Raw genomic sequence first — 144,179 nt, forward strand, 5'->3', positions numbered from 1 at the left:
GCCGGGATGTGACAAGTGTCGCTAAATGAGCAACTCTCTAAATTTCTTAATTTTGTGTAATCTTAATAATTTTTCGGATAATATTTTCGAGTGACACGTGTTGAGATGTAATTGGTTATGCAAATTTGTAAAAAAAATTAAAAATTTTAAATTGAGATTATTGGAAGAGGTAAGAGAGGGGTGTGTATGAAAAGAGTGTTTGAGGTGAATAGAATGTGAAAATTTAGAATAAAATGAGGTAAGAAAGTATGTGAGGGTGAAAAGGATGTGAGAAATGGTGTAGATTTGCCATTGGTCTTTATAGGAAAAAGTTAAAATTTTTAATTTCGTCTTATAAAAAATAAAATCCAATGACTAGATGACATCATCTAGCCGTTGCTACTGATATCAGCGCGTTGGAGGTAACAGATTAGGCCCCAACAAATAGGTGGCTGGAAGTGGCTAGCCCGATAGCCAAAAGACCATCCTTTGGCGAGATGGGTTCCACTTATTTTTGGCGCAACCCTCTATAGAAGTTGGGTTTTTTTTTACCAAAACGGGCTAAAAAATGGCCTTTAGACTTTTAGCCATCTCCAATGAAGATGATCTTACATGACACAAGCACATCTTTATATAAAGGCTCATGCCAATAAAATAAGGACATGTTTTTATTTCGTTCGCACGGTACATTGCTAATAAATCATTTTCTTATTAAAGATATATCATGTTTACAAAAATATGGTATATCTACGACTTTTCATGTCACGTTAGGGTTTTTATTGTTCTCAATCACATATTAGAGCAAAACTTGAATTTGTCCATTATATATAATAAGTTCGTTTGGCGTTTAGTAGTACATGATTGACATAAGAGAAATTTTATTTAAACCCATTTAATCCCTTTCTACACCTAACTTAAAATTTAAATGTTAATTGTCTGTTTTATCATCTTACATAATTACCATCAAGTACAAGATGAAATTTGTGATATCCCGTCCCTAAAATTATGATTTTATTTTATTCTTGACGTATTTTGAAGATTTGATTGGGACTAGTTCTTTATTTCTCCAAATTTGAGAAACGAAGTGAGGGTTACTTTAGTCATTTCCAATTTTCTCGACCTTTTCGGTCAACTCTTGAATTGGTTAGGTAGAGTTCAATTCCATGAGCGCGTAGGCGTAAACAGATCTTATTTCCGAGTCCGAACGGAAAAGTTAGAATCGTTTAAAGTTGGTGGCATTTTGGTAATATTACCAAAATGCTATAAATGGAAGGGAAACCTCCAAAAAAGGAGGAAGGGTTTGCAGAAAATGGGAGATGGAAACTGCACTAACCCGTTTTAGGGGGAAATTTGACCCATAAACCCACCAAACTTGACCCGCTTGTATCTTTCTCATCCGAGCTCCGTTTTGGATGATCTTGGTGTCCATGGAAAGCTCTTGACGAGCCCTACATCTCTATGATGTTAGATGTTCCCATTTCTTTTCCATCTTTGTAGTTCGAGGTCGCAAAGTCCACGACTTTTCCGGCGGTTTTATCATTTTTCCGGCGATTCCGGCAACGATTTTCTTCGAGTGAGGTATGAAACTTCATCTACTATTCATAATCTTCAAGTGGGTATGCTTAGTTTGTGCTTTCCTATTCATTTTAGAGTTGGGTGTTTAGAACCCTATAAATCTGGTTTTCTCCGGTGAAATTGGATGGTTTCCGGTTAGAATTTAGCGTCGGCCTAGTTGTGAAAAGTGTTTCCCTTGTTGAGCTCTAGCTACCACGTAAATTTGAGTTCATCTAGTTAATGTTGAAATTCAGGGTTTGTAAACCCTCCATCTTGACTTCCACCGCGTGTGGCAGTGCGTGGGATCGTTCACGAGTGTTATCTAGGTTTCAAATACCTTCTAGTGACCATGTAAACCTATGTCTAGCTTGGTTTCCAAAGATTCAATTGTTTGGTGTGGTGATCAATTTGGACCGCCACTTGTTTGTGTGATTGTCAACAATTTGACCATTGGATCAAAATGAAACTTTAGTGTGTTATCCTCGAAGCATAATGTGGACTTTGGGAAGTTATGGATCATAAATCAGATTTGCGGATTGTTGTGGACCCCATCGTTGACCGATAATTGATTTATGGTCAACATGTCTCAGAATGTTCTAAATAATAAAATTAGTACTATGGAAGACTTAAGTGAAGTCTAATGGGCCTATACTAGTTAGAGAGTGACTTGAACATATGCGATATGGTTATTACCTTGATTTCTTATATTGGTATCATCTGTGAATTTGACTTGGTCTTATAATGTGATTCTATTGAAATGTGATTATATATATATATATATATATAGCCATAGACCTATGTTTATCAAACATGATTTGGCTTGTGTACTGATGATGATCGTGGTATGTGAATTGACGTGCATATTTGAAAGGTGTTTGATGTACATAGATGGTATGTTATGATGAAATGTGAGTGACTTTAATATATGTGAATATGAAATGGTTTTATAATCATTTTTCCTATAAATTGTTAATTTTCATATTTAGCCAATGATGTTGTTATATGAAGTGGGATTTGACATGCATATTGGAAATATGGTTTGTTTTGTTTGATTGGTGATGGTCCGGGATTGTATCCACATTAGTTCATTGAGTTTAGTTTGAAATGGTTGCAAAGGTATAGGCTTTAGATGAACAGTGTTGCCCTAATTCTACTTTCATTGTGTGTATGTGAATATGGGTGTGAGATGTTATGGTTGTTTGAAATGAACTTTTGGATGTCTGGGTGACTCCCTCAGAGTTTTCAAAAGTAGGGTATTGAATTCTTATGAAAGATTTATATTCAAGGTTTATAAATTATGATTGATGGCTAGTTTTATTATTGTATCACATGCTTATTTTATTATCCCTCACCCGAGCCTCTCAGCTTGTCTGGATGCCTGATTTGCCAGTGCACCAATTCCATAATATTTGGCATTGACTTTACATATGACAGGTCTGGGTAGATTATGAGAAACCGCTTGATATTTTGGTTTCGTTGAGTGGTCCGGAACCCAATGTTGTTGGATTCCGTTGAGTGGTCCGGAATCCTTGCTCTTGTTCATTCCGTAAGGTGATCTTAGAATCCTAAATTCGAGTAGATGGGAATTACCCACAATAGATATTGTGAAAATAAATTAGAATCGCCATGTTATTATTCATAACCCAAGTTGGGAATTATGTAGAGTTCATTAATTAAATTCGTGAAATGATATGTTATCTCATTAATTGATTAACATAATTAAATATTAACATTGTGCTTTGTGATTCCTTGATATGTTACAAGCTATGTATTGAGATCTAATGTTGGAAGTATAGTGATTGGTATGATGAAGTGAAATGTGATTTGACTTGTATATTGAAAATGGTTGTGACATGTGATTGAAATGCATATTGAATTGCTTAGGAGATGTGAGGTCTAGTAAATGACCGATAACCCATTGTGATGTGGATTTGTGCTCAATATTGCTTCGTTTCGTTGAGTTTCGTGAATTGGGTAACTTGAATCATGTCTTGTTCCTTCGAGCCGTTGTTATGCTTCTTGGACTTCCGTTCAATTCGGTTGGGTGGTCTAGAACTGAGTTCTGTTTGGATTCCGTTGAGTGATGGTCCGTAATCCCCTTTGGAGCCTTGGTCCGTTGGGTGGTCCAAAATCCCCTTTTCCAAAGATGTAGTCTTCAACTGAATTGTGTTGCTCTAGCCTTGCGTTTAGACTTGTTGTATGTGTTATTGATGATGTGATGGTTGACATTATTGATTGATGTGATTATGGAATGACGTTGGATATGAGTGGGGTTATCATGAGTATTTTAGTTGATTAATATTTCTAGAGAATTATGTGTACTTTGTTAATTCTTAACTATGTTACACACTATGAAATGCGATTTTAGGTGGAAAACGTGAGGAATTACGTGATGGATGAAGTGGAAAGTTTAGTTGTCATGTGGGATTGTTATGTTGGATATCATGATTATTGTTATGATTAGACTTGTTGATAAATGTGGCTAGAAAATGGTATTGTGCTTCGTTGGTTCTTTGAAGTGATATATGTTGTGAATTGCGGTATCATGTTGCGACATAATGATTTATATATAGTTGGAGGGGAAATCATGTTTTTCTGATAGGTTTGTTATGTAACCCTGAGTCTAGTATTTTCATGCTTGTCAAATTCTATTGATTGATGGAGAAATGTTATCCCTTTTGACTTAATCGGACTGTGTTATATGTCAATTATTGTGCATGACGAACTACGAATGGCTTGATCCCTGTTTAGGGTACATAGGCAGTCTAACGGGGAGGTTAGATGCAGCCATAAAACATGCGAAAAATAACTATGCTATCGATTTTTGAGTTGTGCTTACCCATATCCCGGAGGTGGGATATAATGGATACGGATTTTTGGTGACGTCACGTGTCAATTCTGGACGTATGTCGGGATTGGGGCGTGACAAAATTAATAAAACTACAATTTATCAATAAACCCACACATTATAATTAAACGTTACCATCACTCCTTGTTTATCCTACGTTCATTCCGACTAAAACTCTAATAACTCTTATACAAAAAAACAAGTTTTTTTTATCGATGGCTAAAACCTTATTTCCAGCAAGGATGGAGGTGTTGGATGAACCAACATCTCACTCTCAAACCATTCAAATTAAATAAACAACATATAAAACAAGCAAAAGCCTTGAAGAAGTACCTAAGTTACAGGCCACATCCTTTATGTCAATTGTCAACAACCTTCTATAATCATGGTTAGATGATGTGCTCTGGACTCAAATCTTCAAGGAGTCCCCTCAAAATAAAAGGACCTGCATGAAAACAAGGAGGGAATTTATAGGCAACATGAATCGAAGTTCAACACTGTGTTCAACATTGCCGCCCATGAACGCTCTATAGCTTCGTGAATTTTTTCCTCCTCTTTCTTGCCTCGAATACTGCAATTGCATCTGCGAGCAGGTACATAGGACCTAGAAGATTTTTGACTTTCGAATTTCTTTGAAAACAAAACTACTTAGTTTGAAATTTTGTTTTATAAATGGGTGTAAAGAGAAATTAACATTTTGAATTGGGTATGGAAGGACATTTTAGGTAATAAATTTAGGTTTAAAGAGAGATTAATGGTTTAATTAAAAATAATATGAGTGTAGAAAATAAGTTGGGTGTAGAAAGATTTTACATGAGTTTAAATAAAATTTCCCTCAACCTAATTGTCGAGCAAATATTTGGGAAGTGGTTAAATTTCGCCACGTCATCAACAAACTCCAAAACTCAGTCCACAACAGTTCCTACTCCGCTAATTACAATCCTAATTGTGTTTTGCTTTCTTTCCTTGTCGTATCAATAACAACAAAACACAAATATCAATATTTTTTTTGTTCTGCAAAATCTACACCTTATATTTTATTTCTTATATTGAAAATTTGCAGGTTCATTGGGTCTTATATACTCACTTTTAATATTGTTCCAATGATGACTTAGTATATGTTTTATTGAAAAAAAAAAAACGTTAATTAAACACTTAAGTAGTATATAATTTTTGTTCTGAAATAAAATACGTCAATTGCAAGCCAAGCAGCCAACCCCGACTCAAAACATGATTAGCAGTCCATGATATTTTTTCACATTTCATCTTAATATTAATTCTGACGTATACAAAGACAAAGTTTTACGTCTCCTCCTACTCCTCAGTCAGCTTCAAACAGATTCAGAAAGCCAATTTTCTGGGGTTCGGGTTCGAAGCGATTGATCGTTCGAACCATGGCTGAGGAGTGCAGAGAGACGCTGCTGAAGAAGGTTTACTATGACGAGTGTCCCGGCTGTGTAGTGGAACAGCGTAAAGAGCTGCAGAGAGGTCTTCCTATCAAAATGCTTGTTTCTATATGGCTTATTGCTCTTTCATCTGGTAAGAAAAGTTTTTTTTACTTTCTGATGTTATTTATCTGTTGGAGCGGAAAATTTTGAATACTAATTCTCCATCAACAAGTAATTTTAAATTTATTGAGAAGATTTAGACACCATCTTCGCTTGTCACCAATGAGGGAGGAAGGGACCTGCAAAAAATAACTCTAAAGGTCAACTTAGTATTTGTTCAGAATGCCCTAAAATATACGATCTCACCTCTATCTTAGGGATGGGCAAATACCTATTGGTTATGGATAACCGCGGTTATCAGCCTATTTAAATTAAACGGTTACGGTTATGGGTAGCCGTTTAGATAAATAAACGGTTATAGGTAACCGTTTACCCATGAAATTTAAATGGGCGATTATGGGTGTTAACCGCGGTTATAAACGAGTAACCGTTTACCCATTTATTTTATATATGTAAAATTAACACAAATCATGTTCTCAATCCACTAATACTTAGCACCGAATAAATTAGCAAGGAATTCATCGGTCATTCTCTCAATAACACTGCTACAGGAATGATGTTTCTCATCATCAAGGAATTAGACAAATTAATTTAAATTCTTTGTTGGTAACCATGAAATTTATAGAAATGCTTTGATAGAAATGTCTTCTAAACAATTTTTGTAACCCAATAATACTTAGAAAATATTATATTTACCTTCATTGGTAACAGTTAAAAATATCATCCGTAAACTATTATTTCAATTATTGGAATGGTATAAGGACTTAAAAAATTAAAATACGAAAATGTATGATGAATGTACCTATAACGGTGTTTAATTGTCAAAAAAAGAAAATTACGACAATTTTTTTTTAATTTTCAAGTTGTTAAAAAACATATAAACGGCTGAAAAAGTGGTAACGGTAAAAGAAAAAAAAGACAAACACAGTAAAAAGGGTAAATAGGTAAATGAGTATTAAACGGTTACGGTTAAATGGGTATGCGATTATGGATATGGTTAATCATTTATAAATGGTTATGGGTACGGATATAACCGTTTAGACAATTATCCAAACGATTATACGGATATGAGTATAAAGGGTTATCGATAAATAATCGCGGTTACCCGCCCACAATAACCGTTGCCCATCCCAAATCTTCAACCCATGCTGGTGTGATTGTTGTATTAGGTGCTTGATTGTAGCTACACTCCCCATTTTTGGCGTGCTAGTGACTTGTTTAGTGGAGGAGTAATTTTTTTATATGGTTTAACCCTGATCTATTGTTTGGTGATCGTTTTGCAGCGCTGCCAGTATCATCTCTCTTTCCATTCCTTTATTTTATGGTGGGTGCATACTTATTAATACTGTTGTTACTTGTATTTCTAAAATTTTATAAAAAAAATGCAACCTTCAAAACCCGTTGAAGTCGATTTGGTATCTCAGGATTCCAAATTATTGTTTTGCAGATCAGGGATTTGCATATTGCTAAAAGAGAGGAAGACATTGGATACTATGCTGGATATGTAGGTGAGTTGATGATCGTCGCTAAACTTTCGTATTCTTCACCATTTTGTTCCTTAATAAGTGCCTTTACGAACTTTCGTACGCTGTGAAGGGGCTTCATTTATGCTTGGCAGAGTTCTGACATCAATTTTGTGGGGAATGGTGGCTGATCGCTATGGCCGGAAGCCTGTCATAATTATAGGGATTGTTGCAGTGTTAGTAACCTCTGTTCTGCAATTGAGTTTCAATTTGATCATTTGGCAATTAACACTGGCTGTTTTCTTCAACACTTTTCTCTGCGTATTTACAAATTATTTTTACCATTTATTGGCTCAGGGTTATTTTCAACACTCTATTTGGACTCAGTGTAAACTATTGGATGGCTATTTCTACACGGTTTCTTCTTGGAAGTTTGAATGGTTCACTTGGGCCGATTAAGGTACTGCATCGTGTCATGTACGATTATAAATGATGTCATTGCAACTGTACAGCCACGTATGTAATGTCCCCGTTACTTAGAATATATGATTTAACTGCATGACCAGGCATACTCATGTGAAGCCTTCCGAGAAGAACACCAAGCTTTAAGCATGTCAACAGTAAGCCACATTGGCCTCTGGGTTCTGCAGCTTCTTTTAATAAGTGTTCTACATCATCAACATTGAGAGTTATCATCTTTTTTATCAGGTTAGTGTAGCCCGGGGTATCGGATTGATCATTGGCCCAGCTTTGGGAGGTTTCTTGGCCCAGGTAATTCTACCCTCGTGTACTTTCACGCTAGGAACCGCAATTCAGAAAATCCCTTAGTGTGCGTGTATTTTGTCATGCTAATTGTTTAGCAAGACCATTCAATGAAACTTTCTGTGAATCCGTATGTGTCAAATGATGGAAGAGATGTTTCATTGATGTGCTTAATTTCTTTAATCCTCTAAAAAGAACAATAATAACTAGCTCTCATTCCAAATATGATACTTCGGACAAGTCAGAGAATGTTTCAATCCATGTTATTTTGTGGGTTTTTCAAGCCTCAAGAACTACACGTTCGACTGTCATCATAGCACTAGAGAAACCTTACATGAATATTTATACAACCAATTTTGTCACATACACGATTAATCTACATGGTTACGAAAGCTGAAACTTGCTGCAGCGAAAATCATGGGAAGCAGATCATTTTAAGTGCATGTGCTATCACTAACACATGGGAATTAATTTTAAGGCTTAAAGCAAGCATGAGGTGTCACATTCAGCTCTGAATTAGTACAGGGGTTAGAGTGTGAGAAGGTTGGGTTTCAAAGGAATAGGCTAAATAGAGCAAATAATGGCTCAATGTCGTGTACGCTTAGTGAAAATTATGGGGTAGCAGATGATTTTACTATTCCAAGGCTGTTTCCTGCGAGTTTATGTGGGATACTAAAACGATCTTATTCCTGCGCCAGCATGTCTGTATAATTTGATTACTATTCAGAGCTACTGGACGCCAAAGAAAAAACTATTCTATTTCTTTGTTATTTTTTCCTGGTTGATCTCTCTCTCTCTCTCTATCTCTCGCGTGGGCATTCGCTTAGCGTTTTGTCTTCAAGACTGTTAATGGGATGTACCTAACAATTTTTATGCAGCCAGCAGACAAATATCCAAGTATATTTTCCCAAAACTCTATATTTGGGAGGTAAGTTTGGCTACTTATTAAGTATACTGCAATGGTTGTCAAATTTCTGAAGTTTTCGTATTACGTATATGTTGCAGTATGATGTTCCATATATAATGTGAAAGATTTGTGCAGGTTTCCGTATTTCTTGCCTTGCCTATGTACATCGGCTTTAGCGTTTGGAGTAACCATTATTTCTTTCTGGCTTCCGGTACACATCTTAGTATAAATTCCTTTATGCTGATGAATCTCTTTTATTTTTTTCTCATTGCTGTTTTTGGCCTCTTATAATTTTTTTTCTCAATTTTCTCAATAGATGCCTCCTTGAAATCTTGAATGCAGGTCTCCCTTACTGTCCTGCATTGCATATAGACGCAGTTCCTAAATTAAAAGTACCTGTTAATACTAAGTTCCGTTCTTATATTATATTATCTAATCATATACTCCGTGCGTTCTATACTCATTCATCCTAGCACGCCTTAACTTATTTTTACGTGAATGAGAAGATTTCAGACATCTTGTCTTTCACTCTTTATTTGAATTTAACTTCTTGACAATCTCCCAAGAAGAGAGAAACTAGTAATGCTTGGTTCATCTTTAGCACATGTTTACATTTAAGTACTCTTTGAAACTATACGTATTAACAGAAAATTTCCGTATTTTGGTGGTTGCAGGAAACTTTACACAAGCACAACGGAAAAGCTAGATTACACGATGATTCTTATGAAGCTTTGGAAACTGCTTCTGGTGGGTCTGATACAAATGAAAAGCAAAAAACTGATGAACAAACACCTAAAGAAAACCTTTTCAAGAATTGGCCCTTAATATCTTCAATCATTGTTTATTGCGTTTTCTCACTTCATGACATGGCTTATGGAGAGGTAATTCCGTGCGTTTTTTCATTTTAACACAGTATAGTACTAATTTCAGCATCTTCCCTTTTCCTTTTCCTCTCTTTTACTTGAAGTGATACTATGTGTTTCTTGTGATTCATTTAAAACAGATATTCTCATTATGGGCCGTGAGTCCTCGGAAGTTTGGGGGTTTGAGCTTTACAACTGAGGACGTTGGTGAAGTTCTTGCAATTTCTGGTAATGCTTGATATTTCCACATGTTCCTAAAACACTTTATGATCTGCATAACATATCTGGGATATTTTATATGCAGTCTCTGCTTGTTTCTATTTGTGACTAACTACATATACAGAACAATGGCTGACAACTTAATCAACCTGTAGGTTTTAGTCTTTTTGTCTTCCAAATTACTCTATATCCATATGTTGAAAGGCTTCTTGGTCCTGTTATGATTGCTCGCATTGGAGGGGTAAGTTTTCCGCTCCTGTTCCCTGTGCAGTATACTACCTTCTGCACTTCAGTTCTTTTTGCGAATAATTGTCCTTTGACCTAATTCCTGGTGACTGATATTAATTTTTATCTTCATGGTTTTTTCATTCGCGTGCAGATTATATCCATACCCCTGTTGTCAAGTTACCCGCTTATAGCAATGTTGTCCGGGTTCTCCCTTTTCGTGCTGTTAAACTGTGCGTCTGTGCTGAAGAATGTCATATCTGTATGTGCATCCATGAATTTAGAGCTCATTTGAATTAATACACTGTATGCATCATTGCATGAATGCCCCTCATTCAGTGTATTAATCATAATACGAGCTACGAAAGCAAAACTCTACTTTATCTACTCCACAGAAATTGATACATAGTTTGTCAAATTTTATTTACTTTTCTTTCGGGGGAATACTCTCTGGTACCGATAAAAGATATCGAGAGGCTTCCAATTGCTACCTTATCTTCTCTTATACGTGTTGTGCTCTAACTTTTAAATTTTTTGTGTACAATTAGATCACGATTATAACCGGCATGTTCATCCTTCAAAACAGAGCGGTGGTAATTTTCTTCTCGAATTAACTGGTTTAGAATTCTCCCCTCGTCTCAAGTCATGAGATTATTGATCTTCAATAGGAAATGTGTCGTAACTTGGCCGTGATTAAACAACAGGACCAAAAACAAAGAGGCGCAGCGAATGGACTTTCTATGACAGCAATGTCACTGTTCAAGGCAATTGCTCCAGCTGCTGGTGGTGCATTGTAAGTTTAGCTTTCTTTAACTTATGGGCGATGCTTAAATCCATATATTCGTTCTAGTAAGTACGCCAACTGGGAGCTTACGTGATTTTGTTATACCATGTTTCTTGTTGATACTGCTCAACGACATGAGTTTGTGTATATCTTATACATACGTTTTGTTCTGCATATAGTTTAAAGATTACTAGTAGACATTAGTATTGCATGCTGTAAATTGGTGAAGGCGAGTTTACATGCCTTACAATAGTGTAGTTTTTTATGGTGAAGGCGAGTTTACAAGCCTCACACTTTACCAATGATATGAAATTTGTATTGCATGATCGCATCGTAAAGAATTCAAAAATCTTCCTTTCTTTTGTTAATCATGATTTCGTCTGAACAGGTTTTCTTGGGCACAAAAACGTAGGGATGCTGCTATCCTACCTGGTATCATACTTGACCAACTTTTCATCCTGGATTTACTGACAACTCGCATGGTTTAGAAACATAACCGTTCCAATTTTCGATTGCAGGAAGCCAGATGATATTCTTCATCTTGAATGTGGTCGAGGCAATTGCAGTTCTGATGACATTTAAGCCGTTTCTCACTCTACGTGAATAGATCAAGATCAATGTAAACGGAAGTTCATGTCGAAGTCTAAAGAAACTCCCTCAACATAATTATGGGCAGATCATTGTATGCATTATAGTTGTCCACACTCTAGCAAGGATATAGCTTAGTAGGAATATTAGATATGATCCTCATTAATAACATAAGAAAGGACTTAGATAATAGGGTTGCGATCGAACGATTTTGAGTGCAAAAGGCACTTGGATTAAAATCGTATGCAAATGGGACTTAGATTGCCACACAAGAAACAGTTCCTGCATGTGTAACTTCACTGTCAAGCAACAAAAACGCCGTGTTTATAATCGGAAACATAAAACAATAAAGAAGACCCGAATCTACATGGGACTTCATTAAAAAATTCCCCAACATCGTCACGATGGAGCTCTAAATACCATTATCGTAAACAGCTCAGCTAAATTGTTCCTAGTATCTGTTTTCAAATGCTACTTCCGAAGTTTCTTTTCATTTGATTTTGGCACTGCACGATCACTAGGCTCAAGCTTGATAAGCTCAGAGGCTCGGAGCATTGGAGTAAGGCCATCTCCAATCGAGGGCTGGCCAAATGGCTTATTTTAGCCTTCTGGTCCTCCAAGATATTAATATTTTAATGAACAATACATGATCATATTTGCCTCCATCTCCAACCGAGAGCCAAAGGGCCATAGAGCTCGTTTTAGCTCTGTCACAAAAAACCGTATCCAACCAAGGGCCAAAGGGCCAAACATAATTTATTATTTAAATTCAAATCCAACAACAACTTAAATTTAAAAACTACAACTTATATTTAAAAATTACAACTTAAATTTAAAAACGACGAATTAAATTTAAAAACTATAAATTAAATTTAAAAACTACATTAACTTGAATTAAAAACTACAACAACTTAAACTTAATATCCATAATCAACATCATCTTCATCATCTGTCATTGTTGGAGTATAGTTAGAGGTAAACAACTGCCGCCGGGTCATAATTTCCTTCTTTTTTTTTCTATCAAAATAGGCCTTACTCATTGAAGTGTAATTCGAAGTGTTCATTTCCATATTCTTATTATCCATCTCTTCTTGTATTTGTTTGGCCCGTTCTTTATGCCTACTTTTCCTTTCTTCCACCTCAAGGGCATTTTGCTCCGCCATTAATCGCAATGAGGCCACCACTTCATGTTGAGCATCGTAATCATCATTTGTCTTGCCCTTTTCCTTCAACCTTCACCCCTTGTTTCGTCCCATAGCCCTAGGTATGGAACCTTCACCCGAAAACGGATTTTCTACCCTTGTTTGTTGAATGGTTAGAGATCCATCTTCATCCATATCTGCAGCTGAAGATGCAGTTTCGAACATCGGCGTAGGAGCTCTATGTGGTGGATCTTCAAATAACACCCACCCTTTACAAATTTCCCAACAACTGTGAAATTGAAAGGGTTTTGAGTTGCTCTCCATAGACAATTCTTCCACTTGGCGTACCTAGAAAAAAATTAAAGGAAATTAATTTATGAAATTAAATGTAATATAATTAATTATTTAAAATAAATTGTGAAAATACTTACTTCGTCGTAGTAATTAGCGCTGCTTTCATGTCTACTTGCGGTTGCTAACAATGCTTGATGCCATTTGTTCAAACTTGGCTGAAGATGTTTCTTCCATCTTGAAGAATAACTCTCGTGGTTTCGAATATTCACTGGAGTGGTGCCTTCATAGAACTCTAAGTATTTTTTGGACACATGAGTCCAAATACCGTCATTTGTTTGATAATTCTATCTCACACTATCTTCCGACACCCATCTATAAGCTTTGCAAAGAGCTCATCTTCTTTTCGGGTCCAAACCTTATCTTTCACTGCATATGAGGTCATTTTATTAAAAAAATTGAAGAATAGATTTTTGAAAGAGGAAAGAAAATATGAGAATTGAAATGGTGTATGAATGGTGAAAATTTTGTGAGGAATGGTGAATGAATGGTTTAGGTATTTATAGAAAAAAATTAGAATTTTTGAGAATTTTTGTCACATCCCGACCCGGGGCGGGATGCGACAATTGGTATTAGAGCCTAACCCTGGCCGCGTGTGTGCCGACGAGGACATCAGGCCCCTAAGGGGGGTGGATTGTAACATCCCACATCGCCCAGGGGAGTGATCTTTATATGTATATTTCCATCTCTACCTAGAACGAGACCTTTTGGGAGCTCACTGGTTTCGGGTTCTATAGGAACTCCGAAGTTAAGCGAGAAGGGGGCTAAAGCAATCCCATGATGGGTGACCCATCGGGAAGTTCTCGTGTGAGTTCCCAAAAACAAAACCGTGAGGGCGTGGTTGGGGCCCAAAGCGGACAATATCGTGCTACGATGGAGTCGGGCCCGGGAAGTGATCCGCCCCGGGCCGAGATGTGACAATTAGTATCAGAGCCTAACCCTGGTCGTGGTGTGCCGACGAGGACGTCGGGCCCCTAAAGGGGGTGGATTGTGACATCCCACATCGCCCAGGGGAGTGATCCTTATATGTATATTCCCATCCCTACCTAGCACGAGACCTTTTGGGAGCTCACTGGCTTCGGGTTCTGTAGGAACTCCGAAGTTAAGCGAGAAGGGGGCTAGAGCAATCCCATGATGGGTGACCTACTGGGAAGTTGCTCGTGAGTTCCCAAAAAACAAAACCGTGAGGGAATGGTAAGCCCAAAGAGGACAATATTGTGCTACGGTGGTGGAGCGGGCCCGGGCCGGGATGTGACAATTTTTTTTTAAAAAAAAAGGGCCAAAAAACCTAAAAAAAACTCTTAAATCCAACGGTAACCGGCACCAGCTAGTAACGGCTAGCTGACGTCAGCTAGCCGTTGGATTCAAATTTCTTTTTAAGCATTCTTATATGTTATAACCGACAGGAATACATTTATATTAAATAAATAATATAAATGTATTCCTATCGGTTATAACCGATATGATTAATGGTTTTTCTGGCCAGCCCCGGGCTGGTTGCAGCCAGCCCTCCAACCTTTTAGCCCCTTTATATTCCGTGGGGCCCTCTTAGATTCCACGAGCCAAACTTTTCCGAAATTGGATGCCAGTAATGCAATTTGTTGATGAGTAAAAATGGTCAATCAACTAAAGATCATCTTTAAAAGAGATGTCAAAAAGTCCATGTTAACAATAACAGTAAAAAATACAACATTAGTTTTTCCTACCGAACCAATTCTTATATGACACAACGTGGATCAACAGCAAAGGTGGTTGCTGTAAAATTCGATAGCAACTTCAAATTCATTTTTAAATGATTAATAAATGTTTTTTTTATATCATATTATTATTGATTTTCGTTCTAAAAGTATTTATTACAAGTATGAAAAATTAAATTATTATTTAATTTAGTGAAATTGCCTAAAACGACCAATTCTTTTAAGGGGGTTTTTGATATGGGTCCAAATTAACTTAAAATTGGACTTATTTCAAAAGTTAAAAGTCACTAAAAATTGGACCTATTTCAAAAGATGGCCTATAAAATTGGACCTATCTCAAATTTTCCCTTTTTTTTTTTTTTAATCTTAGAATTGAAATAGGACAAACCGAATATACACATAGTATGCACTCTCATGTATCAAATTGCGCTCTCATATAAATGGGTTACTCAAAAATTCCGACCCTCGTTTCTTATTTTGTAGAGAGAATTTGTAGAGAGAAATAGAGAGGAGAAAGAGAGAAAGATGAAGACAGGGAGTCGCTAGACGGCTGGAGGCCTGTGGGAAGTGGTGATATTCTGCTTGGGGTGGGATGGGTTTGTGGGAAGTGGAGATATAATTTTAATGGGTGGTACTAGGTCTGTGGGAAGTGGTGATATTCTTCTTGGGGTGGGTGGTGCTCGCACTCGCCGCCTTCTTGAGGTACCGTGCCTGGTGGTGGTGGTGGTGGTGCTGCTATGAGGAGCTCCAAGGTGCAACAAGCAGCTGACGAGGATTTGAAGGACCAGCCATAGCCTTTCCAAGTCTAACATGGAAAATCCAACATACATCGATTCAATTCGATTCCTAGGACATCAAACATACCCCGCAGCCATGGCGTCCCTATTTGCTTCCACCACTAGAACAATTTCTCTCTCTCTCTGTCTCTCTCTCGATTCTATTACTTTTCTTAGCGCATCCTATTGATGCAATGGATCATTTTCTGGAATTCGCGCGTCATGGATCAGAGCTTTCAATTTTATTTAATTTGAAAATTTTGTTTTTACTGTGAGAAATTAGGGTTCTTGATGCAATATTTAGAACGTGTATCGGTTTTGTTGTAGACATATATCGCGCAATAAATGGCGTTGGGAGATATGTGGGGACTAGTTTTGGAAATCCGTAAAGATTTGTAATTTGTCGTTTACAAATCTTTATACTGAACTTAGATTCTGAAAATCCCCTTAAAAATCTTCTCTTTCCAATGACATGCTCACCAATATGAGAACCTAGAGCTCACAATTATTGCTTCAAAACAAGAAAAATGACGTCATAACTTGTGAGTTTGTACATTTTATTTTAAAAAAATGATATTGTCTATACTAAGCGAAGTTTTGTTTTTTCGGGGGGGGGGGGGGGTTAGGCTTAACCTTTACATTTTATATGTGGGTATTTTTGTCATTCCGCTTTTGTGCATGTTGTGTGCATGACGGTTTGTCTTATTTCAGTCTTAAGATTAAGAAAATGAGTCATTCTTGACAATTTCCCTTTAATTTAACATATAAGATGAATGATAAAACTTTAAAAGATTAAAGTGTCATATAAGCTTTTAAATTTAAATTTTATGTTTAAAATTTGACATCTCGTTTAAAAATACTATTAGAATATAATAAGTCAAATTCAAACATTTCATGTGAAACAAAATACATATTAGCCATAATATTGTATTAATTTGAATCTTAACAGCTTAAAATATTTTACCAAAAAAAAAAAAAATACAGCTTAAAATATTTCACCTTCAAACAGAATCAAAACATAATCAAAATACGATTTAATTACAAAGACAAAATTTAGAAACTAAATTTTGAAAACTACATATAAGTTGATGATTGGTTTATTATTAAGTGTTGATAAACAAACTCATTTATATTGGTAACACATAATTTAGTTTACAATTTTAATGTGTAAATTGAATGGCGCTAGCATTATTATAACCTATTTTTTGTCACCTCTGCCGTCTTTCTTACTCTCACCATCCACCTTGATACCATAAACACACACGAGTCATGACAAACACACTCTCTGTCCGATCTACACACAGGCCCTCTCTCTCCCTTTCTTTCTGCAATGGAAATTAACTGATTACTTCCCCCAAATTGAAACCCTAATTCTCAACCCCCAATCATCAATGGAGCAGCTCAAGACCATCGGCCGGGAGCTAGCTATGGGCTCCCAGGGCGGCTTCGGCCAATCCAAGGAGTTCCTCGACCTCGTCAAGTCCATCGGCGAAGCTCGATCCAAGGCGGAGGAGGAGCGCATAGTTCTCCTCGAGATCGAAACCCTTAAACGACGTCTCTCCGAGCCCGAAATCCCCAAGCGCAAGATGAAGGAGTACATCATCCGCCTCGTCTACGTCGAAATGCTCGGTCACGACGGTTCCTTCGCCTACATTCACGCCGTTAAGATGACTCACGACGATAACCTCCTCCTCAAGCGCACTGGTTACCTCGCCGTTTCCCTCTTCCTCAGTGACGATCACGATTTGATCATCTTGATCGTCAACACCATCCAGAAGGATCTCAGGTCTGACAATTACCTCGTCGTTTGCGCCGCCCTCAATGCCGTTTGCAAGCTCATCAACGACGAGACTGTGCCTGCCGTTTTGCCCCAGGTCGTCGACCTCCTCGCCCATCCCAAGGAGGCTGTCAGGAAGAAGGCCATCATGGCGCTTCACCGGTTTTATCAGAAATCGCCCTCCTCTGTTTCGCATCTAGTGTCGAATTTTCGGAAGCGGCTTTGCGATAACGATCCGGGCGTCATGGGTGCCACGCTCTGGCCGCTGTTTGATCTCATTACCATCGATGTGAATTCTTATAAGGATTTGGTGGTCAGCTTTGTCAGCATTCTCAAGCAGGTCGCCGAGCGCAGGTTGCCCAAGGCCTACGATTACCATCAGCTTCCGGCACCCTTTATTCAGGTTTTACTTACTATGATTGGAGCTGAGCTACTTTGTGTGTGAATTTATCTTTTTTGGCATAACAAAGTAATTGAAATAATAGCTCTTCTAAGTCTAAAGCGATGTAATTTAGTGATTGAATTTGACAATGCAGATTAGGTTGTTGAAGATTTTGGCATTGTTGGGGAGTGGTGATAAGCAATCAAGTGAGAGCATGTATATGGTAGTCGGCGATATATTTCGGAAGAGCGAATCCACAAGTAATATTGGAAATGCTGTTCTTTACGAGTGCATTTGTTGCGTTTCTTCCATATATCCTAATCCTAAGTTGTTAGAACAGGCTGCTCAAGTCATCTCAAGATTTTTGAAGGTTTGAACTTTTTGATCTTTTTTTTATTTTAGTGTAATTTTGTGCAAATTATGGTCTACATCTAGACGTTTAAGAGGGTTAAACACCAATTCATGTTAGTTATTTCGTGGACAGAGTGACAGTCACAATTTGAAATATATGGGCATTGATGCCCTTGGTCGACTGATAAAGATTAGTCCAGAGATTGCCGAGCAACACCAACTAGCCGTCATCGATTGCTTAGAGGTGCGAGATTCTCATTTAGTTTTAGGTATTCTGTTTTAGAGTTGTGCTTGTAACTTTTTAAGTTAAGTGAAGTTTGATGTGCATGATGCAGGACCCAGATGATACTCTGAAGCGAAAAACGTTTGAATTATTGTACAAGATGACCAAGTCCTCCAATGTGGAAGTAATTGTGGATCGTATGATTGATTACATGATTAGCATTAATGACAACCATTACAAAACATACATAGCTTCTAGATGTGTGGAGCTTGCAGAGCAATTTGCACCAAGTAATCAATGGTTTATCCAGGTAAGTGTAATACGTGCTGTAATTAAATTCTAGTTCTGTTAGGGAGCAATTTTGTTAATGCTTATTGAACATCCAATGTCATTGTCTGATATGTTTTCACTGCAGACCATGAATAAAGTCTTCGAACATGCCGGGGATCTAGTGAATGTTAAGGTGGCACATAACTTGATGAAGTTGATTGCCGAGGGATTTGGAGAGGATGATGATACTGCCGATAGTCAGTTGAGATCATCTGCGGTATGTAACTTTGATTTTGCACTTAGGTTTATAACTGTTTCATTCAATATTAATGAAAATACGCCCTCCTATAGGTTTATTTGATTTCAAAGGTTCCCATTAAACTCTAAAGGATAATTTGTCCCTTTAATTGTAGATTCCTCGAATAGTCCCATAAATTACTTAGACCATCTAAAATTGATGGGAAAGCTTGGACACATCATTTTAGAAGGATGCGTTGTTACTTCAAAAAATTTGATACATTAACCTACAAGGGCCATGTGTTCTAATTTGTATGAAATTATGTAACTTACCGTCAAGCTTCCGTCTCTTTTTACTCTCATTTCTCCATTATTTTTTAATCTTCATCTGTCTCCACCACACTACCACCACCTCCTTGTCTACCACTGAACTGATAAGGGGAAATAATGATAAATTAGTGTATACCAACACCAAATTATGTATAGGGGCAATGTGGAACACAACCTGCAATTCAGGGGCATTAACAAACTTTCTCGTATAATGTATATTGTAGCCAACAATAGGCAACCTGATTTTTGTTGCCAAAGAGTTTGTTCTTAGAACTATGTTGTAGTTATGAGGTAGAGCGATGGTGGGTTGTTTTGCAAAACCACCACTGGACCTATGTATTTTTTATTCTAACCTTTTTCACCTGTCCGATGCATATCTCCTGTTCTTTTGAGGCCACAGAGGTAGATATTTCTTCGCGATTTAGTTTACCTCATTGGGAAAGAAGCATTACTTGTTACTGCCTTGCTCATTGATTGGGATGAAAATTTTTGGGGTTGATAAATCACTAAGTTTTCATTTGTTTGCCATTAGTTCAACAGTCCCCATTAAACTCAGCAGAGAAGATATTTTGCTGCAGTCACCTTTTTTCTTCACCTTATCTAGCTTTAAAAACATTTGAAAATTATATCAAAGTAGCATGTTTACGATATTTATGCATTGCTTGCTTCTGCACTCTGTCATCCATCAGTTCCTTTATTTTTCACTTATTGTGTATGGTAAAGAAAAAAATTTCTTTGTGTGCAGGTGGAGTCATATTTACGCATAATTGGTGAGCCAAAGCTTCCATCTGTATTTCTTCAGGTACATTATCTCCTCTTTACTTTTTTTCTTCTTTTATGTTAATTTTTTAGAAAGAATTTTCCTGTCGATGTCTTAATTTTAGTTGATCTCAGGTTATCTGTTGGGTTTTGGGGGAATATGGAACTGCTGATGGAAAATATTCTGCTTCCTATATCACTGGGAAGTTATGTGATGTTGCAGAGGCATATTCAAATGACGAATCTGTCAAGGTATTCTTCGAAGTCAGATTTTCGTAACTAGAGTTTGCATCATCTGAATTTGTATTTTAGTTTGAATGGAAGGGATTTCCATGCTTTTTAAATTTGGATATTAAGTCATGGTACCAAATATTTAAGATGCATATTAGACTATGACTTCCATTTCATTTCCTTTTCCAAAAAATATGTATTTTTAAATTGTTCAGAATAAGTTATACATGGCAGCAAGCTGTTAACATCTACGAAACTGAATGATTTCGTAATTCAATAACTATTCCCTTGTGAACATTAATTTGCTTTGAGTTTTAGTTAGTTTTCTATGATGGATCTGTGAGCCATCTTCTGCTTATGATTTTGAATTTTATTTTTCTGCTGCCTTTTGGTAATACTTTTCAATTCCTAATTGCTCAATGACTGCATATTTTGAGTTTTGGTTTCCATTTGGTAACCGGATGGTGATTCTATAGCTTTTCACTTGGCTGGGGAAGCAAAATGCTCAGTGAGATGAATTAGTTATTGATTTTAAACTTGGACATACTATTGGCGCTTTAAAGTGGCATATAGGATATGCTGGCTTCCTTTATAAAAAGCCATTGAACCTCAACTTTGTACAGTCTTTCATGTTAATTTTGTATGTTTAGCATGTGCATGAAGTACAAACATGTGCTTATGTTCTTGTGTCTTCCCTCAGTGGCTTAGGCATTTTGATTCTATGATTATAAATATCATACCAGAGCTCATCAGACAAGTATTAGATGCGGACTCTCAATGCGATTTTGTTTTCTCTCAAATTAAAATATTTATTTAAGAAAAAGCCATCAAAAGTACAATTGTGGACAAGAAATCCACTCGCAAATTACATCAGCTAGAATTATAATCCTCTATTTAGATTTTCACGGGCTGAATGGTGTTTCTGTTTTTCTCTTATCCTTTTTTTGAAGTTTTAACAAAAATTAAATGCAAAAATATTCTATCTTGTATGTTATCTGGTTGAACTTTAATTCTTTCAATTCATAGAAAATGCACCATCCTTGTTGTGTTTATTTTATATCTATGCTTATTTCTTATTTGTTGAAACTGAAGTGAGCATGTTCTTCTTTTACAGGCTTATGCTGTTACAGCAATCATGAAAATATATGCATTTGAAATATCCGCTCAGAGAAAAGTCGAGATCCTACCCGAGGTGCATTTAATGAACTCTTTAATCCTAACTTCACTTTTACAACAATATCAATTTCCATGCTTATAGTGTCTGCTTAGATTTAAACATCTTCTCATATGGATCTTCATTTGGTAGCATGCTGTGGAATTAAGGATGCATGTAGTCATACCTTTCCTAACCTTTTAACAATTGAATGCCTATCTGAAAGAAACTGAATCAGTGTTGGATTTTCTTTTCTAATCAATGTTTTTTTTCTAAATTTATTTAAATTTTCTTGTTTAAGTATGGTGTACTCCTTCTGTTTTTAAGAAACTATAATTTGATGGCTGGACTTGGAAAAGTTCGAAGATAAATCTAGGAGAGATGTTTTAGAGTTGTGGTGATATGAATAGTTGTACATTGAAATTCTATGGACAGAACTTATAAGATCACATTCATCTATCATTGGTTAGCTGTAGTGTTGTCATGTTCATTTTGTTTTGGCTCTTCATGGAGGTACTTTTCGATTGATAAAAATCTTTATTCCCTTGCAGTGTCAGTCTTTGGTGGAAGAATTATCAGCTTCTCACTCAACAGATCTACAACAGCGTGCATATGAATTGCAAGCTGTCATTAGCTTAGATGCTCCTGCTGTTGAGATTATAATGCCGCTAGACGCAAGTTGTGAAGACATTGAGGTCATATTATCTACTTGTGCTATGCTTTTATGTCTTATCAAGTATTCAGAATTACAGCAGTCTTACATTAAGATTGTTGAGCCTTTTACTGTCTTATGCCAAATGATTTTTTCCATGTGTAGAGTCCAATTCTGATAGACATATTTTCTTTTATTTTGCAATGTCCATTAACATACCCTAAAAATAGGATTCCATTGATAGTGTCTAATAAGACAACTCAAAGACATTGTATAACTTTCATTATTTTCAGGTTTGTTGTACTAAATTATTTGTTTGGTAAGAATTTTTTGAGATCTAAGATTTAACCCTTAATTATTGTAATGTTAGTATATGAAAAGTGAACTGATGTATTTGTCTCATAAAAATGTATTTCTCAGAGCTTATTGTAATGCGACATAATTCACTTTTCCAATTCACATCTCTCATGTTTAAAAATCTTGATGAAACGTAGTTCACTTTTTCACATCGTGACGATGTATGTGGTAGTGTTTCATGGATGCATTCTCAAAAATCATGATGCAAAATTATTCATGTTAGACAAGAATATATAGATTCTGAAGAATGTAACGCACAGTACAAAAACTAGGAAAAACGAAAATGGATCCAAATGAGACTGCTTGCTTGCTTGCTATTCAAATATGCCCCATATGTCTTTTATACATCGAGCAATCAGCTCCCCCTTCTTTACCATTTTCATTTTTGTATATTTTCATGTATATGTATGGAATGGATCAATATAAAGACAGTCATCTTCAGGTCCCAGTTGCGATGATCTCCATTAATATTATTAAACTGTACATTGGAAAACATTTTGGAAAAGATCTTGGTGTAAATGAAGAAAACTTTACAATCGGTTTGTGATTAGAATTTCTTACCTTACCAACATGGGTGAAACTTGGTTGGTACTACCTGGATGCTGAGCAAGTGTTTCAACTTAGTCTTGGAGTTAGTTTCCTGGCTTCTGTCCTTCCTAGTCCTTGCATCTTATTTCTTCCCTTTAGTTGTGGGTGTTTTTTTAAAAGGTTTTGCATATTTCTCCATTATTCTGGAAAACCTTTGATTTGGGATTCTGCTCTGCATATACACCGTCTCCTGTAGAGGTTATTTATTTATCTAAAATAAAGATTACATTTATAATTATATATGTACTAATATCTTGCTAATATTTTCACACTCTTTTGCAGATTGATAAAAACCTTTCATTCCTCAATGGCTATGTCCAAGAAGCACTAGAAAAAGGCGCTCAGCCCTATATTCCCGAGAATGAGCGCTCTGGAGTGTTAGATGTCAGCAACTTCGGAAACCAAGATCACCATGAAGCTTTAACCCATAGTCTTAGGTTTGAGGCGTATGATCTTCCAAAGCCAGTAGTGTCATCAAGAGTTCCCCCAGCTGCAGTTGCTTCCTCAACTGAGCTTGTTCCAGTGCCAGAACCATCTTATGCGAGGGAGATCCGCCAACCTGCATCATCGCCATCTGTCTCAGATGCAGGATCGTCGGAACTTAAGCTACGACTTGATGGTGTACAAAAAAAATGGGGCAGACCAACATACTCCTCTTCTGCATCACCGAGCTCGAACTCTTCAAGTTCTACTTCCCACAACACAACGAATGGGGTCACACAAGTAGATAGCGTGGGCACTTCAAATTCAAAAGCACGTGACACTTATGATTCAAAGCGGCCACAGGTTGAGATTTCTCAAGAAAAGCAGAAGCTTGCCTCTTCTCTGTTTGGAGGCTCATCAAAAACCGAGAAGAGGCCATCTTCTACCAACCATAAGGCGTCTAAGGTGGGTAGCCATGCTTCAGAGAAGTCCCAGGCGCCAAAGGCTGCAGTTGTACACACTGAAATTATTCATGAACCTGCTCCAGACTTGCTCGACTTGGGTGACTCAACTAGTTCTGCTCCGTCTGTAGATCCTTTTAAGCAGTTAGAAGGGCTTCTTGATCAAACTGACGTCGCGTCAAATGTGAATCATGGTACAGCAAAGACACCTGATTTTATGGGATTATATGCGGATACATCTGTCAGTGGGCTCAGTAGCAGTGTTGGGGATCTTTTGCCGACCAACAGGGATGAGTTTAATCTTACATCTGAGTTATCAAGTGCTACAAGGACTGCTCAAGGTGGGGTAACACAGATTAATAAGGGTCCTAACCCTAAAGATGCCTTGGAAAAGGATTCACGTGTAAGGCAGATGGGTGTGACACCAACAAGGCCGAATCCCAACTTGTTTCGAGATCTGCTTGGCTAAACTGTTCAAACAACGGAACTTTGGTCATGATGGTTCGTAAATATTTTCTGTGGTCTTTCGGAGCGGCTGGCTGTATGGTAGGAAATGCTACTCATTCATGAGTTTCAAGGCCAGATGCAGAATTGTAGAGACACCCGTATGGAGTGAAAACAAAAAAACCAGGTATAGGCATCATGTATTTCTTTGGATATTGTTTTGAGCCAAATCAACATGGAGCGTTTTGCGGCAGTGTGGAGGGGTTGTGGCGGGTTTTTCAAGCACTCGTAGGAATCCGGTTGTGTCGTGCATGTGTATTAAGTGAGTTTTTATTCGTGTTTAGGGACGTTTGTTCCCTCTTTTAGCAAGGTTTACTTAAAGTTGTAGACTCTAGTAGTTGCCCTTTTGACATTATTGAGCCCCTTTGTATTTTTTGGCGGATGGAATTGAACATTCAAACATCTAATAGCACCCGGTCATATGCAATGACAGTGAGTAATAATGCTCCTTGGAGAATTCAGAAACTATACATCCGCACTCCTTTTTACACCTCTAATCCAAACTCAATCGCATCTTAACTTTCCTACAGAATTGCGACTAATGTGCGTACGTAATACATTTTAGAGGAAATTTTATTTTAAGTACAATGATATATTTTACACTAAGAGGATGAAGAAGTTCGGTTAAGCCACACAATAGGTAACTAATTTGATATCGAATTCATCATTTACGAGATTCGAATATAAGACATTTCACTTACACGTGAAGAGGAATATCACCAGATCATATTATTGAATAGTCCTTCAGTAATCATACTTGTTTCCTTAACACCAATGATTTTATCAGGGCCAGACTTGAGATTTTTGAGGCCCTAAATAAACCATTGTTAGGAGGCCCTTTAATTCATAGATCTTTTAATGCATGCATAACAATCATATAATTTGTCTTTTTTTGATAATTAATTCTTAAATATATTATCATATCATCATTTATGAATATCTATACTGAAACAAAAAAATAACACACTAAACAATATATCTACAACAATATAATATAAATTCAAGTTTACCTAATTAAAAAGGATTAAACTCATAGTTTCTATATGCTGACCTTGAATTGCAATCTTCTAAACCTAATTATATATTTTGATTCGCTCCTTCACTTGTATAGAGAGACTTAGAATTTGAAAAAAAAGAGATAGAGAGGAAGTGAGAGAGAGAGAGAGAGAGAGAGAGAGAGAATTGCAGAGGAATGATGGTGAATGCTAGGGTTCATACTTACTTTAGAGAAGAAGCCAAGCCAAAACAATTACATTTACAATACGTTCCTTTGTGTTATTAGGGGTTGTTTTTGTCTGTCTTGATTAAGTAAATCAAGGCCTACAAAACAAATTCCTAAATTGGCATGGCCCTCTTAAGGGTACATGGTATGGGCATATTTCTAAATTGGTATGGACCCATTTTTTTAACATAAAAAAAATGTAGAAAGCAGGGTACGTACAGGGGGTTCAAACTATGAACCTTGAGGGAAGAAGCTTACATATTTTCCACTACACTACTTGTTAGTTTGTAATATTCTTTCTACATTTACTAAGACGAAGGCGACGCGTCAAGGGTTTCTGGACAACGGTCTGGGAGCCATATCTTCACTGTGGATTTTGATAGTCGTTGGCGATTTGGAGGAACTAACCTCGTTTCAGTTGTGAAGCTTCATAACGACAACCGAGAGTGTCTTGTTTCAGCTTTGGAGCTTCATAACTTCCAGAAACTGAGCTTCAAAACTCCGTCAGAGATCGAGAGGCTGCCTTCTTTCAGCTGGGAGATTCATAACTCCCACAAACTGAGCTTCGGAACTCAACTTTAGAGCTTTAACCGAGATCGAGAGGTCTTGTTTCAGCTGTGGAGCTTCAAACGAAACTTCAGACCCAATTCTACCGATACACTCGAATCGTTACAGCCGTTCGATGTTGGTAGGCACAAGAGAAACGCTCGTTGTAACACTACGTTGGCATTGTTACGTGCCTATTTGGAAAAAACTGTAAAATGTCCATACACAGAAAGTCACTGAAAATGTGTTTTATCCAGGCTTAAAAATTAGCTGCTGCGGGAAATTCCAATCCACTTCCTCCACAACATGCAGGCAGACTTTTGCTATGGAGTTCGATCGTTTGTAAGGGTGAGGTTTAATGATATCTTGTGGTAGTTATACAAATAGGTACAGTTATCACTTAAAATCAAATGTATTTAGCTCTTCTCTGTTTTATTTCGACTCATATGTATCCATGTTGTGCAATCAATTAGATTTACACACAAGTATATACCAAAAACGAAGAAATAACGCTTTTTTTTAGCGATATTATTAGTGGGTTAAATTGTTACTTGTTAGGAGAGAGAGAGAGAGAGAGAGAGAGAGAGAGAGAGAGAGAGAGAGAGAAATTAGTTTGGATTGAACTTACGTCAAAAATAGGTATGAGTTATATTGGCATAGGTATGATTTTTTTTTGGTGGTCAATGCGCTAAACTGCCATGTGCACGGAGAAATACCATTGAGTGAACCCAACAAAATTATGTGACAATATCTAAAAACTTGTAAAATGTAAGAAAACTGAATTACGTTCCGAAAATTCCGGCAAAACACTGATTCCTAAAAAATCATGATTAATTTGAATATTCGAACTTGGAAAAAATTAAAAGTTATAATTTCAAATTCAACAAATTAATTACCTTTTATAATTCCAACAAAAGTTATAATTCCCTTTTACATTTTCATTTTTATTTATTTGAAATACTCTGTTCTTACCGTCAGGTGGTTGTCAATTATTACTAGTTTCACAAGACCGTCAAAATAAAAAGATAAATAATGTACCAAAAAATAAAATAAAATGATAAATAGGAGAAGAAATTATTAGCCCTAAGAAATTAGTTGCTTGATGCTCACGTCGTCTCTGTAGGTAGCTTCAATTCAAACCCTAGACGACCGTTAGAAGGCAGAATATCACCGACTACACGTCTCTTCAAAACCCTAAGCCACCCAACACACACGCACTCATACACTAGCTTGTTTGCGTTCACCACTGATTCTCCGCAACAAGTTCGAAATCATGAAAAGGAAGGCCGAAGAAGAAGAGCTGGGAGGTTGTGGGGCGACGGCGAGGAGTGGGAGAGAGGAGATTTGCTCGGAGAAGGCTGTTTCGGGTCGGTTTTTCTTGCCTTTTCCAAGAAAAACAAACCCATTGCTAGTGATCGTCCACCACTGCCTCCGGTCATGGCTGTCAAATCTGCTGAGCTTTCCCATTCCGAGTCGATTCAGCACGAGATGGAGGTTCTCAGCGACGTAAAAGGCTCCGCTTTTGTGATTGATTGCTTGGGTGAAGAAATCACAACCACTGAGGATGGCGATCAGATGGTCTACAATTTGCTGCTCGAATTTGCCGCAGGGGGAACCCTTGATGGCCTGATCAGGAGATTCAAGGGCCGGGGTTTGCCGGAATCCGATGTCATAAGTTACACAAGGTCAATTCTCCGAGGGTTGATACACATTCACGAGTGCGATTACGTCCACTGCGATTTAAAGCCGGAGAACATTTTGCTTGTGCCTGTTGCTAATACTGGAAGGTTTGTGGCCAAGGTTGCAGATTTGGGATTGGCTAAGAGAACCAAAGAGGATGTGGGTGGATGGAGAGGCACTCCGAGGTATACGGACCCGGATGCTTTGATGGATAATGTGCAAAATCAGTCCTCCGATATCTGGTCTGTTGGTGCCATTGTTCTTGAGATGTTAACAGGCAGCCCCCCTTGGGATGTGAAGCCCGGCTCCGATCTTGAAGACTTCTTAGACATGGTTTCTCAAGAAATTACCCCCAAAATTCCTCCCGGAATCTCAAGTGCGGCAAACGATTTTCTCAAGTGTTGCCTAGCCATCAATTCTTGGGAAAGGTTAACTGCTGAACAATTGTTGTTTCATCCGTTCATAGCTGAGCCACAGGCATCCGAAGCATGTCATTCTTCTCTGGGCTATGCCGTTGTTCCGAAAATTCAGCCCCCAGTGGGTTTAGTAATACCAGCCGGACTATAGAAGTCCTGTGTTATGTCACAAGTGAGTACAAGTCTGGTGTTCTGATCTTTATTGTTGTAGTTCTTATTTCAAGTATGTAACCACAGAATTGCACATATATTGTAGTTTTTTCCCCCCCCTAATTTTGTCTACTTTTATTAATCCTGATTGTGCAATTGTGCAGCCATGGCCATGAATGGCTAGTTGTGGTGATTATGTTTTTTCCCAATTGTTGATTGATATTCTGTGTTTTGGCGCGTTACTAGATTTGAAGCAGAAGTTTCCCATTATCGACCTCAAAGCAGCAAAACTACATCCAGGCCCAAGATTCTGGTTAGTATGTTGTTGTTGTGAAAGTTACCATCGTAGTTTTTATCTATAATTCTTCGCTTGCTTAGGCTATAGATAGCGGAGAAGTGCCGGCAGCAAGCAGAGGCACATTAATCATATAGGACTACGCTTGAAAAGATGATTTGAGATGCTTTGCACCAGTAAGAGTGAAAAACAGCAATCTGAGTACAAGGGTTAACAGTTTCTACTTTTTTTAATTTGTAAGTCAGTTCTTATCTACCAAGAATCAAATGTAGAATGCTTTTACACAAGGAACTAAGAGTGTATTTTGTGGAATAACAGAAGATAATGAAGCCTCATCACAGAACGAAAGTATAATTATGTTGCAGAGCAGGGCTCGATAGTGTTGCAAAAGAGGACGAATAGACACCTAGATTTTGGTAGGTCTTGCTTCTAATTTTCTCTGGCAAGCTAGTCATAACTCTTGGTTGTGTTTACAACAACCCAATTTTTGTTTTAGCTTGCTAGTTCTTGTGTTTGACTTGTGTATGTTTGTTATTGGTCTGGTCTTGCCTATGTCTTAAACTACCCCAATTTTTGCGTACTTTACTGAGAGAAGGGGAATATAAACTTACTTGTTCTTCACTTCAAAAAAATAAACTTATTTGTTCTAAATCTTGAAATATATCTAAAATTTAAATGCTTATCCGCTTTTTTAAACGTGATTTGGTTGATTCAAAAGATAAAATGAGGATCACTTGTGATATTTTCGTGATGCTTAAAGCTTAAAGCTTTTGGTTCTTCCTTTGTTCCTTCTGTTGCTTCTTTTGTTTGGTGGCTCTCTATCTGCAGTATAGTAGGTGCCATTTTCTCTGTTTGGCTTGCAGATTTCAGTGGTCTTCTCTGTTTCTTTCCTTCTAGGTCAGCATTTGATCCTGACATATGGTAAAACAATTATTGGTCATCACCATAACTCTCATCACTCTTTGGATACAGAGAAGGCTGCTATTCTGGAGTCCAAGAGGACTGTTACGTATGATCCGTATTCCACACTATCTTATTGGAATAAAGTCACTGTTATCTGCAATTTCACCAGTGTCAGCTGCAATAAACTGCATTGTCCTGCAGAACTTCTTCTGCAAGTGTTAAGAACTTGTAGGGCAGCCTTCACCTGCCATTTCTAAATCTAACATTACTTCTCAACTTACTTAATTTCTTTCACTAGCTGATACTTTGTTACTGAGTTTTTGACTTGTTTACACTTGTTTGGTTGGGCACTAAACCTTTTGTTCAACAATCCCAAGTTAATTTAGCACATTTTGCAGAAAAGTAAATCATGAAAAGTAGCAAATACGAGGAGGTGAAAAACATAAAAATGATAAGATTATGTAGCTAAGAGAAGTTGGAATTCAGAATGCTGTTATAGTTGGAGCCCCGACCCTCATTTTGAAATTAATCACTAAGATTTGATGAAAAAAGGAATATTAACATATTTGGTGGTTGAAAATGATAAAAAATGATCGATTGTGGTGTTTAGTTATGTCATTTTTTGTAGCAAAGTTTTGGACTTCTGAATGCAATAATAGTTACTTGTTTCTCAAAATAGAATCAATGAAATTAGATGAAAAGGTGGTTTAGAAGAGTTGGATTATAGAAGCAAATCTGCTTTCTTTGCTGAAAGGGTAGCTATCGTATTGTTCTGCACTCCAGTAGTTTTAACTTTTAACTTTTAATTCCTTTATTTTCTCCAACTAATCCATGGATTTGCACAAAGGATTCAAAATTTTGTATCCGAAGTTTGTTTAGTTATTGTTAGTCTTATTATTGCAGGCACTATTATGGTCTTGCCTAACTATTGAATTTTAGCATTCAAAGTGGAGCAGTTGGTTCATTATTTCTCTTCCATGTCGTTGCTTGGGTCCTAAATCTTCCAATTTGTTGCAGCGTCCTTCTACCAGATTAGTTTTTCCCATGTTCTTAATTACTGACCTTTTTTTTGGCCTTGCAGGATCATATGGACGCCTAGCTTTTGGTTGGTCTTGATCCTAACTTTCTTTTGGCAAGCTAGTAGTAACTTTTTCCTTCTTTTTTTTTTCCTTCTATTCCGTTTTCAATGACCCTAATTTTTGCCTACTTTGCTTAAAGAAGATTATACAATTGTTTGTCCTAAATCCCGAAAGGTCGCTAAAATTTAAATACTCGTCTACATTTCTTAAAACATGATTTAATGGATGGAAAGTTAGAGGTGGTAAAAGGTGCAAATGATGTTTTTGAACTTCTGAGACCAATTATATAGTTAACCTCTTTATTAAAACAGAACCGCTGAGATTTGATTCTGCAGGTTTTGATCTGTCTCTCTAGCGTGCACAATAGTAGGTGCTATGCTTGGAGTATGGTTTTTCATGATGTTTAAAGCTATGATCTTTTTTGTTTAAGTTGTTGAGAGTACGAATCCCACATCAAGGAAAGGAAGAACCTTGCATGTGCTTGTAAGTAATTGGGCTACTCTCTATATTGTCAATTGGTTTTATCGTGGATCCTCAACTTCTTTCATGAAAGCGGCTCACTGTCTGCAAAATAGTAGTTTTAATTCATTCTTGTGTTTCCAGATTGCAGCAGTCTCCTAATCTATTGGCTTTCGGTTCGCTGCCAATGTGATGTTGTCTCTGTTTTGGCTTGAAGTATCTCACTTAATGTATTCAATCTGAAACGGTAATCCTAACTCTTGTTATTGTTTTCAACAACCCAACTTTTGCCAATTTTTGCTTTAGATTGCTGGTTCTGTATTGACTTGTTTACATCTGTCGTACGTAGGTTTTGTCTTAAATCTATATGTATTTTCAACAAACCCGACTTTTGCTTACTTAGAGAAGAAGAGTATATAATTCTTTGTCCTAAATCTTGAAAAGACTACAGCTTAATAACGCATCTGCTTTTTTAAAACGTGATTTGGTGTTTGAAAAAAACATGATTTAGAGGATGCAAACTATAAAAAATGATGGATTTAACGTTAATCAAGTCATTTTTTGTAGCAAAGTTTTCGATTTGAAGTCTCTTGAGTGATTATGGCGATTGTAGTGATGTCACTATAATGTTTGATCACGTATCTAGTCCCAAAATCCCTGCAAAAATTTCAAGTGTAGTTAGGGACCTTCTTAAGAGTTGCCTTAGCACGAGGTCTTGCGAAAGGTTAACTGCTGAGAAGCTATTACTTCATCCATTTGTTTGCTCGACCGCAACCATCAAAATCAGCTAGTCGTACGAAGATGGAGGTGGTGAGATCTTTGAGCCATGCAGGTTTTTACAAAAGCTCCGTCGTTGTTCCGAGAATTCCGCTCCACCGGCACCGGGTTCTGAGATAGCAGCTGGGTTTATACAAGTTTGATTTGAGAAAGTAGAATGTGCAATGGCTCCGTGTACCACCAGCTTGGTGTTATTATTTTGAACTCTTGAGTGTGAGGAGGGCTTGCTTGTAATGAGGGATGGTATTGTGAGTAATGACGGTGTTGCGATCATGATTAGGATGAATGAGTGAATATTATATTCTTATGTATTCAAATTCTTCACCTGCCGTTAATGAGGTTTGGCTGTGCAAGTGAAAGGTTTTAAGTCCGGATTTCTTGAATGACAAATTCGATAACAACTTAAATGGTTGACACATTATTTGACTTACCCCAAATTTCTTCGCCAACCTAGGGTAAATAATACAGTTGTATTGGAAAAACAAGAAAGTAAAATTCGGAAAAATTATTAAGGGTAAGATACATTTTACACGTCAATTTTGGGTCAAATAACAAACTTATATCTCATTTTTCAAACATTGCAACGTCATACATTAGCTTATGAAATAGTTACAATGTCAAACCTCCATCCCTTTCTTCATCAATTTGTCTGTTAACTACTGATGTGGCAGGCACCCACTCATAAATTACAATTTTTTTTATTAAAATTAATGAAAAAGAATTTATCCCCGAGAATTCCTTCTTCTTTCTCACCTGTCGGGATGTTTTGTTAGGGTTTTTGATAATTTTTTTTTTTTTGGTTTGGGAACTATAACGAAGGCTGCAAAAACATTCTTAATATATTAATATTAATTAATTTCTCAATGCAGTTGGGTGAAAGTAGGCCCACGATTGCGATGTCAGCAGTTAACATACTAACAGACAAAGAGAAGAAAGTCCAACATTGTAATGAACTCGTAAGTTGATATGTGACATTACAATGTTCAAGAGAATGACAATCTCAAATTGGGATATCAACTTCCCCTTCCAAAAACCTGCATCTCTCTCTCTTCGAAAGCATACCGCATATGGTATATTTTTTGCAGAATTTCTAAACCGCTATGCTGGGAACTACACCAGCCCAATTACCCAGAAAGCTAAACTGAGAAACACATTCTTCACCTAATTGTAACCATTCCTCATTTATGGGCAACGCCAAGGAACTAGCAACTGCCACTCTAGAAGATGACCAAACGTCGCCGAGGTCAATCTCGAAACTTCTAATAGTATCATTGCAGAATAGAAGTAGAACCTCCTGCAGAACATAAAACATATCACTGCTCTAGGGATACTATAACACACCAAATGTGTAAATCCAGGGGTATAATGTCCACAAATCTCTTAAATTGATGAAGGGCTAACATCTAAACGGCCAGACGAAACTAAACTTTGATGAACAAAGTAGTTGCCTGGTCATGACTCACCCGAGTCATCGCCAGAAATATCAATTAGTTTGGTTTAGCTAAAGCTGAATATGTCATGAAAAGAACTTTTGGGTCCGGTTGTACAAGGATGATATAAGTAAGGAAACGTCGAACTGTGTCTACATGGACCTCCAAACTTCAGTACAACAAATGGGTTACGATCAGAGCAAACGTTAACAATGAATAATCAAGAAGTAACTAAACTATAATTCCATCCATTTGTTTCCTAACACAAGTACGTGACTTGCCCAGTAAAAACAGAGCAATACTATCCTATAACAGCATCTCATAATATTATTTATTAGAAATTCAAGCAGATTCCAAATACGACGTTTCATGAATCCGTAGCATAAGCATCTTCTTACACATATATCCTAGATTGCATTTATGAATTGCCATGCAGAGAGTTTTTATATAAGAAAAAAAGATGGGAACTTAAAGTACGCAGGCATGCCTCCCCTAAAGATTGAAAGATAAACAAAATCACAGTCATGTTAAGTTCAAAAGCATATAACATGATGGAGATTCCAGACTTTAACCAGGATCATGTTTGTCGGCACCATGATAGTCTGTTGTTGGAACCTAATCCATCGACCAGAAATTGAAAGACAAAACAACAAACTACAGCTATGCTACATTCAAAAACATTTAAACAAGATGAAGTTCCAGTTATTCGAACCAGGATCATGTTTGTTGGCACTGCATCCGCCTGTTTTAGAACCTACACGATCAACCAAAATAACCCCGGCATTTTGACGATCCACATAAGCATTTATTCTTCCTGTTGGGTCCACTGTTACCGCCAGCTTCATTAGAGCTTGAACTCCCATAATCATATGTCAACTCTGTCATCGGGGGAACGTGTCTGATGGCATAAAAAGCAATATGGACAAAAGACTGATTGTTGTGCTCATATACAACTGGTTGCCAAAAAACATTTGGTGAGCAGCTGTGATTAATGAACCGACCTACATTCCCAACATTCTTGGCACTTATGATCAGGCGATACGGAATGTTATACTCCTCAACATCATTAGGACTCTCCTCTATTAATCCAGGTTCATAACTCCACTTGAATGATTCATAATCACGGCCTGTGTCAAAAATATATTCATCATTTTCCCCTCCCTCCTCTTTCTGTTTTAACTTCGCTTCATCTATAACCTCACCAGCATACTCACAAATAAAAGCACCAGCACGAATAGAATCCCATGACCGGAGGCCCCATCCCCTATCCTTTGTCTTAAACACTTCCAGCCGGAATTTTACACCAGTTTGGGATACTCGGTTTTTGCAGTTGGGAGTGCATGGACACGTAGGACCACATTCATGTAACAATTGTTTACGGCCTACTAGAATCCCATTGCTAGTATAAGGAAAATCACCTCCATTTTTCTGAATGCAAGAGCAATTCGTATCACCTGGCTGGCATGCACTGCGGCAATTGCATCCAAAAGAAGGTGGCATTAGACTGAATGATTTAGTATATTTGAGCGTAGGGAAATAAGTGAAAGAAACCAGCGCCTTCTCATTATCAACCTCATTTACAAGGGAAACAGGTACAGGTTCAGTCCCTGAAGTGAGGTCTTGAAGAACAAGTCCAGCCCTTGAGGAAAAACCATCCTTCCACTTACGAATGGCTTGCCAAACTGCAAAAGCTGGTGGCTGTCCAGGCACCCTCAACAACTTGTACTTGAATATATTGCAACCAGCTTTCCCCCTTTCTGTCCATGACTCATGAACTTTATATAGGCCATCATAGACATAGATCTTTATTGTTGAACTAACATCATCTTTCACGCCCCGAATCACTCGTACTTCATTTCCATGATGCAAGCTTCTCTGAAGAGCAAGATTACCCCTTTCAAGCTTCTGATCAGCAACCTCCCTATCTTTGTCTTTGCTGTTGCTATTTCCACCCTGACCACTGTATATCAAGACATCGCTGGCCTCTGCCTCATCATCATAGCCCCCTGAAGAAACAATGCTTAAGGCCACTGGATCTTTGTCACCATCACCATTGCCAGTCATGTAGTCAATTCCAGCCATAGATGGAGCATGTAATCCGACTGCACACATTTCCATTCGGAAAAAGAAAATGTCGCCAATCTCAACTCCAGGGATAACCCCAACTCTCCTCCTCATGTTTGTCCGAACCTTTTTGCTCATCACGATGCCACCAGCTTTCAAATCTGCACGCTTAATAACCCCAGTTTTCGATTCCTTGTTATCTTCAATCTGGCATATCCTTCTCCGGAGTGCATCAAAATTCATGAGCACATAATTAACCAACTCCCTGTTACCATCTTCAATTTGAAATGAACTCATAACAGAAACAAAGGTCACACCTGACCCATTGTTTGTTAACGAATCACCATCTCCATTTTTCTTGGTCTTCTTCCGAGATGAACTAGCTTTTGTGGTCTTCTTTCGAGACGAACTAGAACCTACATGAGGATCAAAGTACCCATCTCCATTGGAATCCTCTGGAAAGTCATCGGCGCCAGATGAGGCTGGGGCTCTATATGACCGGATAGGAGCGGGCATGGGACCGGTTGGCGTCCTCATCTCACTATTTAGATCAGGTGAGGCCTGGTAGCTTGGCGGTAAACCAAATGGGTAAAACGGAGGAAACCCATTAGGGGTATTGCCAAAGGGAGGCATGCCCGGAAAGGATGGGGCCTGAGACGCAGCCGGGAACACCGGCATCAAACTACGCAAAGGTCTAACATCCAAAACCCTTGACTTATCAAACCCAGCTGAAGGAGGAACGAAGTTTTGGCTGGACCCTCCTTCCATTACAAACCCTTGTTCACAAATCAACACAAAACCAAAGTTTTTCGCTTTTTCGACAAACTCGAAAATCCCTTTTCCTTAATTTATCTTCCTTCAACTTCTGGGTTCTTGTGATGGTTCTCTAAACTCTAAGCCCCAATTTCATCATCTTTTTTTTTCAGAGAAAAAAAATAGAAATTTTCACTTTAGACATGGATCTCTGCAAGAAAACATCACAAACGACGCTGCACATTACTTAAAAGTTTCATAATTTAAAGAGCACAGAAAAACTCGAGCTGAAATCTACAGAAAATGAGATCTAGAACATGGTACTGAGATGGGTATTTGGCTAAGATTTAAAATATTGGCCAGAAATATTCAAAATTAAGCATCGGATTTACATGCATGAAAGCTTCGGTGGGAAAACAAGAATTGCAAAACCATTGTCACTCACCTCTTTTGCATTTTCAGTTGAGAGCTGGTTATTTCTCCGTTGGCGACTTTCACTTTCAGAGTTAGAGAGAGAGAGAGAGAGAGAGAGAGAGAGAACGCACTAACTCAGTTCCGGTTTCTACCTTTTTTACTGGGTCCAACTTTAAACCGTCGTATGTTGCTATGTTTTGCCAAATGGTGTCCATCTAGGCCAGTTTACACTTTTAAAAGTTTCCTCATTTTTCGCTTTCTTAAAAAGTAACAAAAAAAAGTTTAAGTGCATCTAGACTAAAAAATTTGGGATCATTTGTAAAACGAGTCATTAGTTGCTGAATTATACCAATTTAAGATGTTCGTCAGTTTTAATGTCTAATTAGAGGTTAAGTGTTGATGTAGCATATACTGGATTCACATTTTAAGTACACGTTGATCGTCAATTTCATAAAATGATTAAATGAGTAAAGCGTTAAACATTAAAGTTGACAGTTGACGAGTACTTAAAATGTGGGTCAAATCTATGCTACATAAGCACATAACGTCCAATTAGATTGTAAAATTGACAGAGATGTTAAATTAGTGCATTTCAGAAATCACATCGTGTAAAATACAAAAATTGAAACCTCATGACTCATTTTGCAATTGACCCCCAAACCTTGTGGTGTATAATGTAGTTGACCCGAAAGCAAAATCATGAAACTAGTCAAATTTATGTGGCTTCAATGCTATGTAGCACTCAATGCTATAGCTATATTAGTCATTAGATTTGATTGCCACAACTGATGAATCTTCTATTTTTTAACTCAGTCATTTATTCTTCATATCACTTAATGCTACACGTACCATTGAAGAAAAATTGTAAAGTTAGTATCAAAATTAACTTTTGGATTAAATTGCTGATTTGGTCCCTAAAATATTACATGAGTAAAAATCAAGTCTCTAAACTTTTTTTTTTCAATAAGTTCTTGAATTCATTAAAAGCTGCTACTTTATTCCCTATTAAAAGATTTAAATGAATTCTATGCAAATTTCCATCAATAGAGGTCACGAGACACATTCTAAAGCGTAATAATGTCACTTCGTCACCCATAAGCTCTTGACATTGCACATAGTTGCGAATCCACTTCTCTTTCCCCCAACTATTGAGTTCCGTCGACCATACTCCACTCTTCTCCTCCAACATTGGGGTCAAAAGACTCAAAACTCAACTTGACAATAAAAGTATGTGCATTGAAGATAATTGGAGTCAAAACTCAAATCTTAGTTTTCTTAGTTGGCATTTGGCAAAAACTCCATATTGGGTTCGAATCTCATATTGGAACCCAAATTTGGTCTCACTTTAGTTGGAAACTTATATGAGTTTCAAGTTGTGAAACCCAGTCCCTGATTTATCATATTTTGTATTAACGGACTTATGAAATTACCAAATTACCCTTGAGTTGACTTTCGTTGACCGTCTCGTTGAAACGCGTAGTCTTAAGTTAATTAATTTATTCGTATCGTACTCATCGTCACGAACGCGTAGGTGCGAACGGATTCCAAATCAGATGTATAACTAAGATTCTATGTTCGAACCGTCAAACGTTTTCGAATATTTGTGTTTCATTTTATATATTCTTAAATTGCGAACCAAGGGGGACCCACTTGGGATTCTTGTCCCCTTATATTTTTACCCAATCCAGATTCCCCCTTCCTTTTTGGATATTTTCTTTATAGCACTCTCTCTCCCCATCACTTTCTCTCCATTTTACCTTAAGACTCCCCCTGAGCTTTCTCTTCTCTGCAAACTCTCCCTCTTCTCTTTGAGCTTCACTCACACAACAAAAACCACAAAACTCACTGGTTGGATGTAGACCTCGAAACCCCAAGCCAAAACTTGATACTTCAATCGTGACAGTCACGGTGCACCCCTTCTCCGACGAACTCCGCAATGATTTTTCCAACATGGGTAAGCTCCTAGAAATCTTTAGGATGTGTTTTAAGGTTAGATCGAGGCTCGTTTTAAGTTGTACACACTTGTTAAACGCAGATATAGCTCGAAGTAAGCTTTTCCCAGTTTTTCAACGAGCACTGCCACTTTCGAGGCGTTTTTCAGCCAGACCACAATGAGTTAGTCGTCGTGCAAGGTACCATTCTTTTCATCTCGTTGAGAACTATGTTTTTTCATTTTTGAATCACCCGATTTGGTATTGAAAAAGTTATGAGAGTTTGAAGGTTTGCCCATAAACCTAGCGATCCACGGCCTGAAACTGGGTCGACCCAACTTGATACCCTTAAACTCATATCCAGAACCCAATTACTACCCGGGCCAAATCTTGGGCCATGCAACCAAGCCCAACCCAGAAACAAACCCAACCCATAATTAAGCCCTAACCTAGAACCAAGCCCTAACCCAGAACCAAGCCCAAACCCAACCCAGAACCCAGAACCCATTCAGTGTATGGGTTCGTGTCACATCCCGGCCTGGGGTGGACCACTTCCCGGGCCCACTCCACCACCGTAGCATGATATTGTTCGCTTTGGGCCCTGACTAAGCCCTCACGGTTTTGTTTCTGGGAACTCACACGAGAACTTCCCGATGGGTCACCCATCCTGGGAATGCTCTCGCGTGTTACTCGCTTAACTTCGGAGTTCCCATGGAACCCGAAGCCAGTGAGCTCCCAAAAGGCCTCGTGCTAAGTAGGGATGGGAATATACATTTAAGGATCACTCCTCTGGGCGATGTGGGATGTCACAATCCACCCCCTTTAGGGGCCCGACGTCCTCGTCGGCACACACGCGGCCAGGGTTAGGCTATGATACCAAATTGTCACATCCTGGCCCGGGGCGGATCACTTCCCGGGCCCACTCTACCACCGTAGCACGATATTGTCCGCTTTGGGCTTACCATTCCCTCACGGTTTTGTTTTTGAGAACTCACGAGCAACTTCCCAGTGGGTCACCCATCATGGGATTGCTCTAGCCCCCTTCTCGCTTAACTTCAGAGTTCCTATGGAACCCGAAGCCAGTGAGCTCCCAAAATGCCTCGTGCTAAGTAGGGATGAGAATATACATTTAAGGATCACTCCCCTGGGCGATGTGGGATGTCACAGTTCGTGTGTGGACTTGCGCGTGGGCACGCATGAGTGCATGTCTTAGCCAGTGCATGGAGCACACACGCCTCCACTAGAGGTACCGTGCTCTACCACCATCCACGATGGCGACCGCGACAGCTGTGGATGCAAATTTTCGCCGTCTTCAGTCTCGACAAAAATGCACCTGCAAAACAATCAACACCTTTGATCAGAGACCTAAGCCTCATGCGCCTACGAGGTTGGGGGGGGGGGGTTAGGTCAACGGATCTCCGATGCCTAAGCTAGTTTCTTTTAGAGAGTAGAGTGTTTATGCTTTTTAGGGTTGCAAAAAGCTCTTGAAAATTGGTAGAATATGGGGTATTTATAGGGTTAAGGCCGACCATATAGTGTTTAATGGGGAGATATTCTCTAAATATTCCCAAGATATTTAATAAGAAATAATCTCTTGAGATAATGGGATAATTATCCCTAATTGACTTAAATTAGGATTACTTACTTGATTGGAGTCAATTTTCAAATGGGAATGTATTAAAGATAGGATTTGGGTAATTAATCCTTATCTTTAATTCATTGCTAAGGGCAGGTGAGCTGTGGGCAGTCGTATTTAGTTGCTGAAATCTCTAGGGATGTGAGCTACGCATGGGAACATCTGAGAAGCCTGCCCATTTATTGAGGGCTATCTTGTATTTCTTGAATAAATGTCCACGTGTCACCTTTAGAATTTTTGGGATTATTTTAGGCTCCACAAATACCCCCACACCTACTATGCTGCATGAAAGAAAAGGATAATAGGTGTAGGAATCTTAAGCTACTTAGGCTTGTAGAATTGTTTCCCAGTTTGAACTTGATCTTCTTTCTTGATTTGGAGATAGACTTCTTCTAGGAAAAGGAAAATAATTATTCCCAATACCTGTTTAATTCTGCCTTAAGCAGAGGATTAAATAAATTTGGAGAACAATTATTATCCCAACAAGAAAGAGAAGCCAGAGGAAATTTTTAGTCCCCCTCCCCTAGCGTTTTTATTTTCTTGCCTTTTCAAAGAGTCGTTTCTCGTTGTTCTTCTTATTCTCCATGCTGCACCAAGGTAAGAAAATTTTTAATTTTCTTCTTCTTGAATTTTTTTTGGAGTCTAGGGACTTGAAAAATTGACTTGGTGGGTGCCAAGGAGGTTGATGACACACAGTATAGAGGCCGTGGGTTGCTAGGTGGCGCGGCACGAGTTGGCTTGGCTTTGTCAAGGTGTTGGCGGCGTAGGCCAGGTGGCACGATGTGCTAAGGCGCAGGGAAACTGGCCTGGGCCTGGTCTTCATAGCTGCAGGGTTGGAGCCTGGGCTGGCAGGAAGAGAATGAGAGAGACCGACATGGGCCGAGCCTCTTGTGCTTGTGACCTGGGCCGAGAGTCCTAGGTTACTCCTTAGGGTGCCTAGTGCGTGAATGAGAGGAGATGAAGGAGGCGTGGGTCTCCTTTCTTGTTGGGCCGAGTGGCTTGGGCTACGTGTAAGGAGTGAGAGAGAGCATGAGGGTCGTGAGGCCTGGCATGGGGATGCTGGGCTTGCGGTCCTCTTTTTTTATTTATTTTTATTATTCTTTCATCGCGAGCAACCTTCTAAATATTTTTTCCTCATACTTTTTGAAGAGACTTTGAGATATTTTCCTCCGATCGTAAAAGTGACGAATATCCTTCACCTTTGTACTGTCAAGGTGGTTCTTCTGGTAAGGGGGTTACTTCAAAGTTGTGCATGTCAAGATTAATTCCGACAAGCTATTTCGGGATTTTCTTGAGGCGTACAAGCATGCGATTCTGTCTGGGGTTAGCGTCAAATGGGTGAAAAATGATAGCGGCTATGAACCATGCAGCGATAGTGCCTTTGCTAGGAAGAGAGCTATCAAATTCCATCCGTACTACTTTGTGTTAGGATTTACTTTTCCCATGCCGCATCTTTTCCAAGAGGTGATCTGCTCCATGAAATGTGTGCCTGCTCAGTGTTCCCCAAATATAGTTCGTGTGATGGTGGGATTCTCAAACTTGAGCAGGTTCTTTGATCTTGGCTTGACCATAAATGAGTTTTGGTACTTCTTTGAGATTAGCCACAAGGAAGGTCTAGGGCAGCTGAGATATCGCCATAGGCTGTTCGATGCTTCTAGCAAATGTGACCATGAATGGGCGAGAAATACCTTGAAGGTGAGCGGAGTGTGAGAGTCTGACTCTTCTCCTGAGCTGCATGTGCCGACTACCTTTATTAGTGGTAAGTGAATTACTTCATTCTTGTCCTACTTGAATTTTTGTTGAGCTGCTCCATGACTTCAATTTATTGATCGTCTTTCTTGCTTTGCGTATATGCGAAGTTTGGCTCAACCCCAACGACTTCGGCATATATGAAGAAAGTGCACATTGCCTTGGGCATTCCTGCTGAGTACTGTGAGTGACGCTGGCTGCTCAGCCCTCTTCGTTGGGAGAAAGATGGTTTACTGCAGAAGGAAGAGATAAAGCGGATAAAGGGCGAGGCGTTGGCTTGCCCGATCGCTGCTGTAGAGCCTACTGCTAACGACGGTGGAAAGAAAAGATCTTCCTCACTTGCTTATGAGCCTTCGACCAAGAAAAAGCCAAGGATTTTTTCTGCTACTTGTGGAAGCTCGTCTGCTGCTGAGAAGCTTATTATTGATCTAACTTTCCCTAAGGGAGCGAAGAAGACCGTGGAGCCTGAGCCTATGAAACTTGTTAATTCGAAGGTGATCGCATCCATTACTGAAAGACTTGACTAGCGAAAGAGTTCGGTGGTGCCTCCGGTGTCCAAGTTTGTATTGAAGTGTCTGTCGGGAGTTAAGTTTGGATCGGCTTCTGAGAGGCTCACCGCTATGAAGAGTGAAAATGTGGATTCTGTTGCTAAAGTGGCGTCTGGGCCTACTCTTCCTTCTGTCGTGACCGACTCGTCTGCTGAGAAGGGGAAATCTGTTCGCATAGGCAGTTGTGAGAGATCCACCGAGTTTGAGGCTGGAGAGTTTCCTGATGTTTGTGCGCTGTTGAAGGTTGACCTGCTTGAGCATGTCGATGCATGCGTCAAGTTTGTTGACAGCGTTGGGAAAGTTGTCATCTACTCAAACTCTTTTACGAAGCGTCTCATCTACTCGAAGAGGTCCTCCCTGATTGTTACAATGCATAAGACTTTGATCATAGCAGCTGAGTCTATGCGTGTTAATCAGGATGCTGTTAAGTGTGCTAATGAGGCCGGAGTGGCATTGGTGGCTTAGCTTCGCTAGGCTACTGAAAAGATCGAGAAACTTGAATCTGAACCTGCCGTTTTGAAAGGGTCTGATGTCTCTGCCTCCACTTCTTTGCAGTTAGAGATCGCTCGTGAGGAGGCCTCCCATTTGAATGCTAGGCTTAGTGCGACTTAGGCGATGTTGAAAGCTGCAGAGAAGGAAATCAGTCGTGCTTCTTCATTGGTCGAGGACTTTGAGCGTGTCAATTTGGAGCTATGATCTGCTTATTTTGCCAAGTACGAGGAGTTTATCTTCATGCATGCTGAAGTGTCTCATCTTAAAGAGATTGCCAGTAAGCTTGAGTCTAAGGACATAAGTCTGCAAGGTGTGTTGTCTGCTAGCGTGAACCTGAAAAATGAGCTGCAAGGTGCTCACACTGGGCTTGTTGAGGAGAATGCACAGATGAGGAATAAGAAAGTTGGTCACGAAGTAGCGCTTGCTTCTTGTCAGGCCAATTTCTACAAGCTTGGCTATGTATACCATCTTTAGGGCAGGCTGTCAGATTATGAGTTTTTCCGAGGATGACTTCGAGACTTTTTCCATTTCTCCAGTTGACCTGCTTGATTTCTCGTTTAAGGCTACCTTTGGTGAAGCAGCTGAGGGTCAGGCAGTCCAAGCAGGGAGGGTTGAGGATAAGCTGATGAGAGCTTTAGCTGCTGGGAGTAGAGCGGCTGCAGAAGGCATGGCAGTCGAGGAACCAGTGGTTGTGCAAGCTGCTGGGAGTAGAGCGGCTGCAGAAGGCATGGCAATCGAGGAACCAGTGGTTGTGCAAGCTGCCAAGGAGTAGTCTTTTTGCTTAGACTTAGGAGTTTTTCTTATTTTCTTTTTTGTTCTGCTTTGCTTGAACTTTGTTGGCCTTCAAGCCCGTTTATCAATTTGCTAGAAATTTAATGAACAACTTTCCTTGTTTTTTCTTCATCCTTACATTTTGCCATGTCTTTTGCGAAACTTTACCATAGGACAGGTGGCTGGGTGAACTACTTCAACAAAGCAGTCGATCCTACGTTGTCACTTAGGTTTTAGTTTCAGCTTCGGGGCTTCGGGAGCTTTGCCTGCTTGAGGCGTCTTGCAAAACTTTGATGTAAGACGGGTAGTTGAGTAGGCTACTCTGATGGAGTAGTTGACTCACGTGGTCACTTACTTGACTTATATTAGGATTACTTACTTGATTGAAGTCAATTTTCAAATGGGAATGTACTAAGGATAGGATTTGGGTAATTAATCCTTATCTTTAATTCCTTGCTAAAGGCAGGTGAGATGTGGGCAGTCGTATTCAGCTACTGAGATATCCAGGGATGTGAGCTGCGTGTGGGAGCATCTGAGAAGCCTGCCCATTTATTGAGGGCAATCTTGTATTTCTTGAATAAAAGTCCACATGTCGCCTCTAGAATTTTTGGGATTATTTTAGGCTCTACAGCGGTGCCGCGCGACTTTTCCGGCCAACTTTCTAGCGACCTAACTCGGTGCGTGCGGTGGCAGGTGGGGGTACCCGAGGTTCCCCCTTAGGTTTTTCAACGTCCTGAATCCTTTTATCATGTCCGTTTCCTGATATTCAATCCTTTTAGTATAGTTTTATTAATTAGTCCCCTTATGTGCTTAGGTGCATTTGTTAGTGACGTTTACGTCCTCCCTAGTTCGCATGGCTCTTTGACGAAGGAGTATTTGTGAATGGACCACTTCCAAAATGCATGATTTTATTACTAGAAATGTATACATGAAAAGCATGATTTTATGACTACGTTTTATGAAATGTTTATGAGTAAATTGGATATACGGTTGATGAAATATCATGCTTCACTGGATTTACGTTTATTGAGATATTCACGAATATGAGTTAAGATATGATGTTTGAGCTATTGAGCTCCATTGAGATATATACATATATTTTGGAAATATTATGTTCATGTTTTTATGTGCTTATTCAGTGGGTATTCATACTATGTGCCTACGGGCAAATGATATCTATATATGGCTTTGGTCAGGTGATGTAGGGGCCTACGGGCGAATGAAAATTTATATATGGCTTCGGTCGGGTGATGTAAGGGCTACGGGAGAATGAAGATTTATATATGGCTTCAGTCGGGTGATGCAGGACCTACGGGCGAGTGACGACCTTTGGGCTATTTTAATACCACTACTAAGCACACTATATATGATATATGTTTTATGAAGTTTTATGGCATGCTAGGGTTTTGGGAAAACCTATTATATATTATGCTATTGAGTTTTCTAAACTAGGGGTAAGTACATTGATGAATAACTGTTTTAGTATTACTTATATATAAACTTGGTCCATTCATATTTTGTTTTGCGCCCCCTCAGGACCTAGGAATGAGGCATACAATCCGAGTTACGAGGCATTCCCATATCAGTGAGCTTGTGTCCTCTCCGTGTTGGACATCTCTTGTAATAGCACCTTCTATTATACCTTTTGCTTGTATTCTGAATTAGCAGTATGCTTTGAACATGTCATGCGTTATCACTATTATTTTTGTAAGGTTTGTATTTGAATATTACTTTGTGTAGTCATGTGAGAAATTTATATGCATGTTTCTCATGTTCTCAGCATATGTATTCATAAATGCCTTGCGCCATCCTCAGGTGTTAGCCAGCACGTGGCTATCCTGTTGTCCTTCAGACACCAAGATCGGGATGCGATGTATTGGGGAGATTTGGACTCATATTTAAGCTCAATTGTAAGATTTGAGTCCAAATTGTTAAGTGCATTGAAGATAAATAGTAAAGTGACATATTGAATGAAGAAAGGGGAGAAGAACTAAATGAGAGATTATTAGATAGAATAAAGAGAATTTACAGACAGAACTAAGAAGGGCAGAGCAAAAGGTGAAAAAGGAAATCAAAACATGCCCCTACAATGGTCAGGATTGTTTGATCCCCTTGCTGGGGAGGAGGAGATCTGGAGAGGATCTCAACCCCTACTACTTTTATACAGGCAATTGGGGTAAAAATTTCAACCCATCAATCAAGAACCATAAATTTATCAGGCTAATTAATCTCGAGTCGAGTTTGAGATGGTCCACTTCACCTTGGCAGAAGTAGCTTCAGCTTCCAATTGTTTGATCTATATATTGGCATAAAAAAGAAAATGTCCGGTCATGTAAAATACTTGTTCGATCTACAAGATTATATCAGATTCGAACTTGAGACCTCTTCTTCTAACATGCGAAAGAGAATCACCACTAAGACCAAGAGCTAATTCCACTTTGCAAAAACAAACTTTACATAAACCAACTAGCTATTCCACTTTGCTGGAATCACGTCCCCAAAAAATGAATCGACAAATATTGCTAAATCGACTTAGATATAAGATAGAAATAATGAACTATTCGCATAAATCCTTGCAGAGACAGCATATACGAGTAAATCAGCAAGAATCCAGTACCCAGAAGAAAGAAGAAACAAAAGTCTAGCAAGTCTCTCTAGCACAGAGCACAACATTCCAAAATTTAGACCGTTCAATCCAAAACAAAACGATGAAATATGAAAGGCGCAACTTGAAACACTGTACGAAATCTTAAGAAACAACGTTAAGTTTCAATATCAAAGTAAAAGATGCATTTTTGACGAAAGTAAATTCAAGTGCCTCACTTGAACAAAGGCTATCAACACGGACATCCTGCCTAATTGATCAGACCAGGAAGTTGATGAAGGTGCACAAAATTAGTCCTAAACCATGAAATATATAAACGGTTCCCAAAACTAGCTTACTATTCATGTCTATCTCTCTCATATGTCCGTCCTACAACTTATATCAAAGAGAAACTTCTATGATAAGGCCAACTCACCACAACCTAGCTCAGAATCCATATCTTTCTCGTTGAAGCCCTCTTCCTCCTTAGCCAACTCTCTCTTCGCTTCCTCAAGCTCTGCCTCTGTGACAGCAAGGGCAGCACTCCGCCTCTTCTTCTCATTATCCAAAGCTTCAACGTCTTCTCTCAACCTCTTCACTCTCCTTGCCCTTTCCAGAAACTTCTTCATACCCAAAGCAGATTGAACATGTGGCTCCAGCCAAGCCAAGTCAAATCTGAACATCCTGACATCCTCCCATAAACTTTGAAGGTGAGCAAAGGTATCCCCATTCATATCCTTTACCTTTGTTGTTTTAAGAAAATGCAAGAGCCCTCCGAGAGCTGTCAAAGCACATTCAATAACTTTACGATTCTTCTTACGTACACACTCAATCAACAAAGGATGCAATGAACAAGCTTCCTCCAGCAGTGGAAAGAAAGCTCTCTCTATTAGTCCCAACCCACGAAATTCCAAAAGCTCCCCCGTTGGCTTGGTGGGAATTTCCTCAACCTCCTTCACTAGAGAAGGGTCAGGAAGGCTTTCAACAATAGCCTTAGTGCAAACTTGTTCAGGACCTGATGTTTCTTGGAAAGGAGTCAGCGGTTCTGAACTTGGTGTCTTAGGTGTCGGAGAAGATTCTGGAGTATGCACCGAATGCACATGTGAAGGTTCCTGCCCACCACGCTCTTTCATTTCGGGCTCCATAAGTGCAGATTCTGCAAAACCATTAGCTCTTTGGTATATTGGAATATGGACCTTCACTTCGACAATGCATTTATCATTCACGAGATAACCTGCAGTCTCGTCATAAAGTTCACTGAGCAGCATGAATGAATTGAAGCCCCATTCACTTGTGGGTTCTTTGAACTCTTTATAAGAGCCTGTGAACAAAAATATAAAGGAATACAAAACTTTAATCAGGTACGCAAAGCACATCAAAGGTAATACGGAAACAACAATAAAAGAAGTCCATTTGGGAATTTACTACAGAAGCAAATTGTCAACAAAGATGACCTCAATCAATGATCAAGAACTCATGCTAATTATATTAACATATTTGGAGATGGACTTCCTTCCATGTGTAAACGTACTTACCCAGGCATAAATCCATTAGCTTTAAAACCAGAAAGTTTAAGAAAAAATAAAAACTAAGCTGCCGCCAGTGTCTCAAATCCATGGCAAATCTCATATAACATTGATAACCATACATATAATTATGCAAAACAAATCAGAGCCTGGGATCCAATAAATATTATCACCACCAAAGCTTAAAGGAAGAGAAATTCTAAATAGTTCTTGATGACACATCCAAACTAACTGATCCGAAAATCAAAATTATGGTTTCATTGATAAAGATCAGCTACTCAATCTATACTAGAAACTCACTCCAAAAACCTTGATTGAAATCTTTACATCCAAATGCAACAAACTTGTTCCAACAACCAACAACGCGTGTCGCATGAATGAGATAATGATCCTTTAAACAATTTGTACTAGAAACTCACTCCAAATTCTTTGTTTTCAATCATTCAATCCAAATGCACCATAACTTATTACAACCAACAACGCGTGCCACATAAGTGATCACCATCAGTCAAACAATTATGCTAGAAACTCACTCCTTTGTTTTAACTCTTTCTATCCAAATACACCTCATGTTGTATAGATGACAACGCTCGGCAAAACAATTTACAATCTTATACTAGAAACGCACTCCAAATCCCTTGTTTTAAATCTCTCCATCCAAATCCACCATAACTTGTTACAAGTAACGAACGATGCGTGTCACATATAAACAACAAACAACAACAGAGTCATGATGGAAAGCACAATGAAATCCATTTACTGAGTTTCGATTGCCAAAACCACAAGATCACATAGAAAGAACATAAACATGAAACGGTAAAAGTTATACCCTTTGTAGCCCTTGTAATTGTCTTGTTGCTGTCCAGTTGATTGAGCACACTCAAGCTGAAGTGGGCAAATCTAGTCCAACCAGATTCCAGAATTGAAGCACTTGGGACACACAAGTACATGGAGAAGTGCATTTCAGAATTTACTTCATTGACCTTCGGCCATGCTAGGATCGTCCTGACCAAATCAAAATTATCAAACCAAAAAGGTGATCTTGAAGTGTTCACAATCAAAAGAACTAAAAAAAAAAAAAAAAAAAAAAAACCAAAATATGAGAGAATAATTTTACCATTTGAAACCAGCGATGGTGAAAACGTCAGAGTAATGCCTTTCGTTCTTGAGCTTAGAGAAGTTTTCGATCACCCATGTGAATGTCCCAGACACCTCTTCTTCTTCCTTGTTCTTGCTCTTCATCTAAACAGAAAAATTCAAATAAATAAAACCCATAAAAATGGTCACCCAACAATCACACCAACCATCACAGCAATCCCAACCATGATCATCGGTGAGAGAGAGAGAGAGACAGAGAGAGGGGAGAGAGGGAGGAAAATACTCTCCACTCCCCAGCAGAGCACACACTAACACCGCAGCACGGAAGCTCCGAGGACAAAACCTCCAATTATACGATAGCTCAGTCAAACAATGTCCAAAGGGGTCCCACGCTCGTGGTTTTTTTTTGTTTTTTTTTTTTTTTTTTTGAATTATACTGTTTACTTTAACAAAAAATCATATTTTTATACTAAAAAATCAGTCTTAGTACTATTTATTTTACCTTTTATTTTATCTTTATTGTTAAAACTCAAAGTCAATCTTAGTACTATTTATTTTACCTTTTATTTTATTCTTATTGTTAAAACTCAAAGTTTCAAACTTTTTTATTAATTTTTTTTTTTTTAGAAAACATAAATATATTACCAACAAATAAATATTACACATGAAGGGCCCAAATATACATTGAACAAAAGAAAAAATGTACCCTTAAAACACACATTAAAACATACATTGAACCAAAGCCCAAGAAAGCTTTGGGCCCCAGCACAAACACACCACACAACAGAAGAAACCCTAAACCACACTGGCTACTGTAGCAATTCCTCTTGCCATCGAAACTCCCCAATGAGTCGAAGCCATCTCCGCCATAAGGACCTGCCATCACACCATCTCTAGTCCTAAAGTTGAGGAAGAAAAACGCCGCTCCATCATCCACGAACCACCAAAATGATCGTCGCTCCATCCTCCACCCGCGCTCTTGCTTTATGTCTAACAAAAGGGATAGATATTGTCATCCCAATGTCTTATTTTTTCACCTATTTAATAACATATTTATCCTTTTGTAAGAAAACTTTTAAATCCTTATTTAATTAATTACTAAAATTTGGAAAATGTTGTTATGTAATATGTGGATGGCCCACATGAATAGTTTGTTACTATTCATCCAAAGAAAAATCAGATGAGTTATCATTCATATGAAGAAAGTTTGTAAAGCAAATAGTCTTGCAATAGTAATCTTTTGCCTATAAAATGAGAGCATACGGAGGAAGAAAGAAAGAGATAAAGAAAAGAAGAGAGATGAGAGGAAGAAGAGAAAGAAGAGAGATACAAAAGAAAATACCAGTGAGTTAGGTTAGAGAGAAGAGAGAAAATAGGATGAGTTATCATTGTACTCCTATTATTTCACATAATGAAAGAAAATATTACTGCTGCCCTGATGACGTAGGTACGCTTGCCGAATCTCGTAAATATTGTGTCTCATTTACTTTATGTTCCACTGCACACGTACCGTTGATTTTATAACACGTTATCTGCACGAGAAGCTCTCGTGTTGGTGAAAATCGTACACTATAAATCTGGTGAAGCACTACCTACCTCTCACATCTGTCGGCTGTAATCCCAAAGATAAAAAAATCTTTTCATTTCATTTTCATATCTCTATATGACTAATTTTCTTAAGGTAAATTTATATTTGTTTATATAACTATTATTATTATTGGTAGAAAATCTGACAGTCATGAAAGCAGCTTCTGAACTCCAACTTGTTAACCTTAGATTGAGATACTTCCTTCTTGAAAGTTGTTCGTCTGCCCAGTACCTATAACATATAAAAAATTTCAGAAAATTCCAACAGTGCGATCGTCCTAGATGTTTGAAACACCAACTCAGTTTCCAATTTTGCAGAAAACTGGACAACCATATTATGAGTGGCAAAACTCCATTTTAGGTAGCTCAGATCAAAAATGTCTTCAAGAAAGTTGTTCAATATCCTCTTATCCATATCACACTAAAATTCGAGCCAAATATAATGATTTGATCTTCTCATATTTTGCAGAAACTACTCTTGACTCCAAAACTTTTGGGAACCATTTCGATTTTTTCGAAACTCACCAGAGGAGGAACACCAATTGAGACTAATTGTTAGTATTACTTCATGGGTGACTAAAAGGACTTAAAACTGTGAAATGAAAATAAAATAAAAAGGATGAAATAAAAGAAAAGTGAAATGGGGCTAAAGCTTTTGGAATGGAGTGGTTTTGGTTGCACCATAAGAAAAAGTAAAATTGATAGTGGGAAGTAATAATGGCACCACCACCATGTGAAGAAAAAGGTTTTGGAATGGTGTGTTGACACCATGTGAAAAGAAGAAGAAAAATAATGATATTCAAAATGGACCCGCTAGTACACTTCTTTATTAAAGGGGTCTGATACTTTTGTTTTATGAAATGTGTTGGTTTAAAGTCCTATCACAAGTTCTATTTATTTACAGTGGGTAGAATTATTACCCTTTGCTTTAAAACTTTGACATTTATGTGAATGGTGCTGGTTCAAATCCCTTGTCACAAGCTTTATTTACTTAAAAGCAATTTATTTATCATGGCTGGAATTCCTGCATATTGCTTTAACTTATTTAGTGCATTACATTTTGTTATGATGAGTATTTAAAGGACCCGAAGTTCCTTAATAAGATTAGAACCTAGAATTTCTGGATCCTTATCATATAAAAAAATCGGACCTGAAGTTCCTTGATCAAAAATCAAAACATGAAGTTTTTGAATAAATTAAGAGAGCAGTAGTTCCTCAATTAAAATAAAGTGACGCCCATAAATGCCTCAGTCCACAAACTATTAAATGAGGGCCAAAAGTTCCTTGCTTCATGTAAATGAAGACCATAAGTTTCTTCATCCATGTACAGATTAAGTACGGGTATGAATTCCAGAAATATGAACCTAAAGGTTCTAATGATGTCAATATTGAAAATAAATTTTGAGTACATATGAATAATGTTTTGACTTGAAGTTCAAAATATGAATAATGTTAAGAACTTGAAGTTCTAACATTTTGTGTGGGCATATATTATACGTGGTATGAGTTAATTATCGCAATTTCCGTCATACCTGAATTTCTTCCTTTTGGGAATAAGAAAATGGTGAACTTAGTAAAACCCGATTTTGTGACCATCGTCATCTCACACAAGAGATGCTTTCATGAATTCATAATGCTCGAGAACTTATGTGGAAGCATATGATATTAGAAAATATCTATACTTAAAGGCTCATTGAATCATATTCATGGAACCAGAAGTGTCCTTTGGTTCCCATATATAATAAGCTAAAGTAGAAGCTTTCTGACATGTATAAAATCAAATGGGAGAACAAAAATTTATATACACATGAGTTACAACAACAAAAAAATAAACAAATGGGGGGCCTTCATAAAGGTTGTTCATGTGAAGTCTCAGTACTTGGCAGTACCCCAAAAGAGGGAGGCATTGGAGATTGATCATGTAACGCTCTAGTACTTGGCAAAACACCAGAAAGGGGAAAGCACCAGTTGCCTTCATAATATAGCCACAAATCTTTGGTGATCACTTTGAATTTGACTTTCGGATTCCAGCAGCTGGTCGGGCTTTATTTTCATGCTCGTCGAGTAAATATTTGCAAGTTTGTGAAACTCTTTATTCTTGTGCTTGAGCCCTCTAATTTCTTATCTAAGACTTGCCATCTCAGCCATTAATGTTTCGACTTGGCGAGTTCGAGCAAGTAGACGTTGGCCCATGTTGGATACATAACTCGCACACTGAACACTCAAAGCCAAAGAGTCTTGAACAACCAATTCATTAGACCTCTTTGAAAGTATTATATTATCTCTGGGAGTGAGAAGCTTACTACTGTAGCCATTATATCATCCCTCATCATAGAGTCTCCAATTGTAAGAGGGCCATTAGAAGATAAAAAGGACGGGCGTCATATATTATCTTGACGCATCTCATGTGTATCACTCCCGAGACTCAAATCTAAACAAATGTTAGAAGGGCAAGCCATTTACAAAAATGATTAAAGATAATGATTGGATAGAGTGAAATCTCAGAAATACAACATAGACAATTTTCATAGGCGGGCGACCTTCAAAGCATGTTTTTGGATACAATTGATACCTTTATAAAAAGAAAGGCAACACAGCCACTTGTTCAAAAATCAAGACACTGCTCTCCGAATTTCAAAAGCTGGATTTTCCTGAATAAAGTTCGTCAACATTTCTCAGATGCAATCTCAGCTTTTCGGATATCAAGAACAACTCTGTCAAAATATTTCTGGCAAACTTAAAACGCGTAAAGTTCACTATTCTAACTACACCACTGTTGCCGACAAGCATGGGTGACAAGGCCACATCTGCATCATTACCTGCTATTAGGAAATCCCTATATATGTCGACCTTCGTCCTCCATGGTAAGGCACACCTCCAAAATTCCTAGCTCATCTTCCTTGCCGAGAATGCATCTACACCCAAACCTCTTAACATATTTAGTCTTCCTTCTCTCTGAAAATACCTCTTCAATCAAGTCCCTCAAAATGACAAACTCATTTCTCAGCAAGAAAATTTTTTGATCGAGAAGCTTTACATTAACATCAAATCCTTCTACTGTTTTCCTTCAAGAGAAAAAGTATTTCATATCATTAGGGTCGAGAGCAAGAGTATCTCATATCATGCTCTTTCCTTGTCTTTTCATTTGCATTTGCTCTTACCTACAAGGCAAAGAGAAAAAAAGCAATTAATCGAAACTTGAAGTCAAACTTCCGGTTAAGAACCGATTGCCTGGAACCTTTCCTGATTACTTAACTTGCATTGCTCTCGAGTAGTCATCTTCAACTATTGTTAGAGTTGGGTCTCAAGTCACCAACACTGCAAAATAATTAGTACGTTGTTGGCTTTTTACACTGAAGTTGCCAAGCATGGACGAGTCACCAAGAAGTGATGGACCATTTAAGGACAAAGGTTGCACATCACTTCTACTACGCAAAAGATTGAAGTAGAATGATTAACGATGAGCCCATAGAAGTCCAAAGGGAGAAAATTGGTGGCTGACTGAGTGAATAGGAATCCGACTCATATCCCCAGCAAACTTTACCAGTTTATATCATTTACATGATGTACAAAAAGGTAATGAAAATTACTAATTGATTACAAGTTACAGAGATGCCACACGGATTAAAGTCTCAGTCGGGCTATCCATAGACTTGGCATTATCAAGCTATTGCATGCTTGAAGCATGATAGTCGCCGTATGGATTCAAGTTTCAAAAGGGATAATCCATGGACATGACAATTTTAATCTATTTCATGCCTGAAGCATGATCGATGTGTAGGTTCCAATAATTCAACTCCCCAGAAGTGAAGATTAACAATCCAAGCTCTGTAGTGCTCTAGATAAGGTTATGATCCATATTCTCAAACAATTTATCTAATAAGATATGACTATCCTACAAGAGACAACGTACAGTCCTAGAAGAGGAAAGGATATCCAAAGTAATGAAATAATTATAAATATGCATGCACATGCACATGAGAATTATGGGATCACGAATTGATGATTACCAATGTTAATTTTGGTTTTCAGTAGCTACTAAATTCATCAATGAGCCGTGTTGATATTGAGTCACATTCTTTTAATCGTTGACAAAAAGCAAAATTATTGGCTAAAAATGAAGAAAGGCAATTCCATTACAATTTATCAAGAACGTGGAAAATGGACCTATTGTACAAATCGCCAAATGATGTTGAACCCAAAAGGTTACATATGAGCATTTGTAATATAGTGAACTACACTTAAACAATATGACACAAGGTTCTTAATTGAAACTTGAAACTGTAATATACTCCTGGAAACATGATTTCTTATTGTTAAACTTGTTCATTTAAATGGAGAATTATATATTACACAAAGCCTTATGAAATGCCTCAAGCATATCTCCACAAGTAAATCCCTCAAGTATACATGGAAGCAAGTTGCTCAATATAAATTCCAAAAGAAAATGTGTCATGAAGTGTAGAAAATTCCTGAATGACTTAGATTGCTTGAAGAAAGCCTGGAAAGGTAAAACATAAACTATGTACTCAATACCAGTAGATGATATAAATTGCCTTAATGAGTACTATCATTATGATGTTGTTGCAACATACTAAATCTCTTGCAAGAATTGATGATATTAGAGTGAGACTCCTGAAGAGTTTAGAAAAATTATAAAGTGTTGAAAGGAATATTGTCTCGAGTTACAGATCAAACAATATGCCAACACGAATCTTACCCATGATGTTTATGGTATTAAAGAACCATATGGATTGAAGATCATGAGTTGAACACTCAAGTGGTTAATTAATATTTAGACACTAAGAAAGATCATTCATCCTCATGAGGGAAATGATGAATTGATATTTGGTCTCAGAGTACCATATCCTAGTGAAGGATGTACCTTACTGTATTTAGCACGCTACATTGAATTAGGTGTTACACTTCCTGTGGAGCACAATAGCAACAAATGGGTATTGCAATGAAATAAGTTTATTTATCGATATCTCCAGGAAATTATAGACATGTGCTCATTCTATTTCAAAGAACTCATTAATAGCCATGGTCTTATTGGGCAAGAAAAATTTGAATACCTTTGTAGCCTGCATACAAATTGCTTTCATAAAGGATTTGTATTTACATATGGAAATATATTGATTCTGCAACAATCAAGGAAGCAAGGATCCTTTGTTGCATCTTCATATCTCTCATAACTACATATCTCCATGAAGCTAATCATGAATGTATTTGGCTAATACTTGGGGCCATTAAAATTTGGAGCGCATGTAAACCACCTTCAGAAGCAAACACTCCAGCTATCATGAATAGTATCAGATTACATCAACATAGTAGTCAGTCAAATTAAGGAATTCGAAATCAAGGGAAGATACTCATCAGGGGAGCTTCCAAAACGGATCAAGGTTTGAACAAGGCAACCAAAATTGACATATGGCCATTCAAGGGGGAGTGTTGTAATGTAATATGTGGATGGCCCACATGAATAGTTTTTTACTATTCATCCAAAGAAAAATCAGATGGGTTATCATTCATATGAAGAGAGTTTGTAAATCAAATATTGTTGCTACAGTAATCTTTGCCTATAAAATTAGAGCATACGGAGGAAGAAAGAAAGAGAGAAAGAAAAGAAGTGAGAGGAGAGGAAGAAGAGAAAAGAAGAAAGATAAGGAAGAAAATAACAGTGAGCTGGCCTTGAGAGAAGAGAGAAAATAGTGAGAGTCATCTTTGTACTTGTAGACATCAAAATTTCGGTGAAATGAATGTTGACCAATAATTAAAATTTCAACGCTCACGTGTCACATAAATTTTACATGTAGCGTGTGACTCAACAAAAAATCGAAATAAATTGGAAAGGTCATCAAATAGGATACGTGTCATTACCTGGCAGAAATGATTTATTTCATCTGATTATTTAAATCCAAAAATCAAGTTTTAGAATTCTATAAATAGGAAGCCAAGACATTCATTTCAAGGGAAGAAAAGAAAGGAAGAAGAAAAGAAAGGAAGAAGAAAAGAAAAGAAGAAGGAAAGAAAGGAAGAAGAAAAGAAAGAAAGAAGGGAATTTACATCACACCAAAACCTTGAAGCCTTGAAACTCTAAAGCTCTCAAGCAAAATCCCGAAGGATCAAGAAAACACTCTTCGTTCTTCGTCAAACCCTCCTTCAAGGTCAAGCCCCAACGGCCCTTGAAGAACTTCCGCCGACTCAAGATCAAGCCCCGACGGCCCCTTGAAGAAAGTGTTCATCATCCGTTCGTCCTAAGATCAAGCCCCAACGGCCCTTTGGATCAACAACCTCAACAAATCCACACATCCAATCAGTCTTCAAGATTAGGCCCAAAAGCCCTTGAAGATCCGCTCATCCATCAACCCTCAAGATCAAGCCCCGACGGCCTCTTGAAGAAATCCATACACTCAGTCTTCAAGATTAGGCCCAAAAGCCCTTGAAGATCCGCTCATCCATCAACCCTCAAGATCAAGCCCCGACGGCCCCTTGAAGAAATCCATACACCCAGTCTTCAAGATCAAGCTCAAAAGCCCTCGAAGATCCGTTCATCAACTGTTCATCCCTAGATCAAGCCCCGACGGCCCTTTGGATCAACAGCTCATCCACAAACCTACACCCTACGAAGATAGAATCAGAGGATCAAATTACAAAGAGATTGTAACCCCAAAATCATTAAACATAAAATATATTTTGTACACGGTATTCTTGTTTCTTGTTTCAGGAACTTTTCGTGTTTACAAATTTGGCACGCCCAGTGGGACTTCTCTACCTCTCATCTCTATCCTCAAATCATCGAAAAACGCAAATGGCATCAAGAAAGGATCAAGCTGTTCCTGCAATCAAAGCAAAGAACAAGAACATCATCGCCGCAAGTGGTGATATTTCGGGCATCATAACCCGAAGTAAGGCAAGAGCTCTTTTTGCTGCAGCTTCCGCCCCTGCATTAACTTTGTCAAAGGAACAAGAGCACTTGAGGTACGAGCCTGTGATCACCCTAGCCTCGCTAAGGGCATCAAAGGGGGAAAGCCCGAGGAAATACTCAGAATCCCTACTCTCCGACGCTGATTCGAGCGGTAGTACAACCATGCAAGTCATGACCACTGGAGCAACTTCAATCGAGGAGCAGCTAGCTCAGATGAATGAAGCAATCGCAAAGCTCACACGGACCGTGAAAGAGAAGGACTTGCAGATTGCCGCACTTGTCAACCAACTAGATGCGCTGCCCGACGTGAAAGTCGACCCAAATATTGGCCTATTAAAGAAAGAAGACGACGAAGAAGAGGAGCCACCAGTGGAGAAAGTTGAAGAGAAGCTGAAGCTAGACCAATCAACGGCATTCATGGGATCTCTCTCTATCCAGCAGCTACAGGAGATGATCGCAAGCACTGTCAAGACACAGTACGAAGGAAGCTCGCATGACTCCGTACTGTACTCAAAGCCTTACTCCAAGAAGATTGATGCTTTAAAGATGCCAAGGGGTTATCAGCCCCCAAAATTCATGCAGTTCGATGGAAAAGGCAACCTGAAGCAACATGTCGCCCATTTCATTGAAACTTGCAACAATGCTGGGACAGAGGGAGACTACCTCGTCAAACAGTTCGTGCGTTCGCTGAAAAGTAACGCTTTTGACTGGTACACTGACCTCGAACCTGAGTCTATCAACAGTTGGGACCAGCTAGAAAGGGAATTCCTCAACCGTTTCTACAGCACTCGTCGTACTGTAAACATGCTAGAGCTGACCAGTACGAAACAGTGGAGAGATGAACCTGTCGTCAACTACATAAATAGATGGCGCTCCTTAAGTCTGGATTGCAAAGATCGGCTTTCTGAAACCTCTGCCATTGAGATGTGCGTTCAAGGCATGCACTGGGGGTTACATTACATCCTCCAAGGTATAAAACCAAGAACATTCGAAGAGCTAGCAACTCGTTCCCACGACATGGAGCTGAGTATCGCTAATCATGGGAAAAATGAGCCAATTACTAACTTTAATAAGGAGAAAGTATTCGCCCCAAATGTAGACAAGACCGGGAAGAAGCCCGCTAAGGAAGCTTTCACCGTCAACACTACCCCCATCAAGACCTCTTCAGCGCCCATCAAGACCTCCTCAGCGCCCATCAAGACCTCCTCAGCGCCCATCAAGATCTCCTCCAAGAAGAAAGCGAAGGAGATAAAGACAAGTGAGCCTTCTCGCACCCAAGACAGATACAAGAGCACCTTGAGAGAGTTGGAACAGAAAACGTACCCTTTTCCTGACTCTGACATGGCTGCCATGTTAGATGACTTGCTGGAAAAAAAGGTGATTGAGCTACCCGAATGCAAGCGTCCTGAAGAAATGAATCGCACAAACGATCCTAGGTACTGCAAGTACCATCGTATTGTGAGCCATCCTGTTGGCAAGTGCTTCGTTCTCAAAGAACTCATCATGAAGCTAGCACAACAAGGGCAAATTGAGCTCGACCTTGAGGACACGGCCGCAACGCATACCACTACAATTGCGTTTGGATCGTTTAATCCTGTGCCTCTCCAAATGACACCTGACCGTTCCCGTGAATGCTTAAGTTGCACGGCACCTCCTACACAACCATCACTGGAGAGAAGCGACCAAGATACACATGCTGATGATGAAGAATGATGGATATTGGTAACCTACAAAAAGACAAGGAAACCAAGACCACAAGTCATACAGCCAAAGGTGGAACAAAGAAGAAATCACCACGGCCGCAACAATGCGAAGCCTAAAAGAAACATAAAGCATAATAAAACAACATATGCTAGGGAACCTATGAAGCAGGAGCCACGCATTCCCGTTTCCTTGCGTGAGTACTTCCCGAATGACTTTTTCCAACAGTGCACTACCGTGGCCTGTCACATGGTTGAAGTAGAAATAGAAGAGCCCTCAAAAGGCAAAGCTATCGCCACTGAGGTAGAAAAGACCCTTACACCTGGAGAAGGTCTGCCAACACACTTTAGCATCGAGGAAGCGCTACCATTGCCAAAAAAGATGCGAAGAGCACTAGCAGCAGTCTTGGCAGGTCCCGACGACCACGAAGTGCAAGAAAGTAACGACGAAGGCTCGAAGCTTCAGCCACATGAATGTGCCACATGTTGTGCCACCCATGACGTAATTAACTTCACTGACGAAGACCTACTGTTGGGATCAAAGCCTCACAACCGTCATCTCTTCGTCTCCGGGTACATAAAGGAATACAAAGTCAACCGCATGCTTGTGGATGGTGGGTCGGCCATAAACATCATGCCAAAATCAACAATGACCATAATCGGCATCAAGGTGAATGAACTATCCCTGAGCCGTCTGCTGATCCAGGGTTTTAACCAAGGAGGACAAAGGGCGATAGGCATGATCCGAGTAGAGATGACCATGGGTGAGCTCAAATCAAGCACGATATTCCACGTGATTGATGCAAGAACTTCCTATAGCTTGCTCTTAGGAAGACCTTGGATCCACGCAAATGGGGTAGTGCCGTCCACCCTTCACCAATGCCTAAAATTTTACCGAGAAGGAGTGAAGGTGATCCAAGGTGATACCAAGCCATTCACCGAAGCCGAATCACACTTTGCAGATGCCAAATTCTACATGGATGAAGAGACGGTACCCGAAGCCCTTCCGGAAGAGATCAAATCCATGGGCAGAGCAGCACCTAAAAAGCAGGAGTGGCAAGCCATGCCTAAAAAACAAAAAGAGCAGGCCGGGCCATCTTCAAGCAAAGATGATGACGAGTTTGCTAAACCTGCAACAACCAAAGGGAGTAGGATGCCGTCAGAAGGACCGAACGCACCCATATTCCAGTATATCTCGATGTCAAGAAGAAAGAATGGTCAATCTCCATTCGAAACTAGAAAAGCCGACACACAGTGGCACACGGATAACGTGAAGTTGCTCAAGACGAATGCAGTTTTGCCTCTGACACAGCTAGGGGGTGCTAAGGCCGCAAGACTACCACAAGGCTTCATAAAAGCTCTACCAAAGAAGGTGGAATCAAGCTTTCTTCCAACCAAGAGGACCGAGGAAGGTTTCGACCCTAACGCCTACCAACTCATGTCAAAGGCCGGGTACGACTTCGCTTCTTCTGCGGTGGCTGGAAATAAGGTTTCAAACACTGTCAATGACGAAGAACGTAACCTCACCAAAACTCAAAAGAAGTTGAAGGAGCATGGTTACGGAGTTGACAACAACAAAGCCGGACTTGGTTTCACACCAAATGCACCTGTGATGATTTCAAGCCAAGCGAAAAACACTAGCACTCAATATGTCAGCATGAGCATTGAACAAGACCAAGAAGAGCCTAAACCCTCCCCTCGGACGTCGGTCTTCGATAGGATGAGCCAGTCAAGCTCCAGAACTTCAGTGCTTAATCGCATTGGTGGTCAAGACCGAACCTCTGTCTTCAAGAGGCTTAACGCGCCGACATCCCAAAGCTCTGTTTTTGAAAGGTTGTTAAAGCCTAAGAAACAAAGCAACACAGTTATCTCTCCTCTGCGACGATCAGCTTCAGAAAGGTTTGAAGATAATGGGAAGCTTTTTGGAAAGAGGAAGACAACACCAAAGGAAGAAAAGCTCAATGGGTTAGGAGAAAAGGACGACGTTCGAAGCTTGATTCCTTCAAGGATGAAGCGCCAAGCAATCCTAGAGGTTGACACAAAAGGACCACTAAAGGTAAGGAGGCGCATCATCATCCACACTGGCAAATCTTCATGCCAACAAACCCAAGAGAACGGCACTGAAGATGAAATCCCTAAGAAAGATGTCACTTCTGGCTCTTTCGACTCAAAGTCTTCACCTCAACCGCTGGGGGCATGCTCCAAAACCATGACAGTCAAGTCAAGTGAAGATGAAGGATGGATTCATGTCACTCCGAAGAAGCTGCACGAGAAACATATGTCTTGTCCACAAGTTCACCAATCGGAAAGGGGGCAAAGCAGCTACCGTCAACCTTCAAAGCTACATGAAAATGTTGAGGATGATGAAATTACAACACAAAGATCGTTCATGCGGGATCTTTTCTTCCTCGAAGATGTCTTCAATTTCTCGATCAAGGCTCCTTGTTATGAAGATTGTGAGGAATGCATTTCGAAGATCGCTTCGAAGAAATTGGACAAGCAGCAACCATCTTGTCCACAAGTTTATCAGTCGAAAAGGGGGCAAAACAGCTCCTGTCAACCTCCAGAACAATGTGAAAGTGTTGGAGATAATGAAATTTCGACACAAAGATCGTCCATCCCCATCACAATGTGCGACCTCTTCCCAGAAGACTTCTTCAATTACCCGGTCAAGGCTCATTCCTATGAAGATTGCGAGGAACGCCTCTCCCAGAACACCAGACAATCCTTATGCCGACAAGCTCGAGAAGATAGCACCGAAGAGGAGATCCAAGATGTTTTCCATGTCACGGTTCAAGAAGGTAAAGAAGACGAAATCCCCGAGGAAGATGTCACTGCTGCACCACCACAGCTCGAAGATGGGGGGCAAGCCACAATCGATGATCTCAAGGAACTCAACTTAGGTACAAGCAAGGAACCAAAGCCTATCTTCGTAAGTGCATTATTAAGTACAGACGAGATAGAGGAGTATTATCAGCTGTTGTTAGAGTACAAAGACGTCTTTGCCTGGACCTACAAAGAAATGCCCGGCCTGGACCCTATCATCGCTATTCATCATCTTGCGGTCAGGCCTGGAACACGGCCGATAAAGCAAACTCAAAGACGCTATCGATCTGAGCTTATCCCACAAATCGAGGTCGAGATCGACAAGCTAATCGAAGCAGGCTTTATTCGAGAAGTGCAATACCCCAAGTGGATCTCCAACATCGTCATTGTCCTTAAAAAATCAGGACAAATACGTGTTTGCGTAGATTTCCGGGACCTCAACGATGTTTGCCCAAAGGATGACTTCCCCTTGCCAATCATTGAAATCATGGTGGATGCAACCACTGGCCATGAGGCATTATCATTCATGGATGGCTCTTCTGGGTACAATCAAATTCGCATGGCCCTCGAAGACGAGGAACTAACAGCCTTTCGTACTCCAAAAGGTATCTACTGCTACAAGGTAATGCCCTTTGGTCTAAAGAACGCTGGAGCTACGTATCAACGCGCAATGCAGAAAATCTTCAATGACATGCTACACAAAAACGTAGAATGTTACGTAGATGATGTGGTGGTTAAGACGAAGAAAAGATCAGAACACTTGAAGGATCTGCGAATAGTGTTCGAAAGGCTGCGAAAATACAACCTCAAGATGAACCCGTTAAAGTGTGCGTTTGGCGTCACCTCTGGAAAATTCCTCGGCTTCATCGTCAAGCACCGTGGTATTGAAGTAGACCAATCAAAGATCAAGGCCATTCAAAGCATGCCCGAGCCAAGAAACCTGCACGAGCTGAAAAGTCTACAAGGACGGCTAGCCTTCATCAGACGCTTCATCTCCAACCTCGCAGGGCATTGTCAACCGTTTAGTCGCCTTATGAAGAAAGATGTTCCATTCGTATGGGACAAAGCATGCCATAATGCTTTTGAAAGCATAAAGAAATATTTGTCAAGTCCACCTGTCCTGAGGGCACCTGTGCCCGGGAAACCACTCATATTGTATATTGCTGCTCAGGAAAGTTCAATCGGAGCACTCTTGGTGCAAGAGAATGAATCCCAAAGAGAATGAGCACTTTACTACCTCAGTCGAACTCTCACCGGCGCTGAGTTGAACTATTCCCCAATAGAAAAGATGTGCCTCGCTTTGGTCTTTGCCATTCAGAAACTCAGACATTACATACATGCTTACACCATCCACTTGGTTGCTAAAGCTGACCCTGTCAAATACGTTATGACTAAGCCAGTCTTGACAGGGCGACTCGCTAAATGGGCTTTGCTTCTTAATCAATATGAGATCATCTACGTCCCAGCTAAAGCCGTCAAGGGGCAAGCGCTAGCAGACTTCCTTGCCGATCATCCAATCCCGGCTGATTGGAAAATCTCAGATGACTTGCCTGACGAGGAGGTGTTCTACATCGACATCTTCCCGACATGGACGATGTTCTTCGACGGATCCGCATGAGCAGACGGAGCAGGGGCAAGAGTAGTATTCATGTCACCACAAAGGCACATACTACCTTACTCCTTCCAATTGAATGAGCTATGCTCCAACAATGTTGCTGAGTACCAAGCATTGATCATCGGGCTCCAAATGGCGATCAACATGGAAATCACAGCTCTTGAGGTATATGGCGATTCCAAGCTCATAATCAATCAACTCTTAACTGAATATGAGGTGAGGAAAGATGATCTCGTCCCATACTTCCGGCTAGCGACCCAACTGCTACAAAGGTTCGAAGCTGTGACACTAGAACATGTGCCAAGAAAGGAAAATCAAATGGCAGACGCTCTCGCCAATCTAGCCTCAAGTATGACACTAGGAAAAGATGAAGTTGCAGACGTGCCAGTTTGCCAAAGATGGGTGATTCCTCTCGTTAATGAAATGTCACTAGATGATACAAATGTCATCTCAGTACTTCCAGTCGATGCTGAAGAGTGGAGACAGCCGCTGATCGACTACTTAGAGCACGGAAAGCTTCCAGATGATCTTAGACACCGTTCCGAAATACGTCGACGAGCACCTCGCTTCCTTTACTACAAAGGAACACTCTACCGACGCTCTTTTGAAGGACTGCTCCTGAGATGCCTAGGTGAGGAAGAAGTTAATCAAGCCATGGAAGAAGCACATTCAGGTATGTGTGGGGCACATCAATCTGGACCAAAGCTACATTTCCAGCTTAAAAGAATGGGTTACTACTGGCCGAGCATGGTGAAGGACTGCCTGGAACACGCCAAAAGGTGCCAAGCCTGCCAATTCCACGCCAACTTCATACATCAACCGCCTGAACCATTACACCCTACAGTTGCTTCATGGCCGTTCGACGCATGGGGATTGGACGTTGTAGGACCAATTACGCCAAAGTCATCTGCAGGGGAAGCTTACATCCTAGCTGCAACAGATTACTTCTCCAAGTGGGCTGAAGCCATACCTTTAAGGGAAGTAAAAAAGGAAACTGTTGTTCGTTTCATCAAGGAGCATATCATCCACCGATATGGGGTGCCTCGCTACATTATCACGGACAATGGAAAGCAGTTTTCCAACCGACTCGTGGACGAGCTTTGCGACAAATACAAGTTCAAGCAGCACAAGTCTTCCATGTATCATGCTCCGGCCAACGGCCTCGCAGAAGCATTCAACAAGACGCTGTGCAACCTCCTGAAAAAGGTAATCGGCCGAACAAAGAGAGACTGGCATGAAAGAATAAGTGAAGCACTTTGGGCATATAGGACTACACATAGGACTCCTACCCAAGCTACACCTTATTCTCTCGTATATGGCGTAGAAGCTGTTCTACCGCTTGAAAGTCAAATCCCCTCACTAAGGATGGCTATACAAGAAGGCTTGACTGATGAAGAAAATGCAAAGTTGCGCCTTCAGGAGTTGGAAGCGCTGGATGAGAGAAGGCTCGAAGCTCAACAACACTTGGAATGCTACCAAGCACGGTTAGCCAAGGCATTCAACAAGAAAGTCCGCCCAAGGTCTTTCCAAGCCGGAGATCTCGTGCTAGCATTGCGTAGGCCTATCATTACAACCCATAAGACAAAAAGCAAGTTCACATCAAAATGGGATGGACCCTACGTAATACAAGAGATTTACACCAATGGCGCCTACTTAATCACGGCAGAAGACGGGTTGAAGATCGGCCCCATCAACGGCAGATTTTTGAAGCGCTACTACCCCTAAAGCAAACGCGCCACGCTCCTGGCCCGCAAGAGCATAAACTGTGTACGGCAAAATCATCATAAAAACCATCACTCATTTGAACTACGTCATGACTTGATCCCTCCTCAACCAAGGGTACGTAGGCAACTTGAAACTTCAAAACTTCAAGTACAGTCACATCTCAAAAAAAAAAAAAAAAAAAAAAAAAAAAAAAAAAACGCTTTGAAGAATAAAGAGCAAATTCAAGAATGCAAACATTTTATTTCTTTGAAGGAAAAAGTCTGATTACAAAAGAAAAAGGGCAGAAGACACTACTTGAAAACTATGTCCCTAAAACTAAGGAGGCGGTCTTCAAGCAAGCCTTCCAAAGCCTTCAAAGTCTCTACCTCAGTGAGAGACAGGATGGGCAACTCCATAGCCATGTCTTTCTCTTGTTCTAGGCGTGAAATCTCCTCTTGGCATTGAGAAAGTGTAGCTCCCTGCTCCCCGAGAACACTTTCAAGTTTTGATGCCTCGATGCCAAGCTGTTCTTGTTCTCGCATCAACGTATCTAGACGTACCCGGACAGAAGCTAAAGAAGTCTCTGTAGATTGATAATCTCCCGAAGCAGCTTGCTGAGAAGACCGGGCTTGGGTTAGTGACAAGTCTATTGCAGCAAGTTGGTGAGCTCTAACATCTGGACTCAACTTCTTCGAGGAAATAACACGCAAGGAAGAATACTCAGTTGAGGCGGCCATAATTTCGGCGATCTTGATCTTCAAGGATGAAGAATCAATGTTAAGATTGTCAATTGCAGAAATAAGTTTCGACAAGTCCTCTTTAAGCAACGCAAGGTCCTCCGACGGGCATTTCAAAATCCTCCCCTCAATATGGCTCTTGATATCCATTGCCGCACGAAGATTGATGCGATGAATAAGCTGCTCAGTACCACTAAGGTTTGGCCCTCTCAGAGAGATCTCAGAGCTAGCTGGCAGAGGTGTAGAATGCATGACGGGATCTTGCATGCCTCCACCTACACACGGCAAACTTGGGAAACTTGACGAACTTGGGATAAGCTCTGTACCAGGTGGATCCCCAATCTCCTCGCCTGTGGGTAGGTCGCCTCCAAATAGCATCTCCGTATAAGAATAAATACCTGTGGTCGCCAAGTCAAAAGAACAAGAAGGCCCAACCTAAAGAAAACAAAGAAAGCTGTTAGAAACAAAAGCTAGAACAATGAAAGCATAAGAAGTCATAAGAGAGAAGAAGATGCATACGTCTTTCTCAAACGACACACTACCATCGAGTTGAGGGAGCCTAAACACTTCTTTCTTCTTATGACAAAAATTGACATCGCTATCAGCCTGAGCGCCTTCAAGACGTCGCTTGTTTAAAACTTGTTGACCCTGCCGCAAAACAAGTCCATCTTCGTGCGAATCAACTTCATCACCGGCCTCTTCAGATACATCCAGATGTTGAGAAGACAAGCGTGGGCATTGAGGGACTAAAACCACTGGTCTATCTTGCAAAGTAGCAGCACTCGCGCAATCAAAAGATATCAGTTGTGTAGGAACCACAGAACACCCCTCCTTCAATACATTGAGGTGTGAATGAGAAGAATTGGTACCACTTGCCATCCCCGAATTCTCATAATATACCTTTGACCACCAACTTATGTAAGCACGGGTTACTGGACTACTCTTGAACTCGTCTTTTGCCGGCAGGGTGATAGAAGCATTTGTACATGCACGGGTACAAGACTCCCAATGCATATACACGGCTTGCAAGAAGTCTAATTGGTTTTTTTCCTTCAGCTTGCCTGGCACATGTTGGACAAAACCAAATTGCCTGCTGAAACGGTGGGGACTATACGGCTGAACAATGCATCGATCTTCTTGCCGCAAAGAAACATACCCTGAGCGAAGACTTATAAGGTAAGATAAGTCTGAGAAGCGAAGATGCGAATCGTCCATGATGCCTCGCCGCACCGAGCCAACTCTCGCCAGATAGTCCATCTTCAAGCCTTCGCAGCTTCTAAACAGTGCTTGCGCCTGGGAATCATCGAGGCTCTTCGAAGAAAGCACGCCAGAATGCTTCGTCATCAAAGGCCCTGACTTGTTTAGAGTTGAAGAAAAAAAATGAGTACCGAAGTACTCACCCAACCAACCATACACATAATGGTAGGGAAGAACCGCGGCACGATCTTCAGTGTTTGCTGAGTTCGAAACAACACTCAAGCCATTATAAATATTGGCCAAAACCGGGATAGCAAGACTGAAAGATTCACCTGCAGCCATCTTGCTAGCAACTTTGAAAACCCCAGGACGAACAAAGTTGACGTCGCCGATTGGAAAAACAAACTTACAAAGCCAACAAGCTAAGAAAGCAGCTAGGTAAGATTCTTCCACATGCTCTGATGCTATGCCAAGGTCCTCAAACGCTCTCAACTCGGCAGGGGAACGGCGCCTAGCTGAACCAATGGCACCAGATGGATATGAGTCTCCCTTTGGCTTAGTGGTTTTGTTGCAACTTCTTCTCTTCGAGGACTTCTTGTACCTTGTGTCCTCCCAATACCAGAAGCGGATCCATGAAGAAATCTTCACGCCTGATTTACTTCGAGCATCTTGGAAAAGCTTGTGATATGCCCAAAATAAACAGCGACAACTCGTAGGCAATCCTCGGTTATTGCAGAGAGAAAGTTCCTCCGCACTAGGGACGACCTCGTCATAAAACTTACCTTGGATTGGCAATCCCCCTATCTTGTGGAGATCCCAAAGTGAAATTGACATCTCTCCTTGAGCTGTATGAAGCGTGTTAGTCGCTGAACACCAATGCTCGAAGAACGCATGAAGGACAGAATGATGGAGATCATAACTAAACAAAGACGCGTACACGGCATGGTAAAGGCCCATGCTAGTAAGCACATGTTTAGATCGGCCCAAGACATCTTCAAGCCACTCCCAATAAGACTCATCAAAAACAGCTTCTCCGGTAGTCGACAAGGCATCATTCCAAGCCATAGCTCCGCTGCGGATGTGATCTCCGAGAAGCTTAAACGAAGCCGGATGACTGTCACGAGCATGGTGTGAAGGGTTCAAGATAAGAATCCCCGGTGTGCACGCCTCCCTCTCCGTATTTGATCGAACAAAGTTTGCCACCTTCCAAGATACTTCAGAAGACCACAACTTAATATGCATGGAGTTGTCTTTTGTAGGAAGAGCAAGCGCCTTAAGGCCAGTCAGTGGGGCATAAATCTTCAGCGTTGTTCCCCTATCTTGCGAATCATTTTCCTTCGCAAGAATGGTAATGGTGTTGCTCTTAAAACATTTGAAAAATACCATGACCGCAAAAAAAAAAAAAAAAAAAAAAAAAAAAAAACAGCCACAAAACTTGAACAGCAGGACAACAGACAGTGCAATGGTGTGCAGCGATGACGGTGCAGCAAGCAGCAACAAGAGGCACAACAACGTCACCACCGAGGAAAATTATGATCAAAAGGCACTACACAGCATAAACTCGCTGCAGTCTTTTGCATAACCCCACACGGTAAAAGTGACACACTGCAACAAGCTCCAAGCAGCGGTAAGAGGCACGGCAACATCACTACCAAGGGAAGACTGTGACCAAAAGGCATTACACAGCAAAAATCCCTTTGCAATCTTTGCACAACACCACTCTTTCTACACCACCAATTTACGCGTTCCTGGGTTCTTCGTCGATTTGGCAGCCTCAGCCTTGCAGATCACCATATAAAAAAAATTAATAAAAAAAAAAAAATATATATATATATATATATAATAAAAAAAACAAAAAAAAAAACACAAAAAAAAAAAAAAAAAATGCAAGAACAAAATATAAAAGACACAAAAATTTTAACGAGGTTCCTCCACAGTCAGTGTAACTGGAGTACGTCCTTGGAGTAGTAGGAGCTCACCCAATAATCCACTATCAACCAAATGGGAGTTTACAAAGTGTTGGTAATCTCACAGCCCAAATAACCCAATACACCCAAAAGCTCTCACACACCAAAGAAACAAATAGAGGAAGAAATATAATGAATAATTTCTTCTCTATACATATAGCTCAAAGCTATTACAAACAACAACTACTTTGGTAGATGATTACTAACCAAATGAAGCAGCAGCTTCTCTTCTCTATTTGCAGTTTTTTTTCTTTTTCTCAGCAGAGTATTGAGCTCTCTCTTCTTCTCTATTTTCTCCAAAACCGAAATGAGCTATCTTCACTTTTTTCCTTTGCTTCAAAGGCTATTTAAACCAACGGATGTGGAAGAAAAAAAACAAAAACACTTTCCTGTTTTTCCTCCCTAAAACAAGGAAAATGTTTCTCCTTTTCTTCCTTTATAATTTTTTATAGCCAAAAGCATTTGCAATTGTTGTCTAGCTGAAAGCATAGCCAAGTTGGCCACTTTCCAACATAAAAAAAAAAAAAAAAAAAAAAAAACTTTGGTGGATCAGCGCCACCGAAGGAGGAAAAAAAAAAAACTTAGTGATGTATATGTTTTATTTGTATTTAACACAATACACTGAATAAAATAAAGTATGTCCATTAATCTCCAAGAAATTACAAGTGTGTACAAAAAAAAAAAAAAAAAAAAAAAAAAAAAAAAAAGATGGAGCTTTCACAAAGGATGTTCACGTGAAGCCCCATTACTTGGCAAAACTCTAGAAGCGGAAGGCATCGGAGCGGAAGGCATCGGAGCGGGAGGCATTGAAGCTAGAGCATTCCAGGCCTCAATACTGGGTGGAACGCTAGATGACCCAGGAAAAAGGTGCCTCTGGAGGAAAGACGAAAACCTTTGACGGTCACTTTGAATCCGACCTTCAGATTCTTGCAGCTCATCAAGCTTCCTCTTCATGCCCGTCGAATAGTTGTTTGCAAGCACGTGCAAACTTCTATTCTCATACTTCAGCTGCTTGATCTCTTGCTTGAGACTTTCCACCTCTGCCATCAACGATTCAACCTGACGGGAGCGAGCAAGTAGGCGTTGGCCCATGTTGGACACAGAGCCTGCACACTGAACGCTGAGAGCGAGGGACTCTTGAACGGCCAACTCATCGGACCGTCCTGACAACAGCCTACTATCTTTTGGAGTGAGGAGGTTCCTAGCTACTATTGTAGCTGTTGTGGCGTCCTGCATCACGGAGTCTTCACCTGTAAGAGGACCGTTAGAAGATAAAAAAGAAGGGCGCCATACATTACCTTGACCGGGTGCAACCGGATCGCTGCTGAGACTCAAATCTAAGCAAAGGTTCGATGAGTTAGTCATTTTTTTCAAAGGTGTTCAGAGAGAATGGGTGGATGAAGATAATTCTCAAAAGGCCGGAGACGATTTTCAAGAATGGGCAATTTTCAGAGTGTGTATGTTGGAGTGATCGATACCTCTGTAAAAAGCCAAGCGACACGACCACCGATTCAAAAATCCGGATTTTCCTGCGTGAAGTTCGGCGACGCGTTCGCGGCTTTTCAGAAAATGCGTTCAACTTTGTCAAAAGATATCTGACAAAGTCGAGAACACGTGGAGGCCATCATCGCAACTACACGTCTTTAGCCGACAAGCGCAAAGTTCGGCGACGCTTTCTCTGCTTTTCAGAAAACGCGTGCAACTTTGTCAAAAGTGGCGCTCGTTCAGAAATCGAAGAGGCGTCGTTCAGATATCGAAGAGACGTTTGTCGACAAGGGTAAAAGAACGGTACCACCACTTGCTATTAAGAAATCCCTATATGTGTCGACCTTCATCTCTTATGGCAAGGCAGACCTGAAGAAAATGCCCAACTCTTCCTCACCTCTGAGGGTGCACTCCCAGCAAAGCCTTTCGAAATACTCAATTTTTTTCTTCTTCCCCAAATATGATACCAGATGCCTGGAGTACAGATGACCCAGGAGGAAACGATAGATTGAAGCATGTGCTGATTCATTCACCGCTTCTTCAAAAGCAAAGGTATCTCATATCATCAAGGGCGAAAGCAAAGGTATCTCATATCATGCTTTTTCCCTATCTTTTCCTTTGCCCTTGTTCTCACCTGCCAGGACAAGGACAGAGAAAGCAATATGTCGGAACCTCCACTCAAACTTGCGCTGCCACCAAGAAGTGATGGTCCATTCAAATGCAAGGTTTGCATTCAACTCCTGCATCAGAGGACAAATACTACAAGAGAAGATGCCAAACCTGCATAAGGAAATACCACTTCTGCAAAGGGAGCAAGTAAGGCAAGTGAAAATGATACATCGAAGCATGTGGAGACAAGCACAACAAATATATGTGCTGATTCATTCGCTGCTTCTTTGAAAGCAAAGGTATCTCATATCATGCTTTTTTCCCTGTCTTTTTCTTTGTCCTTGTTCTTACTTGCATGGCAAAGTGAAAGAAGCAATCAGCCAGCACTTGGAGTCAGTCTTCCGATCTGGAACCGACTGCCTGGAATCTATTCCCTGGTTGCTTACCTAGCGTTGCTCTCGAGTAGTCATCTTCAACGGTTGATACACTTCCAGAGAAGGGACCACTTCTGCAAAGGGGAGCAAGTAAGGCAAGTGAAAATGATACATTGAGGCATGTGGAGACAAGCAACAACTGCATATGCTGAGCTATCCTCTAACCCTCTTCAATACGAATTGGAGAGATTGAACAAAGAAACAGATAAAAGGAGTAAGCTCAGACCTTCGGGGGAGACCAAAAGAATCCTGCTGCCCAGTTCAAGAGTAGCACAAAGGAAAATCAATGATTGGAGGAAACCAGAAAATCTTCCAGTCGAACTCAAGATCAAGCCTCGATAGCCCTTGAAGAAATCTCCAGCCCAGTTCAAGATTAAGCTTGTGGAAAATCAACGATTGGAGGAAACCAGAAAATCTTCCAGTCAAACTCAAGATCAAGCCTCGATGGCCCTTGAAGAAATTTTCAGTCGAACTCAAGATCAAGCCTCGACGGCCCTTGGGTTGACATCTACATTAAGGGACTTCAAAACGCATCTTTTACACGTGACAAGCACATGTCTACGACGCGCCTTGAAGTGGGGGCATTTGTAGACATCAAAATTTCGGTGAAATGAATGTTGACCAATAATTAAAATTTCAACGCTCACGTGTCACATAAATTTTACATGTAGCGTGTGACTCAACAAAAAATCGAAATAAATTGGAAAGGTCATCAAATAGGACACGTGTCATTACCTGGCAGAAATGATTTATTTCATCTGATTATTTAAATCCAAAAATCAAGTTTTAGAATTCTATAAATAGGAAGCCAAGGCATTCATTTCAAGGGAAGAAAAGAAAGGAAGAAGAAAAGAAAGGAAGAAGAAAAGAAAGGAAGAAGGAAAGAAAGGAAGAAGAAAAGAAAGAAAGAAGGGAATTTACATCACACCAAAACCTTGAAGCCTTGAAACTCTAAAGCTCTCAAGCAAAATCCCGAAGGATCAAGAAAACACTCTTCGTTCTTCGTCAAACCCTCCTTCAAGGTCAAGCCCCAACGGCCCTTGAAGAACTTCCGCCGACTCAAGATCAAGCCCCGACGGCCCCTTGAAGAAAGTGTTCATCATCCGTTCGTCCTAAGATCAAGCCCCAACGGCCCTTTGGATCAACAACCTCAACAAATCCACACATCCAATCAGTCTTCAAGATTAGGCCCAAAAGCCCTTGAAGATCCGCTCATCCATCAACCCTCAAGATCAAGCCCCGACGGCCTCTTGAAGAAATCCATACACTCAGTCTTCAAGATTAGGCCCAAAAGCCCTTGAAGATCCGCTCATCCATCAACCCTCAAGATCAAGCCCCGACGGCCCCTTGAAGAAATCCATACACCCAGTCTTCAAGATCAAGCTCAAAAGCCCTCGAAGATCCGTTCATCAACTGTTCATCCCTAGATCAAGCCCCGACGGCCCTTTGGATCAACAGCTCATCCACAAACCTACACCCTACGAAGATAGAATCAGAGGATCAAATTACAAAGAGATTGTAACCCCAAAATCATTAAACATAAAATATATTTTGTACACGGTATTCTTGTTTCTTGTTTCTTGTTTCAGGAACTTTTCGTGTTTACAGTACTCTTATTATTTCACGTAATGAAAGAAAGTATCAGTGCTGCCCCGAGGACGTAGGCACATTTGTTGAACCTAGTAAATATTGTATCTCATCTACTTTATGTTCTACTACACACATACCATTGATTTTGCAATGGAAAAAAAGACAAAAAATAATAAATAAATAATGGTGGATGGGGATGTGATATTTGGGACGGATAGAGGTTAGGAAAGATTTGAGTTACAATTGATACAAAGGTTGGAGGAAGGAATAGGTGTGTGCTAGACAGAGGCGAGAAACTTCAACGGATGATAAAGAGACTTGTCGGTGAGATCTGGGACTTTGACGGAAAAGGAGGAAGAGTGGTTTGGGATTCGAGGTCTCTAAGGGAGATCTGATGATGTTCGTCCTATAATTGCCAAAAAATTTGCTGACAACACTGCATAATAGTTTGTTAGTTTTTGTTCTAAGTTCGTGCATAGAAGACACTAACGCTTTTTCTGATAATGTAAGTCAGTTGTCGAGTTTTGCTACTAGTTATTTCTTGAGAAGTTTGTAAATATTTGTATTATATAAGCATATAATTTTCCTTTAAGTGACGTTTGCGACGGTGGTTGTGTAATTCATGTTATAATCATATTCTTTTTTGTTCAACAAAACAAAGTTTCATACAAAATATATTAAGGCTATTTTGGAAATAATTATGGGTGGAGAAATAACATTTTACTTTTTAACTTTTTTATGGTAAGTGTGATTATCATGTGGGTGGGATAATAGGACACTAGGGTGAGTCTAGTAGTACTCTTATTTAAACAGTCACGATTAAATCACGTATATATATGGAGTTGACTTCTTTATAGAAGACAAAAGAAAAAGATGAGAGTGAGAAAGAAGGAAACTTGAGGAAGGAAATTTGAAGATGAGATAATCGATTCATATAATACTTAACCACAAAGATGAGTTTGACTTTCTTTTTGCCACCCAAAGTGCCATGTGTCATGGGTATAGAAAATCATGACCCATATTCTATGAGCCCCCGACGATAATTATTATTATCTTCACTAAGATGATGAATTAAAAAAATATTTTAAATTCACGTAAACGATTAAAAGAACGTCTTATTACTCATTGTCTCGCCGATTAGAACATAATAGATCCCGTAGCCAAGGATGGGATGAACACAAAATGATGGAGCGTTTAGTTTGGTTAATTTGATGGAGGTCGAAAATAAATTGAAATAGTTTCATTTAATTAATTTGACGTTTATACATCTCAAGGGGCCATAAAATAGCTTTGGGATTAGTTGGGTCTATAGGGTTTGAACCCATTGCATTTATTAAATTATTATAAGATGAGTTGAAGCGCAAATGTGGTCCAAAAAGCCCATTATCCCATTTTCACCAAACTTTGTAGAGGGAGAGACTTTGTATCTTGACACAATTTTTTATATTCTCACTCATCTGCTCAGTTTTTATTAAGTGATGCATGCATTTAAAAAAAGAAGCAACTAGTGAGAAAAAGAAAAAGAGTTTCTTAGAGAAAAGTTCAAGCTCCATCAAACTTAAACTTGAGCGTGAAAATCTGACTCCTTCACCATAAAATTGGGTGCACTAGCTTCCACTCTTTCTCTAGGTCTATTATTCATCTCAAACACTAAAAGGTGTAGAGACATTAGAGTTTTTACTTTAGAACATAAAGGAGAATCTAGATAAGGTGGATCCATGTGGAGAAGAATTGGTGGAATAGTTACATAGGTCTTGAAATCAAGATCCCAAGGTTAGTGTTTCTATTCATCTCTTTGCTTTGATTTTGAAAAATCATGTGGATACAATAACAAAATCTTGAAGGGGCTTTAGTTTATGACACATAGCCTTTGCTTTTATTTGCCTTATCTAGCTTTGCATTTTGATTTAATTGTTAGATCTAGCCATGCATGTTAGATTATATGTTAAAATTCTGAAATCTCAAGCATCCCTAAGAATTAGAATAGTATGTCTTCAAGATTTGCAAATAGCAAGGAATTTATATTAGCTAGAAATGAACTACAACAAATTATTCAGAGGGCTACAAATGAGTAGATACAATCCTTGCTCCATACATAGATTGAAAAAATTTACAAACTCTAGAGAAATCTGTATCTGAGATTGAGCTTTTATACAGATAGGAATAGATAAACAGAACTATGTATATGTTCCTGACAAACTGATTCTTCAATTTGAATCGAAAAAGGTTATATCAAATCAAATAGTATTGAACACAATTTCCATGAACAGTCACATACCAAATGAAGCAAAATTTAATAAGAATCAAATTCTCTAGCATATATGATACACGTGCGCGCACACACACCATAGATCTGGAATATTCTTACCTTTATGGCTGTGCTTGGACTTCGATCAACCTTCAAATTTAAGTTCTTTTTGGCATGGATCAAATTCTCTAGAAACTCGCTCCAAATCCCTTGTTTTAAACCTTTTTATCCAAATGCACCTCAATTTATTACAATCAACAACGTGTGTGTCACATAAATGATAACGGATTCGTTAAACAATTTATACTAGAAACTCACTTCACATCCCTTGTTTTAACTCTTTCTACCCAAATGCACCATAACTTTTACAGTTAATGACGCGTGTCGCATATCAACAACTAACAAAAACAGAAGCAGGATGGAAATTCCATTTAAGAAGTTTCGCTTGCCATAACGACAAGATCACACAGAAAGAACAGAAACATGATTCATGAAGAGTAAAGGAAATACCCTTTGTAGCCTTTGTGATTGTCTTGGTGCTGTCCAGTTGATTGACTACACTCAAGCTGAAATGGGCAGATCTAGCCCAACCAGGTTCCAAAGTTGAAGCATTTGGAGCACACAAATACATGGAGAACTGCATTTCGGATTTTACTTTGTTGCCCTTTGGCCATATAAGCAGCCTCCTGACAAATCAAAATCATCAAACCAAAGGGCACAACGATATTAAAATTGTAGGTCATGATCCTAATACTTTAGGGCATGTATTGGTCTTCTACTAGGGTTTGGCCCTTTTGGGCTATCTATGTGAATGGGGTTACTTGTGGAAGCGTCTAGATTGTTCCTATTTCGATCTCTTTCTTTCATTTTTTATTGGGAATGACAGTGGAGTTTCTAAATACCATGACAAATTTGCAAAACAATAAAATATAAAACTTAATTAAGAAAATAACATATGAGCCTGAAGCTCCTCTGAGGTCGATGGACTCATAAAAAAAAAAATTATCTTTGGAGTTGGAGAGATATTTTAGTAATCATTTTTGAAGTTGAAGAGATATTTTAGTGTACCGGAAACACTGTTTGATATATAACAATATAAGTGACTGGAAATTTTGAAAAATAAAAGTTTAACCACTTAAAACAAAATAAAATAAAATAAAACAAAAATAAAATAAAAAAAAACGAATCTTGAGAAAATAATAAAAAATACCATTTGAAACCAGCGATGGTGACGTCGGAGTAATGCTTGCCGGTCTGGAGCTTAGAGAAGTTTTCGATCAGCCATGTGAAGGTCTCAGAAAGAATCTCTTCCCCTGCCTTCTTGCTGTTCATCTGCAAAATAAAAAAATGAGATTAAAATCAAACACCCACACAAATGTAAACAAACATGCAAATGATCGACGATGACAGACAATGAGAGAGACAAAGAGAAGTATCTTCAGACCACGATTCTGATGAGTGAGAGAGCGAGAGAGGAAATACACTCCATCAGAGCACTACACTCCAGCTCTTGGTGCTGTGCGGACAACCTCCAATTTTTATAATGCCCCGGTCAAAAAATGTTTAAGTTTATCTTGATTGTCTAGCATGATGTGGGGCCCACAAAACACTGGATAAGCAGGATTTGTTTGAAACTGTCCTTTTGAGTAATATTAGGGATCACATTTTTATATCACATTAGTGTACTATATGATATGGTTAATTATTTATATAATTAATATTTAATCAGATAAACTTATTAATTGATATTTAATATGTACATATCATTTGCTACAATGCATCATATAATCTGTCTGACATTTCTTTTTTCTTTTTGTTGAAAAAAGAATTTGTTCGAGATTGTAAGAGTGTTTAATAAAATTAAATATTCTCTTAACTTTTAGTATAAATATATTATTGAATAAAAAAAATAACTTGATTAAAATATTCTACTTTTTCTCGCTAGAGTGGTGGAGTGGTTGTTTTGGTGGCAACGGTGGCGATGATGTTTGAGCAACAACGATAATAGTGGAAGTGGTGGTTATGACCATAGAAATGTGATGGTAACAAAGATGGTGGTGGCGGCCACTGCGACTACGTCAATGGTAGCAGTATATATAATAATGTCTTTCACTTCTCGTTACGTTAGTTTCTAAAAATTACATCACTTATTAATCACTTGTATTTCTTATGCATACTCTCGTCCCCAGTTCTAGCTTCTCTCCCCTTTGGAAGAACAAACCCACCACCTCCATCTTCCTCAACCCAACCTTACCACATCCCCTTGCTGAATCCAACTCCACCATCACCTCCGCATGTCAATTTGTCTTTCAAGAAAATGATTTTTGCACTAATTTTTTTTCACTTTCTATATAATTTTTTGTACGTTCTGCATATTTTTCTGTTTTCTTAACATTAAATTAAACAAATTAAGGGAGAATCAAGATCAATTAAGAACTTGTATGCAAAAAGTGAAAGAATGTGTGCACAAAACCTCCGTTTTCGAATTTCTTAATGGGTTTGTCGATTTATATTTTGATTTTGATTGTTCTTTTGATTTATCCTCAACTTGGTCCTTGTTTCACCTCACTTGAAAGACTGTCCTCAATTAATTGTACAGTCTAGTATTACGTTTTTTTGGAATGCCAGATATATACCTTCTCTATTTCCTTTTTTTTTTTTTTTTTTTTCTATTTATCTTTCGCACCATTTGACACGTGTATTTCACTAACAAATTAAACTACATAATTCATGCTTAGAATTATGATTTTAATGCACTAATTATGTAGTTTAATTTGTAAGTGGAATACACGTATCAAGTTATGAGTAAGAAAGATAAATAGGGAAAGGCAAATAGAAAAGATGGGGTGTGCTATCCACACACCCCTTCTTAATTTCTGTCCGTTGATCTTCTTCAATTCATCCGATCCGACGGCCGAAAATTAAAAGGATGTGTGGATATCACACCCCTGAAAAGATAGGTATCATTTGTTTACTTTTTTTAACTAGTTAAATAAAGGTTTTAAATTTGACTCATATAAATAACGAGGATGTTTATTAGTTGTCATGAGTTTGATACCTAATTATGGTTGGCTCATGATGTTGCTCGGCCCAATTCCCTTCTCTTAAGCTGCAATTAAAAGAATTTCTAAAAAAATTATTTCCCATGTCTTTTTCTAGGGAAGGAAAATGCCTATATAAGTAACATTTCAATTGTCAATGAGGACATAATTCTCATAAATTTACAGCTTTTTAGCCAAAATGGTCCCTGAAATTTGCATAACACATCATTTTGGTCCCTGAGATTGTCCACCATCCATTATTTTGGTCATTCCGTTAAAAACTCTGTTAAGTGTCCTGGAACTCTTGGTTGGAAGTTTGGGCAATTTTCAAAGCTTCGTAACTCAATTATTTCTTAACCAAATTAGACCCATAATATATCAAAATGAAGATGGGAAAGTGTAGAACAAGATTATACCTATTTAAAAGCCCAATGGTTGTTGAAGATGGCCGGAAAATAGCCTGAAAGGTAACTGGTCCACGGAAAAACTAGAAAACTCGCTGGAAACTGGGCCAACTTTAAACATTCATAACTTTTTCAATACTCAACGAAATTAAGTGATTTAAAAACAAAAATCATACTTCTCAATGAGAGGAATAGAATAGTTCCTTTCTTGATGGCTAACTCGCCGTGGTTTGGCCAAAAAAGGGCTCAAAAGTGGCTAACTCGAGATCAAGACAACCATTTGTCGGGCAAACCAAAGTGATTTAGCTGTCGACAATGGTACCATTCTCTTTGTCTTGTGGAGTGGAGAAGTATAATTTTCATTTTTGAATCACTCGATTTCATTGAGTATTGAAGAAGTTATGAACGTTTAAAGTTTATCTAGTTTTCGGGGAGTTTTCCCGTTTTTCAGCGGACCAGTAACTTTTCAGACTATTTTCCAGCCATCTCTAAAAATCAATGGGCTTCCAAATAGGTATAATATTGTTCTACACTTTCCTATCTTCATTTTAATATATTATGGGTTGAATTTGGTTAAGAAACGATTGAGTTACGAAGCTTTGAAAATTGCCCAAACTTTCGGGCAAGAGCTCCATGACACTTAACGGAGTTTTTAATGGAAGGACCAAAATAATGGATGGTGGACAATCTCAGGGACCAAAGTGATGTGTTATGCAAATCTTGGAGACCATTTTGGTTAAAAAGACTAAATTTACTCAATACTAGCCACGACCTCTACACCATGTGTATGAGCAGTTTTTTTTTTTTTTTTCAATTTTTTTTTAATTTTTTTTATTTCAATTGAATTGACATAGTTACAATTTTTCTCTCATTTGATTTGCTTCATTTTTATTATTTTTTAATATAATTAGAGAGATTTTTGAAACTTTGGTTAAAAGGTTGATAAGGTGGTGTTATTAGTAATGTTCCTTTCCACCGCGCATTTATGTTTGATGGATTGTCCTTACAGTTCAGGTGTATTCTTATAGAGAAATTAAAACAACACAATAAAATTGATAAAGCATGCGCGATAATCACCCTCAAAATATTAAATAAGACACAATTAAGAACTTCAAAACACGAAAATAAGCAAGGTTTGCGCTACATAAACAACAACCAAAAGTTCAGATATGCTACAAAGGAAGGACAACCAAAAACATATTGTCCAATTCCAACAACCTAGTTAACTATTGCATACCTAAAAACATGAAAAGTTGCAACACGAAGTACGAAGGCAAGGCATCATGTGCCGTAGCCGTTGTCTTAGAGAAAGCCTTACAAAATAAGGCTAGCTAAATGCCATACCCTAACGGGCCATCCATGTCAATCCCATTGATGTCTTGCTCTGCCTTTGTCAAGTGTTTTTTCACTACTGCATGATCAATCGTTGCAGCAGCTAGCGCAGCCCTCCTCCTTTTCAGTTCATTCGCCAAAGCCTCCACATCATCTCTCAGCCTCTTCAGTCTGCCTGCCTTGTGTACAAACCTCGTCATATCGAATGCAGATTCAACATGAGGCTTCAGCCATGCCAAATCAAACTTGAAGCTCTCAAGCTCCTCCCACAGAAGTTCAAGGCGGTTACAAGCATCCAGGGTCATATCCTTTACCTTTGTAGTTTTCAGAAAATGCAGAAGCCGGCCCAAAGCTGTGAATGCGCATTCTGAATATTTCTGACTTCTTTTATGCATACAGACAATCAGCTCAGGATGCGAGTTACAGACTCCCTCTAGCAGTGGCACAAAAACTTTCTCTATTCGCCCTAAACCCCTAAAATCCACAAGCTCTTCGGTTACGGTGTTTGGGACTTCTCCAAGTGCCCTGGCTAGGGAAGGGTCAGTAGGGCTAGCGACTGGGGGCTCGGTGTGAACTTGTCCAGAACCTTGTGCATCTTGGAAGGGGGCAAATAACAGTTCAGAGCATGGCGCGTTAGGTTCTGCAGAAGAGTCTAGACCTTGCTCATGATTCACATATGAAAATTCAATAGTTACAGAAATACCTGTTCCTTGGTGTTCAACCTTGATTGGGACATTAAGATTGGCTTCAACAATACATACATCATTGACAAGATAACCAGCACTTCTGTCATAAAGCTCGCTGATAGGCATGAATGATGTGAAGCCCCACTCACTGTTGATTTCATTGAACTCTTGGGGAACACTGCCTGCGAACCAAAATATCAAGGAACGAAAAAACAAATATGTAAAGGGCATCACCAGACAATAAGGAAACAATAACAAAGGAGGACCATGTCAAAGTTACTACAGAAGTGTTCTGATACATTTGAATTCAATCAACAACAACAAGAAAGCCTTATCCCACTAAGTGGGGTCGGTTATATGAATCCTAGAATATCATTGCCCTCGGTTTTGATAAATTTGAATTCAATCAATGATAAAAAAATAAAAATAAAAACTAGTAACAACAGTAACCATACATATATCCATGTTGAAAAACTTAAATCACACATGATATAATATTGTAACTGAACTAAGAACTACAACTACAATTCATTTTATTCTCCAACACCTCCCTCAATCCCTGGAGCATAAGTGGAACTGCAACCCACTTACTGTACGACAGAAAGATATATGGAGGTACCATTATAACTCCGTCTTGACTCAGTAGGAACATAGACTCACGTCGTTCTTGGTACAGATATTCACACTATGCTTAGCAAGACACAACGTGCTATGCCCGTTGTAATGGTAATGTTGTAGGGCCATGCAGCTCATGTTGAATAAAAATCTCATTTTACAACTCTACTTGAAGCACAAAAAAGGGCAAAAAAAAAAAAAAAAAAAAAAAAAGAAGGTGTATTCTACAGAATGTTCCATTTGTCATAGATTTCGAAACAAAACATCTCAAGTGAATGTAGCAGTAGCTCTAGCCTGAGGTCTGTAATTCCGTATACTACTATTGCTGGCTAGCCTTGGCATACAAGATAAGTCGACATCAGAGAAAACACACAAACATGAATGGTAAGAAAATACCCTTTGGAGGCCATGTTTTGGAGTTCTTGGTGTCAAGTTGATTGACCAGGGTCATGCTAAAATGGGCAAATCTACTCCACTCCGTTGGCAATGTCGAAACATCTCCAACACCCAAATACAAAGACAACTGCTCTGCAAGATTTGTGTCCTTCCACCCTTGACATAAAAGTATCCGCCTGATAATAAACACACATCCACAATTATATTACGGGGTGCAACTCGAGTGGATTGGGCAGCTTAGAATAAAATCCTAAGTACAGAGAAATATTAACTTGCAGGAAAGGGAATCTACTAGCTATACTAGTGACCAAGGAATCCCCATTCACATTCCCAAGCCAACAAAAATCTCTGCTTTGCGAGGGGACGGGGAAACATCACACCAAAAATCTGAGCATGCATGCAAGTGAAGAGGAATAGGAAATGCTGAAAACAAAAGCATACGTACCACTTAGAACCACCGACGACAAAAACTTGAGAGTAAAGTTTCTCCTTGTCCATCTTAGAGAAGTTCTCGATTCTCCATTTGAATGTCCCAGATACAAGTTGGTTCTGATTCCCCTCTCTAATCTTCTCCATTCTACTAAAAAATCCAGAAATAGTAATTTGATATTACATGCAGTAGCAAACAATTAGTTCTCATCGTACAATGGTTGACTGAGAGAGAGAGAGAGAGAGAGAGACTTACCTTTGGATATCCGGTACGGTGATCAGATAGACAGCTAGACAAGTTTTGATAGAAATAGAGGAATATCACAAGTCCTGCATTTTCCGACCAAAATCCACAAAGAATTACTACTGCAGCATTTTGGCGCGTTATAGAGATCAAAATTTCAGCTTTGTATAACATATTTGATTATACTTGTACGCAACACTAAATTAAGTTAAGGGTAATAATGATAGGGAGATTAAATTTGGAGACAAAATTTACAAACTAAATGATGTGTCACCAATAGAAATGAACACGTTTACAAACGCTTAATTAACAAACCAATCATCCACTTCCATGTCTTTTAGTTTCCAAAATTTTATCTACAAATTTAGTTTTCAAAATTTTGTACAAATTTAGTCTCCCTTATATTACCCTTAAGTGAATTATGCACTAAAAATCCACTTACTTTCTTATTGGGTAATGTTAGGAAGACTAAATTTGTAGACAAAATTTTGAAAACTAAAGGACATGGAAGTTGATTGGTTTATTACTTAGCGTTGATAAATATGCTCATTCCAATTAGTGACACATCATTTAGTTTGCAATTTTTGTCTCCATCTTAGTTTCCCTAACATTACCCTTTCTTGTTATACAACATAAAACTTCTATTTTTTTTTGGCAAACATAAAAAATTCTTTTTCAAAATAGATAATTATAATAAAGTTACTAATTGTTGTAAACTTTCCTAGTTCAAGTGTGATTGTGTAAATCTTAGATTAGATTTGATTCTACTTATTCTTTACTATATGGACTTGTATTCCTTGGGGATGAAGGATTTCTTGTCCCTCTTATTTCTATAAATAAAGGCACTATGTAGGAGGGAATAACACACACATTCCTCCATACAATTCTACAAACACATCTCTCTCTTTTCTCTCTTTGTCATTGGCCTCCTTCCCCCTGTTAGATAAAATAGGCTACAACACGTTATCAACACGCTCCTACCGCTGGACTTAGGAATCTGATGTGGAAGCTTTCTGCATCAAACCAGTTCATCAATATCGTCACGCAATCAGGTTTTTCCAAAACAACAGTTTTTATCTCGATATTTTTCCAATCCAGATAGCGTGAACATTCACCATAATGCATGATCCAACTATACGTTCTTCGATTTTAGATTCTACATAAATTGTGTATGCATTATATTCATAATTGTTGAATTACATGAATTTGATATTGCCATGAATTGCATCAAATATGTGTTCATTTATTCAAATTATACATGCAATTGAATTGAATTTTTTATTTTTTATATTTTTTTTTTGGATTTGTTTGAACCCAAAGCCAAGACCATGGAGCCCCACAAGTCTCCAAACCCAGAACCTGACACCATCATCGGTGTCACCATTGATTTCTAACATAAGCATGGCTTGCAGCCATGCCGAGCCACCACAGCTGCTTTCTCAACGACCTAAAGTCGTCCCCGTCGAAATTGTGGCTGAGATTTTTGAAATCTCGTCTGAGTTCAAAACCCTAACTCGAACTCGAGGGTTTCTGGTTCGTTAACATCGAGTTTTGACCCCCCGTCACCTAGGAAGAGGTTCTATGGTGAACCATACGCCTCCGACCGCCCCTAGAAACGACGAGTCCGGCATTATTCCTTGGCAAGTACACCCAACACACGGCTGCGCTGTTCTTCTGATCCAAAAACCAAGCTCTTTGGCCTTTGGCTCTTCTCGGCCCAAATCTAAACTCGGATTTGGCGTTTAGGTTTGTTGTCGCAAGCCTTATCTCTTGGCCTACTTACGATGCCATCCCAATCAGGCTTTGGTGTCCCTGTGTCCTCACCGCAATAGAACCAAGCCCTTGCATGGCTCTAGGAGTTTCCTACGCCCAACAGCACCTGATCCCAGCCCGTAACTAATGATCTGGTACTCTGGCCTGTGACACAATCGATATGTGCCTATCTGTCTTGGGCCTGCAGCCCATCCTAGCCCAACGCAACCTAATTTTTAGGCTTGGGCCGTACGTTTCACATTACTCAGCCTACCCGTGGGCTTTGACCTATTATTTTGGGCCTCGAGTTTAATTGCCTAATTATTTTTAGGCCCGCTGGGTTTTATAATTTTTTCACCCACACTTTAAATTTGTTCCAAAGTCTAAACAATTCATTCAATTATAATTATAGAACTGAAGTTCTATTTGCATATTTTCTTTTTACATATTTTTGTGTATGTATTTGTGTTTGTCTGCAAGAACATGTGAACTTGAAGTTCATAATTATTTCAAAACTTGAAGTTTTTAGAAACATGCCTTATTTGAAAACCTTAAGTTTTCCTTAAAAACATCACCCATGAAAACCTGAAGTTTTTCATGCGAATTTTAACCAATACATGTCTATTTGAACCTGAATGTTCTGTCTATTTGAACCTGAATGTTCTACTCCTATGTGAATGGATTGATATTTTTCTCCATTACACTAGCCACATCTTGTCCATCTATTTTGTGAGAGGAACATGCCGAATTTGAACAAACTCAACTTCATCGCTTTGGAGGTCTCTGGAAGAAACTACCTTGCTCCACCTTATTGCAAAGAATTTACGTCCCGCCATTGAAGATGAGACGGACAACTCGGTTGGCGAAGCTGAGAAAGCCATTGCATGATCTTCATCCAAAGACATATTCATGACGCCCTACAAACTGAGTACCTTGCTGAGAATGATCCATGAGCACTATAGGTCGCTTTGATCACCAAAATGACATCTTCTTGCCTGAAGCAAGATATGACTGGAAGTATTTGGGCTTCTAAGACTTTAAATATGTGAATGAATATAATTCTGAAGTTTGTTGAATCTGATCACTTCTCAAGTTTTGTAACAAAACTTTGACCGAAGAGGATCGCCTAGAGAATACCTATTCGACCTTCTCTGCAACTAATATTGTCCTGCAACAACAGTATAGAGCTCAGAAGTTCACTAAGTTTTCAGATTTGATCTCTGTTTTACTTCTTGCTGAAAAGCAGAATTAGCAGTTCATGAAAAATCATCAAACTCGACATATTGGGACGACTACTGTGCCTGAAGCGCACTATAACACAAACCAAACCCCAAAAAGCTAAAAGAGGCGTGGTAGGGGTTGCCAGAAGCCACCCTGACAAGGTCAACAGAGTCAAGGCCCATATGAGGGAGGAAACAAAGCCTAGAAGCGCCCTAACCTCACTCCCAAGGCCCCAAACTTCAAGAATAAGGGCAAAGCCCCTGAAACCATGGATGCATAAATGTCCTATCGTTGTGGTTCAAAGGTTGTAGCTAAATATCATTCTCGTCGTAAGAAGTTTGAATCCAACTTTGTGCAAGTGGACGAACCGAAAAGTACCAAGATGGAGGTTTCTGACTTTCAAGAGGCTGTTACCCTTATGGAAGATTAGAATCTTAGACATAAACTATTTTTCTAGTTGAAATATAGATATTAAGGCCGAATTCCACAGTAGTGGCCGAACCCCACCTTGTGTTTTTTGGTTAAATTTTGAACAATTTTCCTTTATGTTTGGATTATTTATTGGTGATTGTTTGTGGATATTAAGTTTTTAATTAATTACCGTCCTTGGATACTTAAAATTATTTTGAATGAATATTTAATTTTTAGAACTTTTATGCATGTGACCGATTCAAATTAATTTTTCATTCTACGTATGACTAATAGGGAAGTTAGTTGTCTGGCAGATAGTGCAATCACGCACATCGTTTTGCGTGAACACATCTATTTCACTGACTTCGTACCCAAGAATGCACCTCTGACAATCCTCTCATGCCCATCCAACCTGATCGAAGGATACGGTAAGGCACATATAATGTTATCCAATGGTACAATTTTGACCATTGATGAGGCAATTTATTCTCCGTGTTCTGGAAGAACATTGTTGAGTTTTAAAGACATTAGAGATAACAATTACCACGCTGAAACCCACATAGAAAACAGAGTTGAATTTATGACAAGATTCGTTCGAATCCTGCTCCACTAAACAAACCTTAGTTGCCATTTCGTCTAACCATGCTAAAATTATCGCCTTACATGAAGCAACTCGGGAATGCTTTTGGTTGATAGAAGTTATGGGCCACATTCGAAGCTTCTACGATCTTTACCCTATCGTTGATGTCCTGACGATGATCTATGAAGATAACGCTGCATGCATCGAACAACTCAAGAAGGATTACATCAAATGAGACAACACCAAGCACATTGCGCTGAAGTTCTTCTTCTCACATTAATAACAAGAGCATCAGAAGATTGAAGTCATGCAAATCCATTCATAAGACAATCTAGCTAACCTCTTCACCAAATCACTACCGAATACGACATTTTAGAAGCTTGTTCAAGGAATTGGTAGGCGTAACTATTTGAGTTGTAACATTGCTAGTTCTCTTTAGAATTATGTCAAACTCAATCGTAATGTATTCTTTTTCCCTATGATTAGGAGTATCTTTCCCATTGGGTTTCTACTACCTAACTAGGTTTTAACGAGGCACCCACCCTGGGCTGATCATATGCCTGATGACTTCCTGTAGACGTTTCATTTGACATTGCATTTCTCACGCATTTTTCCTTAGACTATGGATTTTGTCCCTACTTAGGTTTTTGCCACAGCCTTAAGGTTTTTTAGTGAGACTTACTTCTTTATGAAGTTCCTACCTTATTGAGAATAGAGTTGTTCCCAGAATCAGTGCTGACGAGTCGACTTCCTCAACTTCTACATGATGCCGAATCTACCTTGAGTATTTACACACTCAAGGGGGAGTGTTGTAAACTTTTCTAGTTTAAGTGTGATTGTGTAAATCCTAGATTAGATTTGATTCTAGTTAGTCTTTCCTATATGGACTTGTATTCCTTGGGGATGAAGGATTTCTTCTCCCTTTTATTACTACAAATAAAGGCACTACGTATGAGGGAATAACACACACATTCCTCCATACAATTCTACAAACACATCTCTCTCTTTTCTCTTTTTGCCGCCGGCCACCTTCCCACTGTCAAATAAAATAGGCTACAACACTAATGATATTTTAATCTTTTTTAGGTCTTAAATTAGAACAGACAATGATCCAGTTTGAATATGATATGCTATCGGATATGCATCAGCAAGTTATATTGAAAATGAATTCTACAATGATGAGAGAAGGAACTTTGCATTGTCTTATGAGTAAGCTGGGCTATTCTCCATTTTGCCTATTAGATTTATGGTGGAATTTCAACTTCCTTCAAAGTAGGTTGTTCCACACGTGAAGCCCAACGACCACACGTGTACCATGTCACATCATTTGTGTTCTTCACGTGTTTGGCGTGAAAATTCGCCACACGTGAGGTGGCTTGTTGAGAATAAATATCACACTGATGAGAGAATGAACCTTGCATGGCCTTATACGTAAGTTGGGCTACTTTACATATTACCAATTATATTTATGGTGAAACTTCAACTTCCTTTATGGTATCAGAGTAGGTTGTCTCACATGTGAAGCCCAATGGCTACATGTGCACCATCTCATCGCATTTGTGTTGTCCACGTGTTTGGCTTGAAAATTCGCATTAAGAGTTTGACATTATTTATTCATACCCTAATAATGTGATTATGAGTATTGTGATAGAGAGTGATCATACTACATTGCAACTCCAATTGTATAGGTTCTCCAAATATTTTATATCAACATGAGGCCATGATATGCAGTTAGGTGTCAATCATGGTCTATGTTGGAACTATAATTGCGCACATATGTTAATAGAGGCCAAATTCATCGGAATTGCCCATGATCTCTTGCAAGGGGAGAAAGGGGAGAAAGGGGTTAATTAGAGGTGTAGTTGAATCTACGTTGACTGCCTACATATCTCCGAGAAGGAGAATCAAATCACTGGTGTAGTTCTGAGAAAGAATAGTGTGATGTCTAATACATTGAGAACCATCCTTGATGAATAGCTTATGACAGGGCATTAAGGAGATGAGTTCTCCATGGATGTATCTACGCATAGACCGCGAAATGTATGGAACACTAGCCTCTGTTCGACTTAGAGAAAATATAAGAGAGATGTATCTGTAGTTTTCATTAATTGATTTATTCTAGAGATAAATGCCCAAGCAAGGGTATTTATAAAATCTTCACAGTCCTTGTAGGGAGAGTAGTCCCAATTAAATTGGGAGAATATCTAGAAGGGAATCTAGGATAAGATATCCAACCTTTGTTGGATCATGATTACTTGCGTAACCTCCAAACTATCATAATTTGACTTGAATTAAGGTTTCCATACTTGGGAGACAAGTAATATCTTCAATGTGCTTAAGCCTAGTTTGTCTAACTACTACTATCTAACTTCACTTGGTATTTTAATTTCGTTTGACTAGTCCGATCTAACTAAGGTTAGTTTGATCTGACTATGACTATCTGACTAAGAAGGCTGCCTAGTCAGACTTGACTAATATGCCTATAAAAGTAACTTGTTCCAATCCACATTAGGTCTCTGAGCTTGTTCGCTTGAGTGTCACGTGCTATGAGCATTCTGGTCCTTTTTGCCACCCAAGGTGCCACGTGTCATGGGTATGGAAAATCGTGGCCTCATATTCTATAAGCCCCCAACGATAATTATTATTGTCTTCACTAAGATGATGAATTCAAAAAATAGTTTAAATTCATGTAAACGATTAAAAGAACATCTTATTACTCATTGTCTCGCCAATTAGAACCTAATAGATCCCATAGCCAAGGATGGGATGAACACAAAATGTGTATCAGTTAGTTTGATTAATTTGATTGAGGTTGAAATTAAATTGAAATAGTTTCAATTAATTAATTTGACATTTATACATCTCAATGGGCCTTATAATAGCTTTGGGATTAGTCGGGCCTATAGGGTTTGAACCCATTGTGTTTATTTAAATTATTATAAGATGACTTGAAGAGCAAATGTGGTCCAAAAAGCCCATTTTCCCATTTTCGCCAAACTTTGTAGAGGGAGAGACTTTGTATCTTGATACAAATTCTTATATTCTCACTCATCCGCTTAGTTTTTATTAAGTGATGCATGCCTTTTAAAAAGAAGCAACTAGAGAGAAAAAGAAAAGAGTTTCTTAGAGAAAAGTTCAAGCTCCATCAAACTTGAACTTGAGCGTGAAAACATGACTCCTTCACCATAAAATTGGGTGCACTGGCTTCCACTCTTTCTCTAGGTCTATTATTCATCTCAAACACTAAAAAGTGTAGAGACATTAGAGTTTTTAGTTTAGAACATAAAGGAGAATCTAGGCAAGGTGGATTCATGTGGAGAGGAATTGGTGAAATACCTACATAGGTCATGAAATCAAGATCCAAAGGTTAGTGTTTCTATTCATCTCTTTGCTTTGATTTTGAAAAATCATGTGGATACACTAACAAAATCTTGAAGGGGCTTTAGTTTATTAAACATAGCCTTTGCTTCTATTTGCCTTATCTAGATTTGCATTTTGATTTAATTGTTAGATCTAGCCATGCATGTTAGATTATATGTTAAAATTCTGATATCTCAAGCATCCCTAAGAATTAGAATAGTATGTCTTCAAGATTTGCAAATAGCAAGGGATTTATATTAGCTAGAAATGAACTACAACAAATTATTCGGAGAGCTACAAATGATTAGATACAATCCTTGCTCCATACATAGATTGAAAAAATTCACATACTCTTGAGAAATCTATATCTAAGATTGAGCTTTTATATAGACAAGAACAGATAAACAGGACTGTGTATCTGTTCTTGAAGAGACAAACTAATTCTTTAATTTGAATCGAAAAAGGTTATATCAAATCAAATAGTATTGAACACACATTTCTATGAACAGTCACATACCAAATGAAGCACCATTTAATAAGAATCAAATTCTCTAACATATATGATACACGCGCGCGCACACACACACCATAGATCTGGAAGATTCTTACCTTACTGTTGTGCCTGGACTCCAATCGACCTTCAAATTTAAGTTGTTTTTGGCATGGATCTCGTCTCAAACCTCAAAATTTAAGTCTTAGATAGATTCCACTCAAGGTTTATAATGGCTCGAGAAATTTTGGTTGCAATTTCTTCCCTTTTTAGTTTGGTGTAGGCATGTATGACGGCGGAGAGAACGAGAAATCTAGAAGAAAAAAAATCACTCTGTTTGGGGCAGTTGGAAAATCTCAGTACATGATGATTATATAGTGTCTCAGTCATTAAAAGTTTTCTCCAAAGACCCTAGCTAAAAACCCCTTCAATAGTTCATTAATTGAACTTTTTTCATTTTACTTAATTGTTATCTCAAATCAAGCCCAAAACAATAAATTAATTAGTGTATGGCTCCACTTTTGTTAACTGCCATGTTGAGTCACGTAAGACTCTTTTTCTTGACATATTCTCTTAGTACTCATCGCTACGAACGTGTGGCACAAATGGAATGTAATTTGGAGTTATAATGAAAGAGTTATTAACAAATGAAGTTAGGGACTAAATGGTCATTTGAACATTTTTTGGAAAGCTCCAGATTTTTGGAGCAAAATTTGGAAAGCCACGTATGTGGCCTAAATTAAAGGAAATGAGAAATGGACGAATGAGAGAAAAGATAAAGGAGAGAATAAGGGAGATGTGAGGATGAATGGAGAGAAGGGAGAGGGTGAGTGACCAATTAAAGAGGAGAGAAAGGAGCAGAAAGAAAAGAAAGGGATGCATCGAATCACCCTTAACCCGGTTACACCCAGCTAACCCGCGCAACCCAGTTTTGACCCTAGGCTAATTTCGGCAGTTCTCTTCAATTTTCTGACAAATTATAGCCAATCAACTTGGCATCATCCCAACTTCCATTCCCACCTAAGTTTGATGGCTAGTGGTCGTGATTTCACGGTGAACACTCTCGTCTGCTCCGAAGGCACCCACGGCGGTGAATCCACCATTCCTAAAATGATTTCGTACAATTGCCACCATCAACATACTTCCCTTAAGCTCAAGAACCATGCCCAATCATTGGTTGGAGAGTCGAAGTCGATTTGAGGACAAATCAAGAATCACCCTTTTTAGGGTTTTCGATGGGTTCAAGTGAAATTGGGGTTTTTTTCTGCCAAATTGGCCTTAGTCACAGGTATGAAGGTTGTTCCACTTATTAAGATCTTCATTCCTATAAAATTTGGGAATTTTTGGAGTTGTTGGATTTTCCGACTAGTCAGGGTGGCCAGCCACCACGTGCGGCGGCGTGTGGGGGAAAAACCCGAGGTCCCTTTTTAGGTTTTCAACTTGCCAAATCCGAATCCGCCATCTATTTCCCAAATTCTAATGTTGTAATAGAGTTTTACTATAAGGTTCCTAACTGTGTTTAGGCGCGTTGGCGGGAAATGATCAAATACTCTATACTTCGAGCGGCTTTCGGGCAATGGAAAACTTGTGAGTGGACCCCTTCTTAACTATATATTTTTATAAACTATTAACCTAGCATGCATTTCATATTACATGCATTGAATATGCTTTATATTATGTTTTCCGAATTTTTATAATTATGATTTATTGAAATTACGTCTTACTAAAGAGTATGAATTATTGGATTTGAATATATTAATTTTTATGGATTTCATATATAATTTATATTACGGATTTACAACTATGGTGGATTTATGGATATGGAAATATATGGTTATAAAGATGGTTCGAGCTTTCATACGAGTTTTGATATATGTATTTAGTACTTACCTATTGGGTTATCATACATCACATCTGCACACCACAAGTATTGTCTATGGCCATAGGACATAGATGATGGAGGAGTGAGATATGATATATTATATACCCCCAGCTTCAATGTCGAAAGCAGTGTCGGACAGCTTTACTAGCCACGGCTAGTGTCAGTGTGGATGTATGCTATTTTATATAGCTTTACCTTTGGGTGATGGATATGTTATACAGCTTCACCTTCGAGTGATGGACAGGTACTGTCTTCGGGCGACTATGATACCTCTAGTTGAGTACTTCACAAATATGATTTACAGAGGTTTTACAAATGTTTTACATGGCATGCTAGGGTTTTTCATAAAACCTATATGTAGTATTATATATATGTTTTCAAAACAGAGGGTTTCTATGTTCATAAAGAAAACGGTTTTTCTATATTATTAATATTATTATTATTATAAACTTTGGTCCACTCACCTTTTCTGTTTTTGCGCCCCCTCAGGAGTTAGGATCGAGGCACATGGTCCCGTTGTTAAGGTACTTCGGCTTAGTTATCCTTGAGTCGTCTCAGTGTCGGTATCATTTCCTTGTTCGTATTTTTTTTATAGTCACTCTTTCATATTATTCTTAGTTAGTTGTATGCTCTAAACACGTTCCTACTTTTGTTTAATCTTGCTAATTACATATCTTTTATTGATGAGCATGTTCAAAATGGCTTTGTCACCCTCGGGTGTCGGCCAACACGTGTTTACCCTGGTATGTGGGAATATCTGGGTTGGGGCGTGTCAGTTTGGTATCAAAGCGTATTTGTTCAGAGCATACTTAAGATTTCCTCTTACTTTAGTAGTGTGTCGGCCTTGATATCATTTGGATGTCATGGCTTCCATGTGTTGATGTCATTCGGCACGATTGTGCAATCCTCATTCTGCGTGAATAGTCATATCCTATTTGAAATATAAGAAATTCATGTCGGGATCGTGCCTCAAGTTGATGAAATTGTTTGATGAACGGCTTTCAGCATCAGATTGATACCCTGCGACATGCGTTCTCTAGGAATGGCGGGTAGAGTCGGTCCCACATAGAAATGATGTAGGTTAGAGGAAACCTCAGTGAGATGAAGTCTAGTCGTGATCAGTTGAAGATCAGGTGCTATGTTATTACTCTGTGACATGTGTTCTTTTAGAATGGCGGTAGAGTTGTACCTGTTAGGAGGTTACACATGATAACCAACGTTCTTGTTAGAGAAAATCTGAAAAGCACCAGTTGTAGGCAAAGTTAGTAGGTATCTGTGGGGTAGACTGAATCAGTTCTTTAGACTTGTTATTTCCGTTGAAGGAATTCGTGTGGACCCTCAGCAAATTTTTTAGTGATTGTTTTATCGATAATATCTCTGCCAACTCCGACCATGAGGTTAGTTAGCAAAGATCAACATTCAGTTGTATATCGAATCTCTTAAATGTAGACCTTGTTTGGATTTTGTATCTTACTTGGGAGACATGAGCATAGCAGAAGATATTCTTATCAAATCAAAGGTTGTGAAGGTTGGAAATCGAAAATCCTCTTGAGTGTCATGAATTATGAAATATCATTGGTTTTGTCCATCCTATCGACAGTTACCAGTGACTCTTTGACCATAGTCTTATTTCCATTTCCTTTAGTTAGGAAAACAAGTCAGTTTTGTTCGAGATGTTGCCTCATCCTACCATTGTTCTTATACTCTTCGTTGCCACTTATAAGTTTTGAACCTTACGACGATGTTTTGCGGAAAGGATAGTTGTGTACTGATACAACATATCGGGTAACGCGTTTACCTTTCGATGGTTTGGACCATATGATGTGAACTGTCCTATTTATGACCTTGAGTCATCTATTATCATCCTGGTTTAGAAATTCGATAACACATCTTCTTGGAGAAACGCGTTAGATCATTATTAACCTCACACACTTTCCAGTTTTCCTCATTGGAAAGGAATTAAATCTCAGACTGCGGCATTAGGTAGGATATAGCAATGTCTACGATTGCACCATTGTGTACTACCCCGATTGTACAATTGTAGTTACTAACAATCGCAGTAGAAAAGCTCTTAGGCACCGAATGTTATTCAATCAGTTCTATTTTCAAAATTGTCAGATTCTTTGATGTTTTGGTTTGCATCAGCTATGTTCGTAACCTTAGTTTCACCTTTTACTACTAAAAGATATCTTAGCCAATCTTGGGTTACTCTTCTATTCTCCGTATCATTTTTGAATTAAACAGATTGTTTGGGAAGACCACTTAGATGTTGAAATTGTCAGTTGAGGTCAACAGTCCTTAAATCACCTAATCAACACCCTTTTGAGCGAATCATCACCATTGGTGATTTAATATTCCTGAAGCTACCTTGTAAAGCATTTTTGTAAATTTGGGTCAAGGAAAAATCTATGTCTCCATTCGTCAGTTTTCATTAGACTATCATTTAAGTTGAGTTAGTGTTCGACCATTTCAATCCCTATCACATGATCAAGTCAGATACTTACACGCATTCAAGCATCAAAATTGTATATTCAATCTAGATACATTGTACTCTAGATTTAATGAACTTGTTCTGACTCTCAAATTCTTGAATGTTCTTTTAGCCTTCTCGACATGGTTTCTCGCTCAATCAATGAGAAATTCACAATCGATCGATTCGATGGATGCGTGTACCCAGTTTCATATTGATACTAGCAGGTACATTTGAAGCATAATCTTCTCACGAGCCTACCAGACTTATCAAGAAGAGTTTCATGTGATCTTGAGGATGTTGAGCAGTAGTTCATCATGGTATTGGCTAAAGGATAAATGTAGTTTTTGAGCTTGGCGATTGTAGCGTTAATTTCCAGTGTGGCTCAAGACTGCAACTATCATTTGCAGAATATGGTCAGAGTTATGGTTCTTCTAATTCAGGTATTCAGACCTTATACCTTCGATTTAGAGAGTGATCATCGTAACTAGTCCTGAATGAAATGTTTTATGACAAGTGTTCATCCAAATACATTTCCCACTACTTCACTCTAGGACTTGATGGTTCAGGCGTACGTAGATGGCGATGCACTTCTAATAGTGTTGATTGGTACACTTTGAGGCAGTACGGGAGCACGATCGAGGCTTGAATCGGATGATCTAGGTATATTCTCACATGAAGGAAAATTTGGCAGTTTGGCATCCTTGGAAACTTCTCACTCGCTTACCGAGACAACAATGAGTTATCGGCATTACAGGTTGCAGACTGTAATATCGACGGCTTAATTGTTGTGTTCGCTAAGCAAGTGAGCAAGTCGGCTAGTCTACGACAACAGTTGCTAATTAATGATGGTTGGGATTCGACTGATAACACACACGCTCATTCACGAAGTACTCGGCAACACCCATTTTCGTTTTTGGTCTTCACTTTTCATGCAAATATTTTAAAATATATTACTTTATTTATATGTGTTTCTGCCATTACAAGTTTTGGGTGAGTTACTTCCATTTTTAATTTTCAACTTCATACAAGTATTTTAATCGTACGTTTCTATATATCTATTTTTTGTTGTCATCATATTATATGCATATATTTTTGACCTTGTGCTGTTACGTAGTATTACATATTTTCGACTCTACATTTTATATTATAATTATACTACTATATTATCAAGGAAGGATGAAGGTATGAGCTTGGAGGCATGAAAGAGAAATAATTGCAATTTGATCATGACAGAATGTCATTCTCTTTTATGCAGCCGCTCTGACTTGATATTTAGTCCAAAAGCGTCCTAGTAAGGGTGATGTAATCGTGCATATACAACGTACTTATCTTTGACGTCTTGACTACATTAAGTAAAAAATGCGACCCAAGTAGACAAAAGACCCACTAAAGATGTCAGACGGTTTTTCCTTGGGTTAGTTGTGTTTGAATCTTGTTTTCATTTTAAAATTCAAGTTAGTCCAGTTGCCACAAAGAAGAGAAAACTTATCTTGGAAGTTTGAGCACTCTCACTTATCTTTTCAGATATAAGAGAAACCTCAAATGCATTCTCACTGAGGAAGAGAGAAAGGTGAGAGAGGAGATCACTATTCTTGTAGAGAAGAGCAATCATCTTTAGAGTGAGAGGAGTGAGTTTTAGTTTTCAATAGAGAAAACCACACTATCACACCACCACCAAATTGGCCACCACCACAATCCTGCATGTTTGAGTAAGTGTTAACTAGCTTCACACACTTACTAATCACATTCCTTCACTCATCTGATACTAGAAGGTGTCAACAGCAGTTAGAGGGATTCTATACTTTGGAGCCTAAGAGGAAGAGCTATATAATGTGGATTCAAACTTTGAAAGAAGTTGATGGGATTGCTAAATAGATCGGGTTTAGAGCACACTGTAAAGGTATGTTTTCTACTTTCTTCTACTTTCACTTTTGTATAAAACAAAGGGAATTCTTATTAGCACTCCAAAAATTTCAATTGGCACTCCAAACTTTCTATAATTAGAAAGAAAAATACATTTGTAAGGAGTGTAGAATTAAAACTTTTAGAGTGCTAATCACAGTTGCCAAAACAAATGAATACATTAATCATATGATTAGTGATCTTGAAGGGGTTTGTATTAAAGAGTAATTAGGTTTCGGTTTCTATTCACCAATGTTCATTGACTCAAATCTTATTGATTTTCAATTTTTAATCAAACTCTCTAGCCTTTTTCCATGCCAGACTTTTATAATATATTTTTATATGTTACCAATTGTAATACTTCATCATAATGTTATCTGTTGAAATACTATATGAAATATTTTCTGAAAGATTCTGAATACCTTGAACATGAACAAGAATTCAAGCTAAAATAAAAATAATACTGCCGCAGAAATACTGTAAATAATAGTAAGAAAGCAAGTATATATCTTGCATTGAAAATGAAAAGCAGTCCCAAGTTTGAATAGATATATACTGCGTACATATTAAAACTGTCCATCGCAGTCATATGACCAAAATAATAAACGATGAATTCCAAAATTAGGCTAATGCCCCCCATAACCTAACTCTCTATCCATATCTATCTCCCTTAAATTCACCAAGTCACTTTCTGCTACCCGATCAAGATCTACCTCTGCTTCAATTAGCTCGGTCCTTCGTCTTCTTAATTTGATCTCTAAAGCATCCACATCTTCTCTCAATCTTTTCACTCGCCCTGTCATTTCCTCAAATTTCTTCATACACAAAACAGACTGAACATATGGCTTTAACCACGACAAGTCAAATCTGAAGATCTCAAGCTCTTCCCATAAAAGCTGAAGGTGGTCGCAGGAGTCCTCAGACGTCATATCCTTACTTTTTGTAGTCTTTAAAAAATGCAGGACTCTTCCCAGAGCTGTGAATGCACATTCAGTGAACTTACGACTCCTCTTTTGTTGGCACTCGATCAATGAAGGATGCCCTGAGCAAACCTCCTCTAGTAGTGGAACAAAAGCTTTCTCGATCCAACCTAAACCTTTGAAATCAATGAGCTTACTAGCTGGAGTAGTGTAGGGTAGTTTTTCTTTCTCAGGTAACTTGACTACACGAGGGCCAGTAGGACTATCGGTGCTATTGTTACTGCAAATTTGTTGAGAACTTGGTTTATCACTGGAGGGAAGCAGCTGTTCACAATGTGCTTCAGAATTGGGTGCTACTGAAGAGTCTGGAACTTGCATAGAATTTGCACTTAGTGAGTGCTCCGTACTCTTAACAAGAGAAGATGATCCTTCCTCGTTTTCATCCTCGTCGATTTCAGCCTCAAGGACATAAACCTTTACTTCAATAATACATGTATCATTCACAATATAGCCTTCAGTACAGTCATGGAGCTTACTAAAAGACAAAGTAACAAATCTGTAACCCAATGTAGTCACCTCTTCTTTGAACTCGTTCTCTTTATGAAATTCTACCAAAAAAAATATCAAACGATATCACAAAAAAAAATTAATTAATTAAGAATGCCTGTGTACATCAACAATAAAGAATTTTCAGACAGTTGCCAAAAAAAAAAAAAAAAAAAAAACCAAAAAACCATGATTCAATAAACAAAATGTTCGTCAGGAAGGGAAAAATATTATTGCAGCAATGTCCGACTTCCAACTCATCATGCTTGGCTATATTCGATAACCAAATAAAGAAAAATAGTTACCGTTCACTTTTACACAGCACAACTCTTAAAATTGTTCAAAGAGATGCAACCACCACTTGACTAAAACTATACACCTATTGGGGTTAGATGATAATTTTCATTTTACTGAGAGACTTGATAAGATTTTACATATATACAAACTTCTTCAAAAATATTCACTGGTAAGGAATTAAGTTTGATAAGATAATGGTTCTTGCATATAAGCATGTACATCCTATTGCTTTTCAATATATCAAAATCAGTCAAAACCACATATGGAGATGCAGGAACCAGTTTTGACGTGCAATTTCACCAAGCCATTCATGGCCAAATTATAGGTGGCTTCATTTAAGTTATCAGAAAATCAACCTTAAGATCTACCATTCCTCCGATGCCACTCATACCAAGTGAGCTAGCTAATTAGTTTCTATGCCATTAAGTGCTGATTAGAAAGAGAAAAAAAAACTAAGTTTGAGATGAAAAAAGATTTTATAAATAATATCATGCAAGGGAATCAGAACAAACCGCCATCAAGCAGGAATAAAACGCATGATGTACCAATTAGCGAATTTAAGCTATTTGTTTGGTTCACTTTGAGAATTTAGAAAACGGATTACGGAAAGCTGCAAGAATACTTTCATGTGTTTGGTTATATACAAGAAATGCAGGGGGGAGTAAAGACGAGAAAAACACTGTTAATTGCCTTTAGAGTATGAAATTGCAATCTCTCAAGAGTCCAGAGTTTCCTAGAAGGAAGAGAAAAACAAACTCAACAATAAGACACTCTCCCTGCATGTACTTTTGTATTCTTTTAAATGGATATACACGAATTCTTTTTTTTAAAAAAACAAAGAAACTCATTTTACGCTCCTAACACATCACTCATTATAAAATAAAGAGTGAGAATACTACCTGAACTCAGTCAAAACTTGAGCCTATATATATATTTATTAGTTAATGGTTCGTAGTCCAAAACAACAATCAATTACATGGTTTGGTCCTAACATATTTATATTATCACGTGGAAGTATAGAAGTCACACTTACACCATTGGGACCAAACGATGTAATTAGTTGTTGTTTTTATGAACCATTGATTAAGAGAAGCCAAAGCTCCATGATGACTAGTTTCGGACTATATTGTGCAATTGTGGGTACTACGTTGACACATAAGTGAGTCTCACGATTGTCAAATCATCCATTTAATGAAAGACAAACAAATAAAAGACATAAATTGATGCAATTTCAAAACATACTGAACGGAAAGAAAATACCTAGTGTTTTTGACTTATTTCTGTTTAGTTGATTAACCACAGTAAACATGAATTGAGCACAAATACTCCACCCAGATGGCAATGTCGAAGCATCTGCAACATTCAAATATATAGCCAAATAGCCGTCTCCGCGGCACCCCTTTGGATACATGAGGATCCGCCTGATCCAATCACACCAAGTTTATGCAGTCCAACTAACGCAGAGCAGAAAAAAAAAAAAAAAAAAAAATCCAAACGCACGTATCTATATAGGAGATAACTCACATTCAAATACGTACCATTTAAAACCACCAATGATGAAAACGTCAGAGTAATGCTTGCTCTGCAACTTCGAGAAGTGTTCGACTCTCCATGTGAAAGTCTCCGAAAAAATATCTTTATATTCTTCAGTATACTTCAAATATTATACTCACTCAATCAGGCTAAGATTAAGAATAAAATATATGTGAAGAAAGAAAGATACTGTCAGCAACCCTAGTCATTATAATCGAGAGACTTGCCATTTCAACCAACGAATCAGAATGAGTAGTTTTTTGTTCGCAATTTTCGGTTGTCGCTGAAGACATTTTCTTTCTGTAATTCTCTTTTTGCAGTCTTTGTTCTTTCTAGTTGTTCTACTGTTTGAACCACATCTTGTCTTCCCTGGCTTATATGTGTAGGTGCCGTGGAGATCCAGCCCACGTTTAATCTGGAATTTGGTGGAGCTTTCCACCTCGAGAATGGTAAAGGCCGTAACATTGGTAAATGAAAAGCTTGTTGGCTGGTGCATGAATTCAGATTTCAGAATCATCGATTCTTGCTATGAATGACTTTTGGTATTTCAAAACAATTTAGTGGCATTAATATGCCCACTCTTGAAGAAAAATGGTGATTTCGTACAAAATCAAGGCTAAAACGTTAAAATGGTTTCCATGTTTTAGTCATTGAGTCAACTTAGTCCTTATGTTTTCAATTTGACCAATTTGGTCCTTATGTTTATCTCCGTTAGCCAATTAATGACATTTCCATTTAATTTTTGTAAATTTTTTTATAAATAATTATAAACTTATTTATAAAATTATTTATTTGATTTAAAATATTTAAAAATAAATTTAAAAGAAAAATTATTCTCCTCCCAACTCTCTAACCTCCTCCTTGACATATCCCCCTCTCTTTTCTATGTCACAACCTTATGTGTTATTTCTCATTGATTTTCATTTTTCTGTAAAGAGAAAGGTTAATACCGTAATTATATCTCATTTTATTTTTCTTATGATTTTTTTTAAAAGAAATTGAATGAAATGTCCTTAATTAGTTAACAAAGACAAACATGATGACTAAGTTAGCCAAATCGAAAACACAGGTACCAAATTGGCTATGTGGCTATAACACAGGGACCATTTTGACATTTAAGCCTAAAATCAGGGCTTAATAATTGGTTTGCCCCTGAAACTGTCATTTAATCTCACTTTACTTTCTGAAATAGATTTTGGCTCACTTTGCCTTGTCTCATTTAGTCTCAGTTCACCCCATTTTCGTCAATTTTGTCAAATAAATGTTAAATTAAAAGGTAGCATGGACATTTTGTTTTGACACAATTCTTTGCCTCCAACTTGTCTTCTAAGACAATCCCAATTCCATTTTTAATAAGTCTGATTTAAACCTATGTCTGTCTCTCTTATGGATTGATATGTAGCTGCAGTCGCAACTGTTGGATTAAATGAGTGGTTTGAATTAGATTTCGAAACACTACCTATTATTTTCTTTTGCCAACGGCCAAGGTTCTAAAAAATGCTAGGCGCTAGTCGAGCGGTGGGCTGGCGCCTAGCGCATATGCGGCTAGGCGGGGTCTAGGCGGGCACCTAGGCGGATTTAGGTAAATTTCTTATTTATCTTGTAAATAAGTGCATATTGACACTTACAAAAAAATTATACTTGTATGAAATCCATGGATAAGATAATAAAAGAATGATAAAATGCAAAAAGAATATCCAACAAGTCCAAAATTTAAAAACACATTAAGCATAATATGCCATATAACCATAGTGAGGAGTATTGTATAATTACACATGTACAACAACTTCACAATTTTAAACCACTTAGACTTAGATAGGATTTTTTATTTTATTTTTTAATTTTATTAAAATAAAATAAAAAAACCGCCTAGCACTGCCTAGCCTCGCCTAGCCCACCTAGGCGGCCACCTAGAGCCCATCCAATTTTTCCCACCGATTTGCAAGAAAATGCCTCGGCTCACCACCGCCCAGTGCCTAGGCCGTTTTTTAGAACATTGCAAACAGTTGTGTCATGCTTCAGGCCAACCAGCGGGGCTCGGCTGCACTTGGCGACTTTCGGCAGCGACTCAACCGCGATATTCTTTTTCTTTCTTTTTTTTTCCTCGGTTTTCCTAGATTTTTAGAACCCTATTCGTGCTTATATTTTCTTTCTGTTTCTTTGACTCACAAAATTCACATAGCAATTTCATCATCAAGATATGTAAATATAAATTGCGTAGGCATAAATATGCTTATATATTTACAAATATATGCAATACGCAATATTTAATAATGAAATTATGAAATAATAGATTGAGAGTTCATGCATCATGAGAATGTTTTTATGCAAATAGGGTTGATAAATATCAAGTCTCTATTTTAGAAGAACCTAATTGGCAGAAAATGAAATTTGAGCCCTTGAATTTGTACCACGAACCTTCAGTTCCTTAAAGTCAGCAAGAGCATGCTGATAATGTGTATCGTAAGCCTGTTTAATTGAAGAATTATATAGTGAGAGGGAGTGAGGTGCGACACACAGAGAAAGAAAGAGATTTGGTGAATTCTGAGGTGTGTGTTATCTCACCTCATTGTGATTTTATATTCCTTAATTTTTAGGTATTACAACCAAATTAGGACACTATTTAAAATATAATATAGAATTCCAATAGGGTTTACACAATTATATGCCTTGCCTAATTAGGATGGTAACAATTATAAAAATTAAAATTAAAAAAAAAAACTATAAATTTAAAGAATTTTTTTATCAAAAAGTCACCGCCCATGATGTGACATCCCGTCCCGGGATTTTTGGAACGCACGTGTGAAATTACAATTTTACCCCTAGTTTGTTTTCGTTATGTTTTTGGTTGTTTTGTGTGGTGTTGGCAAGCTTAGGGCCACACACACACACACTGTCTCTCTCTCTCCCTCTTTCTTTCCCTCGGAGAACCCCATTCCTTCTTCTTCATTTTGAAAACGTACGGACACACACCAAACCCACCAAATCCTAGCAGATCGAGGAAACCAAGGGTACTGTAGTGATCGTGAGGTTGAGAGGAGTCCAGTGGTACCATTTTCAGGTAAGGTTGTAGCCGTTTTCACGTCGATTTGACGAGGTCCGTTTTAGTTACTATTCATGCAAACTTATTCTAGCGTGTTTTTGGACTTTTGAAGCTTGTAGTTGTGTTCGTGAGGTCCCAAGGAGCCTCGGAGTGCTTCGTTGGACAAATTTGGACGTCGGGATCGTCCTGTTCTAAGTTGGCCGGTTTTGGAGAGTTTGCACAGGTATAATCTAGTGAGTTTTGGACCTTAAAACGTGTTTGGTTGTGTTCTACTAGTTTAGGGCTTTAATTTGGTGCAAGAAACGTGAAGAATGGTGGAAAAATGAGCGAGAAAACCCAAGTTGCAGGTTTTCCCAGTTTCCGGCGCCGGCGACGTCGCCGGAGATTGAACGAAGAAGGTGACGGAATATTCCGTCAATTCTGACGGAATATTCCTGACGCCGTTAACGGTATCCGGTTAATTCTAACGGAATATTCCAAATTTTAACGGAATATTCCTGACGGCGTCAATTGACGCCGTCAGTGTGCATGGCACGTGGCCGCGCGTGGGGGGCGCGTAGGTCCGTGCCTATTTCGGCGCGTGGGGGCGCGTGAGGGGTCCAAAAATTATTTTAAAAATATAGTTGTGATCCTGAGGTTGTGTAGAGCACGTTGGTATATTCATTTGTCCAATTTGAGCAATGTATGAGGAGTTATTACGAGGAGTTGGTTATGTGCTTTAAAGTTAACGTTTTTATAGCTTTTTCGCATATAGGTGACACGTACCCCGAGGACGAGCGTGCACACGCGAGGCAGGGGGGCTACGACCCTTCTACATACCAGTGAGTGGGCTTTTGGTTTTCCGTATATACCTATATACTATATTTTCCCAGAACTTGAATAAATGTTTATTCATTATGCCATGCATTACATTATCGTTTTTCGTGCATCATTGGGTACGTTATTAGTTGCATATATTTATACATATGCATATTGGGTGCTGTGGACGCACAGGTAAGTGCCAGGTAAGCGTTGTGCATGTTTATGTTTCAGTAATGGTTTGAGATAGTTAGAGAGCTCATAACCTGCACCCCCGGTGTTAGTGCTCCCGCCCGTGGCCAGGGCACAGTCCTTCACGTGATGTTCACCTCCCGCACCTTATGCTTACCTTGGACTCAAGATAGGTGCACAGTCCTGTCGTACAGACCACTTTAGGTGGTTCCGACTCGTAGGTGACCCGCGATTATTCGCCCAGTCTTCACGTGATCGTAGCACTTGTTTACACCCAGGCCTGTCGTACAGACCACTTTAGGTGGTTCCGACTCGTGGGCAGGTTTAGATATTGAGATTGAGATTTGAGCTCTAGATGCAGCCGTACAGGTCACGTTAGGTGACTCCGGCTGCCAGATTATATGTTATTGATATGAGTTATGCCTGAGCACTTACATTTCATTATGAGTTTCCGACATGGCATATTCTTGAGCATGAATGATATACCCTTGAGCATGATTGGCATATCTACACTTACGTACATATGTTTATTTTCTGGGATGTATACAGGTTTTACGGCGAGGGGTTAGAAAGTATTTTATAAATGGTTTTCGAAAGCTTTGTTTTTGCCCACTCACACTTTTGTTTTGCGCCCCTCCAGGTTCTAGTTGAGTAGCAGTTCCGGTGGTTTCCCAGAGGGCTTGTTCGGCACTTCTGACAGACACCTATCATTGTAGGGTCACCTTCGGGTGAACTATTGTCGCTAACTTTTCTTTTGGACTGCTGTTGTCTGGCTCTGAAATTGTGACTCACACGCTAGCACTTATTTAGTACTTTGTATGTTAGTTTAGTTTTTAACTATTCGTACTTACGTTATTACTTTATTAGCTTCCGCACGTGCACATGGCTACGTCACCTTAGTGTGACGGCCAGCACGCTCCGATCTCGGTTGGGGTGTGTCACATGAGCTCGTTTAAAAGTACTTTTAAAATAATTAAAAGCATTCTTAATAAAAGTGCTTTTTGAAGTGCATTAAAAAACCACTATTTATATTTTCTTATAGAAAATATGTGAAACCCGGTTCCTGGTTTTCACTATTGTAAACTACATATTTGTACTAAGGAGATTTTATAGTATTTTCTGGAATTTATATTAATAAATATAAAAAAAAAAGGACTAGAAGCTGCCATATGGTAGCAAGAGAGGGGGAAAATGAGAGATGCAGGAGAGAGATGGGGACCAATCAGAAATGGGGAAATGAGAAAAATGAGAGATGAGAGAAGCAGAAGATCCGTTTCCAGACCCTTGGACTTGACGACCCAGTAAGATTTTCGGTAGTTTTCTGTCTTTTTCCGTGAATTTCACCGAGCCACCACCTGGAAACTTCACACCGGCCTTCCCTCTCCCTTTTCATCCAAGTTCGACAAGGTTTTGACCCCGTATAGCGAAGAATGACGGGATGAGACCAATAGTGCCACGAATGGTGATCCGTTGATCTTGCAGGCATCACCACCAACCACCACCCACCACCCATTCTCGGCTCTCATTAAGCCCAGGAACAAAGTCCAAACAAGTTTAGGGGTGGCGGAGCATCGGGGAAGACGAATTAAGGACACCAATTTCTAGGGATTCACGTTGTTCATGGCGTTTTCAGGCCACTTCCTGGGCAAATTGGACCCCAACCCAGGTATAAAACTTACTCCTTTCTTCAAGATCTTCATTTTGATATATGTGAGAAATTATGGAGTTAGGTGTATTTTTTGGCAAATCGAGGCCACCGGCCGTTGGGTGGTGGCGGCGCGTGGCTAAGATACCACTTGGTCTTCCTAGATTAATTTTGATGCCCCGATTCCATATTTAACATCTGATTGACGAAATCTTATCGTTTGAACATAGTTTTGTTAGATTACACCACCTGATCGTTATAATCATTGATGATCCAACCGTAGGATCGTCACCAAACCTTAGTACGTTATGGTACATAATATTTGAGGACATATGGATCTTCCTAAATTGAATTTCTAAGTTTGCAAAACTAATTGTTGATCACCGCTTAAGTTTAGCGATTGGCGAACATCCAACCGCTGGATCGTCTCGAAATTTTAGGATATTGTTCTAGAAGAGTAATGAGACCTTTGGGAAGTTATGGATCAAAAATCTGTTGGGCAGATATTCAGGATCGAATAACATAGGGTTGTGGACCCTACCGTTGACGGTTAGTTGACTTTTGGTCAACATGTTTTGAATTGTTTTTAAATACTAAAATTAATATTACTAGAGACTAAGTAGAGTCTTGTGGGCCTATCTTGGTTAGCGAGCTATCCGAGTTAATGTATACCTCGGTGTTTGTGAAATTGACGCCTTACTGTGATATATATGTTTATTGGACTTCTAGATAATATAAAAATAGAGGGAATTGTTATTGGCACTTCAAAAATCTCATTTTGCACTCCAAATTTTTCTATAATTAGAAAGAAAAATACACTTATGAGGAGTGTAGAATGAAATTTTTGGAGTGTTAATAACAGTTCCTATAAAAGATATGACTACTGGTATGAATATGAGAGGGAACCTTGTTAGAAAAGTTCATAGAATTCGTATTTCTATGTGGCTAGATATTGGGTAGTTAAGAGGAATCTGTAATATGTATATTTGAAATTGTGATTCATGATGAAATGACGTAGGTTATAGAATGTATGTTATGTGATTCGATATTCGTTTGTTTTGTGGAATCGATAGTGTGTATGTTAGTAATTATAATTTATTTATTTTGATGTATGTTGTGTGATGATGTGACTGCACCATGTAGCAATGGTACATGGATGGTTCCGCCTGGTTAATCCGCATTGGTGAACCATACTATATATGGGTTGCGCCTGGTTAATCCACATTGGGCAACTCTAGGATTGTGCCTGGTTAATCCGCATTGGGCGATCCTCGTTACCTAGGTATGGTCATACATAGTTTAGGGGTGATCACACCTGGTAAATCTGCATTGGGTGATCACTGCCTATTAGCATGTATAGGAGTGACTTTGCCTGGTTAATCCACATTGGGGTGTCACTATCTGCTTGGTTACTTATTATAGGTTTCGACCGAACTGTGTCACTTTAGCCTTAGTTTTTTTAATGTATTTATGAACAATGGTTTAGAGAATCTTGTGAATTGAATTAGAAAAGTCGTTGGACGTCTAGGTGACTTCTTCAGGATTTCCAACGATTCAATTATGATTTCATAAAGTATGAATTTATCAGGTATGGATATGATTGTTATTATTATGGTCAAATTAGTTGATTAATGTGACTAGAGAATGGTATTGTGCTTTGTCGGTTCTTTGATATGTTACACGCAATGAATTGCAGTATTGTGCTGAAAACCTAGTGATTTATATGATTGATGAAATGACAATATTGGTTGTAATGTGGGTTCGCTATAGAGCCCTAAATCTAAGCAATTCATGCTTGTCAAGTTCCAATATTTGATTGAGGAATGCTATGCCTTTTTGCTAAAACATACTATGATAAACGTCGAAGTGTAGTGAATGGTGAACTACGAATGGTTTGATCACATCTGAGGGTACCTAGGCAGTCTATCAGGAAGGTTAGATGCAGCAATAAAGTAAATGAAAAGCTATTCCTTTATTGGATCTTGAATGGTGTCTTGTTTATGTCTCGGAGGCGAGATATAAGAGACGTACTTGGTGATGCCACATGTCAATCCGGGACGTATCACGGGATCGAGGTGTGACAAAATACCTCAATGGCTTTTCATGATTTATTTGTATTTATATTGAAGAATGTTTTCATTCATTTATGGGTTTTTATCATAAATGGTCTCTGAAATTGACTCATCACATGAAGATGGTCCTTGAAATTGAAACTCGATCAATGTAGTCCCTGAAAATAGGTGCCATAAATCAATGTGGTCATTCCGTCACAATTGTGTCAAAAATTTTATTATGTGCTGATGTGGTACATAACTGGATCCCACAAATCTAATTAAATATTGCCAAGTGAATTAGAAAATATTTAAATAATTTTTTTAATTTTTTTTATAATTAAAAACTTAAAAATAAAAAGATGACTGTTCATCATCTTCTTTCCCTCCCCAAAAACCCAACCCAACTCCTATAATGACACAGCCATCAACCCAAGCCCTGTTATAATGCAATTACCATATGCATATACCCCCACACCCACCCAACATTGATCACCAAACCCACCACACTCTCACCACCAATGTCTTCCTCTTCCTCTTCTTTAGCTCCCAACCTCTCCCCACCATCCAATGAAACCACCACCACCTCCATCGTTCTAAAAATTGAACTAGGCGGCACCTAGGGGTTGGACAGTGACCGACCGCTCCGATTAACTGTTAATCAATTGAAAAATCGGAAAATGTATTAGGTGGACGCCTAGGTGGGATTAGGCAGGTTTAGGTGAAGCTATACAGGTCCGAGTGGGGCTGGGCAGAAGCTAACGGGCCTAGGCAGGCGTATGAGAAGAAGTTGGGACCTGAAAATGTTTCTGGAAAAATGATGTTGCTGGTCAAAAGGAAGAAGATGAAGGGGTGGGGACCACCATATTAGCTTTCAATTTAAACGGATGGGTAGGGTGAATTCTTTATGCTCCCACCATCTCCTCTCTTTTGAGTTTTGATTGCACGGGTCTTGGTCCAATTACTCTCTTTACCAATTTTTTATTCTTTTATTTCTAGTCCAATTACTCTCTTTACCAATTTTTTTATTCTTTTATTTCTTTTAAGACCATTTACATAAACTGGTAAAGGTCTATTGCTTTATTATTCTTTTTTCTTTTAAGACCATTTACATTAGTATGTATTTAAATCCCAACATCACGTATATTATTTTAAAAGAAAAGACATATTATTTATATATTATATAGTAAATTTAATTAATTTATATTAAATTTACATAAATCCGTCTAGGCGCTACGCCTAACTCGCCGTTCGATTAGTGTCTGGTGTCTTTTAGAACATTGATTTTATCATTTTTTTATTATCTTAGCCATGAATTTTATACAAGTATAATTTTTTTATAAGTGTCAATATGCACTTATTTACAAGATATACAAGAAATTTACCTAAATCCGCTTAGGCCGCTTAGGTGCTTGCGTAGAGCCCGCCTAGCCACTAGGCTCTAGCTTGCCGCCCGACTAGCGCCTAGTGTTTTTTCAGAACCTTGCCATCCTCACCCGTTTGATCACTCCAAGCCCAACCTACATCTCTCGTCCTGCGATCATATCAACGCCGTCCGCTCCAGCCAATCCAATCGGTTGCACCCCCATTCTTGCAGTCCTCGTGCTCTCCGATGCTGATAATCGAGCTAAAATCTTTCTTGTGTCGCTTGACCTAGAGTTGTAGTCGACAGGGTGGTGTGGGGCTATAATGGTTGCTCGGTGGGAAAGGAAAGAAGATGATGAACAGTTTTTTTTATTTTTTATTTTTTTTATTTTTTTATTTTATTTTAATTTTTTGGAAAAATAAAAGGTTTTTTTTTTTTATTATTTAAATATTTTAATTCACTTGGTAATATTTAATAGATTTGTGGGACTTATTTATGTGCCACATCAATACTTAATGAAATTTTTAACGGAATTCTAACAGAAGAACCACATTGATTTGCGACACTCATTTTCAAGGAATACATTGATAAATTTTCAATTTTAGGAATCATCTTGATGGGAGGGGTCAATTTTAGAGACTATTTATGATAAAAACCCTTCATTTATATATATATATATATATTTTTTTTTTTTAACCGTACAACCACATGTATTAGTATCAGACATTTTTTTATTTGAATAAACAATATTATCTATACTAATATATATATGGAATTGTTATTGGCACTCCAAATTTCTCATTCTACACTCCAAACTTTCTATATTTAGAAAGAAAAATACACTTGTAAGGAGTGTAGAATGAGATTTTTAAAATGCCAATAACACTTCCTTATATATATATATATATATATATATATATATATATATTTTAACAGTACAACCATGTGTATTAGTATCAGACATTTTTTTTATTTGAATAAACAATATTATCTATACTAATGGAGTGTGGTTGGGAAGAATCGAACTTGTCTCATAATAAACTAGTAATAAAATGATTATAATTCGCGGAAGGATAGAACCTAACAACTCTAATGGCACGTTTACATACCCGTAATCGAAATCAATTTACGGAATTGGATTTTGATTACGGAATACACCTTTGTTTACATAATCTTGGGAAATCAAAATATATGTGGGGTCCACACACATTAAGGAATTCAACTCCTAATTTTGAAGAAATTGGACTCCCTACATGAAGGAGGTATTTCAATTCCTTGACACTTGAGGAATCCGAAATGGATTTCTTCTACCAATTATGCCCTCACTTGTTTCTAATTATTCCAACATTGGCTTTCATTTGACACTCATTATGCCATCTTTTAATAAATAAATAAAATCTATTTATATATTTTTATATAGGTGAATTTTATTATATAAATTTAATTAAGAATTTTATTATATAAATTTAATTAAGAATTTAAATTAATTAATTGGTATGAAAATAATTTATTTATGTAAGGGCAATTTAGTAATCAATCTAATTTTCATTGCGATTGAAGTAAATTAGTAAACAACTTTTATGAATTCAACATCATTCTTGCCATCTTTTAATAAATAAATAAAACCCATTTATATATTTTTATATAGATGAATTTTATTATATAAATTTAATTAAGAATTTAATATAATTAATTAGTATGAAAATAATTTATTTAGGAAAGGGCAATATAGTAATCAAATTAGTTTTCATTCCGATTGAAGTGAATTAATAAACAATTTATATAGACTCAACATCATTCCTACTTCGATTCTAGACAGTTTTAGTAAATAACATGAACAAGAATCTGATTCTGATTCCACATCATTTCAATTCCTACTCAATCTAATTCCTCTACAATTCAATTCCTTCGAATTTGATTACGGATTTGGAAACGTGGCCGAAGTGGCAGAATGAGACAGTTGTGATTGCAGCTAACCGCAGTTGTGAAATTGCTCTCTCGTTAAACCCCTGTTTCACTTCAAATTTTGCCCAGAACTACAACCAAGCAACCATATTCAACACCGAGAAACAATGGAGTGCCTCGCAAATGCGTTCTCTGTGCTGGAGCTCGACGCCGAAGACGACGATCCAATGCGATTCGCATCTTCTGCTTCCAATGACACTCCTAAATCTTCAGGTTCATTCACTTTCCTTCCATCGGTTAGGGTTTAGGGTTAGGCTTATTTGGAATGCTGCCTTTTGCTTAATGCAAACCCTTTTCTCTATCTTTTGAGAATTGCTTTAGTGTGTATGATTATTTTGCCAAAAATGTGAAAAATTGAAGAAAAAGCCGTCTTGGGGTCGCTTGATTAGTTGATTGTGTATGAATTAAGCGTGCTTCACTTATTTTGTTACTAGTGAAGTTTGTTGCTGATTTAGGCTATAAACCCCTTGTTTGCTTTTGATTTTGGGACCATTTCTATGGCTACTGAGTGAGCCTGTAAATTGAGGTGATTTCGACAATATCCGGATCTAAGTCGTTGGGAATGCTTTTTAATTACTATTTACTTTTGTTATTTATATGTGGATGCTGTATACTTCCATATTCAACGCAACCAACTGAATCAGGAAACATGATTTTTAGGTTCTTTTTCTTAATTTTTCCCTCAAAGAAGTTGTAACTTTTTGAATGCGTGTGTTTTTCAGAGTGTTTTCTTGTTGTGAGGTTTTGTTGGTGATTGTATTGTACAGTGGAGATCTTGTCCAATGCTTCTTGTATAATTATGAAGCTGTAATAAAATTAATGTTATCTTACAGAAATTAACTTATTTTCTTAACATTTCTTACCTAAATGTAAACCAGATTCATGATCTTAGGCTAGACTTGGGCATATATTTAGTAACAATATTTGGACCACTTTAGATGAATATTGGTCGATAATCTTTCTCCGTATGGAGATTGAATATCTGCATTCTAATAATGCATCTTTTGAAGCAGGCAGCGATAAGAAAGTCATCAACTCTGATAAAATGTTGCTCGTAGACGAGAAGCAGAGTCAACAAAGTACAGAGATGCTTCCAAAAGAATACAAGATGCCCCTGGTATGGATTGACTTGGAAATGACTGGTGAGGGTAATATTGTTTGGTATAATATAAGAATGTCTGACTAAATGATGTTGATAATTGAAGACCCCCGGCGAAAAATAGCATTGATGATTTCTTTGATAGTCTTGGCACACTAGCCATATTTTTGGTTCTGGTAGGGGAATTTGTGTATTGGTAATGGGATAAGACTGATTTTTTGCTTTGTATTGGGCATCAAGTTAGGCTGCATTCTTTGACTTCCTTTCTTCCTTCCAAATTGGATGTTGCTGCTTCCTAGGCTTCATGCTTGTAATTGTCTGGTTCTTCTGTTCTATGTGGATAGGTGTCTATCTTTCCTGCTAAGGATGTTCTGTAGGTTAAGGGTTATTTATATATGGACAACCGGTCCACCTTAGTTGTCCTTCTCAGTCTTTTTTATTATTAATAAAATCATTCTGTTTTCTTTCTGGAAAATAAAACAAAAACGCGCATATAATATGTAGGAATGCCGGACAATGTAGTTTTTTCAAACTGACATTCTTATGTTTTCACTTCAATTGATATTTTCTATGATTAATTTCTCTAAAATGTGATGACATGAAAATCTTCTCCTTGACTTCCATGGCCATGCAGGTTTAAATGTTGAAGTTGATCGAATACTGGAGATTGCTTGTATAATCACTGATGGAAAATTAACCAAGTCAGTGGAGGTATTTTCAGCATAGTTTGTTAATGTTTGGGTAGTCAGCTACTTTATTTATCAGCACCATGTAATCTTCTAGTACATTTGAATCTTATCCCTGATTGCAATTTAAAAGATTACATGGGGTGAACTCAGTAAGTATTATAAATTTTTTTATGTTTTGGCATAATTTTGGCTGTTCCATATATGTTATATTTACTTTATCTAGAATATGTACATTCTTGCACTTTATTCCCCCTGGAATTCTATAATGAAATCTTGTCTTGACATGTAAATCCCTGTCTGTGGGGCATCATATATTGGGACAGCTTCTGAGATTCTGTGAAAGTAGTGGTTGGTATTGAAAAGAAAGAACTAAGAAACTGGATTGCGTTACAAATTTACAAGTTAGTAGAGTACATTGGTGTTGGTGTTTATGTAGAACTCTAAGACAAAAATTCAGTAATACTATTAATCTAGTTTTTAGGAATTAAGCTGATCAATCAACAATTAAGGTAACCAAGAAAGTCAACTCTTCAAACAGATTCATTTGATGCTGAAACTAGCCTATACTCCACCAGTTATAGAAAACCAATTCCATGTATACAAGGACCTGAATTTTCTTTTAGTAGAGTATTCATACATAATTACTTTAGGCTGCATGTATGCCTTATTGAAATATTTGTGCTGCACCAGTTTATGGTACTTGATTCTGAAAAAATATTTAGTTAATAGTACTTAGTGAGGAAATTACCTTTTTAGATATAGTGTGTGCACTGCTCAAGAGTTGGTCAGTCAATCAGTTCTCTCTGTTAAGTTAGGTCGATTTTGTTTTGTTATTCATATTAACTCTAGCATATCTGTCAATGGCTTGGAATTGATCTTTTGTGAATTTGGTGGGATTTTCAAGACTCAGGATATCTTATAGTGGGTGCTATATAGCTAGTAGCTACATGAAAATATCTCCCGAAAAGAAAAAACAAGATTCGAAAGTGAAGAAGGGGCCAAAACATCTCAGATAGGTTCAATTAGTAGGTTTCCAAGGGCAGTTCAGAGACTGAGTTTTCTCAATCCTAAAGAACATGTAGGACTGATAATCACTAGTAGTTTAAATATTACGGAAACTTTCCAAAGCTTCTTTGTTCTCCCATGTCCTCCTTATAATACGGAAATGGGTTGTGTTCATCAACTGTATTCCCTCTTCTCAACTTGTGAAATATGGATCGCCTTTGGATAATTTTGAACTTGTAGGTGTAATGTGATAGCATCATTCCAAAAAAAGAAACCAAAGAAAATAGGTTAGGTAGCACCAATGGTTCACATACCCATGAGAATGGGTGACTGTTTCAACTTTCTCAGTGTCATTTTCCGAAGTGCGATTGAGTCATCCTTATTCTATTAGCCTTTAACATCTGTGTAGAGGTCACAAATATGGTGAAATAACTGTGCACCGGTCTACTAAATAGAATGATCAGACGTTGATTTCTCTGAGATGATAGTCATGTGCTATTTACACTAATTGTTGACTTTGGAATTGTAAAGCTACAGCATTTTTCTAAACTTTTTTATTTATAATCTTGTAATTTGAGAAGTTAAAGAAACAAAACCTGATTGAGTTAAGGATATTTGTTTGTCGGAATACCCTGAGATGTTATCTTTTTCCTGATTCTTATTGTGGTGTCTTACAGTTCACTTGCTCTTTTATCAATTGCACTCAATTTCAACATGCATCTCAGTTGACTAACTAGCATTGTCACATGGATACCCAACCTGTTATTTTCCTCCCTTTTTCCCCTTTTATGTTTCAGGGCCCAGATTTAGTTATCCATCAAACTAAGGAGTGTTTAGATAGAATGGGAGAATGGTGTCAAACTCATCATGCAGCTAGTGGTAAGTAAGCAGGGTAATAAAATTGTCATCTGACATTTGTACTTTGTAGGAACATATGAATGAAGATTTTGTCCTCTTTATCTCCATGTGTTATTTTGTGCACAAGAATCTCTTGTCATTTTAGCATATGATAAAGGATTTCACGACTGACTAACTTTAATAATATTAGGGTTGACGACAAAAGTGCTCGAAAGTTCGATTAGTGAAAAAGAAGCTGAACAGCAGGTGTGAAAGAATTTTTTTTTTTTTTTTTTTTTTTTTTTTTACATGAGATTTCTTGTCAATATTTTTTTTATCACATGCACATTTGTTAACTGTGCGGCTGCTATGTGGTCTTGGTCCTGTTTAAGACTCATCATCTGCATATCACCAGAGATGGGGTAAAGCTACACTGTCATCTTATGAATCCTCTAAATGCTGCTGTTTCTGTTGGTATCTTTGTGTCGCTGGAGGGTTCATGTTTAGACATGTTTGCTGACCTCTTTGCCACTTAATAGCATGATCAGGAAGACTGAAAATTTCTGCTTGCTCCATCCTTCCTCATAGTTGAGTAATTTTCTCTAGAATCTGCTGCTTTTGTTGAAAGTGCTGTTGTAGACTGTATAGGTTTTCTCTAGTTATAGATCCATAGAATTGCATGCCTAAGGTGGCTGTGGTACCACTTGATGTAGATGGAATTATGGAAGAAATTATAGTTCCTTCTCTGAAGGGGAACCTGGGAAAAGCTCTTTATACTTCATCTTCTATTAGACACTTCTATTCCATAAAAAGAAGGTTTTGAACTCCAAAACTGCATCAATGAATTTCTCTTATCCTTGGGGCCTAAGTAACACTTGGTATTTCTACATATTCGTTATTACTTTATTAGAGAAACTGAATGGCTCCTAAACTGTGACTAAATCTGATAACTAGACACCAGAAATAAAAGAAACAAACGGAAATGTATGATTATTTGCATCAGGGTATAATTAAGACTATGATGCACTCATGAACCTTCAGTTTGGGTTGGTATAATTAATTATTGTTCTGTCGTTCGATGTCTGGTATTCTTTTAATCAATATTCAATGTGATTTTAATAACACGTGTTTAATCATAGGATTGAATAAAAAATTTAAACAATTTCAATGGAATTATTTTTAAAGAATTCTACCTCTGAGTTTCTCGATGTCAAAATAGCAAACAACCTGGAACTTTTGGTCATTTCCTCACTTAGAGAAGACAAATTTGATATCCATTGTACTTTCCCTTAGTTGTTTGGGATAAGAAAATTCTCCGACCTTGTTTTGATGAACAACTAGTTAATTTAATTGTTACATACACATTACTTATTAAGTAATCATCCTTTTTTCACTTCATTTGTGATCTTTTTGTATGTTCTAGTTGTATCTGTTCGAGCAAATTTAATTGTTGATGATATTATTGTCACATACTTCTTTCTTTATATTTCTGGGCAAGTAAATATGTACTTGAATACTGCAGGTCATAGAATTTGTAAAGAGAAACATTGGAACATATCAACCTGTCTTAGCAGGAAATTCAGTTTATGTGGATTTTCTGTTTTTGAAGGTAATTTGAATCACTTTTCCTGGATTTTATTCGTAATTAACTTGAATTGCATAAAGGTCTAATAGGAGGTTGATTGATTTTGATGTATTTTTTTATTAGTAGTACAATGGTATTATTTCATAAGCCGATCAGCATGCAAGGAGGGACCCCACTGTGCAGCACATCTGTTTTGTGTCTGCATTAATGGACATTTTTCACTTATTTGGTTGTTTTCCTGTTATGTCGGAAGCAGATGCTTGGAGTAGGGATTCTGGGAAAATAAGGATAGAAATACAAATTAGATATGATTGTAATCACAAGCTTCGTCAGAGTAGGAAACTAAATAAGAACCAAATCACTTACTAGGAAACTAAGTTGCACCCGTAAACAAACCAGGAAACCAGATATTTACGTAATCAGAATCCTAATTATAGCAGTTTTTTTTTTTTTTTTTTTTTTATCTCCAAAAAGAATTGGTGGTTCCAGTTTTGAAATTACAGTTAAGGATTACACCATTCTAACTAGAAACATCTATATTAGACTTGGGAAAGTGTAACGTAAAATGATGAGTAAACTAACATCTATATTGGACTTGGGAAAGTGTAACGTAAAATGATAAGTAAACTCTTCAAGGGAGTCCACACCTCAGTTTCCTGATGAATGCTTACATTCCATCTAGGTTACAGTTCTGCTACAAGGTTTTGCTATATTAGGTTACAGTTATGCTGCACAGTGTTACACAGTGTTATACTGTTGTCTAGTAGCTATAATAGAGCAGAGCCAGAGTAAGCAATAGGATCAAGTTATAAATTGTGCAGTCTGACATTTTCCACAAGAAATCTAATGGAAGAAGGGTGACAAGAAGCGTGAGGAATTTTAATGATTTTACAAGGGAAACAAATTTGTATGATCCGGAGTTGCACAACATCTTCTTTACATTGTAAAAAATGATGGAAACTGTGATTCAGGGGAGATTGGACAGATTTAAATTCAGTAGAATGGGAAGAGGAATTTCCTCATTGAGGCCATTAGCGCTTACTACTTACTAGGATTTCTTCAGATCGTTGTCCTGTTGTGTTTGATCTGAAACACCACTCGAGAAAGTGATTTGAGGAATGGTGGAATGATGAGAAGATTCAAGTCTGGGGTGGGAAGGTGACAAGCTTATGAGGAAATTAAAAGGGATGAGGAGGGAAGATCAAAAGAAAGTAATAAGGAAGATTTCGGAGATGTAAAAGACACGGGGCGTTCGTAAACAGGGACCATACTATAGATGTAAGTTTGATTGCAAACGAGGTTGTGGACGAAGTGAGGAAAAAAATAGTAGTAGTTTGTAAAATTTATTTAGAATAGTCCTGACCATGTGGATTGTGGTTTCATGGTGTTTTCTTTGGAACAAAAAGGTTTATGGGGCTTTTGGAGGAATTGGAATATTGGACAAGGGCATATGTTTGAATTCAATTTAATTGTTCAATTTCTTACCAAAAGAAAATGTCATCTTTGTGTCTGTTATGGAAGATAAAGCTCTAACTATTCCCTTGGCTGCCCATTACTTTTCCTTGTCTGAGAATGAACGGTTGTACTTTTTTGAAGATTCCGCAAACATCTTCCTTATTTTGTTAACATTCCTTATTTACATATGAATATAATCAGCTTGGTTGGAGTTGTTTAACTGGTTTCTTTCTGGCAGAAGTACATGCCGGATTTGGCTCGCCTTTTCTCCCATGTATTAGTGGATGTTAGCAGTATTAAAGCTCTATGCATTCGCTGGTATCCTAGAGGTAAGAATCCTTACATAACCTGGTACACTCTAATTTTTCTCTACCAACACCTTTAGGCCATCCGAACTGAGAAAACGGGTATATTGAACACGAGTGTTTACCCGGAAGCTTTGTTGTACTTGCACTCCTGAATGAATTTACTTGGGACATGTATCGACTAGTTAGTTAATTTGTATGGTGGTTGTTTAGCAGATAATCAGAAAGCCCCTTCCAAAGAAAATAAACACAGGGCCTTGGACGATATCAGAGAAAGCATCGGAGAGCTCAAATACTACAAGGACAATATATTCAAAGCATTTAGAAAGAAGTGACTCAAGGCGGCCTCAAACCCCTTTACTACTTCATTACTAGCAGTTTGTGTATTACTACTATAATTATGCATTAAAATTAAACAATGGAGATGATTTGTATTGGGACTACATCGATGTTGTGCCGACCTGTCAAGTTATATAATTATGTCCGACTTATCTGGTGATTGTTTTTAAACTTAAATGGACCTCGGGTTTTCTTAATTTTTGTATATCTTATATGTTTTGTTTTTTTTAGTACAATGATATATTTACAGTAAGGTGAGGGGAAAGTTCGGCTAAGCCACACAATGGATAACCTAATATGGTATCGAATTTGTCATCCACGACATTCGAACCTAAGGTCTCTCACTTACAATTAAAGAGGAATACTATCAGATTGTAATACTAAGAGCATCTCCAATGGGAGTCCCTATTTAGGGTTTCTCATCACCACCTTTGAGTACTCATATAAGTACTTAAAAGGGAATCTTTGTGTCCCTGAAGGAATATTGCCTTCAATGGAAGAATCCTTATGGTATAATCAATCTTAAATTTGAGGTTTTTACAATTTTATGTGATAATTTGATTAGGTACACATTTTTTGTTTATGTTAACATTTTTTTAATTAATTTAACATTACGTTCTCGTAAAATATTTTTGTGAACATTTTAACAAAAAAAAATTCAAAATTTTTTTCTTCACAAAATTGTAACTAGAATGAGTAAATGGAGTACGAGTGAACTGAGTATAGGAGATGAAGTTGTAGTTAGATAATTTGGTATTTATAAGAATGATGAGAGCACAACATGAGAGAGTAACCCAAATTGAAACTATTAATCTTTTAACGGATGCAATATGAATAGAGAAAAGAAAAAAATTGAAAATCAACATGGGAGGGTAATCTCAATTGAAACGGTTATTTAATTGGAACCAAAGATCCCAATGGTAAAAAATTTTAAAAAGTAAGAATCAATCTGGACTCTCCATTTTAAATGGTTGAAAAGAAAAAAAGGAGAAAAAAAAAAGAAAAAGAAAAGACAAGGTCATGTGAATGGGATCCGCACCTACTTTTCCACTTAATTAGTCCTTTTGGGTCTACCATTTTAGTCCCTATAGAGTTTCTATATGTGGGTACATATACCAAGTGTTCGGCGAGTCTTTATAGTTTAGGGACTCACTTTCTCACTCATTTAATTCCTATATTTGTGTATATTCATTTTATAAGTAAAAAAGAATATCAACTTAATCATCGAGGAAAGGAAAGGAAAGCGAATCAAATCAAATAAATATTAGAAGGTTCGGCTCAGTTTTATTTGGGCCTAAAGCCCAATTCTTTATGCCTCCATATTTTTTCAACTTTGTTCGTCAAAGTATGCCAAAAATATTTAAAGTAAACTAACATTAAATACCACGTTTTTTTATACAACGAGATATATATATATACACACACATACGCACATACACAAATATTAAGACGAAAGGAAATAAATTAGTTAATAACTCATTCTTAATATCCCAACATAAGATTTCTTATGAATGGAGAAAGGTTTTATGGAAAAGTATCAAGCTCAACCCATTTTATTTGGGTTAAGCCATAATCTGTAGGCCAAGACATTTATAAAAATAAAGACGCTACATTTTGCTCCCATTGCACATGATCTACAGGCCACTTCGCACAGTTGCTAAAAATTACATCAAAACTCTTTTCTAGTACCTGAATTTTTACTAGACAACATGGTAGGATTGACAATTATGTAATTATTTTGAATTATAGCAGTATTTATAAAATGATTTTTGTTGACTTTTTCATTGATGTCTAAACTAAAAACATGGTAGTTGCCCTTGCCGCACCGTCGATCCTTCAAACCCAAATTTTTTATCAATTTGTAAATGTGATACTAGTCCTTAGATTTGTATAAATTATTAGGATTTTAAAAAGCCTGGTATAAGCCACTTAGTATTACGTCTTGAATTACTATTGTACCCTTTATTCATTCAATGTAACTTTTGGAGTTGTGGTTAAGTAGGGGCAATTTTTTGTATTTTAATTGTTTCACCAAATTGCTCCTCTCACTATATCTTGAGATTACAAACTTAAATATCAAAGTCGACATTGTGGAGAACATCCAAGAGATCCTCAATAGACTTAACAAAACATAAAACCAATTTGACCAAACCAGTTGCCACAATACTGATGGATTTGAGAGCAATCCACACCCAAATTCAGAGGACTGAGATGGTTTCCAAACCCAAGAGAACTCTATTCTTGATGTAAATATCAAGTACTTCATGAACTAGCATCTGAGAAATTACTAAAACGAAAAATAAATCCGTTGCAATCTATGAGAAAAGGAACGAGGAAGCAATGAAAATGCGGAGAGGGGTTGCACCGGCCCCAAGCCGGAGCAAGGGGCCAGTAGGTATGGTAAAACTTCCTTTGCTGGTTATTTTTTCCCCTAAAAGATGATAAAACAGTGTTCACATTGATGATCATAATCATCCAAGACATGCCTGCGTCAACTATAACCCAACTTAGGTTGTCAAGTTAAAAGCTTTTTGTACTTCCTTTGGTAGCACAGAAGGATCGTCCTTGTGCCCTAAACTGGTTGTGTTTCACTAACATAAGATAATAACTGTGAAACACCCCCACAACCATTTTCTTTCTCGTCGTAGATTTGCGAGTGTAAAACCAATCACACTTGAAAAGGAAATTAAGAATGATAGCAACATAACAAGTTTTGTAATCCCATAACATAATTGCAAAATTTTCGTATTCTTAAAACTAGATGAAAGCTAAACCGAAAAACAAAAAGAATGAACCAAATTAAATTCAGAGCTAGATTAGTGTTTCAAAGTTAAACCTTCAAGTTTTACTGCATAACTTTTTCAGAGAGACTATCTAAGAGAACATTCTCCAAGAATTAAGATAACGGATAGCCTAGCTCACTATCCATATCTATCTTGCTGAAGTGCTCTTCTTGTGCCTCTGCCAAATCTCTTTCTGCTACCTCAAGATCGGCTTCTGCCTCCGCTAGGATAGCCCTTCGCCTCTCTATTTCGATCTTCAAAGCATCGACATCTTCTTGCAGTCTATTCACTATTCCTGCCCTTTTCTTCATAGCAAAAACGGATTGAACATGAGGCTCCAGCCAAGCCAAGTCAAATTTGAAGGCCTCAAGCTCCTCCCAAAACAGTTGAAGACGTTGACAAGCATCAATGTTCATATCCTTGGCAGTTGTAGTCTTCAGAGAATGCAAGACTCGGCCCAAAGCTGTGAATGCGCATTGAACAAGGGTACGACTCCTCTTCATCTGGCTGTCAATCAAGGAAGGATATGACGAACAAACCTCCTCTAGAAACGGAACAAAAGTTTTCTCTATTCGCCCTAAACCCTTAAAATTCGTAAGATCACCGGTTTCTTGGTCTTCTAAAATCCTAATACCGGTAGGAACTTCAACTTTAACTTCAACAATACACACATCATTCACCAGATACCCATTATCAAGACAGTGGAGATGACTTAGAGGAACAAGTGTTGCAAAGCCCCAGTCAGCTGTATTTGCCATAAACACATGTTCCGTTTCTGTAAAATTAGAAGTATACATATATATATATATATGAATAGCTAATGTATCCATATAAACTATAGAAGAGGACATTTCGATTGTAAAAGTTCTAATGGATCCACAGAACAGGTATGAAACACAGTTCAAACACATGTGAGACACACATTCTAATTAAAACTTGAAAACTTATCTAAATTACGCTATCGACTATATATAGTATACTTTCAAACACTAATTACCATCAGCTGGAGCATAGATTTTATATATGTTTAACTTGGCACGTAGTTTTCTTTTTTACACTACAACTAAAATTTTAATTTATTGTACCTTATCAAACTGGGAGAGGGAATTCGAAGTTGGAACTTTTCCAGATGTTCCTAGAGGAAAAGCTAGTTGAGACACATAATTCAGAACTCAGGAACATAGAGACAAAGTGATGGTCTTGTAAGTAATTATCGCTACACCCGAGGTCCTATGTTTGATTCTTCCCCTTGCAATATCACTCGTACAAATAAAACTAATAGTACAAATGATGTTCAAAGTCCAACCGCTCTTCCCTCAAATTATCTAGTAGAGGATAAACATGTAACATAATTTGAACAAAAGCTCAAACTTATATGCTTATCTTAAAATTTCTCCAATATCTTAAACTTTGCACTAAAACTTAAAGCATCAAATGTATGCTTTGAAACCACCATGAGTGAATACAATCTTCCGATGGAAACAAAATTTCACGATTACATGCACGCACAAACAATCACACTCATATCTGCTCGCCCGCACACGCACTCACACAAGCATGTTTGCCCACCCACGCACTCACACACCCCAACAAAATGACAAAAATATGTAGTAAGAAGTAAAAGAAAAAACTAAAAAGCAAGAGGACGCACACAAAAATGACAAAGCTGTGTGGTACGACGTTAAAAAGAAACAAAAAATATGGGTAAGGATAAGAATCACTAAATTCTATCTAACAAATTTTGCCTTGAGTGAATGGCAAGACCATTAGGTTAAAATTCGAACTGCTACTAATATGATAAGTAGAGAAGATATCCTCTTATACTGAGTTGCTGGTATCAAATTGATCAACGAGTGTGATGGTGAATTTGATATATCTGTTCCACCCATATGGCAATGTCTTAGTCTCTGGAACGTCCAAAAACATGGACAAGTAATCGACGTTGTAACCCTTTGGATATATAAACATCCGCGTGCAGATCAAACCAATTAACCCTAAACCCATCAACCAATTATACATATAACTAAGCTTATAAGTTCAAGATACCCAAGTGTACCATTTATAGCCACCAATAACGAAAACGTCAGAGAAATGCTTGTACTTTTTCAACTAAGAGAAGTTGTGAATTCTCCATGTGAATGTCCCACACACAAGGTCCTCCTCTTCCACCTTCTTGATCATTCTATTTCTATATATACCAAGATCATCAAATCCACAAATAAATAAAAATGTATAATGTATAAATATAAACAAGTAGACTACAGCCGATACATAATTAACAGAGACTATACTTACCTAGCAACTAACGAATCTGTCACGAGATTCTTGAGAGATATAACAGAGAGAGAGTGAGAGAGATTGTCTTGATAAAACCAGTGAATAAAAATAATAGAATTTGACACACCTTATATACTTCGCTAAGTCCTTGTTTTAAATCGTAATAAAACCCTAGGCCGTCCACAGTGGGCCCAAAATTGCTATTTTGATTCATGTAAGTTAGTGGTCAAGTAGATTAATAGACATAGAATCTGCATCACGGTGCATAAGCTTCATTGCTTTCAGCATTGAGGTAAAGCATCATCCTATTTAATTTAGTAAAAAGTTGATTTTAGCCCAATTCTTATAGCGTAATTTAGGGTTTAAAAAAATCGGAGTGAACTTTTCATACCTATTTTACCCTCCACAACTAGTTTGCACACAATTTACTCATAATTTTTGCCTTTAACTCTCTTCTTATTGGTTTCTATACGTTTTTATTGGTTAATTTTAGTTATTGACATATATTGGTGATCCCTACCTTTATTAGAGAGATGATACAAATATGTAGTAAAAATAACATTACTCTTATATTTAAAGTTGTAAATAGTGGGGGGTTTTTTTTTTCTTGTTTTTTTTATGCCATTGACTGGGCCTAAATAAAAAACTAATGTAATCATCATCTTGATAATCAATTGGTGATTGTAATTAAAATTATATTTATATTAATTGTATCTGACAATTGAATGATAACAATACAATAAAGTCTAACCCCACTAAGTGGAGTCGGCTGTATGAATCCTAAAACACCACCGCGCTCGGTTTGGTGCCAAGTTTTCCATAAGCTCTAAGTACTCCATGATCTTTTCTTAAAGTCTCTTTTTTGGGAGACTTTGGATGCAGTCCCTAGTTATGAAAATTTTTTGACTGAAACCTTGTTGGTTTTCAATTTTTTATCGAAGTCCCTGAAATTAATGTGATAATTTATTTTATGTATGTTACTATATTTTTTTAAATTAAAAATTGAAATTTATAGTTGTTTATATTAATGAGATTTTACATAAAAAAACTATAATTTGTGGGATTAAAAATATTAAAATATAAATATACTATTGTGTGTGTGTGTGTGTGTGTACATACACATAAACATGGGCACACCATTGCCTAAAACTCATGAGACCAAAATGAGATGAAATAAAAACAAGGGTTTTTTAGATATAGACCCTTACAACTCTTATTTCCTAAACAAAAACCCACCTAGTTACAAACATCAAAATAAAACCCAAATTTGAAAACGGTTGCCAAGTAGAGAAGTAATTAACCAATTATTACAAAAGATTTACAACTTGTACTACAATATTCAAAATAAATCAATAAATGTAATTACTTACCTTAATTACAATAAACAAATAGTTATTGCACATGTTATTACCCCTAACACACACACACACACACATATATATATATATATATATATATATATATATATATATATATATATCTTTAAGGGAAGCGATCCCCATTTTTTTTGAAAAATGGGGACATCCTCTTGACCATTAGATTTGACTTTAATGAAATTTTGTGGCTGAGATTAAATCACATGCCACAAAATTTCAACCACAGGATTTCATTAAAACCAAATCTAATGGTTAAGAGGATGTTCCCATTTTTTTTGAAAAATGGGATCCCTTCCCTTAAAGGCTTCCTATATATATATATATATATATATATATATATGTTCAAACATGTTAACTACTTAATCTACCTATATGTAAATTTATGATGAGCAATAACGTATATTTTGTAGGTAAATTAATATTGAATCAAATAACATTATTTTATTTTGTAGGTACATAATATATTTTCCATGTATTATTACATATAACACTTTTTTATTATGTAGGTATTTTATTTTGTATGTATCATTGTTACATCTCACATCGCCCAGGGGAGTGGATCATGTAAGCCTTATATGTATATTCCCATCTCTACCTAGCACGAAGCCTTTTAGGAGGTCACTGGCTTCAGATTCCATGGGAACTCCGAAGTTAAGCAAGTAGTGCGCGAGAGCACTCCCATGATGGGTGACCCACTGGGAAGTTCTCGTGTGAGTACCCAGAAACAAAACCGTGAGGGCATGATCGGGGAAGTTCTCGTGTGAGTACCCAGAAACAAAACCGTGAGGGCATGATCGGGGCCCAAAGCGGCCAATATCGTGCTACGGTGGTGGAGCTGACCCAAGATGTGGTGGACCCCGAGCGGGGATGTGACAATCATCATATTTATTGGGCACATTTCATTATTATATGTACAAATAATAGGTAAACTAATTTTGAATCAAAATAAAATTGCTTTATTTGTAAGTAAATTAATTTTGAATCAAATAACATTTTTTCATTATGTAGGTATTTTATTTTGTATGTATCATCATATATATTGGGCACATTTTATTATTGTATGTACAAATAATAGGTAAACTTGTATTGAATAAAATAATATTATTTTGTATGTAGGTACATTATTTTTCATGTATTTGGGGATTTACTTTATTATGTAGGTAAATTATTTTGCATGTACTTTACATTTATTGGGTAAATTAATTTTTTTTTTTTTTTTTAAGCAATCTAACATTTTAAAATTTGATATCTAACATCTTTTTCAAATAAATAAAAAAATTTATTTTAAAAGTTCTCGTATGAGTTCCCAGAAACAAAACCGTGAGAGTGTGGTAGGGGCCCAAAGCGGACAATATCGTGCTAAGGTGGAGTCAAGCCCGGGATGTGGTAGGGGTCCAGGTCGGGATGTGACATATTAGGCATGTTTTATTGTTATTATATATTAGGCAATGAATTTATTATTTTCTTATTTTTGTAAAATCATTAATTCTGTTTTATAATCCGTATGAAATTAATTATGTCATTCAAATAGGGGTATTTTAGGCATAAAAAAATGTAAATGTGTAAAGTCAAATATAATTGATGTGGAAAACTTCTGTCGAATTTTATGTGGAGAAACTAAAGTCATATTTTCAGTAAAAACAAAAAGACGAAACAATTCATAGTCAGATCTGATTTAAGTTTCAAAATTCATAACCGTCCATGTTTCACTACGTAGTTGCATCAAGTGAGAGACTACTGTTGATGGAAAATCCAAGGATAAATTAAGTTAAGGGATACCCTAACTCACTATCCATATCTATCTTGTTAAAGCACTCTTCTTCTGCCTCTGCCAAATCTCTTTTTGCTACCTGAAGATCGGCTTCGGAAGCAGCTAGCATAGCCCTTCGCCTTCTTATGTCGTTCTCCAAAGCATCCACATCTTCTCTCAGTCTATTCACTCTTCCTGCCCTTTTGTTCATCACAAGAACAGATTGAACGTGCGGCTCAAGCCAACCCAAGTTAAACTTGAAGATCTCTGCCACAAACTCTCCACTGCTATCTGCAACATTAAATTGGATCCATAAAACATTAACCAAGCAAGAACGCAAAAGAGGCAAAAAAAAACGCAAAAAAGATGAATCATTCATAATCCCAAAAATACCACTAGCTAATTAGGATTTTAAAATAAAAACAATTTAATTAAAATAAATAAATAAATAACCCAAACTAACAGAACAAAAGCACCGTAGCGGGCAGTTTTGTTTCATTTATTTGTTTAATTTTTTAAACAAAAAAATATAAATTACAAGTAAAGAATAAAATGTGTAAGAGATGCTAGTCAACAGCATGCATAAAAGGTACAAGACCAGGTAAAAAAAGAAATATTGGTGATAGACAGAGGAGGCCAGCCGAATTGTAAAAACGGAAAAAGCATTCGATTATGTTGTCAACCATCAAATATAAATATGTTGATGCACAAAATCGGATTGATTTTAGACCAACTAATTTGGATCATAAATCATATATACGCGCAAACACAAAAATATATCGTAGTTCACTTCAAGTTGAAGCTACATCTGCACTTGTGTAGATCCAATTTCACTATGTAAATTAAGAGTTACAATATACATAGAAGTTTGTTTCTAAAGGCTAGGGTTTGCCCTCCTTTCTAAAGTGAGGGTGAGATTCCTTTTATAGAATAAGGTTTTCCTCTCCTCTCACCTATATCACAGGCTAAGTAGTGGGGCCCGAATATTGAGGCTCAATATATGGTACAACAAAATATATAGCTAGGTAAGAAAATCACAATTTAAACAGATTGTTGGAAGATATTTTAACCGATTACAGACCTAATTGTAATATATTCAAGATTATAGAGTACATTGTCAAGACTTCAGAGTCACGCCATCAACCCATTACTAATCACACTGATAAGTATTCATTTATAAGTACATAATAATATATTTTGTCAAGTTTCTGATAGGATTGCACACTTCAACATACAGAGTCTTATTTTTTTTAATACTATGGCCTTGTTTGATAGAGAAGATAGACTTGTATAGAATTTATTCATTATATTAAATGTATTTTAAGGAAAGAAATGAATGGCAAATTTTTTTTTTGTCCAAGTTAAAAGTTACTTATGAAGAATAGTTCTCCTTTTTAATCCTACCATTTTTGTAGGGATTAGTAAGAATATCTTTTCTTCATGAGTAGCCCTTAACTTGGACAAAATAAGAAATTTATCATTTATTTCTGCTTTTAAAATGCCTTCAATATCATAAAGAGTCGTACCCAATTTACACACAAAATATACTGACAAAACAGAAAAAGAAATACTTTCAACATAGAAAAAAATTGAATGCGTGAAACAAAACAATATTGCTCTAATGAATAATGATCTTCAGAACACCAAATATATAACTTGTTTTTTTGTTAAAAAATAAAAATCAATTTCCTTAAATAATCACAGGCACATCACAAAAATTGGAAGTAATGACGAAGACACGAGTGATCAACCAAACAATCTATTCTACGAAATAGAAGGGAAGAAAACGAACATAAATTCCAAGGTAAATAAACATTTACATGATCAGTAAAGGAAAGTACCCTTTTTTATTGACTTGTTGCTATCAAGTTGATGAACCACGGTGAAGCTGTATTTGGCATATCTACTCCACCCAGATGGCAATGTTGAAGCATCAGGAACATCCAAATCTAGCGACAAGTGCTCTTCTTGTCTATTCTGTAAACAACTAACCTGCCTGAACAAAGCAAGTCCACAAGCATTTACCTATCATCATTTATAATTGAGCACAAAAATCTTAAGCTTGTAAATTGGAGAGACCCGATTAATTAATTATTAAAACGTGCCACTTGTAACCACCTATGAAGAAAAAGTCAGAGTATTGCCAATGGCTCCTCAACTTAGAGAACCTGTAAATTCTCCATGTGAACGTCCCAGACCAAAGATTCTCCTCTTCTTCTTTCTTCATTCTCCAACAAGCTTAAGCCAACAAACATATGAAAAAAACACACACAAACACACACACATATATATGTATATATTATACAGAGCATATAATAGGTGATGCAAACCACCATGGTCCAGAAGAGAGACGGTCAGTTTATTCAATATATTTCTTTATGATATCTGCCATTCGACTCATTTGGGTAAAGGGGGAATTCTAGCCACCTTTTCATTTACTTTTTCATTTCTACCTCTCTAGGGACTCTCCATCACCTCATTTTTTTCGCACAATGTTTTGTAATGTTGGTATGTAAATTGTGCCAAAAACATGAAGTGGCGGAGTGTCCTTTGAGAATGTCATTTTAAGAAAGTCTCTTTAGCATTTCTCAAAAATCCAATGCAAAAATTAGTGCAAAGGTTGTTAGCATTTATCAATACTGATTTTGCTAATTCCAACTTCCGTCCCCCATATTACATAATCCAATGAGTCACTCAAGTAAAATTTTAAATGAATGAACCAAATGGTATTATGGTAGGGAGGGAATGTTCCTCTTCCTTAAACAATGAGAAAACAATTCTGCTTCCTTTCTAATTAGTGGTTTGTCCCGAGCGAACAAAAAAAAAAGAAGAAACGACAAATGTTAAGGGGACTCTTTGTCATCTTATATTTTTAGCATAATGTTTTATAGTGTTGGCATGAGAATTTACGTTAAACTAAGAGATGGCAGAAAGTTCAAAAAAAATCTCACTTTTGAGAGAACTTCGTTAGCATTTCTGAAGGAGAAACCCTACCTCTTAGTTCTGTATATTTCTTTATGATTTATACCAAAGTTGTTAATACATTTCGTATAACAGTAACGGAAGTTACCAACTATCCACTTACTTCAACACACAACCACTTCATTATGACATAGTAGCGGTAACAGTAAATCCATGCCATGTATTCACACACACACACAAGTAACTCAAATATTCATGGCTGGATGTTGCAGAATGCTACGAATTGTCTCCAAGCTCAGTTTGAGGTCCTAATGATGTCGTAGTATGTTATATGGCTGGCACACATGCAACTCATTGCTTTGGGAGGGTACGACTCCAGATCCCATTCAATTTATACAGACGACTGCTTCTCATCTCCAGTAATTTCTACAATCCTAGTCATCCCCCTCAACCGTGACTCTCTCCGTCCCCTTGATTTGGTCTAAACAGGCTTGTGGTTGGTTAGAACTGAATACAGATGGAGCCTTCAATGCAATGGGTGACTTTGTGGTTGGTTTTTCTGGCAAGTAAATTGTAGCAATGGTCTCTTAACTTTAATCAAATTAGAGCAATGATCCTTCAACTAAAAATTAATTACTATTGGTCTCTCAACTCATCAAAATGTGTAGCTATGGTCATTTTCGTCAACTTCGTTAGAATTTTATCAAAATAAGTTATGTTAGAATGATCATTGCTACAATTGGGGTCCTTTAACTTATCAAAACGTGTAGCTATGGTCCTTTTCGTCAACTTTGTCAAAATTTTGTCAAAATGAGTTATGTTGGAAAGACTATTGCTACAATTAGGTTAAAGTTGAGGGATCATTTGTCCAGTTAAATTAAAGTTGAGAGACCAAAAATAATGGATTTTTAATTGAAGGACTATAATTGTACGTTTTGATGAGTTAAGAGACTAATAGTAATAAATTTTTAATTAATGAACCATTACTACAATTTACTATCTCTCATGTGACTAGTCTTGTACTAGTTGAAGCTTGGCTGCAAGGGAAGGAATCAGCTTAGCCTTCAGCAATAATGCTTCCCATACACCCTAGTGATTGAAGATGTGAAATCTAGTTTACGATCCATTTCTAATTCCCGAACTTACGGACGGTCAGCTGATTGTCGTGCATCATAGATTGGTCAAGTAAGCCCCAGTAATTGAGGTTCCAATATCATCGGTGATATTTTTTTGAAGATTGTAATTAATTTTTAATTTATTTTTAACAAACGATATTATCTACACTAAAAGGATGAGGGAGTACTTAACCTTACAATGGGCTAGCAATAATGTGGTTCAAATTCGTTTTTGACAAAAATCGAACCTAAAATCTCTACTTATAAGTGAAAAAGAATACATCTAGATCGTAATACTAACTACTAAGTGACAAAGATATAATTATTAGTTATCAATAAATCACTATCGTTTCGTGTAAAATTAAAAAAAAAAATATATATATATATATATATATTAAACATTGAGCTCAATTCCAAACAAGAAAAAAAACGAGAATTCCCACTTGCTATAATAGTCTTGGAATATCATAAAATACTGATAACACAACTAGAACGCAAGTGCTGAATACATAATAGTTTGGAATGTGTTGGAGATATTGCACATCACTTGTAATATCAACGAGATGTTTCTCAAATAAGGTTCAATGCCTCCCATAGCCTAACTCCCTGTTCATATCGGTCTCGCCGAAGCCTTCGTCTACCTTTGCCAAGTCTCTTTCTGCTACCTCTAGATCTACCTCTGCAACCGCTAGCCTCGCCTTTAGCCTCTTCACTTCCAACTCCAACGCATCCACACCATCTCTCTGCTTTTTAACTACCCCTGCCCTTTCCACAAGCTTCTTCACGTCCAGAGCAGATTGCACATAAGGCTCCAGCCAACACAAGTCAAATTTGAAAGTCTCAAGCTCCTCCCACAAAAGTTGAATGCGTTCACAGGTATCTGGGGTCATATCCTTCACCTTCGTAGTCTTCAGAAAATGCAAAACTCGACCCAAGGCTGTGAATGCCCATTCAATATAAGTACGGCTTCTCTTCTTTTGGCACTCAATCAACGAGGGATGCAATGAACAAACTTCCTCTAGCAGTGGAACAAAAGCTTTCTCTATTTTCCCTATACCCCTAAAATCCATGAGCTTACCATCTGTAGCAGAAAGCACTTCCTCATGTCCCTTCACTATGGAAGGGTCAACATGGATATCAGTAGGCTTAGTGCAAACTTCTCCGGTACCTGGTGCATCCTGAAAAGCAAGCACCTGTTCCGATTTCACGTTTGCTTGCACCTGTTCAGATGTAGGTGTTGTAACTGGTACGGATGAGTGTGGAACTTGCACAGAATCCAAACTTGAAGGTTTCGGGACTCGAGCTTCTTGCTTTGAAGGCTCTTTGGGTGCAGAACTGCCAGTTCCTTGGTCTTCGAAATTCTTTATGTCCACCTTACGGACTGCAACCCTGGCTTCAATAATGCATTTATCATTGCGAACAAACTTTTTCCCGTCAAAAAATTCATGTAGAGGCATGAATGACGTGAATCCCCAGTCACTCTCACTTGCATTGAACTCGTGTTCAGTCTCTGTAAAATCAAAATATGAAGGATCACAGAAACACTTAATTAATAAAATATTCATAGCAAACCAAGAACTAATAAAAAAAAAAACAACAAAGGAAGCTTATTCCTAATTGTAACACAACCAAACCCAAGACTATATATACATGTAGAGGTATTCAAGAACATACGAGGAAACATAGAATTTCCTTCTGAACTTAACCATTGAATGAATCCATCTAAAAATTATATTAATTTCTTCAAAAGAAATCTCCCTTCTATTGGTCCTTGGACAATAAAAGTGACAATTCTTCTTTATCTCTAACTAATGGTTTTCCCAGAATGAAAAAGGGAGGCAAAATTGTATACTTCCTCTAGTTTATCTTTCCCTCAAGTCCCTGATTCCAAACAAGTGTAAAACTTTAACGACAACCGAAGCCCCAAATCCTGAAGTGAACTGACTATTGTTTGTTAAGAAAGTTGAACGGTAACTATTTCTTTCTTGCAGACAAAACTACAAATAGGGTAACAGGGTGCTCATTAGCGATCATAAACAATAATCACGACTGAATCAAAGCAGAGCCTCAATAACCGGATGCAAGAATCGCAATTTCCAGTTCATAAATTAACCACATTCAAGCAGAATTGGGCACAAAATGAAAAGAAAACAGACACACAAAAAAGCAAGCGTAAATGCGAAATCAACCCAAATGAACAATAGAGAAAATACCCTTGGTTTTCGACATGTTGCTGCTCCACTGATTAACCACTGTCAAGCTGAATTGGGCATACCTAGTCCACAGAAATGGTAAATCCGAAGCATCTACAACCTCCAAATACAAAGACAACTGCTTTACGTTGTTCCCTTTCGGAAACACAAGGATCCGCCTGATCAAAACAACCAATGAAATCAATCAATCCCAAAACCAACAATAATTCATCTCAAAACATACAAAACCTCGAAGCGATTTAAATATTAGCAGGAGGAGATGCATAAATTAAATTACCATTTCCAATCACCGACGAGGAAAACCTCAGAGTAATGCTTCTGGCTTTTCAACTTAGAGACATTTTCGATTGTCCATGTGAATGACTTAGTGACAAGCTCCCCTGCGACTTGCTGCTGATTCTCCATTGTTGATGATCCAAGCTAAGCTCTCTAATTTAAACCCATAAACAGTAAACAAATCTGTATCGTTAGCACGGAATATCGAACAACGGAGACTAATTTACAAGACCCACAACTCAGGCATACCTTCCAATCGACGATCACAGAGAGAGAAAGGGCTCTGCAGGGATGGCACGGCCGTAGGTCAAGCGCCAAGCAGAGGAAAGTGTTGCCGGTAACTTTACCGATAAGAAACTTTATACCATGAAACTTTTTGGACGGCAGATATTTTGAAGCATTTCTAAGAGGCGGTGCCATAATTGAAAGTTTGATTATAACGGTATATTTATAACAAATGATGTGTTATCCATACATTTTAAATTACTTTTTACATATTCTTATTAATTTATGTATGTTGATCTTCTTCAATTTATCCAATTTAATGGCTGAAAATTAGAAGGGTGTATGAGAAATAAAATGATATATATGGCTATCACACCCCTATAATAAAAGGTGGGACACACGAGGGCTTGCATAATAGTAGCCTTCATGCATGCGCTTGAGCGCATGCAGAAGACATTTTTTAAATCACGACGTGCTACGCGTGACTTACACGTTTTAAATATATTTATATGCGTAAATTGACAAAAAAAAAAAAAGTCAAATATTTGAAGTAAATGAATAATCTTAGATCATGCTAGAACAAATCGCTCATATACCAATTAAAGCAGCTGAATCCACATAATAAAATCGATCTTTATTGAATTTATATTAAGAATAAAGAAAATAATATTTAATAAACAACCAATTGAATCACATTATTGTTAGCCTATTGAGAGACTAAGCCTATCACCTCCCCCTTAATATAGATAATATCGTTTGTTAAAAAAAAAAAAAAAAAAAACAATCATTTGACAACTAATTTAATCACATTATTATCCACATGCGAAAGATTTTTTTTTCTAACTAGCATTACACGCCTTTTAAGATGTTTTGAACCTGTTTAAAAATAAAGAAAATAATATTTAATGAACAGCTAATTGAATCACATTATTGCTAACTTATTATGAGGTATTAATTATAAAAAATTTAAAAAAAAACTGTACAAAAAAATTAATAATTTAAAAACACTTTTAAAATAACGAAAATACCCCTGCCACATATGATGTATTATTTTGGGTTGCTTTTGAAGTTTTTTGTTTGGGGGACATTTTTATCCCATTTTTTTTGGTGAAGCTTGTGGCAATTCACTTTAGTGTTGGCTTCATGTATAGAGTTGAGTATATCATCTCGGTAGCAATATGTGTCACATCCATCTTGGTAGCAATATGTGTCACATCCCAGCCCGGGCCCTCACCACATACCGAGCTCGACTCCACCGTAGCATGATATTGTCCGCTTTGAGCCCCTACCACACCCTTAGAGCAACTCCACCACTAAAGACTTTGTGTCAGCACCCAGCCCATTTATCGACTTCAGTGAATACTAATAGACCCTAATGAACAGTAATAAGCCAAAGTATCTCCACCCCAAAAAAAATGTGTTGGCACCCAGTCTAAAAATGCGCTGGCACAAACGATCTCCACCCCTACAAAATGTGCTGGCACCCAGTCCATTTAAAATATTAAATAAATTTTTTATAAAATAATAAATTAAAAAAATGGTTTTAATTTCGGATAGGTTTTTTAACCAATCTCATCACGCCACGTGTCATTATCCGAACGTACTATTTTGTGAATAGATTTCCGCTAAGATTTTCAACCAATCCCGACAAGCCACGTGTCACTTCCTGTTTACAATAATTTAGGCAAGATTTCGATAAGATTTTCAACCAATCTTGTCACGCCACGTGTCATTATCCGAACGTACTATTTTTTTAGATAGATTTCTGATAAGATTTTCAACCAATCCCGACACGCCACGTGTCATTTCCTGTTTACAATAATTTAGCCAAGATTTCGATAAGATTTTCAACCAATCATGTAGTGCCACGTGGCATTGTCCAGAACCTCATCTTCTCTTTTTTTGTCCATATAAACCCTACATCCCTACATCCATCCTCACACTAAACTCAATCCTTTTTTTTAGCTCAGAATTCTTCTTTATCGTTTTCAAATCTTGAATTCTTACAATGTCTTCTTCAAGGAGAGTGTATAAACAGTTGCAAGAGCAGCAAAAAAGGTTATTGGCACAACAGGAAGAATTGGTCAATCTTGACGAAGGTGGAGGTGGAGATGAGGCCTTCGCAATGGAGGAGGATGAGGATGATCACCATAGAAGGTGGAGGGCCTCATATTCCCGCCATATCATGGAAGCTGTGGGTCAGATATCCAAACCCAGACGTGCGGCAAACATTGATAGAAGAAGGGAAAGACGAGGTAAAGATCTCTTGGAAGAATATTTTTTTCCTAACAGCGTTTTCTCTGATCATGTTTTTAGACGTCGTTTTAGAATGCAACGAAGTTTGTTCGATAAAATCATGAGTGCTGTTTACAACCATGATCCATATTTTGTGCAAAAAGAAGATGTTTTTCATGTTCTAGGTCTTCTTCCTGAGCAAAAAATTACGGCTGCCTTGCGAATGCTTGCATATAGAGCATCTGCAGATCAAGTGGACAAGATCGCAAGGATGGGAAAAACAACTGTTCTGGAGTCCTTGATGCGGTTTTGCTCTACATTGAAGCCATCTACACCAATGAGTACCTTCGGAAACCTACGTCAAGGGACATGCGAAGGCTTCTGAGGAAGGGTGAGATCCGAGGCTTCCCTGGCATGATTAGAAGGATCGACTGCATGCACTGGACTTGGAAAAACTGTCCAAGTGCGTAGCAAGGAGCTTATGGTGACAGAAAATGAGCCAAAAACATCATTTTGGAAGCGGTGCCTTTTTTTGATACATGGATTTGGCATGCTTTTTTTGGTGTTCCAGGAGCTCAGAATGACCTAAATGTCCTTGCCCAATCTCCAGTGTTTAACGAACTGTTACAAGGAAATGGGCCGAGATGCACATATTGGGTTAATGGTAATAAATACGAGGGACCATACTACCTTGCAGATGGTATTTACCCAAGGTGGTCAACATTTATCAAAACAGTGCCATATCCACATAGTGAAAAAGAAAAACACTTCGCAAAGTGTCAAGAAGGGTGTAGGAAGGATGTCGAGCATTGTTTTGGTATCCTACAAGCTCGTTGGGCGATTGTCAGGGCTGCAGCTAGAATGTTTGATGTCGAGGCTCTTCGATCCATCATGATGACGTGTATTATTCTCCACAACATGATGGTTTAAGACGAGTATGATTATGATGCCGTCGATGAATACGAGCCGAATCCGATGAACAACTCAAGAACACAAATCTACTATGCTCATGACCGGACCGAATATCTCGTGCAACATAAGCCGTTGGAACGGGATGGACGTTACAATGAATTGATCGTTCAGCGGTACACTTCATTGCAAAAGCCATACTGGCACATAACCCGCCAGAATGACTTGATTGACCACCAGTGGGGATTGCACGAAGGCGAAGATAATTAAAATAAGGTTTGTGGTTGAAGAATAAAGTGTATTGTTTTTTAAGTAATCTTATTTAGTGTGTTTTTTTTTTTTTTTTTGTTTTAAGTTTATATGGTGAGATTATGTAATTTTATTTGGTGTTTTTTTTTAAATGTTTATTTGGTGAGTTTATGTAATCTTATTCAAATATTTGAATAAAGTACAAAAATTACATAAGAAATTAAATAAAGTTGTAAAAATGTTAAGAAATTACATAACAAATTAAATAAAGTAGTACAAATAAATACGAAATTATACAAAGTCTGTGGAGTAAGGATATGTGGTGCTAGGATCTTCGTTGCTAGGAATTTTGTAGCTAGAACCCCCTTGACTTGTTTCGGCATCTCTTGCACGCCTCCTTCGCACGACATCTCTTTTTTCTGATGTCCAAAAAAATTTTGAATTCGGAGACAGTCCTACTAGAGACTTGTTCATAGTGTCACGATCTGCTTGAGCCATCCTTTCTTCTCTAAGCATCTCATTCTCTCGATGAAGTGCTTCTCTAATCATCTCGTTCTCTCGATTAACTATTTCTCTTTGTCTCTCAGCCGCCGCATCACGAGCCTCAGTAGCTGCTATTATTGCTGCCATAGCAGTAGCTTTTTCCTCATCTCTAGCCTTTTCCCATGCCATGTTCAGTTCACCTTGGCGAGCAAGTTCCTCCATATATTTAGTGTAGTCATTTTTGGAAGAACTACCTTTTTTCTTTGATGCCTTTTTACCTTGAGGCCTGAGGGACTAACGAGTCGGTTGGGTCTCCGGCACTTCTTTAGACGTCCTTTCCGTGTCTTCAAATGTGTTGGCTTCTTGTTCGGCCGTGTCTGCTTCTGGCGAACTGTGTAGACCCATGCCGTGCATGGCAACTTCTGGACCGATTGCCACAATTTTGTATCTAAGGTAATCTTTGTGACATCCCGTCCCGGAATTATAGAAAACGTATGTATGAAATTACGATTTTACCCCTAGTATGTTTTTCGTCACGTTGTGGGGTTATTTTGTGTGTGGTGGCAAGTGGAGGGCCACACACACACACTGACTCACTCTCCCTCTCCCTCTATCCCTGTCCCGTGTCTCTCTCTCCCTTCTTTCTTATTCTTCCTTCTGTGAGAGTACGGACACACACCAAGGACCTTCAAACCATCACAGATCGAAGGAACCAACTACACCATTCGACTCGTGAGGTCGAGGCGAGCTCAGCCATACCATTTTCAGGTGAGGAATCCTTGATTTTCACGTCGATTCATCAATGGCCGATTTGGGTACTGTTCATGCAAAGTTTGTACATTAAGTTTTTGGGTTTTCTGAGCTCGTGGTTGTGTTTGTGAGGTTCCCAGGAGCGTCGGAGTAGCTCGTTGGACGATTTTGGACGTCGGGAAGGCCTGGTTCGAAGTTGGCCGAACTTGGAGTTTTTGGGCAGGTATAATCTCTTAGTTTTAGCCCTTAAAACTTGTTGGGACTTGTTCTTCTAGTCTAGGGCTTTCATTTGGTCCAAAAATCACGAAAAACGGTTGAAAAATGAGTGAGAAAACCTGAGTTGCAGGTTTTCCCAGTTTCCGGCGCCGGCGACCGAAGGAAGAAGGCGACGGAATATTCCGTCAATTCTGACGGAATATTCCTAACGCCGTTAACGGAACCAGTTAGATTTAACGGAATATTCCGTCAGTTTGACGGAATATTCCTGACGGCGTCTGTTGACACCGTCAGTGTGCCTGGCACGTGGCCGCGCGTGGGGGGCGCGTAGGTCCGTGCCTGTGCTGGCGCGTGGGAGCGCGTGCGGGGTCCAAAATTTTTTTCTAAAAATATGGTTGTGATCCTGAGGTTGTGTAGAGCACGTGGGTATATTCATTTGTCCATTTTGAGCAATGTATGAGAAGTTATTACGAGAAACGGGTTATGTGCTTTAAAGTTAACGTTTTTATAGTTGTTTCGCATCTAGGTGACACGTACCCAGAGGACGAGCGTGCACACGCGAGACAGGGGGGCTACGACCCTTCTACATACCAGTGAGTGGGCTTTTGTTTTCCGTATATACCTATATACATTTATATTCCCAGAAATTGAATTAAAAAGGGTTATTTGCCTTATGCCATGCACTTTATTATTTATCGTTCATGCATCTTTGCATGCATTATTTGTGGCATACATATACATATGCATATGTCATATATATTTATATGTGGGTGCTGTGGAGGCATAGGTAAGTGCCAGGTAAACGTTAATTAACGATTGCATTGCATAGTGTTTAGAGGTGCTTAGAGAGCTCATAACCTGCACCCCCGGTGTTAGTGCTCCCGCCCAGAGTAGGGCACAGTCCTTCACGTGTTGTTCACCTCCCGCACCATACGCTCAGCTTGGATCCAAGCTAGGTGCATAGGCCTGTCGTACAGACCACTTTAGGTGGTTCCGACTCGTAGGTGACCCGCGATTGTTCGCACAGCCTTCACATGATCGTAGCACTAGAGCGTATATATGTATTACACCCAGGCCTGTCGTACAGACCACATAGAGTGGTTCCGACTCGTGGGCAGGTTCAGTTGTTGAGTTTGAGATTGAGCTCTATATGCAGCCGTACAGGTCACGTTAGGTGACTCCGGCTGCCAGATGTTATGTTATTGATATGATTCATGCCTGAGCACATACATTTCATTACGAGGTTTTGACATGGCATATCTTGAGCATGATTGGCATACCCTTGAGCATGTTGGACATATCTATACATACGTACATATGGTTATTTTCTGGGAAGTATACAGGTTTTACGGTGAGGGGTTAGAATGTATTTTATGAAATGGTTTTCAAAGAGCTTTGTTTTTGCCCACTCACGCTTTTGTTTTGCGCCCCTCCAGGTTCTAGTTGCTTAGCCGTTGCGGTGGTTTCCCTTGAGAGCTTTCCGGCGTTCTGACAGACACTCCACATTGTAGGGTCGCCTTCGGGCGTACTACTGTTGTCGTTTTATTTGGACTGCTATAGACCTGCTCTGAATTTGTATCGCACTAACTAGCATTTATTCTAGTACTTGTATGCTAGTTTTTTTTAATTATTCGTGCCTTTATATTACTACTTACTAGCTTCTGCACGTGCACATGGCTACGTCACCTTTGAGTGACGGCCAGCACGCTCCGATCTCGGTCGGGGTGTGTCAGTTTGGTATCAGAGCCTAGGTTTGGCAGTCCTGTGTCCTTGTGAGTATTCTAATGATTTTGGTGTCTTCTGTCAGAACTATGCCGCCTCGTCGGGAACCCCGTCGCTCTTCTGAGCCTAGTTTCCCCGATATTACTCAGTTGGGGGAAGCTTTTGCTACAGCCCTTCAGGCAGTGATGCGCCCTCCCCAGAGGACTCCTCTGGAGACTATGTACAACTTGAAGCTGGATAAGTTTAAGGGCAGTGAGGGACCCGAGAGCGCAGAGCGCTGGCTAGAACACATAGAGAAGACCTTCCGGGTGCTGCATAATCAGGGGAACTTGCCTATGGAGAGGTGGGTCGAGACGACCGCTTGGTTTCTGGATACGGAGTCGGCCGCTTGGTGGGAGCAGGAGCTTCGTAGGTTGACTCCGGATCAGAGGGTTGATTGGAATGTTTTTACGAGGTTGTTTAGGAGAAGGTATGTTCCCCCTGAGTACATCGACCGTAAGAAACAGGAGTTTTCCGAACTGAAACAGCGGAAGATGTCAGCGAATGAGTACTACCGTAAGTTTACGGACTTGTCCCGTTATCACCCTGATGTCGCTGGTAATCCGGCGGAGATGCTCCGTCTTTTCCGTTTGGGCACCAGGAAGAAGTGGCGTTCTATGGCGTCTACGGTCCACAGCGAGACTTACCGGGACTTTTATGAGATACTGTTGAGGATCGAGGATTCCGAGAATATGTCGAGCGATACTGATGAAGAAAAGGACGGCAACCAGAAGAAAGATGACAAAGGCAAAGGTCAGGCATCGCTCGGGCCCCGTCAGACTCAGAACTTCAAGAGAGGTGGAGCTAGTTCTAGTTCTTCGAGTGGTGGCTTCAGTGCCACTGGACAGGGTCGTGGAGGTAGATTTGCTGGTGGCGCTAGAGGCCAGAGGCAGGGCGATGGTGGGCAAGGCAGAGCCCCAGTTTGTCGTAGGTGTAACAACCGGCATTTCGGCGAGTGTAGACGTGGTAGCAACGGGTGCTTCACATGTGGACAGGTGGGACATAGAGCGGCGAATTGTCCCCAGGGTCAGCAGCAGCAGAAACCACATCAGACCTTTATGCCACCGCCTGCACCACTCCAGCAGATCCAGGGTCCTAGTAGTTACGGCCAGACGGGTCGAGGTGGTGCTTACCACTATCAGGGTGATGCTGTCCCTTATGCTCCTGGGCAGTATCAGTATCCTCAGGATCCCTATCCCCAGGGTGGCTATCCCCAGTATTCGGGCGGCTATATACCGTATCCTCCAGCCTCAGCGGGTGGTTCACAGTGGTATCAGGGAGGACAGTATCAGCAGGGGGAGATTGCCACTAGCAGTGCAGGATCTTCGAGACAGTCAGGCCAGCCCAGTCAGGGGCGTGGTGCTCAGGGACGCGGTGTTCAGGCGAGCAGAGGCCGCGGTGGGCGTCAGCAGGGACAGGGGCGTCTTCACAATATTTCTCTGCAGGACGCTCAGAACAACCCAGACTTGATTATGGGTACGTTGAACATTCTTGGTTGTTTTGCTAGAGTCTTAATTGATTGTGGAGCTACACATTCCGTAATTTCTCATACGTTTGCTCAAGCGACGCAACCTCGCCCCACACCTCTAGGGTATGATTTAGAGTTTGTTATGCCTAGAGGAGAGAGTTGTGTCGTAGATTGTGTGTACCCAGGGTGTCCAGTGATCGTAGAGGGAGTTGCTTTGTCAGCCGATCTTATCCCGTTAGATATTGTGGACTTTGACGTGATTCTGGGCACGGATTGGTTACACTTCTATCGTGCCAACATTGACTGTTACGGGAAGGTAGTTACGTTTCACCGACCTGGACTACCTGTGGTTACTTTTGTGGGTGAACAGAGTGGGGTGAGATATGACGTTATTTCGGCGCTTCGAGCGAAAAAGTTGTTAACTAAGGGTTGTCAGGGGTATCTGGCTCATGTGATGCTGGAGGAGGCTGTTACTAGCAGAATGGAGGATGTGAGAGTGGTCAGACACTTCCCTGATGTATTCCCCGAGGATTTACCTGGTTTACCCCCAGATCGAGACGTAGAGTTCACCATTGAGTTGCTTCCAGGTACTAATCCTATTTCTTTAACTCCTTATCGTATGGCTCCCGCGGAGTTAAGGGAATTGAAAGTTCAGCTGCAGGAGTTAGTAGATAAGGGATTTATCCAGCCTAGTACTTCGCCTTGGGGCGCTCCAGTGTTGTTTGTGAGGAAGAAGGATGGAACTTTGAGGCTGTGCATCGACTACAGGCAACTCAATCGGGTGACGATTAAAAACCGTTATCCATTGCCTCGTATCGATGATTTGTTCGATCAGCTGAGAGGTGCTTGTGTGTTCTCTAAAATAGACTTGAGGTCTGGTTACTATCAGCTGAAGATCAGTAAGGATGATGTCCCTAAGACGGCGTTCAGGATTCGTTATGGTCATTACGAGTTTCTGGTTATGCCATTTGGGTTGACGAATGCACCAGCCGCCTTTATGGATTTGATGAACCGAGTATTCCAGCCTTACTTGGATAGATTTGTCATTGTCTTCATTGACGATATTCTGGTGTATTCTAAGTCGAAAGCGGAGCATGTTCGACATCTTACTTTGGTGTTGAAAAGGTTGAGGGAACACCAGTTATATGCTAAGTTTAGCAAGTGCCAGTTCTGGTTAGATCAAGTTGCATTCTTGGGGCACGTCATTTCTGCTCAGGGTATTTTGGTTGACCCTCAGAAGGTTGCAGCGGTAGAGAGTTGGGAGCAACCGCGAACCGTCACCGAGGTGAGAAGTTTCCTTGGATTGGCAGGGTATTATCGGAGATTCGTTAAGGATTTTTCGGTGATCGCCTTACCACTGACGAGGTTAACGAGGAAGAATGTCAAATTTGAGTGGGATGATAGGTGCGAGCGGAGTTTCCAACAGTTGAAGCATTGTCTCACTCATGCACCTGTTTTGGCACTCCCAGACGATAGTGGTGATTTCGAGGTTTACAGCGATGCTTCCTTGAATGGTTTGGGATGTGTATTGATGCAGCATGGTAGGGTGATTGCTTATACTTCGCGGCAGTTGAAACCTCATGAGATGAATTACCCTACACATGACTTGGAGTTGGCTGCTATCATCTTTGCGTTGAAGTTGTGGAGACATTATCTTTATGGGGAAAAGTGCAGGATCTTTACAGATCACAAGAGTCTCCAGTATCTCTTTACTCAGAAAGAACTTAATCTTCGTCAGCGGAGGTGGTTGGAGTTGCTCAGCGATTACGATTGCACGATTGATTATCATCCTGGTCGTGCGAACGTAGTGGCTGATGCACTTAGCAGGAAGTCACAGGGCCGTATTAACGCGTTGTACGCTAGTCGTGTTCCTCTTTTGGTGGACTTGCGTACTACGGGAGTAAGGCTAGAAGCCGAAGATCGAGATGTGGCATTACTTGCTAATTTTCAAGTTAGGCCGATACTTGTTGATCGGGTGCTTGAAGCCCAAGTAGCTGATCAGGAGACTCAAGAACTTATTCAAGCTCGAGAGCAAGGAAGGAGGCGAGACCTCAGAGTTCGTGATTCAGATGGCATGTTGATGCTTGAAGGTAGAATGTTCGTGCCTAATAGTGTGGAGTTGAAGAAAGAAATTCTCGATGAAGCACATATCTCGGCTTACGCTATGCATCCAGGAGCTACGAAAATGTATCATACCAGTCGACCATTTTACTATTGGCCGGGTATGAAGAGGGAGATAGCCGAGTATGTGAGCAGATGTGCTGTTTGTCAGCAAGTTAAAGCAGAGAGGAAGAAGCCGTTTGGGTTGTTGCAGCCACTTCTCGTTCCGGAGTGGAAATGGGAAAATATCACCATGGATTTTGTGTACAAGCTCCCGCGTACACATAATGGCTTTGACGGCATTTGGGTGATCGTTGATCGACTCACTAAGTCGGCTCATTTTATTCCGGTAAGAGAGAAGTATTCTTTGAGCCGTTTAGCGGAGTTGTTCATCTCGAAGGTTGTGAAGTACCACGGTGTCCCTGTGAGCATTATTTCGGATCGAGATCCACGATTTACATCGAAGTTTTGGGTAGCTTTCCAGAAGCTATGGGCACGAGATTACTTTATAGTACGGCATATCATCCACAGACTGACGGGCAGTCAGAGAGAACTATTCAGACCTTGGAGGATATGCTGCGAGCTTCGGTGTTGCAGTTTGGTGATGCTTGGCACCAGCGGTTAGATTTGATGGAATTTGCTTACAACAACAGTTTTCATTCAAGCATT

At 38.4% G+C, this 144,179-nt stretch overlaps 9 protein-coding genes and 1 pseudogene across 12 annotated transcripts; 4 read left to right on the top strand and 6 right to left on the bottom strand.

Moving 5' to 3' along the window:
* Positions 1-5,656: 5,656 nt before the first annotated feature.
* On the top strand, positions 5,657-12,031 carry LOC137747384 (protein ZINC INDUCED FACILITATOR-LIKE 1-like). Of its 2 annotated transcripts, XM_068487487.1 has the most exons (17): positions 5,657-5,920; positions 7,173-7,213; positions 7,337-7,397; positions 7,486-7,588; positions 7,710-7,812; positions 7,919-7,972; positions 8,061-8,123; positions 8,993-9,042; positions 9,157-9,232; positions 9,696-9,902; positions 10,025-10,112; positions 10,259-10,344; positions 10,483-10,590; positions 10,877-10,921; positions 11,033-11,121; positions 11,501-11,544; positions 11,631-12,031. In XM_068487487.1, the coding sequence occupies exons 1-17, from the start codon at positions 5,776-5,778 to the stop codon at positions 11,717-11,719; spliced, it is 1,452 nt and encodes a 483-aa protein (XP_068343588.1). In that variant the 5' UTR covers positions 5,657-5,775; the 3' UTR covers positions 11,720-12,031. The 2 variants fall into 2 exon arrangements, with proteins under 2 accessions (XP_068343588.1, XP_068343589.1); XM_068487488.1 differs by lacking the exon at positions 7,173-7,213 and having other exon boundaries at positions 5,790-5,920.
* A 4,893-nt stretch (positions 12,032-16,924) lies between these two features.
* LOC137748140 (AP-4 complex subunit epsilon-like) lies at positions 16,925-24,823 on the top strand. The gene is made up of 10 exons (XM_068488233.1): positions 16,925-17,846; positions 17,980-18,195; positions 18,310-18,420; positions 18,512-18,709; positions 18,815-18,946; positions 19,982-20,038; positions 20,131-20,247; positions 21,341-21,418; positions 21,931-22,074; positions 23,259-24,823. The coding sequence occupies exons 1-10, from the start codon at positions 17,058-17,060 to the stop codon at positions 24,327-24,329; spliced, it is 2,913 nt and encodes a 970-aa protein (XP_068344334.1). The 5' UTR covers positions 16,925-17,057; the 3' UTR covers positions 24,330-24,823.
* A 2,582-nt stretch (positions 24,824-27,405) lies between these two features.
* LOC137746716 (mitogen-activated protein kinase kinase kinase 20-like) lies at positions 27,406-28,379 on the top strand (annotated as a pseudogene).
* A 5,449-nt stretch (positions 28,380-33,828) lies between these two features.
* Positions 33,829-36,711, bottom strand: LOC137747131 (histone-lysine N-methyltransferase, H3 lysine-9 specific SUVH3-like). Its single transcript, XM_068487154.1, has 2 exons — positions 36,584-36,711; positions 33,829-36,349 (listed from the first exon to the last, which is right to left on the bottom strand). The coding sequence occupies exon 2, from the start codon at positions 36,151-36,153 to the stop codon at positions 34,084-34,086; it is 2,070 nt and encodes a 689-aa protein (XP_068343255.1). The 5' UTR covers positions 36,154-36,349; positions 36,584-36,711; the 3' UTR covers positions 33,829-34,083.
* An 8,996-nt stretch (positions 36,712-45,707) lies between these two features.
* LOC137748801 (MATH domain and coiled-coil domain-containing protein At3g58370-like) lies at positions 45,708-49,189 on the bottom strand. Of its 2 annotated transcripts, none has more exons than XM_068488988.1 (5): positions 49,112-49,189; positions 48,907-49,031; positions 48,619-48,794; positions 46,700-47,584; positions 45,708-45,975 (listed from the first exon to the last, which is right to left on the bottom strand). In XM_068488988.1, exons 1-5 carry the CDS (start codon positions 49,118-49,120, stop codon positions 45,956-45,958), a joined length of 1,215 nt encoding a protein of 404 aa, XP_068345089.1. In that variant the 5' UTR covers positions 49,121-49,189; the 3' UTR covers positions 45,708-45,955. The 2 variants fall into 2 exon arrangements, with proteins under 2 accessions (XP_068345089.1, XP_068345090.1); XM_068488989.1 differs by lacking the exon at positions 45,708-45,975 and having other exon boundaries at positions 46,394-47,419; positions 47,498-47,584.
* A 31,101-nt stretch (positions 49,190-80,290) lies between these two features.
* LOC137746725 (MATH domain and coiled-coil domain-containing protein At3g58270-like) lies at positions 80,291-82,564 on the bottom strand. The gene is made up of 4 exons (XM_068486726.1): positions 82,434-82,564; positions 81,989-82,164; positions 80,995-81,159; positions 80,291-80,931 (listed from the first exon to the last, which is right to left on the bottom strand). Exons 1-4 carry the CDS (start codon positions 82,562-82,564, stop codon positions 80,291-80,293), a joined length of 1,113 nt encoding a protein of 370 aa, XP_068342827.1.
* Positions 82,565-97,358: 14,794 nt separating this feature from the next.
* On the bottom strand, positions 97,359-108,349 carry LOC137748021 (MATH domain and coiled-coil domain-containing protein At3g58270-like). The gene is made up of 4 exons (XM_068488126.1): positions 108,215-108,349; positions 100,034-100,149; positions 99,822-99,916; positions 97,359-98,260 (listed from the first exon to the last, which is right to left on the bottom strand). Exons 1-4 carry the CDS (start codon positions 108,347-108,349, stop codon positions 97,359-97,361), a joined length of 1,248 nt encoding a protein of 415 aa, XP_068344227.1.
* Positions 108,350-111,077: 2,728 nt separating this feature from the next.
* On the top strand, positions 111,078-118,579 carry LOC137748889 (oligoribonuclease-like). Of its 2 annotated transcripts, none has more exons than XM_068489080.1 (8): positions 111,078-111,301; positions 112,102-112,230; positions 112,822-112,898; positions 114,679-114,760; positions 114,930-114,985; positions 116,241-116,327; positions 117,997-118,087; positions 118,277-118,579. In XM_068489080.1, exons 1-8 carry the CDS (start codon positions 111,196-111,198, stop codon positions 118,396-118,398), a joined length of 750 nt encoding a protein of 249 aa, XP_068345181.1. In that variant the 5' UTR covers positions 111,078-111,195; the 3' UTR covers positions 118,399-118,579. The 2 variants fall into 2 exon arrangements, with proteins under 2 accessions (XP_068345181.1, XP_068345182.1); XM_068489081.1 differs by having other exon boundaries at positions 111,081-111,301; positions 118,280-118,579.
* A 2,719-nt stretch (positions 118,580-121,298) lies between these two features.
* Positions 121,299-121,943, bottom strand: LOC137748022 (MATH domain and coiled-coil domain-containing protein At3g58270-like). The gene has a single exon (XM_068488127.1). It carries the CDS (start codon positions 121,941-121,943, stop codon positions 121,299-121,301), a length of 645 nt encoding a protein of 214 aa, XP_068344228.1.
* Positions 121,944-130,988: 9,045 nt separating this feature from the next.
* Positions 130,989-133,516, bottom strand: LOC137747549 (MATH domain and coiled-coil domain-containing protein At3g58270-like). Its single transcript, XM_068487678.1, has 4 exons — positions 133,364-133,516; positions 133,116-133,267; positions 132,839-132,996; positions 130,989-132,135 (listed from the first exon to the last, which is right to left on the bottom strand). Exons 2-4 carry the CDS (start codon positions 133,241-133,243, stop codon positions 131,207-131,209), a joined length of 1,215 nt encoding a protein of 404 aa, XP_068343779.1. The 5' UTR covers positions 133,244-133,267; positions 133,364-133,516; the 3' UTR covers positions 130,989-131,206.
* Positions 133,517-144,179: the final 10,663 nt, after the last annotated feature.

The sequence above is a fragment of the Pyrus communis genome, chromosome 10, assembly GCF_963583255.1.
Source record: "Pyrus communis chromosome 10, drPyrComm1.1, whole genome shotgun sequence".
NCBI classification, from domain to species: domain Eukaryota; kingdom Viridiplantae; phylum Streptophyta; class Magnoliopsida; order Rosales; family Rosaceae; genus Pyrus; species Pyrus communis.

What these genes read in the sequence shown, in the direction of transcription:
- LOC137746725 (XM_068486726.1), bottom strand. Translation starts at nt 82,564, where the DNA reads ATGGAGAAGATTAGAGAGGGGAATCAGAACCAACTTGTATCTGGGACA. An exon ending in CAAAACATGGCCTCCAAAGG is followed by an intron (nt 81,160 to 81,988) that starts GTATTTTCTTAC and finishes TTTGGTTCGCAG; the next exon opens with GCAGTGTTCCCCAAGAGTTC. An exon ending in GGTTGAACACCAAGGAACAG is followed by an intron (nt 80,932 to 80,994) that starts GTATTTCTGTAA and finishes ACTCTTCTGCAG; the next exon opens with AACCTAACGCGCCATGCTCT.
- LOC137747131 (XM_068487154.1), bottom strand. Translation starts at nt 36,153, where the DNA reads ATGGAAGGAGGGTCCAGCCAAAACTTCGTTCCTCCTTCAGCTGGGTTT.
- LOC137748022 (XM_068488127.1), bottom strand. Translation starts at nt 121,943, where the DNA reads ATGGCAAATACAGCTGACTGGGGCTTTGCAACACTTGTTCCTCTAAGT.
- LOC137748889 (XM_068489080.1), top strand. Translation starts at nt 111,196, where the DNA reads ATGGAGTGCCTCGCAAATGCGTTCTCTGTGCTGGAGCTCGACGCCGAA. An exon ending in AACTCATCATGCAGCTAGTG is followed by an intron (nt 114,761 to 114,929) that starts GTAAGTAAGCAG and finishes TAATAATATTAG; the next exon opens with GGTTGACGACAAAAGTGCTC. An exon ending in AAAAAGAAGCTGAACAGCAG is followed by an intron (nt 114,986 to 116,240) that starts GTGTGAAAGAAT and finishes TGAATACTGCAG; the next exon opens with GTCATAGAATTTGTAAAGAG.
- LOC137748021 (XM_068488126.1), bottom strand. Translation starts at nt 108,349, where the DNA reads ATGGAGGTGGTGGTGGTTTCATTGGATGGTGGGGAGAGGTTGGGAGCT. An exon ending in TGTGGGGGTATATGCATATG is followed by an intron (nt 100,150 to 108,214) that starts GTAATTGCATTA and finishes TAATATTTGAAG; the next exon opens with TATACTGAAGAATATAAAGA. An exon ending in ATCATTGGTGGTTTTAAATG is followed by an intron (nt 99,917 to 100,033) that starts GTACGTATTTGA and finishes TGATTGGATCAG; the next exon opens with GCGGATCCTCATGTATCCAA.
- LOC137747549 (XM_068487678.1), bottom strand. Translation starts at nt 133,243, where the DNA reads ATGGAGAATCAGCAGCAAGTCGCAGGGGAGCTTGTCACTAAGTCATTC. An exon ending in CTCGTCGGTGATTGGAAATG is followed by an intron (nt 132,997 to 133,115) that starts GTAATTTAATTT and finishes TGTTTTGATCAG; the next exon opens with GCGGATCCTTGTGTTTCCGA. An exon ending in CAACATGTCGAAAACCAAGG is followed by an intron (nt 132,136 to 132,838) that starts GTATTTTCTCTA and finishes TTGATTTTACAG; the next exon opens with AGACTGAACACGAGTTCAAT.
- LOC137748140 (XM_068488233.1), top strand. Translation starts at nt 17,058, where the DNA reads ATGGAGCAGCTCAAGACCATCGGCCGGGAGCTAGCTATGGGCTCCCAG. An exon ending in CCGTCATCGATTGCTTAGAG is followed by an intron (nt 18,421 to 18,511) that starts GTGCGAGATTCT and finishes TGCATGATGCAG; the next exon opens with GACCCAGATGATACTCTGAA. An exon ending in GTAATCAATGGTTTATCCAG is followed by an intron (nt 18,710 to 18,814) that starts GTAAGTGTAATA and finishes TTTTCACTGCAG; the next exon opens with ACCATGAATAAAGTCTTCGA.
- LOC137747384 (XM_068487487.1), top strand. Translation starts at nt 5,776, where the DNA reads ATGGCTGAGGAGTGCAGAGAGACGCTGCTGAAGAAGGTTTACTATGAC. An exon ending in GCTTATTGCTCTTTCATCTG is followed by an intron (nt 5,921 to 7,172) that starts GTAAGAAAAGTT and finishes ATCGTTTTGCAG; the next exon opens with CGCTGCCAGTATCATCTCTC. An exon ending in ATGACATGGCTTATGGAGAG is followed by an intron (nt 9,903 to 10,024) that starts GTAATTCCGTGC and finishes CATTTAAAACAG; the next exon opens with ATATTCTCATTATGGGCCGT.
- LOC137748801 (XM_068488988.1), bottom strand. An exon ending in ACCATCGCTGGTTTCAAATG is followed by an intron (nt 48,795 to 48,906) that starts GTAAAATTATTC and finishes TGATTTGGTCAG; the next exon opens with GACGATCCTAGCATGGCCGA. An exon ending in AATTACAAGGGCTACAAAGG is followed by an intron (nt 47,585 to 48,618) that starts GTATAACTTTTA and finishes TTTTGTTCACAG; the next exon opens with GCTCTTATAAAGAGTTCAAA.